General features: G+C 42.3%; 3 protein-coding genes and 5 long non-coding RNA genes across 14 annotated transcripts; 5 read left to right on the forward strand and 3 right to left on the reverse strand.

The window, feature by feature from the left end:
- Positions 1 to 17,566: 17,566 nt before the first annotated feature.
- On the forward strand, positions 17,567 to 20,141 carry LOC146437889 (uncharacterized). The gene is made up of 3 exons (XR_014851582.1): positions 17,567 to 17,763; positions 18,057 to 18,236; positions 19,792 to 20,141. It is a non-coding gene; the product is annotated as an uncharacterized LOC146437889 (long non-coding RNA).
- A 6,340-nt stretch (positions 20,142 to 26,481) lies between these two features.
- Positions 26,482 to 79,238, forward strand: EMCN (endomucin). Of its 3 annotated transcripts, XM_085057932.1 has the most exons (12): positions 26,493 to 26,708; positions 41,102 to 41,158; positions 43,432 to 43,629; positions 43,999 to 44,106; positions 51,131 to 51,253; positions 58,292 to 58,324; positions 61,010 to 61,081; positions 62,568 to 62,663; positions 64,334 to 64,358; positions 65,986 to 66,047; positions 76,184 to 76,246; positions 77,511 to 79,238. In XM_085057932.1, exons 1-11 carry the CDS (start codon positions 26,648 to 26,650, stop codon positions 76,240 to 76,242), a joined length of 894 nt encoding a protein of 297 aa, XP_084914058.1. In that variant the 5' UTR covers positions 26,493 to 26,647; the 3' UTR covers positions 76,243 to 76,246; positions 77,511 to 79,238. The 3 variants fall into 3 exon arrangements, with proteins under 3 accessions (XP_084914060.1, XP_084914059.1, XP_084914058.1); XM_085057934.1 differs by lacking the exon at positions 43,999 to 44,106 and having other exon boundaries at positions 26,482 to 26,708; XM_085057933.1 differs by lacking the exons at positions 76,184 to 76,246; positions 77,511 to 79,238 and adding an exon at positions 67,034 to 67,205 and having other exon boundaries at positions 26,486 to 26,708.
- On the forward strand, positions 67,226 to 71,383 carry LOC146437891 (uncharacterized). The gene is made up of 2 exons (XR_014851581.1): positions 67,226 to 71,090; positions 71,191 to 71,383. It is a non-coding gene; the product is annotated as an uncharacterized LOC146437891 (long non-coding RNA).
- Positions 79,239 to 83,647: 4,409 nt separating the features above from the next.
- LOC146437892 (uncharacterized) lies at positions 83,648 to 90,060 on the forward strand. 3 transcript variants are annotated; one of them, XR_014851585.1, is made up of 4 exons: positions 83,648 to 85,165; positions 85,304 to 85,487; positions 87,459 to 87,992; positions 88,095 to 90,060. It is a non-coding gene; the product is annotated as an uncharacterized LOC146437892 (long non-coding RNA). The 3 variants fall into 3 exon arrangements; XR_014851584.1 differs by having other exon boundaries at positions 83,648 to 85,487; XR_014851586.1 differs by having other exon boundaries at positions 83,648 to 85,487; positions 87,459 to 87,703; positions 88,195 to 90,060.
- On the reverse strand, positions 88,634 to 91,583 carry LOC146437893 (uncharacterized). The gene is made up of 4 exons (XR_014851583.1): positions 90,967 to 91,583; positions 89,350 to 89,419; positions 88,821 to 89,029; positions 88,634 to 88,762 (listed from the first exon to the last, which is right to left on the reverse strand). It is a non-coding gene; the product is annotated as an uncharacterized LOC146437893 (long non-coding RNA).
- A 32-nt stretch (positions 91,584 to 91,615) lies between these two features.
- On the reverse strand, positions 91,616 to 98,353 carry LOC146437894 (uncharacterized). The gene is made up of 10 exons (XM_085057936.1): positions 97,673 to 98,353; positions 97,359 to 97,493; positions 96,737 to 96,878; positions 95,912 to 95,982; positions 95,035 to 95,138; positions 94,578 to 94,632; positions 93,948 to 94,051; positions 93,480 to 93,531; positions 92,853 to 92,956; positions 91,616 to 91,765 (listed from the first exon to the last, which is right to left on the reverse strand). The coding sequence occupies exons 2-10, from the start codon at positions 97,365 to 97,367 to the stop codon at positions 91,696 to 91,698; spliced, it is 711 nt and encodes a 236-aa protein (XP_084914062.1). The 5' UTR covers positions 97,368 to 97,493; positions 97,673 to 98,353; the 3' UTR covers positions 91,616 to 91,695.
- Positions 98,354 to 101,900: 3,547 nt separating this feature from the next.
- LOC146437895 (uncharacterized) lies at positions 101,901 to 113,544 on the forward strand. The gene is made up of 5 exons (XR_014851587.1): positions 101,901 to 102,036; positions 102,497 to 102,784; positions 105,410 to 105,490; positions 106,480 to 106,655; positions 110,774 to 113,544. It is a non-coding gene; the product is annotated as an uncharacterized LOC146437895 (long non-coding RNA).
- Positions 112,947 to 120,858, reverse strand: LOC146437896 (uncharacterized). Of its 3 annotated transcripts, none has more exons than XM_085057938.1 (5): positions 120,606 to 120,858; positions 115,979 to 116,120; positions 115,776 to 115,821; positions 114,139 to 114,225; positions 112,947 to 113,088 (listed from the first exon to the last, which is right to left on the reverse strand). In XM_085057938.1, the coding sequence occupies exons 1-5, from the start codon at positions 120,732 to 120,734 to the stop codon at positions 112,992 to 112,994; spliced, it is 501 nt and encodes a 166-aa protein (XP_084914064.1). In that variant the 5' UTR covers positions 120,735 to 120,858; the 3' UTR covers positions 112,947 to 112,991. The 3 variants fall into 3 exon arrangements, with proteins under 3 accessions (XP_084914064.1, XP_084914063.1, XP_084914065.1); XM_085057937.1 differs by lacking the exon at positions 120,606 to 120,858 and adding an exon at positions 116,275 to 117,560; XM_085057939.1 differs by lacking the exons at positions 114,139 to 114,225; positions 120,606 to 120,858 and adding an exon at positions 116,275 to 117,560 and having other exon boundaries at positions 112,955 to 113,088.
- Positions 120,859 to 125,484: the final 4,626 nt, after the last annotated feature.

Raw genomic sequence — 125,484 nt, forward strand, 5'->3', positions numbered from 1 at the left:
TTTGCAGTGTTGATGCAAATGCTTTTGAGAAGCACTCTTTCCACTGCAGTTCTGAATGTCCTTGTCAACTTTTGTAGCGCTGGTAATCACAAACAAAAGTTGCCACAAGTCAGAAATCTGCATTAAATTTTTCAATTCACTTGCACACAGTTTTATCTAGACACAAATGCACTGAGATGTTATCTCAACTTGTTTTGATGGGCGGGGGAGAGGGGACAGCTGGGAAGGGCCTTGCAGCTCCTACTCTTACTGCGCTTATCCGGTTTTCTGCTGTGATATCCTGTTTTTAGATGCTTACATTTAAGCCAAGCATTAACCATTTAGGATGAGACTGACCATGCTGGAATGGCACAGACCTGCACCTGTGAAATATAAGTTAAAAAAAAAAAAAAAAGTGATGTAATTTTTTTCCAGATCAAAGCCAAGTGAGGGGGAGGGAAGCAATATTTTATTCTATATTAAAAGATTACTGCAATTTCTTTGCTTTGAGATTTGGCATGGTGGTAGCCATTAGGTGAAAAAGCTGTTTGCTGAACATATGGCAAACCAAGCACATTAGGCCAGAATAAAAAAAATAGTAACAATAAGCCCTTAAAGCACAAGCAGAGCACACTTGCATTCAGCAGAGACTTGGTTCTCATGACTGCATTGCTTAAGGATTTGCTCCCGATAGATGTGTCCTGTGGGTTTCCCCCAACTTGCAGCTCTGCAGGGTGTGAATCCTCTCCCCACAGACCCATCCACCAAGCCTGGAGCGCAGTGTGGGAGGCACCTCTTGATTATATGCAGAGGTACAGCTCGAGAGTGGATAACAGAGCAGAACTGGGAGCTTAGGCAGCCTCCACCAGAGCTAAAATATAACTGCTCTCTGCTAAGGAGCAATGCCTTCTCTGGGCTGGGGGCTGCCTGCAGTGGGATGACATGCTACAAACTAGGCACAGCACCAGTACAGTACTCCAGGCAACCTGGAGTGGGAGGTTTGGGAAGCAATCTGTTTGATGGGAAAATATGGAGAAAAGATAGCAAAGATGACAAAGGGGATTTTGCGAGGAAGGGAAATTTGCTGGGTAAAATACAAAGGTAGATTGTGTAAACCAGGAGCTCTGAGGAGGGTCAACAAGTTACATATTAAAATGACCAGGTTGCACTCACATTGGAAAAATTTTGACTACCAAAGAACTCATATAAAAATGCTCTTATGAAGCAGTGACTCTGCATTGTTGTTTTTTGTCAGCTAGTTACTGGACTTCAACAAATTGTCTTCAGCACGCTTGATCAGTATTCAGTAAGTTGGTAAAATGTGACTGAACTCTGTGGCCCCTTAACTGTGAGTTAAATGTATTTTTTGTTCCACTGAGTGTTTTTTGAAAAAAAAATATTTTTCAGCATGTCCCCAGTATCATAGGGAGTGCCATTACCCACATACTTATTTAGCTCATGCATGGGCAAATTAAAGTGGAAAAAGGCTTCCTGCAAAAGCTACAAATAGAAGAAAATCTTAGCTATTTGCAAAATTCTATTTCATCTGTGGTCCTGCACTTACAAGGAGCAGCCACAACTCTTCCTATCAATCCAAATTAGATATTTTTCGGTACTTGAACATAACATTCATCTGCCTTGAGTGGCTCCTGACTTTGTGAAGAACAGATGGCCTGTGATAGCAGTGGGCTGCTGCACTGAGTGTCTCAAAGCTCACCGCAGAGTGACTTTAACTGCTTTAGTTTCTCCTACATTCCTAACACTGCTCTTCTGACATCTTAGTTTATGAAGTGTTCTTTGGGCTATAGTCTTGTCTCCTCTTCTATTTCCCTCTCTCCTCTGCTCATCTGTGCAGAGTGTTATTATTTCAAATATAATTCCAATACCTTTGTTCGCTGAAACCATAGACATGTACTATAGGGCTTTTTATGGAAATGGCTGGAGCTGGCATCAGAGTTTTGCACTCTGCTCTCAGAGAGCTTTTCTGTGTTCAGGTATGTAGACAAAAGGAAAGATTACATAAATTTTATGGAATATTTAAAGTATATATAAAGTGTAAGATAGGAAAAGTCTGGAAACATAAACAGTAGTTTGTAGTTGTCTGTAAACTATGAAATATCACTTCCTGATTCAAGTATGAGCGTATCCACGATATGATAGTCTTCATACAAATGATACTGAACTCTTAAAAAAGCATTGCAATGTCCCACAAAAATTTTTCTGAGGTAAAAAAAAATCTCTGTTAATGTAGCTGTGTTCCCTAGCCAAACAGTATGAGTTAATTGCAGTGAAAGAAAAATCTTTTCCAGCGTTCCTGCCTCACTCTGTGTGAGAGACCGAAATGTTAATGATTCATGAACCAAAACAATCAGCCATTTGCAGAGGTGAATAACTGGCTCACCTACACTGACCTGAGAGGAAGTTGTCAGGTTTTAGAAGTGGTCATAAACCATCAAAAACCCCAAAGTGCCCACAGACTCCTTTCTGGGGCCTTTCATCCCCACTCCTGATGAATCAGGACTGCAACCATGACCTTAACCAACAGCTCATTGCAGGATCCACGTGTGGTGGTATCTTTCTACTTTTAACCTTTCTATCTCTATTCTTTCCTTTTTTTACACATTTATGCTTTTATATTGCTGTATTTCTACAGACAATAACCAAAAAGGCTACATACCTCCTTTCTAATGTAACCAAATTTTTCTAAAATAAACCCTACATCTATATATTTATAAACACTGATCATTCAGGGTTGTTTCACTCTAATACACCCCGAGGGATCTATTAATGAGAACCTGAGTTACCCTCACCTTCAGGGGCAGGTCGTAACACTAAGATATGGGTTCTTTTTGAAGAAAAAGTTTATTTATGAGGCAGTAATTAGTTCTTAGTTCTTCATTGCAGTTACCTGAGTTAATCTATTAGCATGAACCTCATCATGGGTGAAACCTGCCCTGTTTTTCAAACCACACATTACAAAAGTCTAGACGTTCATTGTGTTCAGTCACTAAAAAAGTTTCTTTATTGTGTCCTCTTGAACATTCTGAATCTCTTAGAAACTGCAATTGTACAGTCTTTATTTAACAGAAAAAGTAATTTCTAATAGTAATAATAATGAAGATCTTCCACATGGAAGATGTAAATTTAACCAGGTTTTGGGAACATGTATTCCAAGTAAACAGGATGAGATGTCATATGTAATTCCAGAATTTCTTTTACAACTAAGGAAAAATATTCAAAACCTTAGCATAACCTTTAATTTCTCAATGGGAAGTGATTGTGATAGCACTGCAGTGGTCTCATTCCAAAGGGGATGTTATAATTCATTACAAATTCATGAAGAGTGTAACATTTATTATTATTGTATTATGATTATGATTATTATTATTATTATTATTGTTATACGATGATGATGATGATGATCTTTCCTTCTGCCTTGCATTCGTGTCCTGATGATGTGGCTGTCCTTCCATACAAGGAGGGACTGTTTAACTCATAAAATATACAGGATAAAGCTTTGTTTGCATCCAAGTGGGGCATGCAGAGCAATCTATCTGCAGTGCTTTTAATTAGACTATAGCTTTTTTGCATATCAAATATATCTGTTTGAATTTCAGCAGGAGGTGATGTAGTTTAGATACAAAGACTGTAAAGACCTGTGGAGGCCTTTGTGTGTAAAGATACTGCTTAAATGTAAAGCATTGCTCTTTGATATCAAATACACAAGGTTTGAACAGCAAAGGGGTCTGGGGAGCACCAGCAGTTTTCAGTGGAGATGAAGCACTTGGATCCTCACTGACGGGGAGGCATCTTCTCTCTTTTCCTCCCAAGGAATTTGCTCAGGGTGCTGGGTTCAAGCTCCTCAGATCTGTGAGCAGTCTGGCAGAAGGACTTAAGGGAGGATCAAGTGATTATTTTTTAATTAATTTTCTACCCATGATCCTCTCTTCAGACAGTCTTTGCTGCAATAGAAACAAAACTGGCTTTGTAGCACACTTCCAAGTCCAGCCTTGGACATGTCACTTAGTGGGCCCTTGCACAAAGTCCCTGCTGCTGCAGCTGTGTGACAAACACTTGCTGTTTACATAAGTATTAACCATGAGAAGTTTTTATTTCTCATTTGCCATTTCCTTGCCAGGTTTTCAAGTGCAAAGACAAAAGATCTGGGCACTACACTGTTTATAAACCTGCAAAAACTCAGAGGAGGAAGACACATCCATGATTCTAGGTGTGTACTTAAGCAGAGAAACACAAAGGGAGAAGGGTTTTCTTTCTCAGTTGCTTTCAATTTCTTAAATTTTTCTGAATCGTTTAATTAGTTCAGGTGATTTAATTAACAAGTACACTGCTTGGGTTTGCTCTGAAAAGATTTGATTGAATCTAGGCTTGCCCTTCCTTTTGCTTCAAGCGATCAGTGTAAGGATGGCTCGTTAAGCAAGAGGGAACTGATCAATCTGAGCAGTAGGCTCACAGAAAATGAAGCTTGAAATCTCAGTTTGGCCACCACAGCTGATGGCTTTGGCTCCTTGCACATTGCAAGGGAGAAGGCAACATGTAGTGTAAAAAACAGACAGGATTTCCAGGTATTGGCACAGAATGTTTTGGGGTTTTGTTTTGGTTTGGGGTTTTGTTTTGGTTTGGGTTTTTTTATGTTACATTTGCTTCAGCAAAAAGTCCTCATCGTGGGGTTCAGTGCCCAGAGCCTTCTGCCCACCGGAGCAAGAAGAAGCAGCCCGGCTGGAATCCCGGCTGGAATCCCGGCTGAATGCTGGTGCCACCTGGTGAGGGCCGGGGAAGTGGCAGGGCTCCTTGGAGGAGCCAAGAGCATCACCCTGCAGCAGGAAAGCCATGGAGTGTCACCCCCGGGGCGGTCCGTGCCCTTCCCTCCCCTGGCAGCACAGGCCGGCGGGAACAGCCCCTGACTCAGAGGCTTCTGGGAGGGCTGGATGGACAGTGAGGCCTGGGAGCTCCTAGGGATCCTTAGACATCCCCAAGTCGTGTCTCTGGTAAGGGAAATCAATGCTGCTTACCTGTGCTTTGCCTTCCCCGTTGCCTGGCCAGGGTGTGTGTTTTGAAGCTGGGCTGAGGAGAGGAGCCCAGGCATAAGGGATGTGTGCTGGGAGCACGTGGGGAGGGGTTAGAATAGGGAAAATGAAGAGGCTTCACTAACATCTGCTCACAGTGTGGTGTGTTGGCTTCTCAGACCTACACCATCCTCCCTTCTTGCTTGCCTAAATCGAGCATGGCTAAATTCCCACAGTTGCAAAGATGTGGTTATTACCCAACTCCTTTTCCTCTTGACCTCTGTTTGTCTCCTGTCTGAAGCTTTACTGGTATATCCACATATTTCAGATTTTTGTTTGTTTGTTCTTAGGAATTATCTCTATCATCCAGACAATTTGGGATGTACCAGGAAGGCAGGGAGCAGCATTACTTTTATTTTGCTGACAGTTGTCATGATGGGTGGTGACAGCAGAGTTTCCATCCACTGTGTAGATAGGTTAGTTATTTGAATGTGACACGACCTTCAGATTAGGTAATCATGGGCTGCTGCTTTTATCAGATCTGCCAAGAAAAAAGATTACTTCCTTCAAAACCAAATTAGCATTCATTATTTTTCCCAAGGAAACTGCATACTTTTTGGGTATAAGTGGGAGATGTTTTCATGACCAAAATTCTTCTTCTCTTACGTGTATGAAGGAAGCAGAGTAAAATATGACCTTGACATTTCTTAATGATGCTCTGCACATGTGATGCTGTGTGAGAGAGGGGCTCCTGGGATCCTGGAGCTTTAGATAATGTAGGCACAGGCTTGTACTTCATTTGATTTTTAATCCACTGGGCAATATTATACAAGGAAAATACTTTTTCCACAAAATAACCAAAGACCTGCTTTTATTCAGCAATTATTGCAATTCATTCATTTGCACAGAAAATATTCCAACAGTTGCTGTCCAGTATTTTTTTGAACAACAATCTGAAGTCTGTTAGGTTGTGTGTCTAAGCCTTTGCTCTTCTGTATTGAACAATTTGGTATAAGATTTGTCAAGAAATAAGAGCTTAGCCAATTTGTCTGAACACTGAAGGCCCTTGCACACCAAGTTCAAACTGTGGCAGGGTTTTCTTCAGGGAGTATGTGTTAACTGCTGCCAAATATTATATTTACATCAGGAAGTGAGATTTCCGCCGCTGGAAACATGCACTGCCAAGTACACCATTCCTAAGTAAATATGGAAGCATAGGTCATTGTTTGTGGTCCACCTATTCACCCATCTGAACCTCTGTACCCTGATGTCCGAAAGCAAAAGGGAGTTTCAAAAGTGCACAAGACCACTTTTCTCCTCACTTCACCTAGGCCCTCACCAGACTTCTTGTGAAATCGGTGGGCGAAGATGCTGCCTCTCTGTGGCAGGAGCCCTTTCCAGAAATTTCATTCCTTATTTGGAAGTGGGATGTGATTTAGCAACCGTCTCAGAGTGACTGACCTGAATGAGAGGCAAATTTCACATTATCCTAACTCTAATTCCACCAATTTGAGGCAGGCCAGGGCTGGTCACCTGAAAATTCTCACTGTCTTTTTTTTTTGCCTGAATTTTTATGAAAGGTGAACTGTGACAGAATGACTTGCAATTTTTACATACATCTGCATATGTATGCAGTCTAAAACTTTATTAATATAAAATTTATATTAATTTGATATAACATGTCTCTTAAAATGAGCCTGAAACAAAGCAGTGCTTAGCTGACCTAGCACTCAACTCAGTTCTCGCCCTGGGAGAAACTCCCACTAGCTTTGCTTGAGTAAAGAATGAGAAAGAAAAAAAGAAAAAAGGCTGTGGAAGGTAACACACCTTTAGTTAAGCAAATAAGTGCTTCACTGGCCATATGTCCAATATGAGACTATGTATTCCAGATTTATTCAGGCATTGGTAGGGTCCACCTGCCTCAATTGCCACGAACACTTCCACTTAAATATGGAAGGAGCTTAGTATAAAGAAACCTATGGATTATAGGCAGAGTAATGATTACACCCATGTGGATGCTGTGGGATGCATTTGCTTTATTGGTTCAGATGGACCTGTTCCTGGTTTTACCAGCCAAGGAGTCCTGTGTTAAAATCTGGTGAAAAGAGTGAGACTTTTCTATAAATACATGGCTTCTCCATGCTGTTCTGGCCCGTGAGGGCAGTGGGCATTCGGCATGGTGCAGGGTAATGTCAGAATCACTCCAGCTGTTACCAGCCAGCTCTGACAGAAGGAAATTGTGTTACTGCCAGATTTGCTTGCTTTTCCCACTGTGATATGCACCCAGCACAGCTCAACTGGTCTGAAAGTCTGGGACATTATTTCAGTTTCTATCAGCCTCTCACAATTGCTAGCTAACGTCATTTGTTTGTTTGAGGAGATAAAGCATTGTGGCTGCTGTGTTGTTTATATCTTATTCGGGGATGTTGCAGAACGTTTTTAAACAAAAAGCTTTGACGCTTTGTTTTTAAAGTCTTTGGGCCAACTAATCTGTTGTACATTTAAACCTTGCACTCACCAGTGCTGCTCTTGCATCCAAGAGTTTGGATGCTCTGCATCCAATTGTTTCTGTAAAAAGTGTTTTTCATCCTGTACTTATTTAATATGTTTAAATAGCAATGTTTCCATTATATATTTAATGCACATAAACACATATGTACATAAATATATGCAGCTATTAAAGCCTTCTCCTTCAGGGGCTATTACAGCCTGCCTTTCAGTAGACATTTCATACATTTTAAAGGTTCAGTTAACCAGTTTTAACAGTCTCAGAACTCAGTTATGCCACACTTTCTGTGTGAAGATTTGTGGGAGTAGCTATTGCTGCATTGTATGACTTGTTAAGTGCAGTTGAGTGCAGTGGGAGCCAGGGAGGCTGCATTTTGATCATTACATTTAATAGTGTCTGCTGGTTTGTTTTGGGGTTTTTTTTTTTTCTTTTTTTTTTTTTTTTGTGGACCTGAGATATATGCAGTCCCTTCTGCTATACATCATGTACTGCTGTAGTTGGAGCTTTGGCTTAACATGTTTAAATCTCCAGTCTGTGCTTAATGACAGGATGAAGAATGGTGTTTTTGTCTCTCCTAGGAGGAAAGCATATCAGAGGTATTACTTGTGGTGGCAGCATGCTTACTATAGACACTATCTTAGAAAAGACTTGAGATAATTATTAACTATGATTTATATATGTATGACTGGAAAGAAAGAAAATCAATTAGTGCTGGCCATTACATAGCCCTGAGCTAGTAATATATAGGCAACAGATCGTATCAGTTCTTTGGGGATTGCCAGTTATCTAGCTTGGACAATACTAATACTATTAGTATTTGGAACACGATTCTGTTAAGAAAATTCCGTCAGGACAGCTTGGCATCTCTGATTTTGGAATGGAAATGTTGCAATGAAAAGAAAAGTGAATGAAAAAGAATGAAGCTTGACCACCATTTTAACTTAAAAAATTGCCTTTGGAAATGAAAAAAAAAATACAGTATTTTGTACTTAAACATTCGTTTAATTAAAATAAATTAACATAAACATTATTAGAACAATGATGTACATCCTCTATAAATGTGTTATAACATCCTGAACTCTTGCAGTGAGAGAAGTTAGCTGGATTTGAAAATGAGTAAGGACTAAATTTTGACTCCCAGCTTGCACCAGTAGGGATAGACAGTGTTGCCACTGGTTCCCTGAACAAGTTTTTGGAGGCTGGTATCAAGCAGCCAAATTCTTTAAATGAGGAGCTTCTGACTCTGTTTAGAAGAACAAGTAGCCAACTTTTTCCTTTTTACAGAATAGCTAACTGATGGAATTGGAGCAGACAGAAATGTTACTACGTAATTTAATTCTAGTTGTGTCAGTCTGAAATAAGAATAGAACGAGGCATTCCTTCCCAGAAGCAAGAAATTGCAACACATGGATACAGAGCAGTTGGGTCTGTGCATCCCCTTCAACAGCTCCAGCAGTATTGTCTTAAACCCTGCTGCTCTGCTGGATCTTTGCAGATCTTGAGTCAGTTGTGGATTTTAGCAGTGCCTCCAATGTCCTGTGCCTGTTGTGCAAAATCCAAGGATATATGGTTCTTCCTTGTGTCCTACCCTCGTCTTCAGGCAAGGGCTACAGCTACTCTTTAATTTTTGCAGCCATAAAAAAATAAAATTATTGTATATATCTAATTCCAGTATCTCAGCTATTGATTTGGAGGGAAAGATGAGGAAATAATACTTGGCAATTTGGTGTGATCTGAAATCCACAGAATTACAGAGGACCAGATGCACCACTCACCTATCCTAGTTTAGCAGTTCCCCTCTTACTTGCAACATCATTCCCAAGACATCTGTTTGCAGAACATTAGGCCAAATATTATTTTCTCATTCACTCTTTTGTTGCTCTGTCTAAAGAACCTTGAAGAGCTTCAGAGAGAAAAATCACTTTGTCAGTTTTGTTTTGAAAGCTTTGGAAGGAAAAGCAGAGTGAATTCCTGAGAGCCTGCAGGAATTCAAGGCTAAAGAGCAGAGGGGCTGTGGAGGAAAGCTCAGAGTTATGAACCTGTGTCTGATTCAGCTTGCAGGGATCTCAATGGAAATGATTTTTCTGATTTTACTGGGAGCTGAGCCAAGTCTTACAAGACAGGGTGGCATTATGCCACTGCAAATAGGACTCTGAAATGGAATATACAGAGCTTTGATATAGGGAAAAGTCTGGACAATTACAGGTGATGAAATCCTGTTCAAGAGAGGGCAGATAGAGCAGTTGAATCATTCTTGCTATGCAAATAGAGTATGTAGGAACCTAAGGGCAGCTCTAGCTTCCATTAAAGTCCATAGCTGTTTTGCCATGGCTCTTAATGGGGCAGGTGTTACAGCCATTAGAGGTCAGGTTTTGCCCCTTCCCACATTACTGAGAAGCTCCAGTTGTCTTTATAAAGTGGGGAATTATGCTACTCATTTTGTAACACATAAATTATGTTTAGTCTATTTGTTTTGTGTAAAAGTTGCTACAAGAGTCAAGATACATGAGGAAAGACAAGATGAAACATCAATTGAGTCAAACTGTGGAGCTGCTTTTAGCATTTATATGTTAAAACTTCCTTTTGAAATAGTCTCACTGATCTTACATGTGTTGATTGAAGATAAAAAGACTAAGGGTCTCCTTTTTGGCAGGGATTTCCTTCTCAAGTCAATTGGATTTTCACACTTGCAGGTCAGGGAAATGCTTTATAGAGAGAACACTTTCAACCCCTAGTCCTGTGGAAGTCCTTCCCCAGTGTCAATTTCTTCAGGAAAAAAAAAAAAAAGAAGTTTGCCATTTCTATACATTTTCTATGGTTGACTGCTGTGATACATCTTATTAATGATAATAGTCTGACCAGTACTAAAAACTCACTGTTAGTTAGAGCTTAGTGTATGAGAAGCTTGATAAAAGCTATTCCAGCCACCTTGAAAGGCTCTTGATCTTCTTTGTTGAAATTATCCTGTAAATAATCAAGGAATTCCAAAACTCAGGTAAAAACACAATTTAATTCCCTACATGCAGCTAGGCTATCTGGCAGGCATTCAGGTGGTACATGAGGATCCTGATGTGTTTCATGGTAATGAAATATGCAAACATAACCTCTGTTTGTTGGGGTGCTTTTTAAGAAGCATTGGGATACAGCTGGAGAAATCAATTTATTGCAGGATCTTTCCAGGACACTTTAGAACACTGTTTCATTTATACCCTTGCAGACATCACAAGCTTGTTTAAACCATGCACACATTTGAGATCCCCTGGATTAAATTATTTATATTTTTATTTTTCCTTTGAAGAAGAAATCAGGACTCAAGAGCTAATACTTGTACATCGTTACACCCTAACAGATATCTCTCATCTCACTGAAATACCCAGGTCTCTGTGGGAGGGTATACTGAGTTTATCTGAATCAGTGGAGAGAAATGGAGAAATCTTCTATGACAGCTCAGGGAAGAAAACACCTTCACATTTATTTAAAATTTGTATTTTCTTATTTTACAACTTGCTCCTGTAGAGATAGTCTGAGCTGGTAATCAATCTCCTTGTTTCTCAGGCACACAGAATTGAAAGGTCTGTCAGACCATGAAAGCAAGACAAGGCTGGTGACCACAAGCATGCTTGTCTGCTGCAGGGTTTGCTGAAGGGGAATGCAGAGTACTCCTTAAAATGAGAGATGTTCCTCAGAGAGCCCAGTGCTTCAGCTGGAGGCACTGGGGGTGTTTGTTTGGGTTCTGTTTGTGGCTGGTGTTGCCACTGCTCTGCCGTGGAAGAAGAGTAAGGAGCTGGTGGGTCTCTCTTGCACTGGGCTTTACTCATTGCAGCACCACACACATTACTGTGCAGACCTGTCCAGTAAAACAGTAGCTGGGGATGGAAGGAAGGAAATCAATGAATCACCAGGAATCTGTGCACAGCCCTTCCTGCTTTCTTTTGAGAGTTTCGTTTTGACTAATGATAGAGCAGAAAACACATGAGGTCCCGTTAATTACTGTGGGGCTATGCTTTAAGCAAATCATAGGTGGGGTGTTTTCATAATTCCAATAATGTTTGTTCTTATAGCTTCCTTTGCTGCAGTATTGAACCACTCTTCAATCACAACTGAATCAGACACATTAGGAAGGAACAAATCCAGTTCTGCATTTCAGTTGCCGTAGATATCTACCACTAAATGGCTCTTACCAGTTTATTAACTTTATTTTACCAGCAAGGACAGTGAAAATAAAGCTAGGATTTGGCCATTCCTGAATTCATGATCTGAGTCTTGCACACATGGTAATGCTCCAAGGGGAAGCTCTTAAAAATTGATCTGCAGATTTTCTTAACGTTGTACTTGAGCACAAGTGTGCACTAAAATCCTTGAAGCAACTGTGCCTGGGTGAGCTCTTGAAAGTACAGCTTCAACAGTGCACTGCAATTGTTCACTTAATGTTATCTCCCACTGCAGAGAGTCATAGCAAGGTTTGGGTTAGAACTGATCTCAAAGATTGTACAGCTCCAACACCCTACTCCCATGGGCAGGGACACCTTCCACTAGAGCAGGTTACTCAAAACTCAGTCCAACCTGACCCTGAACTCCTTCCAGGAATGGGGCATCCACAACTTTTTAAAGCAACCTGTTGCAGTGTCTCACCACCCTCACAGTAAAGAACTTCTTCCTAATATAAAATCTAAATCTATCCTTTTTCAGTTTAAAGCCATCCCACCTTGTCCTATCCATCCTCATCTTGTTTTTCACCCTGCTTTCTGCCGTGGATTTCAGAGGGCAAGCAGTTCTAAAAGATAAACCCAAAGCCATTCTACGAAGTTGGAGAGCCTGTAAAAGGATCTCCTGTGAAAAAGTTTCTCCTTTTATCCAGGGAATATTTAAAGGTTTAAACTCTTTAAACTCACATAACTTGCTTTTCTGATCTTTGTTTTCTCAGTCCTGTCAGTGAAAACATTTGCCACCTTTCTCTACTCACTGATTAGGGTGGCTACAGTTTTAAGAAAGCTTCTTCTTCATGCTATTTTTAGTGCCTCTTTGAATTAATTCCCTACTTGTATGTGACCAGTCAACACTATAATCCTACAGTCTGCGTTGCAGTCCTGCAGAGGATGACTTTCATGAATTCATCTTACACTAAATTCAGTTAAGAAATTAAGGAAGATTTTTACTCTTTGTAAAATTATTCAAATGTACTCGCTAAAATAATTCCAGACAGAAAACATATCATATGTGTACTCTGAGGACATCAGAGACAAAAGCTGTCCTGGTCTGTAAGGAATAAATTAAGACAAATCAGTGCAAGGTGTTCTGAGGATAACCAAAAGAATATAAAAGGGCTGTACTAATTAATATAGAAATCTGTTTCTAAAAGGGGTTAGTAAAATGGCTGCAGCTTTTGTGTATAGGCAAGACTTGAGAAAATAAGAGCATAATTACATTTTTATTTGAAAAGAGGACTTTCTAGGAATAGAGTAACACATTTGGTTTTGATTTGTACTTCTGGTTTGGCTTTGGCTTCTGCTTAAGATTTAGCCTTGGTTTTGATTTCAAACATACTCTGGAGTTATGCTTTTTGTGTTCCAGAGGGTCTTGACAAGGAAAACAGAGCCTCTTTAAAATTAGCCAATCAAAATAGCTTATTTTTATTTTTGTCTTCCAATTTCTTGTAGGGCATCCTGTTACCAGTTGCATGGCAGAGGCAAATCCACTTTTTCAGCAGAAAAAGGCAGGTCATTTCATCTGCTAAAGTGTAGGAGGTCCCTGGCATCTCAGGGATCCCTTGTCTTGCAGAAGGTGGGAATGGTGCCACTGCCTGGGCTGAAAGCTATGTGAGAGCCTGTGTAACCCTGCTGGAGGCCTGACAGACAGACAAGCCATGAGTGCCTTTTGCACAGATAACAAGAGGAAAGGAAGGAAGCAACTGGCAAGAAGCCAGAAGGAGGAAAGGAAGCAAGACTGTGGCCCCAGAGTTGTTCTGGTGCTTAGTGTGCCTCCACGGGCCCTGCCATCATTCTTCTCTTCCACCATTTGGGGTGACATTTGGGGTTGTATCTAAAATGGAAGTAGAAAATTAGAGCTCTTTTGATTTTGTGTTTGACCTGAAGTAAAACTCTAATAGTAACTGAAAATCCTTGTGCTCTTACTTTAGAAGCCAAAATTAGGTTCCTAAACCCGACATTTAGGTGCCTAAATGAGCTACTTTCCTAGAACCTCCTGGGCAATTACCAGTAGCAAAGATCAAGCTACTAATCTTGGTGGCTAAGAAGGATTTAGGAGCCTAACATTAGACACCCACATTTGGAATATGCTGACGTTGAATTTTAGCCCATTCCTGATTTATGTATTTTTATTTTTGTGAAGTTTTTTTCCAAATACAGGAGACTCGTCTTAATGTCTTGTGTTAATAGATAGTGTTTGCAATATATTCACCCAAACCCATCCCAAAGCCCATCACTGAATATTACAGGAGTTCAGACTTATTGACCTAAGGCTGCCAGCAGTTCTCCCTGCTTTACAGGCCAAGGAAATGCATTTGGCAAAAAGCGATAACTGCATTAAACTGAAGGAGGATGTTAGCAGTAAAGTCACTCCAGCTTTTTCACATCTGAAATAATTTTCCATAGTACTTTGAGGAGAAATATCAGCCAGCTACAGAAATGTGAGCACTATCTTCCTTTTCTTCTCTCCTGCCCAAACACTTACCCTATTTTTATGATCTCCAAGAGGATAAATTGGCTAGTGTGACCTTAGTTGTGCAGGTCTCCCAGGCAGTCCTATGTCCAGAACCCACTTCAGCAGAGTATGAACTGTATTGCATGTTGTATAAACATGGAAAAATGTTGCTTGTTTTCAATGGAGGTACAGAGTTGAGAGGTGAGGTTAGAATGAAGGTGCAACAAGAGGCGGGGAGAAACAGAAGTAACGCTTGTTACAGGGGAAGAGAAAGCACATCAAAACTGTTGAAAACTGGGAAACAAAATGTTAGAAGTCTCGCAAAAGTGAAAGCAAGGCAAAAAGAAATGTTCAGCCAAGCTTTGATCTCCATGTTGTTATGGGAGGTGTAGAAACCAGGGAGAAGTGGCCAAATGAGAGTGCTTTCTCTGTTTATTACCATGACAACTCTGTTTGCAAGGGGCTACTCTGTGGTAACAGGTGGACACTCAGGTATCTGCAGGTCACATTGGCAAGGTCACATGTGGTTATAAGAAACAGTTGCTTCCTCTGTAAGGAGCAGCTGAGTTGCAGAAGGACAATAACAGATGCTTTATTGACATATAGATCACATCTGTCTTACCCTTCAAAATAAATGTGATGTGTGCTTCTTGTTCCATGCCCTGATACTTAGAATTGTCTATGCTCGCTTGTTTTCATGCACAGTGAATGTCACAGAACAATGGTTCATCAAGCTCACACCTAACTCAGCCCTAGATCTGGTGTGATAGAAAATTCCTGTTGATGTTGGTATTGTTTCTAACTTGCAGGTTCCGTTCTACCACATAAACTGGGCTAATGCCCAAAGGAAATAAAGATTATCCCCATTCTATGTAGTCCCCACCCAGAGTGAGGCCAACATACTACTGTGTATGTGAAAGCAATATGAGACTTGAGTAGGATGCTGGAGAGTTGCAGAAAATAGAAATACAGAACTGTTATTCACATGCCACTCTTCCTTCTCCAGGGCCTGTTTTTATGAACATGAATGTTCATAAGAATGCATAAAGTTATACATACATAAAGAATGTATAACTTTCAGTGTTAAGATGTCCAGCTGAATTTAATGAGAATAATGATTATGCACTCAGAATATGGATTTGTTAACCTGTCATTAAATAGTGAATACTTATGAGCAGAATTTTCCAAAGTAATCAGACCTATTGCTGCTCACCGAAATATGTGAAGGGCTGGTTCTGGGTTTTTTTCATTGACTTCACTGGGAGCACAGTTAGAACTGGTCTGGAAGGATCTGAAGGATCTTCCCAGTGATTTTATCTAGAGAGGAGATCTGGCCTGACCTGAGCACAGATCTGGTCTGGCTGAATACCAGAAAACATTTTCAGTTACATTCCTCAGCAAATATTGCTATTTACTCCCAAAAACCTTCATTGAAAGGACATACATCATGAGCTCTGAAGATGATCAAATATTTAAGCAATTCTTTATCAAACAGATCATTCAACAAAATGTAGAAAAACTCAATAGATTTCAAGCTTGATAAATAGTACTCCATCATTTTTATTATTTGAAAGATTTGTGGAAAAAATCCACTTTGGAAGAGGGAATAAAATGAAAATATGGCCTGAAAGAAGCATCATTCCAGTGCAGTTGCAAGTGTTGTCAGAAACCAACAAGCTAGCCTGGATGAAGACACCTCCCAGACATCATTATCCTTGAAGGATTATGTGACTCTTCCTGTTGTTTTGCAGTGGGTGGCTCAGTGACTTACCCAAGGGCCTCCCAGCCAAACAGCATCCCATGGATATGAAAGCACTTCTAACACCAATTGCTACCCAGGGACTAAAGTGCAGGAGCTCTCCTTTCCCCTTCCCCTTCCGAAATAAAACCCAAACAACAGCAAGGTATGATTGCTCTAAAGATGTGCTCAATCAAAGCAGGGAGCAGGGCTGGCTGTGGCTGCAGTGAGGCACTGCTCCTCTTGCTCCTTGCTCGTTGGTATTCTGCTGGAGCAGCACTAATGTCCAGATATTACTTCTGTAACACATGTACTTTCCAATGCCTTTTATCTTTCAAGTACTGAGCTGATCCAGTCCTAGTTGTAAACTGATCCATGTATGAGGTTATAAAGTGATTTCCAGCAGCTATAAGCTCGGTTGAAACAGTCTCTTCTCATAAAGTTCTGTTGTGCAATGAGGACGACAGAAAATGGTTATACCAATTAAATGAAATAAAAATCTTATGTTTCCTCAATGAGTACTGAACAAGTGCCAATACTTTGCTGTTCTCCTAATGCGGATGAAGCTACTCCTCAAAACTGAACTTCCTGTCAGTGCAGTAATACTCCTGCAAAAGAGGAGTTTTGTGCAGTCATTATATCTACTTCAGTAAATGTGATGATACAGCATGTCACATCATACTTTTGGGCTATTTCTACCCATCTTTTGCTAACACATGGATTTGATTGGCCAGGTATGAGGAGCTGATACCTAAGGTAGCCCTTGGTAGTCTTTGCACTTCATCTTGTTACTCTAATGAACTAACCCCCAGGATTTCCAGCTGCATGCTGCACATGCAGGCTGAAAATGGGTCTCCATATCAGTGGGTGATGATAGAAGTTACATAAGTAGTGGATTAATAAATTGATAAATGATACATTTTCCAGATTAAAATTCTACATCAAGATGCTCAGAATAGCAAGGTCTCTACAGAAATATGAGTCATATTTCCCCTTCAAACCATGGTGCATTATCTTAGATAGATACTTAACCTGTTTTTCCATGCTCCCAGTGATGCAGTTCTCCCTGCCTTCAGCCAAACTATTCAGACAGTAGAAAGTCAGATGAGAACAATATGCTGTAGTTTTATTGAGTGCTTACTTCCTTCATTAACGTGATGATGGTACTCAGCCTGAAATTACAGTTGTGTGAATAGCACTGTCCCAGCCTTGACATTGTTCCTCCTTTCTTTGCCTATCCCTCGAGAAACAAAAATACCTGATCTGCAGAAGCAATTGTTGTCCACCTGCTACTCCCAGCACTGAACAAAAATGAAAGCTAAGTATTAACTTCAGTGTCTGAAGTACTGAAACTTCTGAGTGTAACTGCTGTTGATTTACCAGAACCCTCTGGGGTTTTGCTTTTCAGCCAAGATGTGGGGATTAACAGTCTCCTAATCTAATCCAACTGTAAAGGAAAATAAATTACCTTAACTTGTTGGAGCATAACACATAGGTTGTATGTGCTCCTTTCTTCATGGTGAGATGAAGGAGAGAAGCAATTTTTATAAACTGGTCTTAGCCTAGCCATCTTCTCATGGTACCCCAAACTTATTTGTATAGGTCTTGATTATAAATCAGTGCTTTTTAACATTAAATTGAGATAAGGCAGTGTTGCTGCAAAGACCCATGGTGTTAATGTCCCTCATCATAGTTTTATAACTCCAAATATCTGACAGTGTATATCATAAAGTTAGTTTTAAGAGGTGAGTGGTATAATGTGTAGTGGTTTATTAATAGCTTTTTGTTACTACAGGCAGTTTTCATTGCCGCTGAACAGCCTGAAGTGCAATATGTGGCAGCACAGAATGCTGGTAATTCATTTTTTCCTGTTGTTTGGTGTGGAGTTTTTTCCCTTAAAAAAGTTGTAGTCTTATACCAGCTGTCTGGAACAAAAGTTTAGATGAGTGTAAGCAGAGATGAATGTCAATCAGTGCATTCCTGATGAGGAACTGCCCAGCAATATAACAGATTACCAAAAGTGTGAATGTGTGAAATATTTTTTGTGTGTTTTCCAGCTATTTGTGGATGATCTAAAATACCTTTTTTATGACTATTTAGAATTTTTCTTTAGGTCTCTTAGAGGTTGTTCGGGTTTGTTTTACAGCTTTTCTATGATGTCTTATGGGATTTTTCGTCAGATTTCTACAGCCAGGATACCACCACAACCCTCACAGCAGCTGCAGCCAGTAACCCTAACACCAGGGCAACACCAGAACTCTCACAGGAGGACAAGACACACTCCAAAAACATACACATGACATGTCTGCACACTACAGAATTACAGGTAAAGCTTGGAGAGTAAATAGTTTCTGGAGGGTTATTTTAAGGATTTTTAGGGGTTTTTTTTCTCTGTTCTTTTTCAAGGTTTTTTTAAAATACTTCGTAGTTTTTTAGAGGCTTGTTTGTAGCTTTTTTAGGGTTTTTTGACTGTTTATAGAGCTCTCTTAGGCCTTCTCAGAAATTTTTTTAAGGTATTTTTAAGACTTTGTAAAATTATCTGAGGGCTCACTTTTTCAGGGCTTGTTTAGGATTGCATAGACCGAAGGTTGTCTGAGACCTTTTTCAGGGAATTTTCAGGATACTTTTAGAGCATTTTTACAACTTTTTAAAGGTATTTTTAAGACCTTCCTTAGTATTTTTAGGTCATATGCATGTCTGCACTCCTAGAGCTTTTGCAAAGAATCACAGCTCACAGGTTGAAAACCTGTCACATAAAAAGGGAAGAATTCCTCGACCCTTAGTACTTAGTTTGTCTCTCGGTGCTCCATGAAAGCTGAGACTCTGGCACCCAACCACCCTGTCACTCTCCTGTTACAGGGACCCTTCAGTAAGCAGTCCTGCAAGACCAGAGGGAAGTCTGACTGACATTCAGCTGTATTTTACCCTAAAATGTCTGTCCCATTAGAGGTGCTGTTAGGATATGGATGTAACTTCTCCGTTTCCTGTGCTTTCCCCCCCCATCATGTTTCCACACAAACATCACTGCACTCTCCACAGGACTACTGCAAGCAGATGTGACCTCTGCCATCCCGTTGGGCAGGCGGGAGCACCGTCAGAGTCCGGATTTAGTTTGGGTGCAAAATCCTCTGCGAGGCGCCAACTTGGTATCTATCGAAATGTGCACGCACAAGGCGCCGCCATCTTTACCAAGGCGGCACTGTGGAGGCCGCCATCTTTGACCAGCCATCACATGACATCTGGTCTCACACCATCTTTGTTCTATATCACATGACGACAGCCCCATTTTGTTCCTTTGTGGTGTGATTTTTGCCGTCAGCCACCATCCGGAGTGCTGACAGAACTGACTGCCATTACAGCCACCAACTTGCGCTTGGTACCACAACAAGACCCCGCCCTATAGGCGTCTATTTTGGACGCCTGAACAAAAATAAAAAGCCTGATTTCTCTCTTTCAGCGCAATTTTCCACAACACCACCTGGTGCGGGGGCACCGGCGACAGTGTCCGCATCGACGAGGGCAGGCGGGAGGTGTGCCAGCGGCTGCAGGCACTGGGGAAGCCAGCTCAGTCCTGGTCGCGCCCCTGCTCCCCTCAGGAAGGCCCCCGCCGTTTCCCACGCGAGGGTTAAGGTTTAGAGTTAGGGTTGGGGTTTAGGGTTAGGGTTTTCTGTAGGCTACTTACCGCCTAACACATGCTAGGGAAGGCATTTATTCCCATCTGGATTGCTGAATAAATTTGAAAGTACAAATGCAGAGAACAGGAAGATGTTTGATATCTGTGAAGGGGCAGATACGCAGTCTTCTAGGAAGCTGGACTGCTGGGGTATATTTTGGCACAGGGATTTTACCTACTTTTCTTGGCAACGTTGTTTCCTTATCAGAGCAGACATGCATTGTATTTTGCATGTGTCAGAAAGTGCTTGCCAGCAGGACTCATTCTGATAGCAACAACAGGAAGTCTGAAATACACCAAAGGAATGAAGGCATGGGAAGCCAGACACAGAGCAGCAGCAGTAATAGCTGCTCTGGATAAGGAGGTTAAGCCACAGAGTTCAAGCCTATCGATGCTGGAAGTTGGATTGCAGGAGATGGTAGGTAGCTACAAACAAACCAAAAAAAGGCACAAGCAGAGAAGAGTTGTCTTAAGTTTGAGAGAGGCTATGTTAAAAAAAATGTCTGATACATACTGTCTTGGAGCATAACTTAGTCTCAGATTCATTATATGTGAATTTTGGCTTCTTGCTATGAGTTTCAGAAGAAGATGTTCATTATGAAACATCTCTTTACCTCACTTTTTTATGGAATAAGAGATGCAGGAAATGAGTGTGCTGGCCTGGCTGTTCCTGCGTACTCTATCTGCCCAACATTAAATTCTGTTCAGCTGCCAAATCTCCTGTAACTCTCCTTTTTCCAGCCCCATTTCCTGCAACTCAGAAGCTCCCAGGGTCTTCTTAGACCAAGTAACCTAAGCCCCCTCAAATCTCACAACATTTACAAACAGAAACAAAACTGAGCAATGAGAAATCTGGAAACAGTTTTTTCAGTGATTCCTGTAATGAGTGGGTGCAAATACAGGTTTATAGTGCATGCTAGGATATTAGCATAGTCATAGTGTTGGCTGCTAGGAAAGCTATAATGCTTGCATTTAAGTACAATAGGCTCTTTATAATCAGATATTTTGTAATGTTCTGAGATGTCTCTGACACTAGTGGTCTAAAAACAAAGCTGGCACTGTTAAAAACTATAGCTTGGACAAACCAATGCACTGAGTATCCCCTCATAAGACTGATGAGAAATCTGATACATTTTTCCATTGCTTGTCCAGAGGAAGCCAAATGGAAAAGAGAAACCACAGAAACTCAGCTCAGCAGCTTAATGTCCAACAACATCTTGCACAGTAAAAATGACAAGTACAATTGGAACAGAAAACACATCTTGCTTTTCAGTTCTGAGGTCCACTGCAGTCTCATACTGCTGCCTATTTTCTAACCAGGCCCAAGAAGAATGAGCTCATTGCAGTTTACCACAATAAAGATGAGATATATGTCTGGATAGATAGCAGTTGGATTTATGCAGGCTTTTGGAAAATTAAAGCATGGTTCAAACACATATTTCTGTTTTGTTTCTTCTGAGACAGCCAACCATACAATCATTCCATGCGCTTCGAATAACATGAGAAACTGAGACTGACTCACTGTTTCCCATTTCATTAGCTCAGGACAGGATGCAGATCCTATAAACACATTCTGTGTGACTCTTTACATGACATGAAGTTCCTAGCTCTAAGTTTGCAAACCCACTGTTTTTTGTATCCCTGGAATAACTGTTTATGGTCTCTCTCTTCCAGTTCTTCTGACTGCCGATATCTAAGCATGAAATATGACTTAGGACTGCAGTATTTTTCCCACCATAACTTTCTTCTCTCAGCCCCTGTAGTTCTGCCTAAGCTTCTCTCTGACTAATAAGATCAAAATAGCTGAACATCATTAGCGCAGCAGCAACAAAAGAATGGACCTAGGATGGTGCCCTTGGAAGCACCTTGGCTGTTAAGCTACACATTGCAACTCCATGTGAGGAGGTCACAAAGTCAAGAGACAGCCATGTGGTGACTAGTCAACAAAAACAGCTTTTCAAATACATAATCCAGATATAAGTAATTTCTGAAGCCAGTGAGCCAAGTTATAATGTATAGGGTAAATCAGTGCCCTTCCATTAAAATATGTTGTCTACTACATTAGGATATAAGCCCTGAGCACAAAAATGAGGCTGTTTTTATTGACATCCAAGACTTATGAGATGGTGAAATAAACTGTGGCTTGGGATGGAAATACAGTTTTTGGAGCAGGAACATGAAACATGTGAGTGCAGAGCCCTCCTTCTATCTTGTGTTTTGCTTGCAGCAGCAATGGGAGCTTACAGGGAGAGAGACAGAGGTGGCTGCACCCTTTTAACAGTGATGTGTTTCTTGTGAATTCCTCAAACATACAACAACCCTACAAATATGGGCCTGATTTATATCTATTGCAGGTGAATAAACATTGAGCCAGATCCCTCAAACATGTTTTGAGTCCCTGTAGCGTATCAGTAGGGCTCCAGGTGTGTAAGACTGGGAAAGACATGTAGTGGGAAAGAGTAGGAAAAACATGCTCTGTGCTAACGGATATCGTAACAGAGTCTGTTGGTAGTGCAAACAAACAATCCTGATAGTCAGAGGTGCAGTCATTCTATCGGCCTTGAAAAAATCTTTTGTAAAAAAAAAACCCCACAGACTAAGTGTGTTTTGGTCTTTAGTTGCCTGCATAAAGGCACTTAGAGATTTAGTGGAATTTTTCACATTAGCAGCTGTCTCTAAATCAACTCAATGAGGTTTAAGCAATTCCATCCTACAAAGAAAAGGTGGCTATCTTGGGTTTTAAGCAGTTAAAAACATTTATGAGCCTGGTGTCTCATATTTTTAACATTATTTTGTGCAGAAGAATTTTGCTACTGACATTTCTAGTCCATGAGATATTCCAATGTTTCCATTAAAAAATGCTGAACAAAATATCTACATTTTAATATGTCCCACAGCATGAATTTTTAGAGAAACTTCTGTACATAGCCATCAAAATATCTTGATTTTCTACTGCTAAATTCAAGTTCTTTGAAGTTCTACTTTATATAAAAAATTTAATATATGTAGTAGGCTAAAACCTAAGTACTTTTAAAAACAATTTTAAGAGGACAGAAAGCCTAACTAGACAAAATATTCCTGCACTGTTACTACTGCATTTTTCAATGCAAATTTGCCCTGTTTATGGAAGTAAGTATAATGAAACACACAGGTAAGTCATAGGCAATTTCTGGTGCAATATTGCTTTAGGTGTATTTGCTAAAATACAGATGGAGCAAAACAATAGAGTTTGAGGTTAGCTTGCTTTTTTATCGTTCTGATATAAGGGCTAAAATAACTATCAATGGAAAGGATGCCAAGCATCAGTGGGAAAGGCTGAAAAATTTAGTCAGTGTGTTTGTTTCTTCACTTTAGTAAAACACCAAAGACTGTATATTTTTTGTACCTTTTTATTTTTGGTTTTGTAAAGACTTTGACAAATTGACTCTTCACACCCACACTGGAAATTGTCAGCAGCTCACAGCAAGGTAGCATGGCTGTCCACATTATTACCTGTTTTATGCAGTGGTGCTTCAAGGATATTGAACAATATGTAAAATTTTTACATTCTCTAAATCTGAGGGGGATTATTTGAACCTCAGAGGAAAACTGTGCATAAAAAGGCAATGTTATGCTCCAAGAAATGTGAACTAAGAAAGAATATATAAATATAGCCTGAGACCAATAAAGCTGTAACTGCAAATCCACTGTGGCTGTAAATGGTTTCCCTTTAATAATGAAATACCACACTGGCAAAAATGAATATATAACTCAAACTACCCCAACCCTTATTGGACTACAAAATAATGGTATTTTAGAACAGAGAGTCCTTTCATTCTCTAGAGTGCTCTTTGGTCATGTTTCAAGTTTTCTTCTGCAACTAGGAGGGCTAAAATATTACTTGAAAAGATGTGGAAACTGAGGCTGTCACGCAGTCACTTGTTCTGGGGCTTGAAGTGAAACTCCAGATATCCCAACACTGGCAGTAACACCACAGCTGGCAGCAGTACTGATGACCAAATTTCTCTGTAAAACAAAGCACACGTTGGCACTGAAGCTAAATTTCCTGGTTTGAGGTAAGAAAGAAATGCATGTATTCAATAAAGGAAAACTTATTTGCTTGTAGGAAGGTAAAGAGAAGAATTCTGTTCAGTTAACAGATAGAGGAATAATCTTTTGCTGCAAAGATCTCTGGAAGCTTTTGAAACCTTAAATGATTTCTTTTTAAAGAAAAAGAACTTTCCATTGACAAGAGTTGTGAGAATCCCTTCTTCAGCTCAGATAATCCAAGCCAGAAGCTACAACTCAGCGTTAGCCAGAATTTTTCTTTTAGTGAGTTATTTGAGCTGTCTCTCTTCTGCTCCTATTATTTCTTGCTGAGCATTCTGCTGTTGCTGCTGCCCAAGTTTGATATAGTAGAGGTTAGCTGCCTTTGAAGTTGACATGAATATCTGAGAGGGACATTGTTCTCTTGATGCTTCAAGGAGCAGAAAGTTGCATTAGGACTCTCTGACATAGAACCTGAGTTGCATGGCATGGTGTAAGGCAAAGACACTTGGCCCTTTCTCTTTCTTTCCCTCCCAACCCCTTGTGTGAGGTTGGGAAGGCTTTTCCACACTTGTACCTATAGTATGGGTGGCTACTGCAGGGCTGCAGCACTTTGTGCCCTTTCTACCCTGAGTGAATTGCAGGGAACCACAAGAGTCATCAGCTGCAGCAACAGCACAGTGAGCAATCCTTGGGGGGCTGCTGTGTGGATGAACAGCGAACCATTACTAATTTAGGCATTCAGATAGTTTCTCTGGATGTCAAAACCCAAGGAAAGCATTCTGTCCTCATGCCTTGATGCCTTTTAGATTTTGCAGAGATTTCGTTTCAGTCAATAAAATAATATTCCTTTCTGTATCCTTCTCCAGCATTAACATTTCACATGGTAGCAATAAAGGGTTAGAGTCCCTCTTATCACATCAGAAACAGTACTAAACTGTAATGAATTCACTCTCTGTGTTCAGATTTGTCATCTTTATTGAAGGCTTTCTGCTGCAGTAGTTTCTGCTTTCCTAGGCCATTCTAACTTTAGGTCCTACGTCAGCAGTAAATGAGCATAAAAAGAAGGGCACTGGCACAACTCTCTGCCATATGCTCCAATCAACTTGGGAAAAGTGTCATTGTGTGGCCCACCACTTCCTGAGTCGATATTACTGGGGGATCCTTTTCAATAATGCTGCAAACACAGTCCTGCTAAGGAGAACTTACATGTTTGCATTTCTCGTGGGTGCAAATATCCAAGTTTTTCCAAATGAAGTCCCAGAAATTCATTGTCTACCATCAGATTACTGTTGAGCATCAGCCTCTATCACCTGCAATAAGCAGAGGATGTGTCACAGTCTTAAGATCTAGCAATGTAATTTCTTTAAACAAAAGTTGTGTCAGTCTTCTCCCAATTAACAAGAAATAGGACAAGAGGAAGTAGCCTCAAGTTGTGTCAGGGGAGGTTCAAGCTGGATATTAGGAAAGATTTCTTCACTTAAAGAGTTGTCAAGCATTGGAACAGGCTGCCCAGGGAAGTAGCTGATTCATCATCCCTGGAGGTATTCAAAAGATGTGTAGATGTGGCACTTCAGGACAGGATTTAGCAGTGGACTTGGCAGTGTTGGGTTAGCGGTTGGACTCAGTGATCTTAAAGGTCTTTCCCAACCTAAACAATTCTATGATTCCACACATAATGCCAAGCTGCTACCATTTTTATCATCCCATGAATAAAACAGCACTATGTCTGGAAGCATTGTGACTTAGTTCCTGGGAGTTCCTGCATGTGAAACCATTACAAAACTTCCCCTTATAGCTAGAACCTGTCATGAAAGAAAGAAATCTTAATTACTGAAATAGAGTTGACTATTTAACGAGTCAGACTAGTTGACTATTTTATGAGGTCAATATTTCCACCAGTTTTTCCCAAGAATTGACACAGAGGGAGAAAACATACTGCACTGCATTCTCATTGTGGTTGAAGTTTTGTGATGAATTGCCATCAGCTGCCTTGAATCGTTAAGGTGCAGAGCGCAGGAGTATTACACGATCATGTTTTAATAGCCTTTGACTCTAGAGCTCTGCCTAGGTGTCTTCCACAGAAGTTGGAGAAATTGCTGTGAGAAGGAGGGACACCAAAGTTTCCTAGGTGTGAGGGTCCTGAGGAGGAGAACAGAAAGTCTGTGCTGGCTGATTAGACAGCCCAGGTAAGAAGCTTGCTTTGGGTACTGTATTCCCATCTCATGTCACACCAAGTACCTGAACAGAAGCATAAAAAAACCTTTCCATTACTAATGGAGAAGACACAGTCAATGCTGGTTGGAACATTTCAAGTTTAAGAAAAAAAGAAGAAAAAGAAAAAATTTTCATGTAAAGGAAAACCCACACCCCAACTCTATCTCTGTGCAGCGCAGAGCTTCTCCCTGCTGCGGCACCGTGTTGGAGTCACTTCCTCTCCCTGCTCTGGTGGCCCTTGCATCCTGTTGGTTGCAGGATGGCAGATGCTCTCTCCCTTTAACATGAAGCAGCTGTGATTTTCACCAAGGCCTCTCTGCACAGCCCAAAAAAGAGCCAGATAAGGGCTCTTGTCACTTGTTTTGCTTCTGTTCCTGCTGTGTTATCCCCCACTACCTGGGCTCACTAGCTGCTCACAAATGTCTGCTTTAAAAGTAACCCAAGCTACAGTATGAAAGCTGGTGATGTACAGCATATCTTAAGGAAAGATTTGCCTCTGTTCAAAAACCTTCCTGACCGTATGACTGAAGAAGAACAAAATAATGTATTAACAAAAACATGGTTCACTGCCAAAGAAAAGGAGTTCCTGTAAGGACTGAAACAATAAATCTCCTCTGTACTGAACTCCCAGAGGGAGTATGTTGTGTTTCCTCCTGTTCTTTATCAAAGTCCCCAAAATAAGCAGGAATGGGCAGTGACCAGGCACAGTCACCACACACCTTTTTCCATGGAGTAATTAAGGCCTGCCTCAGAGTGAGAGAGCACTCCCTGCCCAGCTGCATAAGGGAGAGCTGACAGCACTACCACCACTACCACCAAGCATGAAGCTCCTGGGGATTGCCTTCTTTCTCCTTGCTGTACTTTGTGTTTGCACTGTAGGAGGTAAGTTCTTTGGCTTTTTTGGATAGACTTGTCACATCTCTCAAGTGGTTTGTGAACAAAAGCTTAGCTGTCAGTTGCTTGGTGCTTTTTATTTCATTTCTACTGTGGTGATTGAAAGAATGTGTGTTGGAGGAGAAGGTACTAACTGGCATTTGAGTTATATGTGTTCTGTGAAAAACTTTCCTGCCATTGTATTTTTGTGACAGCTTTCTTTCTAGGTGTCACAAAGCTCCTAAATCTGAGAGGAGTTAAAAGCAGAGGTATATTTACAAAGTTTTCAGTTCTGTTTTTCTTCTAAGTGTTAAAGCATTTTTTGTAAAGATGGCTTTAAGGAGGGAATTGAAATGTCTGAAAGATCTTGCAATTTTTGCTCTTGCAAATCAGATCCATCCTGATCAATTTCTCTGGTGCTATGCCAGCAATAAATTTGGCCAAGAATGTCTCTCAGACATTATCTTAGTTTTGTCCCCAAAAATGTAGGGTAGGGGCTTACAATATTTATCAAGTGTGAGATAATGAGGGGTGCAAGCCTAGGGGTCATATTAGTTACTGGGTGCAATATCTTTCAGATATTACTCTTAAATGTGCAGATTTGATCAAACTTGTGGTTATCAGGTGGTCACTGAACTGATGTTTTCATTATTCTTCAGCTTGAAAGATCATGCTTTTAAAATGTAATTAGCTAGTAAAACCTGGATGGGTGAGGGAAACTGCAACAAGGGCTAGAGTCTATCATCACCTTTGTCAAAAGATACATTTGAAGTAAAATCTGCCTTTTATCTGTACTTTTATTTCCTGGCCCTCTGGGCTAAAACTTCCACGAATACCTATAGATTGTCTGAAAAGGATCTATTAACCAGAACGTAAACATTTGATAATACTAGATTAACTGATCTAAACAAAGTTTATCAACCTTTGCTCAGGTTATGTGTTGGAGTCAAATATTTTGTGTTTTGTCTTATGCCATTGCTTGGACTCACTGCTGTTAGGAAAACAGATCAATAAAGGAGATTAAAAATAAGCTTGTGCCACAAAAAGAACTGCTTTTAAAATTATGTTAAATGAGTACAAGCCCCAAAAGTCTGTGTTGAAGTACTATTTATTCTCTGTCTGCTACTCCTTGTAAAAATAACCTTCCTGTCATTGTCAAAGCTTTAATTTCACAATTTCTGAAAAGTGAAGTGGAGTTGCATCAAAAAGAGCATATTTAACACAACAGTCCATAAAGCTTACCAGAAAGCAACATGCAAATGTGGGAGGAATCCTGCTAATTTTGTACAATCCTTTCTTAAAAAAGGATTTTCCCTCCTCTGCATGATATGAACATGGTAGAATGATGACAGTGAATAAGCAAATTCTATATATGATACATTTTTTCTGAACAATTTTGGTTCTGTAAAAGTATTTTTTAACACTTTATTACAAGGCAGATGTGGTAGTGAAATTCTATTGGTAAATTCACATTAGAAAATTAGGAAAATTTGTGGGGAAATTTGGAGTATGTCATTACCTACCTTGTGAAAGTAAAGTTACATGCTCTGGTCAAGCTTCCTTCAGGCTACCCCGTGCACCAACTTTTATTAAGACAGAAGTGGTTTTATTGTCTGTTGTGCAAAGCTGGACCAAAGTCTTTGGATTTCCACTTTTTGTGGTCTCTAAAAGGGTCTGGTCATCTGGGGTGTAACAGCAGAATCTTGTAATCTGAAGGTGGGAACTGATGGTCAGGAGACTCACACCAGTCTCCCTTGGGCTCAGTCTCCCTTTTTTTGAGCTTTGGAGACAGCAACAAGACTTTTCTCCCGTTGTTTTTAGTATTTTAAAATTGTGATCAATAATTTTTAGAGAAGGTTAAATCACACTTTGTTGTTTTATACTTCCTCCCCCAGGTTTTGGAGTAGTTTGCCTTCAAAGCTCACAAAGACAAATGTGTGAGCTTGCAATTTTTTCATCTGTTACACCCAAGGTTCTTGCCTGTGTATTTTTTGTATATCATACAGAAGTGGATGAGGACATTTCTGCTGGGGTTAGGAAGGAACATACCTGGTCTCCTGTGGAGCTTCCAAATTTCATGCTTTGTCTTCAACTGTATGCTCATATTGCTTTCCTATGCAATTTTCTAATTTGTCTTGGAATCTTTCATCCTCAAAAGCCCCTAATGTTTTGGTGGATTCTGCTCTCTGTCAGCATGTTACTAGAGGCTTAGTTATGTACAAATGTGGAGGCTGATATCCACCTGACAACTCGTCCCTCCTATCTACACTTTTCTCAACCCTTTGGGAGTGAAATGACAATGCTTAAAAAATGGGGTTTCTTCATGCTTATCTCAAGGTGTTCAGTCCTCCTGGCATATTGCCCTTTACTTTTTACCTGTTCCAAAATGTAACTCGAATAAAAGTGGGTTTTGGGTTGGTTCATAGCATTTCCAGCTTTAAACAGACAGCACTGGAATGTGTCAAAAAATACAATGTTAAATTATAGTAATCAAATATGAATGCTCTTGAGTCTGCATTAGGATGTAATTACTTTTAAAATGTGCAAAGGTGAAGTTTGTTCTTCTAAAAGATGAGAGGAGAAGCCTTGGCATGTGCTCATGATGTAAGTGCTTGGATGCTGCATCTACCTGTGCCTTGGTCTGGTACTCCAGCGTGGCTGTGGTGGCACAGGACAGCAACCATCCTCCACAAAGTGCTGGCAGCACACCACTGCATCCTTCTCCCTCGGGCACCCAGGCTGGTTTCTTGCAGGACTGATGGCAGAGATGAGTGGGATGTGCTCTTCCTCGCATCAGTCTGGCCGTGTTCAGGTTGTGCACCCGAATGTGGGAGCTGGAACATCTTGTGTTGAACACATACAAGGGGTGGGTTATTAACACCCCATTGCTGACCCCTGTTGACAGCTAGAAGTACCTTTTCCGAGTGCTCTGTCAAAATTGATGGCACTACAAAAAAACAAGGGTGTTTTTCTTTCTTTGAAAGGTAGGAGCAAATCTTGGCATTGAGAGTTTGGTCCAAATGCCCCTGAAGTAATTTGGAGCTGTTCCATTTCACTGTGGATCAGCCCTAAAATACTTCTTTCCCAGCTCCCTTCCTCATTAAGGGGAGGCTGTGTACCATCCCAAGCTGATTAGTCCTGACTCCCAAACTGATAGCTTGAGAAAAGTTCCACTAAGCCAGGGCTCCTGTGGTGTTTACAAACATTTGCAGCTGTCTGAACTCTGCTCTTATTGATGTAAACTAGAGGATATGGATAGTCTTTTCTGTCTTCTGTGCTCTCAGCTCACCAGCCTTCAAGTCTTTTAAAAATTAATTTTTAAAATTAAATACAAACTAAAATGTTTTGAGCAGTGAAATCTTTTGAGAATGGTGTCCCCTCACTCTGGGTTATTATTCGTGTTTGTTCTCTGGACAACCAGGAAGGCACAGACTGTCACAGTTGGATCATTGTCTCACTTCTGAAAATTTGAGAAATGTGATTAGTCTTTAGATAAGACTTTCTTACACCTTTGACATGCTTGAGCCAAAACTTGGAATGTCTTGAGAATTTGCCTGTTGTGAGAAAAAAAAATGTATTTGGTTCTTTCACTGTTCCTAGCAGTTTGCCAAGACTAGCTTTGTCAAAAATCAAATTACAGTGCTGGAGCTTATCATAGCCTTTAATTGAATATAGAATTTTTATTCCTGTACAAATTTTTTTCTTTTTTTTTTTTTCTTGCTGCCACTTTCATTCATTAGATCTTTTGCATATTGGGCCAGTTTTTGCCTAATGGATTTTAAAGATGTATTTATTACTGGACAGAAGAAAACTACACGTTGTAGCCCCAAACCTGAAAGCAAGTTTGCTGCATTTACTGAGGATAGAAGCAGATGGCTTGATACCTGCTTGATTATGATTTACTGCCAAAATAAATAGAAACTGAATATGAAGGGCAAGTTGCCTACAGCATTCAGCTCCAAACCTGGGAATACATAATGCCAAATAACATGCCCAAAAAGGTTTTTTCTTCTGAAAATTTACCAGAATGTTTTCTCTTTTCTTTAGCTGACTCATTTTATGTGTATTCAAACCTAAAGTTCTTATTAAACTTTACTACTTTGTAAATTAGGAAAAGAGATCTGAGGTTTGTTGTGGTTTTGTTTTGTGGGTTTTTTCCCCCAAATAGCAAAGTACCTTGAATTTGGACTCAAATTCTTTATACATCTGAGTCCTGTGTGGAAAAACCTGCAAAAGTACTTGATTTTTTTTTTTTGGTGCTGTAATTTGTACTGCAAAAGTACAGATCAAAAACAATCTCTAAGAAACTCTTAATCTATGGAAGGGAGTACTTTTAACTGGTACTATTTGATAGCCAGACTAAGTTCAACGTGTAAAGACAGTAAAATCTCATGGAAAACCATAATTTTATTTATGACCCTTATGAAGGGGGGAGAGGATGTTGTTTGTATTTTTTGCTGCAACAGCTCAAGGAAGACTCTTTAATGGGTTCATTTTGCAGTTCTGTAAACAGAAAGACAAAGTTGGATTTGTGTGTAGAAGGTGTTATTTCCAAATACAAGTCAAGAATTAAAGACCTTGAGAAGACAAACATCTACTTTTTGTTTCAACTAGCACTCTAAAAATAGGCTTCTCTATTGAAATAGGTTTCCCTTTTAAACAGAAGGGTCAAAACCCTGACTTGCATCATGTCTTGCCATGCAAGTCACTGTCATTGTTCCAGCAGCTGAGGTATCAGGTAGTGATACCTTGGCAATCCTCTTGTGAAAATGGATCCTTGGATGCCCTAACAGTGGCATGTGCTATCAGCCAGACTTACCTGCAATAGGAAAAGGGGTTTGACAGAGTTTAGTATGATGTTATTTCCATGCTGTGCCTTTTGGCCCTTCCTCCCCATGCGAGACGACTGAGCTGTTGATCACTTGCTGATATGATGATTTGGAATAAAATTGAGCAAGTATGATCTGCTGGGTTGGTTTAGAAGGGGGTAGGAAGCCCTCTGCTGCCATCCACACATGTACTAGAGGCTTGTCTAGAAGGGTCCAAATTGATTTCAAAAGACTTTTTTCTCAGCAGTCAGGGCAGACAACTCCTTTCAAGCCAGACTAACTAGCTGATGTTCCAAAGGTTATGTTTTAAACTAGGAACAGGGCAAGGATTTTCTGACTGCTTTTATGTGGAAAGTGGATGTTTGCCTTTGGTACCAGTGCAAATTCTACCCTATTTATCAATAGAGCAGTTTTACAACAATTTTTAAGCCCTTTTTTTTCCAATGGCAGTAACATGCTCCTGGGTGTTAGCTGCATATTGTAGATAGCAATGCATCTCAGGTTTCTGAAACCACAGAGTGAGTGGCACATCATTACATCACATTTACCTGCTGTAACCGTTCTGCCTTGTCTTATCAATCTAAAAAAATGTGTTTTGCTGGGATGGGAGCACTGCCCCAGCCTTGCTGTCTGCAGATTTCTACAAGATAAGTTGTCATTCTAAAAAGCACATTCAGTTTGTCTTAATGGTGTGATTTTTCAGTGTGGTACTTAGTTTGAGGAGTGTCAGTGTAATTGAAACTTTGGGGTTAAATCATTCAATATGATTATATTAATGAGATGTTTGTGCTTCCTGCAGATGTCTTCTTCCATAACCTTTAGCAGAAGATTAATGTTGGGTATTGGGCTTGAGTAATTTGGCTATTGAAGCAACAACTGATAAGAATGGCAAAAGCTGTAGATTTTAGTTGGTCTGAGGAAAACAGTGCCAGGAGATTTACAAACCTACCTGGCTAATTTGTGTTATTTTCCTCTGTAAAATATTTATTTGTTGAGATGTGTCCATTGCATATTAATTATTTGAAGTGATCAGAACCCCATATATTCCTTAATTTTTTGTTAGTTTTCCTACTTTTCCTCATGCTCAACATTGAGCTTAAGATTATATTTGAAATGCAGTGTTGGTAGCCTTCTACATTTTAGTGTATGTGTGCTATCTATCCCAGTGTGAGGACAGTCTGAAATCATCTTCCCTAGATAGATGAATTACTTCTCTTCATCTCAATGTGGGTTATATATCACAACAATATAGATTATGTAAATACAGGTGTTTCCAAACTTATTCAAAGGTTATAGAAGCAAAAGTATCACCAAGTACTGTTAGATGAAATGGCAGAAATAGGTGAGGATTACTCTGCAAAGAAATGTGAAATTTAAATCCTTTCCATCGAAGTTCCTAGCCTCATATCTGGTAAAGAGGGGCAGCTTTTGACATGATACATGGCTAATGCTTCCAGGGCCATTCAAAGTCCACAAAAGCAAAGATTTTGATGTTTTCTTTACCTGGGAATTATAGACACTCTGAAACTCCTGCCAAGTTGTCAAACCTCATTTGCTCTTGACTCCTAGAGATGTTCGTGAAGTCAGAAGTCTGTGGTGTATTGAAGAAAGTTTTTGGGACCAGTGTGTAGTTCCATTGTAGTTACTCATTCTTGCACAGCACTGTTTAAATTTTTTTCTAAAAGCTACTGAATTCTTTGAATTATGGAGCTTAGCTTTCTGAACATCCTAAGGAGTGTTACTCTGTTTTGACTCACATCACATTACCCTTGGAAATTGTAGCTACACGAAAGACTGGCTGTCCAGAAAGGCTCTCCCAGCAGAGCAACTTTAGGTTCCCTTTAGGAAGGCTTTTTCTTGCCAGAGTTCTTGTATGTAAGTGTGTTAGTATATTTGCTGTGATTCAGAGGACAGCAAATGTATTTTAAAAACTGTTGGGCTTGCAACAACTCACTACTTTGCAACATGCAAAGAAAGAAAGAACTTACTCGAGATCTATGCCAAACAGCCCAATCCCTGAGATGTGCTGATGACAGCAAGGGAAGGACTAGCACACATATAAGAGGCAAAAAATCCCTCCCAGTGCACAACGGTTTTTTGGTTCTCTGCACATTTTATCCTGTCTAGTTCAAATGGCTTCAGAGGATTCCGTTACTTTTGCAAGCCATTCCCTGTGCTAATGGAGTCATGTGGCTTGCATGTCTTAATGCTCTTGAATTTAGGTGAACTAGTGCACAATTTATCTTACTGGCTTAGAGACACTTTCTTGTAATGTGCTGTCTGCTTCTTCCCTAATTGCTTTCACCTTGCATTTCCAAGAGCAGGCAGAAAATGCTGCTTGCAGGTGCAAAATGGAAAGTGGGGCTTGCTCATTCACGGGAGAAAAGGTTGAAGAAGAGCAGAAAGGTTTGTGTAGGAATGGAACAGCTTATTCACAACTGTAATTGTAGTAGTTATAATTGTCATGGGGAATACAATTACTCTGGTTGCCAATAAAAGTGCAAGGCATGTTTATAGCTGTTCACCAGCATGATATGATCAGCTCCCAGCTCACCATTACTTCCCAGTGTGCTCACTGGGAGCTGGGATTTTGACAAGCCTGAGCATCCTGAATGTGAACCGCTCTGTTCCACTAGGAAGCTGTTTTTCAGAGTGGGAGCCAGCGTGGCTAATGCAGCAGTTGCCACTGCTCTTTGATAGGATAAGTCTTCAGTGCTGACACTGTTTCAAGTGCTCTTTGTAGTAACTACTTTGGTTTTTTAATAGGAATACTTTGTAACATGAAGCTCGTCAGAAAGGAGTTTCAGTTTTGCATCTGCTCTTAGCAGTTGTATCAGATTGGTAAAAATTCAGAGTAACATGGGTATTCAGTCAGCTTGGCAAGACACTCAGAGACAAGGAGGTCTTCATCAGCTATATGTGCCAATTAGAGAAATTAGATATTTTCAAAGTATACCCTTCCTCCTTGCATATAAAGTAACTCCAGTGAGACTGCACTCCACTCGGGGCTTGCAAAGCCCATTTGGGGCCTTCCCTTTGGGATATTCTGTACCATTTAACCTTTGTTCTAGGCAGTGTGGAAAAGATGAAGAGAGTCTCAATGGACCATTGGGCATGGAATTGTATTAATTATAGAAGCAATTTACAATGTTTCCACAGTTTTCTGACAGGAACTGCTTTTTGATGTTCCAGAGGCCTTCAGAGCTTTGTCAGGAACAGAGTGGCATGGGCGGGTGTGGCTGTAATGGGTGTCTAGGCTGATCCCGGATGTTCTAAAAATAAATACATCATAGCAGACACTGCAGTGACCCTTTCCTGAATTATACAATTAGTCATGCTGCTGGAGATCACAAATATAGAGCAGAACTATGTGACTTTCCTAACTTCTGCAGCACATTGCAGAGGAGAGCTTCTGACTGACCTGGGCTCAGCTTCCGCTCTGGCTGCTTTGTATCTGCCCTACCCAAACACAGTCTTTCATGGGAAACAAAAACAGGCTTGCAAATAGCACGGTAAGGAAAAAGCATTGTAAGCATTACCCAGAGGAGGACATAGTTTTCTCTCTGCCTTCTGGGTGGGGGTAACTTACACCAACACTCTTATTCCTTCCTGTTGCAAGGGAAGGGTCTTTCATTTATTTCTTTTGCTTGTTCTATTCAGCAATGCACAATATGTATAAAGCTTTCTCTAAGCTATTGCACCCACTGAGGACATTGTTCAAATTTATTTAGCGTGACTAACACAAGGGTGAGGGGGGGGCAGTTCATGTTTTGTACTAAAATATACTGCTTAGAAACTCCTACCTTTTATCTTACACATGGACAAATAAATATATCACAATCAAAGGGTGGCAATCTGGTGGTATAAATGGCTTTAAAGGATTTAATTAAAACCTATTAAATAGTTTTAACAGGTTTAAATAAAGAGAAGTACAGAGCTTGGAGCCTTCATTCAAGGCAGGCTGGAGTGCTGATGAGCATGCTGAGCACATTTATTGTTTTATGGAGTGCAAACAATGTACTCATCCCTCTGTGGAACACAGTAATAGAGATATCCACCAAGCTTCATGTGAGCAGAAGACACACTGAGAAAGCTTGTGATTAAAAGCCTTTGATAGGGAGTTTGCATTTCTTCTGAGGCAATAAAAACCCCCATCAAACTGGCCATTTAAGTGCCCAGATTTCTATGTCCACACATGCAGAGAGGCAAATTGTGCTGTGCTTGTGTTGTTTCAAGTATTCAGTAACATGGGGGCACTCATCCAATGCTTCTCTTTAATATTTTGAGGAGGGGAGCCCTCAACAACCTCCAGCCACCTTGGCTGAGGCCAGTCCTTGGCAGCTGCCCTGTCAGTATTTCTCTGTGCATCAGGTCCTGTGCAGGAGCTCTTTGCTGGGTGCTTTGGGCAGGCTTTGTGGAAGCAGCGCCGTTTGCCTGGGGATTGGTAATTCCCAGCAGCTCTCTGCTAGTGCTTAGCGTTGGGTCATGCTAGCCACATGCCTGGCTGAGCAGGAGGAGCTCTGGGGCAGTGCTGGCACTGAAGCTGCGTTTCCTGCCTTCTCCCTGTTCCCTGCTGGAAAAATTGTGGCAGCTACCTCCCTTTCCTTCCTCCCCTCAGCTCTTGCTGCCTGCTGCCTCCAGCCCACCCAGTTTGTGTTTCCTCTGCAAAAACCAAATCCCACATTGCCCCAATTGCTGCTGCCTGTTCCCATGCCATGCAGGAGCCCTGTCCCTGTCTCCTTTTCCAGCTACAGAGCTTTGCATCTATGCTCTCACTTCCCTAATGTCCATCTCTTTCGCCTGTTTTCAAGCACTTTTGCCTTTTTCAGGGAGAGTGTTATGTGTTTCTGGCCCAGGAGATTCTTCCTGTCTCTGTGTCTTCCCCTATGCTCGTGCCTATAAGCTTTTCCCACTGTTGCAGCAGGCTGTCTCATCATGTGACACCAGCTTGCAAACCAGGACCAGTAGCTACAGTGAAGAAGTAGGAAATTGAACTTAAATGTAAGATCTCCACATGTAGGATTTGCATAGTATTTTTTTTGGTTTGTTGCTGAAGAGAGACGTGACTGAAAGGAAAGTAACAGCTTGGCAAACCGGAGGTGGTTTCCCACCTCCCTAGGCAGTGGGAATCACAGGCTTCCAGCTGGTTGGCATCAGGCAGCAAAGGATGTGGCCTTTCTTCCTTTCTTATGGTTTTTATCATTGCCTGTAATATCTAAATACACTTCACAGGGGTTCACTTTAAACGTGGCCAGTGTAACTTTGTTCAGGGTCTATGTTGTCCTTCTGGTTGCCAGTGTAAGATATTCACAGTGGAGAAAATCCTGAGGTGGAAAATGATTTATGTTGCAGGAGGCTATGTTAAGAGCTTTTGCAGCAGTGCAAAGCCATTGTGAGACCAGGCTGGAAAAACACTTTGCATTTCTGACTTTTGATGATAGTGAAGTGGTAGTGACCCAGCATGGCGCTGTTAGTGGGGTCACAGATTTCCTTTTACCAAGTGCTGTCACAGGCTGAGTAGTTGTGTGCAGGTCCTATTGCAGGCACATCTGAATGTGTGTGTGAAGCATGCAATGCTCTGTGTATTGTGTTGTGTACTAAAGAAATATGAAGACATGAAGGTTGTGGGGTTTTTTGAGTTTGCTTCAAATCCATGAAGGTTGCAAATGGTTTTGTTTAATTGAATATCCTTCACTACACACTGTTATCAACTTCAGCCATTCATGGAATTACATTAGAACCTTGATTCCCATTTAAAATCTAATTCAAATTACTATAGAGGGAAAATCTTAAGTATGAGCCCTTGAGGACTAAATGCACTAGAAACAGTATTGCTTCTATAAAATTAATTCTACCAGAACAAAATATATGGGGGGGGTATTCCTTTTTTGGTTTTTTAAATTTATTTCTGGAGAGTTTCATTAATAGATTTTTTTATTTACTATCTTCAAATAGCAAGGAAGGAGCTGATGGTTTCAAACAACACTCTTAAAATTGCACTTAAACCTCTTCTAACTGGTAGAAGGCCCGTGTAGAAAGCCTAGTTCTACATCAGGAGTTAAACCTTAAGTTTGACCCCTAAACTGATGTACTCAGGTACACTTTAGTTCTGTTTGGAGGGCTTGAGTGCCTTGAGCAGTGCCTCAGACATGGTTTTGCTCTCAGCACAGGGGAATGGTGTGCAAGGACTGGTTAATGGGAGATGATCTAGGCAAACTGTAATTTGTAAAATTACTAAACTGTAAATTCTGTCCTAATTAGAACAAAAACAGGCATCTAATTAACATAAGGTCAGGACCTGTTTATCTTTCTGGTGTAAAGGTAAAAATAATAAGAGAGAGAGATAATAGGTTGTAAGAACTCTAAGCTCAGATCTTAGAGATTGAAGCCTATATCAAAAGCTGCAGTTTTGGGACAACTGTGGCCATTGGTCAGCCCTGTCTAATTTCAGGGACTCCTTTTGAATTTGAAAGAAGAAAGTAAGTTCAGTGTTTCAGTTCAGCCATTTCAAAATCTGGAGACCAATGGATGTACTGTTGCCTTCATTTTAGAACAAATATACCATTTAAATCCAAGCTAGAAAAGACCATAAATGGAAATTCTGTGAACTTGGGGGAAAAAAAAGTCCAGACCACAACAGTTACTCTCTTTTCAGTTTGGTCATGTGTCACATGTTCTTGGATCTCTTCTTAATTCCTTCTTATTTTTTCCTGCCACCATGACTGTCTTACTGTCTCTATACCTTTCTGCCCTTCTCTTCTTCCTCTCCCGTTGTTTCTCCCAGTTTGGATTTCTTCTTTCCTTATTATCAGCTTTAAGACATGGGTTGTTACCACCACCACCACCCCATGTTTACTCAGCCCAGTGTTGTGTCTGAGAGCCTTTTAGCTCCATGTGTATTCTCCAGACAAAAGGGTGCTGCATCACAGGTCACCTGTGCTCTTTTAGCTGGGTTTATTGCCAGCAAACACAGCAAATGGCAGTAGTTTCTGTGCAGGAGCAATTGCTGAGTAGATTTTGGCTGCTCCTACATCAGAGTACATCAAGGTGCTCTCAAATCAAAGGGATCACTGCATTCAAATTGGCTAAAAACCATGCAATTGTAACTTTACTTAGTTGTCCATCATCTGAGGCTATAGCCAACCTGACATGTGCAGGAAAATGAAGGTCCCTATTTTTGTCTATCACCAGTCTCTAATTGGGTGAAAATTCTGTTCTCAATCATATTTTGATCTCTTGCTTTTATGCCCCATAGGATTCTCCTTAGTTACAGTTTAACATTATATATAATAGCATAAGAAGCCACCAGTTCTATAGTTTCTTTTAATCAACCAGTTCACCCCTACAATCCTGTCAAGTTTTAAGCATTTTTAAAGTGTATTCAATTATTCATCATTTTAAGAAAGCAATTAATTCATAAAACTCTATTGTACCCTGTTAATTGAATTTACCTTAGTTTATCTCTAACCTGTGATAAAATCAACAAATAGTGAGTCCTAATAAAACTGTGACTTATATTCATATTTTTTTTTTAGTTTTGGCCTTGGCCTATCAACATGGTTATTAAATGGAATGCCTTTAAAGGATGAATAATCTAAGTACTGCAATGAGCTTTCTACAAAGTCATGCTGAGTTAGAGGAAGAGTTTTGGGAAGAGTGAGTTTGGGAAAGAGCTAATTGGCCAGCTAGTACATTTAGCTGGCATTACAGACATGGTAGCTACTGAGATATGTTAAAACAAAACCATATGAAATGTAGGCACTGTTGAAAAAACATTCTGTTCTAGTACTGTGGCCTTGTGGTGTGGGGGATTACAGGAGCTTTGTCAGCAGCACATAATGAGAATGAAGAGATGAGAAAATGTTCGCTGTTTAGGGAAGCAAGATTGCCTCTATGTCTCTTTGGATAAAATTTGTTTTCCAACTATTTCAAGTGTGAGCTATGAAGCATTACCATGACTGAGAAACTAAATGGCAGGAAAAGCTGTATTTTAAATGCAGTGTGCACAAGTGAGCATGGTGTGACTGTGTCCACATGTTTGGGGCAGCAGAGCTGGGGTGGCAGCAGGTCCATAGGGGACTAATTTAATATTATTTAGGATATGCTCATATCAAGCTAGCATGTGCTAGCATGTGCTGTGACAAGGCATTATGAAGGCAACAGCATACCTAGAAAAGATGCCCAAGAAAGTGGGGCTCACTGGGAAGGGGCTGAGAGCCTTGAGAGACGTGCAGGTGCCAGGAGGGCAGATAACACAGTGCTTGAAGAGGTGTTGTAAGGGCTCATCCGGTTAGACCTTACTATGTTTCTTCAGACCCCCTGCAATTGTATTATGTATTGTTTTTTGTCCAGGTTAGATCTGTGGCTCTTTCAGGCCTCGGGTGGCGCTCATGAAATGTTAATCGGGGTGTAGTACACTGAGCAATGGGAACAAAACTGACTGTTCTGCCCTGTAGCCAAAAAAAAGGAGAATGCCAGCAGATATTACCATGAGTGGAGTCACACAAGAATACTGACATGCTGTCCTGATTCAGTTTAGCTTGTCTGTATTACAGCATGCTAATGCAGCCTGACAGGATGTCACGCTTCAAACCTGACAGCACTAGAGGATTAGCCTGGGCTAGAGTTGATCTATTCCTCCACAAATGTATCCATACTTGTCCCACAGCAGTCTAAAATGGTCCCAAAATGCCTATTTCTGAGCCAGTGCAGCTTTTTCACCCCCTCCAACACCCCCTAACTTATTTTAGTAGAAAAATATGGACACCTGAGCAATAAGATTGAAAATCTTGTTTGAAGCCAAAACACTTGTTGAGTTACGCTATTACAGCCTTGCAGCACAGTAAGATGAGACAGAAATTATTTTACTTTTTGTTTGTTTAAATTTCTTTTTTGGATGATTTGTTTTGTAATATTGAAGAGCCACCTGCTAACATGATCTTTTAACACTGGCATAATTTACTACCCTACTAGCTGAGGCACTGCGTCGAGGGCAGTGGGGAAAGTCAGTCATTACTAAATGTGGTGCTTCTCAAGCCATGTTCTGTGAATTCTCCTCTTCCCCTCACAGGTAGGGATCAGGGTGATGCTGAAAAGCCCTCCTGAAGTGCTTATACTTGTCAGGGAGCTAGTACAATTTTGTTACTTCAAGGCAGGAGAATGGGTGCTTCCTCCTGTGGTTAGTTATTCTAGTTAATCCTCCACCCTAAAGACTCAGACTATCTGTGATTGTACTCAAGGAGAGGAGATAGCAAAAAAACCTTTAATTGGTTCCATTTCCCGCCACCCCTCCCAAGTACTCTGGGAGACACCAGTGGGACAACACCACGTAGTCCAAGGTGGGAGGCAGCACCAGATGCTCCCTATTACAGCAGTCAGGGCAAAATGAAGAGATTTAGGATACAGCTTGAAAAGCTTGGTAGCAGAGTTATAAGATTTGGTTGCTTCTGCTAATAAGCTTCTGAATATGATTTTCCAGGGAGGTCCTTGCTGTTCTCTGCTAATATGACTGTGTAGTGCTAAATAGATCTGGAACATGCAGAAGTAATTTGATTCTCTCTGTGTTTCTTCCAGAAGACAATCCAGCCCCTGCTGTCAATGCAGCCATTTCTGCTGTAACATCAAAAGCTGGTAAGAGTTCCAATTCGCTGTTTTCTGGTGTCCTGAAGCTCCTGTTGTCTTTCTAGCTTTCAGCTTTTCCAGCTTCTGGGAGAAATTGGGTGAATTATTTCATACAGGCTGATTGTAGAGCAATGTATTTGCCTGAGTTTCTGATGAAACTCTGTTGCAAAGAAAAGATTGAAGTGTCTTAGTATGGAGACAATTAATTTGAGCAGGCTACATTTTTTTTGTTTCAGGTGAAAAAGGTTCTGTGAGTTCCTCTACTCTCAAGGAGTGGTTCAAGTGTGATCAGAGATTAACAATATAGCAAAGACCCATAAGTCAATAAGAATTAACACAGAAAATATCTGCTTCCAATGTTAAAAGTCTGTGATTCTGGTTTACCTCTTTGACTGCCACATTCAGTTCTCTTTATTGTGTAGCTTTGCTATGAAAATGTATGAAAAATCAATATTGACCATATTTCGTTCAAGCGAACTCCTTTATTCATCTGGATGTTGAAGACTGCTGCATTTAATAAGTTGTACATGTGAGAGAAGAAAACATGGACACAGTATTCTATTTTTTGATAAACTAGGGATACTAATGAGTCTGCTGAGGAGCTGAAAGCACTGTGATTATAAAGTATACACTTGAAATGCTAGTAATGGATAAGATGCAACCAGGTGAAATATACATATATTGTGTTTGTTACAGCAGAAGAATTAGTCCAATTCAAACTGTGTTACAGTTCTCAAAAATGGGGATGTTTATGTCTGTTTAAAAGATATTTCATAAACGCCCAACACCTCACAGTGAATTAACTCTGAATGTTTCACTGAAATTTTCCTTGCAGCTTTTTGTCACAGCAGGGAAAGCTGTATTGTTATTTATACCACTATAAAGCATTAGAAAAAAAGCATTAGAAACCCACGAGATTAAAGCAGGTGACTGTGGAACAAGGAGGCCCATTCCTTGAGGCACTGCTATTCTAGGTGAAAAGATTCTCAGCTAGAAAACTGAGAGCAGAGAAAGAAACGCAAAATTCCAGTGTGAATGTTGCATTTAGAAGTACTTAAGTCATATGAGAGAGCATTACATGGCGTGCAATGATTTCTTCCTATTCTTTTGTGTATGCCATCCATTGAAAGTGCTAGAAGAGGCAGTAGGGAGGTAGAGGTAGTCAGGTATATTGTCAGGTATTTAAATGAGCCTCTGTAGCTGACAGTAATATTTTGTGTTTGCACTAGGTTACAGAATTGAAGGCTGGGCTCTTAAATTGGATAGTTGTGGGGTTTTTTAGTCTGGATTCCCTGGCTGTAATTTGGTAAGTCCATTCCTTTGAGTAAGTGCCAGGAGTACATGGAACCTGCAGAATGCCATCCATGCACAGTCCAACAAGGTGATTTAGACCTTGCTGTTGCCTTAGACATAGTTGGGCAACTCTGCTCTCATCTTTCCATACCAGCAGCAGCTGGGAAGGGATCCCTGCTGTCTGTAGGAGCCCTTTCCTCTCCCCTTAGCCTTCACGTCTCACTCCTCTTGAGGAAATAACTAGGAGTAACCTTACAAAGGGCACCAAGTTCACCCCAAGGAATATCATTTACTAGAAAATACTATTCATATCATCCACAATGTCCTAAGCTTTACTCTAGTCCAAAGAGGAAGGCCTGCTGTGTTCTCCTTTTTCCCCAGAAATCTGGGTGAACAGGAAGAGTGTCTTGAAGGTCAGTGAAGAAGACTCGAATGTGGTTTGAGGTGGAAAAGCACAGGGAAGAGGGGAAAATTGCCCAAAGACTAGTGGAGCCTCTTCCCCTTCAGCTCTTTACCTGTGATCCAAAAGCTGTGTTCCCACATGTCACTCACATGTCTTTATTGAGATTTTACATCCCTCCTCCTGCTAAACAGGTATGCAGCAAAGTGCTGATCAGAGGGGTGGTCCAGCAGCAGTGAACCCATCCATCCACATCAGGCTCCTTTCCTCTCACTTCTTCCCTTGGAAGTCATGCCAAGCACCCCCAAAGATCATGTGCCTGTCCTTTAGGGGCTGGCTGGATGGTACAGCTGCTTCCTTTCAGTAGGCAGCTTGAAGATGGTTTACACACCAAACCTCCCCTCTGAGACCAACCACGTGCCCTTTGAATCGCCTTTCAAAATGTGTGGGTAATAAAGCTCTGTAAGGGCCAAGCTTTAAACAGAAATTCACCACCTTGGTAGCAGAACACAGCTAGAGGAATGTGATGTTTATTTAGGCATGATAAAATTAATCAATAATGACGTGAATGCCTTTCTTGCAATAACAGAACCTGTGAGTACAACAGCTTCGCAAACAACGACTTCACAGACAACAGCTTCACAAACGACAGCTTCACAAACGACAGCTTCACAGACGACAGCTTCACAGACGACAGCTTCACAGACCACAGCTTCACAAACAACATTGCAAGTGTCAGTGCATACAACAGCTGCAATCAGAGCTACAAACAAAACCATCACAACCAGTAAGTGAAAATCTCCAAGTTAATTGACGCTGGTCCAGTGGTCATTCAAGAAATAAGACAGCAGTGCCTCCTGGTTTGGGAATTTATTTTACAGATAGTGGACTCTTTGGTGAAACCTTGCAGGTATTTGCAGGAGCTTCCTTCTGGCCAGGCCCAAAAGCTTGTCTTTAGTGGGATGACCCATCTATGGGACAGGGAGTGGCTTTCTCTGCAGTGAAAGTGGGCCTGCCCTGCTGACCTTCTATTTAAATTAAATATCATTTTGATAATTTAATGTTAGGCTGCAAGCAGGGCAGTGGGTGTGTTTTGTGTGTGTTCCTGTGCATGTTTACAAAATTGAGGAAATAAGTTGAATGTCTTTCCTGTTAGGCCCCACACCTTCTTCACCTAATGCTCCAACACAAACGACACAAGGTGCACCAACACAACAACCAGCGGTGACTTCAGCAGCAAATACAAGTTTCAGCATAACAAACAGTAAGTGATAATTTCATTGAGCCATTGCTGATTCATTCTATGCTACATTTCCATTAAACTCTGCAAAACAGTAAGAGGAGGTCAAAAAGAGTAGTTTGGTGGTTTGGGGAAGCAGAGCTTTTCATCCTATCATATTATATATCTTTAATGAATCTTGCCCTGAAATCTTCCACGAAGAATATTACACATTTAATTTGTAATGGAGATGATCTGAAGCCATTACACAGGATTTTAACCTTCCTGTAATTGGTAGAGATGTATTTGGAAGGGGTTTAACTTTTTACTTTCTTCTTTGTTTGGTTTTTTTTTCTATAAGTATTTAGTAAAAAAAAAATATTCTATGTGATCAGAATGGTGTCAGAACAACACCCTTTGTTTCTTATGTTTATACATGTTACAAAACTATGGTTAATCATGTTTCATATTATTGTGTGTCATAGTATTGAAAGAGAGGTGGTACTAATTATTCTGCATCAGTCTAAGGACATTCTTTTATTTCCCATTAATCTTCAGAATAACTTGTGTGTTGGCCTGGAATATTGATTGGATTTTAGAAAAAAATAACAATGGAAAAAACCCACAAAAACAAACAAACAAAACCCCCACAAACAAAAGGGAGGGGGGAAAGAGAAAAAAACCCCACAAAATCCCAACCAAACCAAAAAAATCAAACCCACATACCCAGAACGTCGTTGGTTTAATTTTAAAAAGTATAATAACATCCAAAAGGAACTCAGTAAACTCAAGATGAAATTCAGTCTCCCTTGTTTGTCTGTGATATGCACTGTAAATGTTTGCACCAGTTTTTGATGAACCAGAGCTTTGAAACACTCAATTTTTTAATATTTAGTTAACTAAAAAATTAAAAATAAATACTCCGATATTTACCTAGGCAGTCAGTGGTACACCAGTGCTCTCAGAATTGATGTTTACAGTATACTGAACTGTGACAAATTATTAGAATGTCACTTCTCTTCCTTTGGCTTATCTGCCTAAAAAGGGACCCCTGTGAAGCAGTCTGCATGCTTTTTTGGGGCAATTTTTCCTTTAAAGCCACCCCTCATGGACCCAAGCCTGCTAAGCTTCCTGGAGAACTATTCCCCTTTCACTTCATGGTTTTGTCTTCTACTGATGCAGCTTTCCTGCTGTGTGTTGTGTAAGGAGTGGTCTGATCGTCAGCCCAAAACCTTTGGGGTTTTGGCTTGGCTTTTAAATGTCAGTGTCAATGAGTCACAGAATACATCCAGCCTGAGCAATGGACAAGCTGCTCAAAGTGATACCAAAGGCCCCAAAGAATTTCTTAAAACTTGCATTTGTGACACTGCAGCCCTGTCAGAAGCCCATGGCATGGCATGTGGCATTACAGATGCGATTCCTGGTCCTTTCAGTTTGGCAGAGGTTCCTGGCTTGCGGGTACCGGAGCAGCACAGCCACCTGGAACTAAACCTTGGTGACAGGTAGAGCTCCTGGCAGGAGAAGGAAAGCTAATGAGGAAAGGCATGCCTGCCAGTGCAGCTTAGCTACAGCCACTGCTCTGCACTGAAAAACTGGTGCTGGGGGCACAGTGGTGCTGGAGGTGTGATGGGCCTGGGCAAGAAGCTTTCAGCAACGTGCTTCCTTTCCATTCCTCTTCCATTCTTTCCCCACTAGCAAGAATTCAGTCCCTAGCAGCTGGTGTTGCAATTTGGTTTTTAAACTCCTCATTTAAACTAAGCCCCATGCCCCCCTTCAAACTTGTGATTAAAAAAATGCTTGGTAAAATAACCTAAAAACTCCCTCTGAAATCCCCTTTGTAAGAAGAAAAACTAGGACAGTGTGTCCAGGGCATTGGAAATGCCCTGCATCATTAAAAAAATTTGTATCATCCTTTATTGCAGAAGTAGTACTTGGAAATAATATGTGCATGTGAAAACCAATTCTAAGTGGTTTTTAAAGACAAAATTCTGGTCTACATTTCAAGAAAAGTCATAGCCTTGGCTTCAGCACAAAGGAGTGGGAGGGGGCACAAGGTGTTGGTGTTGGGACAGGGCGTGGCACAGGGGCTCTGCGTGTGTGACCAGCCTTGCAGCAAACCCTCGGGCCCTTCTGCCACCATCCGGCTGCTGGCTACAGCCATCCCTGTGTCTCCACCCCACGCATGGGCACAGCAGGGTGTCCCTGGCTTCACTGCATCCTCACAGCCCCTGCCGCCATCCCCGGCAGCAGCACGGGCTGGGGGAGCTGCACTCCCTGAAGCCAGCGCAGGCATAGCAAGACTCCTGCTCTCAAAATGGTCAGGAGAGGAAAACTGGCTACTCTCTCTTTTTCTTTTTCACTAGCACTTATTTCTCCCCCTTTTTACACTGGCTGTATGAAACTGAGGCAGAAATTTGTGGTGCCTTTATGACACTTCAAAATTTACTTTTACTGCACCTGATTTTTAATGAAAAACAGGTGCCTCTGTTGTTTATAATGGAAGTCATCCCTTTCTCTGCTTCAATCCCTGCTAAAAGCTTCAGCAAATGATTGTGTTCACACAACTAAGATTTGACAGGGCTTCCTGTCTCTGCTGCAATTTCTGTGGCTGCTGTCACCTTTTATTATAGATTCAGGAAAAGCCCCCAGTGCTCCATACACTGAAATCATGCAAACGTCTTTATTTTTCTTTTTTTTAAGACTTCAGTGTTCTTTTCCTCTGCAGGTCACAAGTACAATCTCTCCTTGCCTTCGTACCCTGTTTATTATATTAGAAGCCAACATTAGACTGATCTACTTAGCCTTCTTATTTTTCAATATAAAATGTCAAATCCAAGAGTTCACATTTAGTCAGTGACCTCACTTGTGCGGTTCAGGCTCTAAAACAAGAATTTATATGGTGTCACACCACAGAAAATTGCATGTGCAATCAGGATTTCATATCCTGGGACGCTTGAAGTTATGAAAGAGAATAAGAAATGAAATACAACAAAAATTTCTGTTCTTCCTCCCTTGGATATGGAGCAAACATCTTGTGCAAGGTCAGTACTCAAGGTGTTAAATGACAAAAAAGAGTGGATTTTTGACTTTTGTGTTTCTGATATCTCATGCCACTCTCCTGGATGATGGTACATTTTGGTGCAATGGTGTATTAAATATTAAATTTGAGAAAGAGAAAGAGTCGAGGATATAATTTTTTTATTTTTATCAAACTACTATTAAGAAGGAAGTTTTACTTCAGTAATGCTGCCAGAAAAGCATTATACTAACAGGTATTGCTCAATTTTCCTCATGTTGGTAAAATATGCTAGAGGTAAACACTGAGTATAGTGTTGGCTAGTGAGACATTTTATGCAGAGAGAAGTTTTAAAGTATGTATTTTAAAGTACTTTGGGTTTTTGCTTACCAGAAAATGTAAAGCTGCAGACAGCAGATGCAATCAACTATGGATGTAAACATTAAAACTGGGATCTGTTTGGTTACCTCCCTAGCCAATTTTCATTCCTCTGAATGGGCAAAAATGTCATTGGGATTGCTACAATGGGATTTTTCAAAGCTTTCATGCACTCATTAATGCAAATGGCTTTTCATGCTACTGATTATGGGGGCAAGGCCTATATGTGTGTTAATGCTAAAAATACAAGGTCAACGGAAAAGCTTTAGTCTTCCATCTAACAAAACCTTTGTGCTGGTATTTTAATGTGGTATGGGTGGAGTTCATTTTCCCCCCTTAAAAGTGTTGCCGTGAATCATTTATTGGTCAAGAAAGGTGTTAACACACATACAGATGTCGATTCTCTTTGCAGTGCAAAGAGTATATGCAGAGTATTTGTGGGTTGCTTAAATCATTTTACAATGTCAAAACTAGCTAGGTAACAGCTTACTGTAAAGAAAATTTAAAGTAGTATTGGGAAATGCCAAAATATATGCGGATTATAAGTAGGTTAAGTAGAAAACCATGCTAAGATCAAGTGAGGATATGTGTCGAATTTCAGCTGGTTAAAGAAATGAAGGGTTTTTAGAGCGCAGAGAGCAAGGAAATTCCTGAAGCTCAGACAGCAGCTTTGCAGAGCAGTTTCAGGTTCCCTGTTGTTGATTATCCCTTTGCCAAATACGTGTTAACGCACTGTCATTTATCTTATCAAAATATCAGCAGGGAGAGCTGCATCACCACCAGAGAGTTCTACTGCTGCGGCAATCATCCCCATTTGGACAGCTATTTTACACTCTATACTGCTTTACCATTTTTATTCATAATCAGCTGTTGACAACAAACCCATTAAGCGATGATGCGAGCGCTTTTGCAGCAGCAGCAGCAACAGCAGCAGCCGCCCTTCTCTGCCGTGCTGTTTTTCTGCAAGGCCAGGCCTCCCCCTGGCAGCAGGCAGGAATCTCTGCTGCAGCTGGCTGAGGCGAAGCGTGATGAATTACTGCAGCGATGTGTCAGTGGGGATGGCAGAACTGAGTCACCGCGCCCGCACAGAGTCCCCCGCCTGCTCCCGCGCGGCGCACGGGCACCGCAGCGAGGGCTTGTGCTGTCTCCTGCCGCTGAGAGCAAATTAAACCTCATAGCATAGAGATGAGTTACGGGATTTACCAAAAAGGCAGATTTCTAGCAGGCGTTCTGTGCTGTCAGTGCTGCCGTTGAGTACAGGAGCAGGGGCTGGGTATGGATGCTTCTGTTCCCACAGGCTTTTGGTGCAGAAGTTGTCTCATCTGCTAAATGTGTTGGTGGTAGAGCCTGTGCTGTGTATTAGGCGTAAGGCTTGGATGCTGCTTAAAAGCTGCTTCAAAGCCACAAGTCAGCAGAGAATTGGGTTGCTAAAATTTAATCTTGCAGTGGAATTAAGGGAACCTTTCCTGCCAGGTTGTGGTTTTTTGTCTTGGAAGAGGTGAAAACTGGCACACAGATTTTCGCCCTATAGCACATCTAGTTCACCCCTTGAAACAGGGAGCACTGAGCCTGTTCTGCAGTCTGATGAAATAAATGCAACAAGCTTCACACCAAGCCCTAGGTAAAGGTGTAAGTCATACCTGGTGCTGCTTGGGTCACTGGACGAATCTCACCCAGGCTGAATTTAAAAAAAAATAAAATAGAAATGCCATCATCCCTCCCCTCCCAATCCCCTGCCAAAGCATATCCAGCACACAGCCCATGTTCCTGAGAACAATCTGTTCTCACAGCTCCCAAACACAAGAGGAGCACCCGAGGCTGGGCCGCTGCCAGGACTGATAGGAACAAGTGATCCCCATGGGAAAACAGCCCTCCATGAGGTTACAGGGCAACTGGTTGCCTCCCTCCCCCTCTCTCCCACACACCTGATTGTTTTGCAGTGTTCACAAAGCATATTCGTGTTTGAATGCCTCTGCACATGAAGGCTTACTGTTATTCTGACTTGCTTTTCATTTTCCCATGCAATCCTTTACTAACCTATGACAAGGGAGCCACAAGATGGTTGCTGTTACTGTTACAAGCCTGTGCATCTTATAGGGAGAGGGAGGTATTTTAGGTTTTCTTCCTTCTTAAAAAATTGATCTCAGATTAAAATTCAACGTATAAAATTTGAGTCTGAAGCCACCACAATAAGTATCAAATGTGGAATCAGTTTTCTTTTAAAGATTCATTCAAAGCTTCCATGTAGAGAATGCAGGAATTATTAAAGTTATCAGATCCTTGAACTATACCACAGTAAAAAATGAGGTAGAAGGGCTTTTTACACTCATCTCTACTGCAGGTTAGACTTGCCTATTGTAGGGGTACAATGCTGAAATTCCTGAAGGAAGCTGACATGAAATTCTGCATCGCATCACCAGAAGCCCAAAGAAAGTTTTAGACACTTAAGCTTGTTTTGCATAATTTTCATTTGCCTCAGCCTTGAAAGACACCATCCCTGCCTGCCCAGCTTCTCTCAGTCTCCAAAGTTATATTAATCCCCTGATTTCAGTAGCTTCAGCTCCCCCTTTCTTAGCTCATTGATTTTTGAAGCCTGCCTTTCCAAGGTACTGCACTTAATGATCAAGAGGGGAAGGGAAGGGCCAAGTTAAAGGTGTGTGGTGGTAGAATAGGGAGCTTTAGGTTCTTTTAGGGGCCAAACTGGTAATCAGTTTCTAGATAAAGTATGTGATGAAGCATTCCTCAAGATTTACACATTGCATGTGTGTGATGTTGCTAAAACATCTCTTAAAGTTGTTTCAGTTCCAGTGTTGAAATTCATATAAAGAGGCACTGAAAAGTGCCTCAGTTTACAGCTCAGTTGCCTCTCTGATTTATATCAGGAAGGATGTATAAGGTTACTCTTGGGCGCCTCCATGTTTTATTCAGTAGGCACTGTCTTGCCTGTTGTTATGCTGAGGTTTGAGTATAGACATAGGAATTATGGGCAATGCTAAAATAGTTTAAATTATTTCTCATCATTCAGTGACCTTCAATTCCATGGACCCAGGTGATGCCCTGCACCATTAGAGCCTCACCTTAGGCTGCAAATCTTGTGACACAATAGCCTTGATCTTCTGTTGACTGAGTGAGAGCAGAAATAAGACAATTTACTTTTCATATATCAATTTCCAAGGATATGTTATTTTCTAGGCCTCAGCAGCACAGAATGAAATAATTAACTCTTTGCTCAACTGCAATCCCTTAAACTTTTTACATATCACATTACGTGACAGTTGTAACTGAAACTTGATTGATTGATTGATTGTTTGACTTTAAAATAAAGGAAAATAGAGAGGGCAGTAAGTTGAGCTTCTCTCTTCTGCTCATGTTGCTGTTGCAAAAGCCTCATTTAACTATGCGAGGCTTCCAGTTCAGAGCTATGGGTTATCTTCTGGCACAGATATGAGGCTGTTTCTCTTGCTACAATGTGCTTTGAAGATGCCTCAGCTATACCAGTAGTAACAATTCCATAGGGATGGTTTGTTTCTTGACAGGCAGTTACCAGAAGCTGTAGTGCTTTCTTACCTTAAGTATTTCCTGTGGTGGTCAGAGTGTTTGTCTGAGGGATAGCCCAAGGTCTAAGACAATGCTGTATACAGGTTGGTCTTATCTGAACATCTGTCTCATTTCCAGCTGCGCAAGCAAGTGGAACACAGTTGGCACAAAATGAGAGTTCGGCTGCTTCATCTACTATGGGGTCATCTTTTTCTTCTACAGTCTCTCCAGAAAGAAGCACTTCTGCCTCTGGAACCTCAGGTGAGTCTTGAAAACATGCACTTTCTTTCTCTATCCAAGCAGTTAAAAGGATGCTAGTGATTTTGAGTCTTTTCTTCATTTGTTGTGCATTGTTCTGGAATGAGGACCACATCTCCTTATTCATGCAGGGTACACTGTGTCCATGTCATCTAGCCCTGAAGTTGTGTTGAGTGATGGGTGAAGTTCCAAGCATTCAGTTGAAATATGTGGTGTCATTACAGGAGGATATGAATTACAAGTGATAATAGTAATCTTCATATATGCTGTGTTGAGGTCATTGTGTAGCATTGACTGTCAGAGGAGGTCGTTGAGATAAATTCTCTGGCTGCAAGGCAGAGGAGAAAAAGGAGAAAACAGCTATAATTTTTGCAGTTGTTAGTAAATCTGGAGAGAAATTTAATGCATATTACCAATTAAATGATGTTGTTTGAAGTACAACATGGTGGCATGCAAGGTTTAAAATATACTAATTCCTCCCAACTCCAGTCTAGTTTTCTTTTTTTTCTGGGTGTGTTTTGTTGTATGTGTTCACTAAGAAACACTGTGGTGAATGCAGATGCCAGGCCATATGAAGGATCATTTATTATGCTTCTAGCTGGCTTAACTTTCCTAGGTTTTGCAGAAACACTTATTCAGGTTTTCTTAAGGTCTCTTGGGCCTTGACTTCATTTAGTACTTACTCTTAGCTACATGTGTGTTAATCCAACAAGGACACTGTCTTTGTTTGCATATCTCTATCATTATTATTAATGTTTAACATCCCCCAAAGGGATACAAGACTCTTTTTACAACCCCTGGATTGTGTTTTTGGGAGATAAACATGTGTGTACTGTGATTTTTCCTCATAAAGGATAGTATTGGATATCAAAGTAGAGCAATATCATGCTCAGAATGCATCGAAATGCTTAGAAACATGCAAAAAGCTTATAAGCATTTTGAGGAAGTTAAAGTCAACTCAAGGCCACTGACTCAGAGAGAATTCTTTGCAATAATTTCAATAAGCCCATTCTCCATAATGCATTTACTGTGGCCTGTGGTTACGTGACTTTCCTGTTAGTTTTCTTGTCTTTTGGCAAATACAGACATATTATGGAAACCTCACCACTGGTATACTGCAATAAAACAGTAAATGAAAGCATTTTTAATTAAAAGGTCTCTCACACAGGTAAATTCTCCAGGTTAAAATTAAATTGTAATGCATATCTGACTATGCATCATGTGTATTGAATTACCCATTATGCTGTTTGTAGAATTACACTTTACATTTAAAATCTGTCAAGAAATTTTTACAACCTTACTGGGTTCTGTTTGCAAAAGTCATCATCTTGCTCAGCTCACTTTGCTGTAAAACCAATAAATCTTCTTGAGCTCAGAGACTACCCAAGATGCCCGAGCTATAATTGCCTGGCTGAGACAGAACACATCTATCCAGGGGCAGTCAGTCTAGGTATCATTGGCATAGCCAGTGCTCTGAATTCCCATAAAACTGCCATTTCAAAATCACTTCTGCCCACATCAGGATTTCCACACTATCAGCTTTTCTGTCTCCTCACAGCACCAGTTCCTTGCTTCTTTCTTGAAGCTTGTACATGCAAGAAATCCCCTTACTCACCCTGATTTGTTAGGTAGCTTATCCCAAATGATTGTGCCTTAGACCACCCTTGCTCCCTTAGTCTCTGTATATGTTAAAGGCTGTAAGAAAAAGAATGTTTTGGTCCCTTCTAAATGGATTTCTTCTCCTATGTGAAATTACTTGGGGCCAGGGGAAGCAGCATGCTGCACCCTAATAACTTTAAAGCAATGCAAGTGTGAAGCTAGTCATTTCGTCCTGTGCTGAGACTAGAGGAAATGCCACCTCTCTCACTGCCATTAGATTATTTATTCCTGGGTCTCTGGAATTTCACACTCAGGGGCTTATGGAGGGGCTGGATGCCTTTTGTTCACCAGAGCAGAGGCTGGTATGCACCAAGGCTGCAACCCATGGGGAATAGCATAGCTTGCAAGCTGGAGGTACCTGAGCCACAGCTTCTTTGTGCGAGCTCAGAGGAAGACAAATTAACTTGAAATGGATCCAAACCAGAACACTTCTATTCAGTATGCCCAACCAAAATAATTCAGCTCACTAAATATGTTTAGTTTTGAGACCGTTTTCCATTTTTTGGCAAATGCCATTTTGGTGGAAGTTTCCTTTCTTGATGCAGAAAAAGAAGAAAGCACATTTTGCAGAGAAATTTCCAATCAGCCATATCAAAAGATCAGGGTGTGGGAGGAGTGCTACAGAGAGCTGGAGAGCGACTGAAATGAGTGGGGGAGCCTGGGAAAGAACGTGTAGAAACATCAGGGAACAGTATTGCTGTATTAACGAAGATTGAAACCACCAGCCACAGAGGAGGTGCTGCACAGTGCTCACCCAGGCTAGGGAAGGCAATAAGGACTGGTTTTAGCAAAGAGAGCAACCTGTGTGCCTGCCATTGACACATGCACTTCTTTAGCTTAGGCTGTCATGTGTAATATACCTCCTACTCCTTCTCCACCTCCCCAGAGGTTTGCTTGCTAATATTTTTAATTTTCTCCTTTTGTTTAATTAATGAAAAATTGGAGATTAGAGTCTAAATACATCTGAGAAATTGCAAGTATTGTGGCTTTTTATTCTGTGATCTAAACAACAAAAAAATCTCTAAAGCAGTGTGAGTTTAAGTTCACCCAGCAGGGTGGTAAGATTAAATGATCTATTATAATAAACTGTCAGATGAATCAACCTGCTTCATCTATTGATATCTTTGTTGCACTCCTCCAATTATAAATCCTACTCACTTGATTCACAGGAGGCATCTCCCTAAGAAAAATTTTTATGAGTAAGACTAGTAGGGTTTGACTCTTTCTGTACACAAACTGTAGGAACTCTGGATAGTGATACTAGATAAAAATTACCCACCGTGTCCTCATCTCCTTTACAAAGAGGGAGACATAGCAATAGAAGTTCCTGGGAGATAGAAAACAGCAAAGCCTCATTTAGCACTATTACAGATCTATGGTGTGGTCAGGAAAAGAAAGGCTTTTCAAGTTTTTCATTTTGCTTTGATTTATATTGTGGTATCCTCTCTGAGTAATCAGCCAAATTTATTCATTTGTTTTGCCAGTGAACACGATTGAATGTGGCTGCACTCCAAAAACCAGAAGTAGCACACTGCAGGGTATCCAGGCTGCTTAGGTAGCGGTTGGAGAACAGAGTGAGGAGAGTTTAGTTATTGGTCTCTTTCTCCATCTGTCAAGCTTCTCACCAGTGCTGAACTGTCTCAGGCAGGTAATTTCAAATCAAACCATGGTCATGTGCCAAATTTTTTATCCTTGCCCTCCTTACCACACAATGAGGAACCCAGCACAGCCAGTGTTGCACACCTCTCTTTTCATGATGAATCTGGAAATCTTCCCAGATTATTTATGCAGAGCATCTTGCTTGCAGCCCCAAAGGATGTAGAAAGCTCTGTACAGACAGCTAAAGCAGCTACAGAAACTGTTACCAAGTGAAACGCTGCTTTTCCTTCTGTCCTTTTCTTTCTGGAGAACAGCAGCATGTGAGCCCCCACCAAAAAGGGCACTGGATGGTTATTTACAAAATGCAAACTGAAAGCACCTGCTGAATCACTCCGATAAGCACAGCTTTGTTTGCATGGCAGGGCTGAGCAATCTCTGAACAGAGGGTGAACTGGTGGCTTGCTTGCATGCTGGAGACAGTGAGAGAGAGGAAGGCATGAGATTTTTCCAATTTAATTTTTTATGCTCTAGCAAAACCTGGGTGAGATACCTTTTGGAAAGATGCTGGTTGTTTTATTGTGTGTAGGTGTGTGCAGCTGTTAAAAAATAACAGAGGTACAGAAAGGGAGGGCAGGAGGCTGCTGTCATGTTTCCCACCTGGGAGAATTTCTGCTGTCTGGGTTTATTAGAGTGGCAAGGTCTGGCCAGGACAGCTGCACGGCTTTTGGTTGTGCCAGCAGGTACTGAAGGCTGTTGCCCAGTCCTTCCTGTTTACAGAGCCTTATATCCCCTGCATTCAGGTTTGACAAGCTGCCAAGTCTTTGAGGTGAACTTGGAAATCAGTCTTGGGCTTAATATGCATTTTCTGTTTATTTATCTGTTTCAGTTTGAGCCAAGATGCTTCACCTTGTTTGTAAGAGCGAATATAAGGGAAAATGTATAATTATACTACAGTGTTGGAGCTCTTTCAGAGGAAAGTTCCATAGACTTGAGAGACAAGGTTCAAACTTTCACAGAGAAGTGACCTATTTGTAGGACGTGACAAAGGCTTCTGCCTTTCTCCAAGAATATGCACACACAGGGCTTTACAGTTTGCTTGTTTGACCACTGCTGTGTGATCACATGGTATTTTTATCATGGCATCCCACCCTTTATAAGCTAAAGGAAAGGGAGTATTCTGGTAATAAGCAATCATATAATATTTGGATGTTTCCTTAATGCCAGGTATGTGCCCTGCTGCATTCTGTACTGTGTGCTGTTCCTTTGACAAGTGATTTATTAACTTCCTGAAAGCTTTTGCTTGGTTTTGTTGGTAATGTTGCCCAAACATGCTATAAACATTGCCTAATGATTCATCACAGAGATCCTCTTTGAGCAAGGTGATATTGCTGTTTGCAGATGAATTGATGAGATGACAAAAAGCTTAGGAAAACAGTCTCCTCTGCATTCTAAGAATCCAGGGTGAGGTAACTGTATACATTCAGGATACTTAGCATTACAAATATTTGGTATGCTCAAGAAGAGCTCTTACTGCTGACTTTTAAGTACTTAGCTTTTCAACCTAAACATCGTTTTGGTGAATGTTTGTGATTAAAATGCAGTTAAAGTTTTGTCACATGTACTATTAGCAAAAGTAGTTATTTGCACCCTAGTGGCTGAAGTGATGCATGGTTTTAATTGGGTCTAGAGAGAAGGAAAAACAAGAGCAGCATTGTGGTTTTCAAAGAGTATATTCACAGCAATAGAATAATGTGTGTTACAGCTCCACTGGTAGGAGTTGTCTTTGTGCAAAGCATCGGTCCAAAGCAAAAAAGTGCAGTGAGGGTATGAGTGGCTTTGTACTCGCTGGGGAACCTGGTTTGGAGGAGCACTGCAACCCTGGGCACTCAGGAGAGAGGCTTAATGCCTGCCTGGAGTTACAGCTGCCTTCATGATGTTGCCTCTATGATCCCCCAGCCTGACACAGCTGGGACATGGAGGACGTGCCAGTGGGTCACATCCTCCTATGGAGCTCCCAGGACAGGGTCAGATGCACCACTCCCCCACAGATGCTCTGGCAGCACTGAACTCTGAACAGACCCAGTGAGGAGGACTTTTATAGTGTCCTCTAGCCTAGAAAGAGGTGACCAAATGCTATGATTTTGTGATGGTCAACAGCTGTCTGAACATGAGCCAGAGTGTGCCCAGGTGGCCAAGAAGGCCGATGGCATCCTGGCGTGGATAGGCAATAGTGTGTCCAGCAGGACTAGGGCAGGGATTGTCCCCCTGTACTCAGCACTGGTGAGACAGCACCTTGAGTCCTGTGTTCAGTTCTGTGCCACTCACTTCAAGAATGACGCTGAGGTGCTAAGAGCATGTCCAGAGAAGGGAACGGAGCTGGGGAAGGGTCTGGAGGGAACTCCTGTGAGGAGCTGCTGAGGGAGCTGGAGGTGCTTAGCCTGGAGAAAAGGAGGATCAGGGGAGACCTTAACACCCTCTACACCTGCATGAAAGGAGTTTGTAGTCTGGTGGGCTTTGGTCTCCTCTCCCAGGCAACCAGTGATAGGACAAGAGAAAATGGCCTCAAGTTGTATGAGGGGAGGTTCAGATTCAACGTCAGGAGGAATTTCTTCATAAAAGGAGTTGTCAAGCATTGGAATGGATGGAAGGTGGTGGAGTCAACATGTGTAAAGGTGTCCAAGAAACAACTGGATATAACACTTAGTGCTATGGTCTGGTTGACAAAGTGGAGATCAGTCAAAGTTTGGACTCAATGGTTTTGGAGGTCTTTTCCAGCCTAAATGATTCTATGCTTTATAGCTCAAAATTATCAGTGGCTGCTGAGAATTTATAATGCCTGAGGTATTTTTTCCCCTGGCAGCTCCAGTAATCCAATGTGCAAGGTCTTACCTGGTAGGCAGAGTGTCAGTCACTTGTCCCTGGCAAAAGACAGGCAGATAAATATTTTGCTGCCAGTTCACACGGGTGGAAATTCTCAGACACAGAGGATTTAGGTGCTTGTCTCCCATTTGACTTGAAGAGATTTAATGTAATGTAATAAAAATTCCTATGGGAGTGATGGTTGCCTGCAGCTGGCCTAGAAATATGAGGTATTCACAGCCACCCTAATTTCCAAGCCTGCTACAGTCTAGACACACAGAAACAGCAGCATGCTGACAAAAGAGACATATTGTGCACCAAAAACTTGTGGAGTAGCTGTAAGTAAGTAAGCTGACAGTAGTGAGCCAGTAAGCATTGTGCCCAGTGCTCTGTAAGGTTGATTTCTTCCTCATTACCAGTGCCTTTTATGCCTGCTGCTTGGCAGTCTATAGCTTTGAGCTATAAAGCATAGGATCAGGAAAAAGCACCAAGGTAATAAGCAAAGATTTATTTTTAAAGGGTTTTGTGACTCTTGAAGACGTATCTCAATTAGTTTATTTTATTAAAAGACTTACTTGTCAGTTAAATGCCAGCTATTCACTCCCAGGCACTTATTTGGTTTTGGAAGGAGAAGTTTTTTTGAAATGTATCAATTAATTCAGGATTTTCTTCTCTTGAGCAGAGAAACAACCTACCGTAGGCTGGGCTTTGGATTCTGCTCCCGTCTATAAGGGATGTTGGGAGACTTTTACAGCCCAGACTTTCTGGGCTTGGGAGTGGTGTTAGCATGTCAGTCCTGGGGTAGCATTTGTTGTGGCATTACTGAGCATGTTGCTAGAGAAACATCTACCAGTTTGCATGATGTGAGGACTCCAGACATCTAAACCAGATACTAACAAACCTGTTTTTTCTGTTTTATTGCAGGCCTTCCTGTGAGCTCTGCAACAAATTTAACAAGTAAGAGCAATAGAAGAGCACTCTGTGCACCCTGATGAAAAAAGCTGGTGTGGGGTGGGAGAGGGACAGTCAGGGGGATATTCAGGGAGCAAGAAGGATCATGGGGAACAATGAACCTGAAGCATACTACAGAGAAGTGGAACAGTGATGTTCAGGTTGTAGCACTGAGTAACTGCTGTGATTTCAGCTAAATACCATGTTGGACTAGCTGATACTGGAAAAAAGAAAGGTGGGGCCACAAAAAAAATCAGGCCTGGCATATTACATGATGCAATGGGATACTGTTATAAATAGAGTGTTTACAAAGGAGCTTGTTCTTGTCAGTGGCTCTTGTTCCTCATCCTGTAGTTAGAAGCAGCAAGTCCCTGAGTAAGGCAAGTTTCCTGTGCTAATGAACCTGTATTGTCCAATTTTCCTTTCTCTGGGCTTATCAGGAAACAGTCTCTTCTGTACTGGTCCCTGCAGTTCTTGCTGCTGCTGCCAGCAAAATCTCATCCCTCCTGTTACCATGATGGATGTATTTCTCCAATTAGTTTTTTTTTCTGATCCCAGATCATTCCATAACTGGAAAATACCTTCCAGAGCCAGAGAAACTAGACAGGAGGAGCTGACTTGTGAAAAACTTTATTAAAAGAAGTGGGGAAATGAGCTAAAGGTTTTAGTTCCTTACTCCATTTTATTCAGTAATGTTTCTTTTCTGCTGTCATATTTCTTATTGATGGTTGCAAGAGGTTAGAATGCTAACCTATGGATTTTTCTTTCCTCCCTTACTCATATCTTGGTCAATTAACAGATAACCAGAAAAAAAACCCAGTGGATTTCAGTCCTCAGTTTTTCTCCTGAGGCGAGGCACACATCTCCTGCACAAATGCAGGGATACACACTCCTGTTTTTCAGTGCAGTTTGTTTCTGTTGACATTTCCAGTCAGTATCCAGGGTAACTCATTGGCGTGATAATTGCCTGCTTGCCCTGTATATCATGTAGTATAACAGATAAGGTAACAAAAAGGGCAATAGTATTTCCTTGGGAGATCTGAAGAATCACATGGAATTAAGAATTCATAGGAGTTATTTTAGTCACTTGGTGATGGCTCAGTTTCCATCCTTGCATTATCACCCCTCAGCAGACAGGCACAAGGGAAAGAGGACTTCTGCTTTAAAGAAACCATGGTTTTTCAGAGATTAAGTCTTGGACAGTGATAGTTTCCTATGCTATAGAATGAGAATGTCTCAGGTGTGGCTGTAATTTTTAGGCACCACACAGGCACTAAGTGATCATTTTTCCCCACGAGGTTTCTGTCTGTGTCCAGACAAATGAAGAGTGGTGAGGGGGGGAAAAGAAAATAAGCACCAAAATATTTTTTTAAGAGTGGACATGAGTTTAAAATCCGTTTTTCAAGGAAGAGGAATTTCTACATGGTTGGGACAAACAAATGTTACTTGTTACTGTAACTCCATGGATTAGAGTTACAAATATTGCATATACAAAAGCTTCCATAAAAATAGGGAATTGTCTTTCAAGGATTTAATAGGACAAAATTGTATTCCAGACCTCAAAATGGACATAGGAAATTAGTTTTAATGACTTAATTAATTTCATAGCTTCGACCTAACAATTTGAACCCTCTTCTGTTCTTTGGAAGAGAAATCATGTAGTCCTACAGGTGTGGATCATGAGAGGTATCTGAGCAACAAAACCTCAGTGGCTGCTGCCTTGTTCTCACTACTTATATATGGACCTCTAGAACCTCTGCTAGGAACCCCTTTTTAAGAGATCACCTTCCCCAGATGCCTTATCTGAGAGCCATTTCAGATATTTAGCCAGGCAGTAGAAATGCTTGACCTTGCATCACATCTGTGCAGCCAGTCGGCTCCTTCAGTGGCCGTGAGCACTTGTCTACTCAAGCCTCCATCCACTATGGAACCCAGTCCTGTGTGCTGTACAGTGTACCTAGGGAAACAATGATGTTTGCGTTTTCTGTTTTCTCTCTGGAAGTTCAGTGGTTGTTTTTTCACAGGCTGTATGCAGCAAGGCAATAAATATTTGGTGTTGTTGATACCTGACTCAAATTCAGATTGGCACCTGAAGGTAGAAATGCATTCCTTTAAACCCAGCCCTGAAAAATGTCCCAGAGACTCACAATAGCCACTGTGCTATCCAAATGTGGCAGAGAGTATGCACATTACTCTATAACAACTCTCAAGAAACATGCTGGCTACTACTATTGCACCTCTTTGGACTTCTTCATCTACTATTAGCACCTTTTTTTGTTTAATAATTAGCAGTGAATATTTTGGTATTTCTCATCTTGGAGACAGGTCTAATGGTCACTCTTTTTCTTGTTTATTTACTTGTTAAAAGTTCTCTTCTAATGTTGAGCAGTACCATAACCTCCTAAAAGTGAAAAAGTCTGTAGCTCACAACCTGTAAGTGGACAATCAGATGATCCTAGGCAAGATTGCTTCCATACAAGTGTATGTTTCTTTTAGGCCACCCTTGATAAACTTTTCCACCCCTCTTGCCAAGTTATCCAAGTATTATTGAGAAGAAATATAGAGGCAAAGCACCAAGTGGCTCCAGAACTGAGGACACAAAAGTGTTTTAGGAGTGTAATTTTTCAGAGAGATCTGTTTGGGGAATTCTGGTAATACATGATGACCTGAAAGGCAATATCTCTGTTGCAGATCGAGCTTCTGGAAATCCTAAAAGCAGTTCTGGAGACAAGACTCAGCCAGGGAGTGATGTCCGCTATTCTAGTGAGTATTCTTACTTAATTGTCCAGCTTTTGAGTTTTCAGTGGATCCGTTTTTCTTTTGATGAGTGATTGGAGTAGCAGACAAAGAAAACTGGCAGTTTTATTTCTAGCCTTACCAGACTTCAGCCTTATTACAAACTAAATTTAAATGCTGGTTAAAAAAATCCTCTCAAAGAGAAACAGACCTCAATAAGTTGACACCAATCTCACTGCAGAGCAGCACACTTATTTCCAAGGTCTGATTCAAAGTGGTAAAAAAAAGTATCCCCTGTGAGAGATGGCACAAGGGAACATATGAAAAAATTGTTTATATACATGTTGTACATATTATATGAATGTATTGTGATGAATATATTATTCATATACTCATGGGAGAAAAGGTCTAGGAGGCAGTCTTCTGCAGACTCCTTAAGCACTTGATATTTGTGTGATGCATGCTACTTAATCTTTCATTTTAATTTTATGCATCTCTGGGGCAAGAGTATTGCTGCAGATTTGCTATTTCCTACCCAGAGTACTGACTAAGCAAAATATGTTTGATGTTTTCCCACTGTAAACTGTCTCCCTCTAGTTCCATGGATGCACAGACACATCTATATGAATATTAAATATTAGTTGCATCAAGAGCCATTGAGTGCGTCTTCCCCCTGACACAGGGCTTAGGCCAGCAGGCAGGAGAGTGCCTGCTAAATTTGAATGTGGCCTGTTGCTGCCAGGAAAAAAGAAAAAAGGGGAGAGAGAAGCTGGGCTTATATATTTCCCTGGGAAGGCTCCTCTTCATTACATAATTTTTTTTCCTTTTTTTGCTTCTTGGCTGGGAAACACCTGTCAGGAAATGGCAGATGGTGGGAAATAATAAAAGGAAAGAAATGTCCTCATTTTAACAGGAGATCTTGCATTTTGTATCCCTGGTTGTAAGTGCTGTGGGGAATGTTACTGAATTATGTAACTCCTTGGTATCTTTCTGGGTGCGCAATGTTAAAAGCAAAATAATTGCTTCAGTTGCTGAATTGCAGACAGGTCTTTTTTTACCAAAAAATACGAAAAAATAAATTGCATGTTGACAAAATTTATTTCTGGAACACGACTTTCTCACAAAACCTTTAGAGGCCATCAACACTGGGGTTGAATGTTGAGTATTTTCATCAAAATTATGGTGGGCCCAGTGGAATAGGTGCTGAAACTTTGCTCTTCTACTAAAAAATGGGTGAAACCAGTTCTACAGGGCAGCATGAGTGTCAGGGAAAGAGTGAAAAGGGCAGAAGGAAGGCGCCTAAGTCTTCCCTCCACAAAGCATCTGAGCCTGAGGCTCAGTGGTTGCAGGAAGAATAACAGGAACAGCAGGTTACCCCATGCCAGAGAAACTGGGAATGTTTGGTGAAGCGGAGCTTGAGGTGCCTCTCACCTTCATGTGTGCAAGTGTCCTACACACAGAGGAAATGTAAGTCAGAGGCAGCAGCCAAAATTATGTTTTCTCTCTTTTGCAGATGTTATCTTGCCAATTGTCATCACCCTGATAGTCATTACCCTCTCTGTCTTCTCACTGGTGGCTTTGTACAAAATGTGCCAGAAGAAAACTCCAGGTATTTGGTTTGCTTTCTCTACAGGGAAGGGGGAATCAATGTGCTTTTTATTATTAAGAGATCTCTTTTAGATTACCTTAACCATAGCTGTTGCGGTAGTCTGATGGGAAACCTTTTTGTATTTTGAAGTGTTTTGCCTAAAGTGGGAAACTAACACTTCATTTTCAAAATCAGTAGGAAGAACAGAGTGAACAAAAATGATTTTTGGAGAATATATAAAGCTGTAAATCTTTTTGTTCGTGCTCTTGCAGCTACAAAGAGCTGGCAAACACCTGTGCTAACACAATCAATCAGGTAGAAATGGTGAAAACTAAATTCGAAGATGTTCAACAAAAGCACTTAATTTATTTTATCTCTGTTCTAGATACAGGCAAAGAAATATCAGTGTTTTCTTTTGGGATATACCTGATACGTACATACACACACACCTGCACACGATGCATGAGTAAAATTTTCCAGTTACACTATAATGTGCATGGAACAGAATCCCTGAACGAACAGTATTTTCAAAACCAGTCACTTTGACAGAGTAAAGATAGTATCTGTTTCACTGCTGTCCATTAAATACTTAAGATAATGGCTTATAGTTCCATCAAATTCCATTTGCCAAATGTTTCAGGGTTGCCCAAGTAGGCCACAAGGAAGCGTAAAACTCCATTAAGTGAAAACCCAGATCTGAATCCGGACTGTGGTTTTTCTGTTCCTGTGAGCTGGCATGAGTTAGGAGACCTGTGCAGAACTGTGAAATCACCAGGCCTTGGAAATACAAAATCACAACAGGGTGTTGAAGCTGCAAACCAAGACAAACAGTGTGTCACAACCAATTTAGCCTATGACATGGAAAAACAGACCCAGATAAACACAGGGAAGTGTGATCCCTACTTAGGAAATTTCTGAAAATTCAGAGTCAAGAGATAAAGATGTGAGACGAAGCACATTTCCTTACCAGCCTCCCCTATGCACAAGTGTCATCAGGCACTGTATTAGCAAATTCATTTGGAAGATAGAGTAGATATCCGTGGTGCTTCCTGTAGGATTTGCCCAGGCCTATCCAGTGCGCTTTCCCTGCGGATGGAAAACCCTGTGCTTGCTGCCGTGGAGTTGGCTCTGTGTCTCCACTCTAACCCCCTGGCCCCATCCATCTGCCCACACTTGTACATAAGCATTAAACACATTCAGCACATGATTCGTTTTGGAGACAAACCTGCTCCTCATCGATGGGGATGAGAAGCTCTGTTCTCAGATGTCGTGCCAGGTTAAACCCGCCAGGGGTACAGCCTGGCAGTTTGTTCCCTCAGTCCCCTCACCCTGTGTCTTTTAGCTCAGTTGCTGTGTACTTGAGAGCCATCCCATGTTCATGTCCACTGTGCCAGCTACCCAGGGATTTGGGAGCTGCAGGGAAAAACATGCTTCTGTTGTGTTCTTGGGCAAGTCACGTGTCATTCTCCCTGGTTTCCAGAAGCATCAGTACGAGCAGCATCAGTTCACTTCCACAGATGAGCAGAAAAATAGCAATTACTATTCAAGCTGGTTGATTGTGTTAATGAACTTAATGCAATACTGCAAAATTACAACTGAGCCTTCAGCCAGCAGCTGCAATAGCCATGTCTAAATGCTTGGGGTTTGAGTTCCAGCAGTCAAAATGATATTAACTTTATTTCTTTTTCCAGAGAGACAAGAAAATGGCGCTGAACAGTAGGTTGAATTCTTTTCATTGCTTTGAGATCTATCACGCAGCACTTGTAAATTTAGCAGATTCTGCACATGATTTTCTTTGATCTTTCTCTGGTTAAATATAATAATCAGTTGTCAACTGCAAAGAGAAATATCCTGTTGAAAGTGCTGCATTTGCAGGTATATTAAGACCTGTAGGCATGATAAGCAGCTGTTTCAGCATGGATAGAAATGTGGTGACTCTCAACTGTTTGGCAAGTGATCCTTTTGAAATTGATAAACAGTTTATGCTGTGCCACAGAACTCATTGGCCCAGTATTTTTTCTTTTTTTTTTTTTTTTTTTCTTTTTTCTTTTTTCTTTTTTTTTTTTTTCTTTTTTCTTTTTCTTTTTCTTTTTTCTTTTTCTTTTTTCTTTTTTTTCTTTTTTTTTCTTTTTTCTTTTTCTTTTTTTTTTTTCCTTTTCCTTTTCCCTTTTCCTTTTTCTTTCTTTTTCTTTTTCTTTTTTCTTTTTCTTTTTCTTTTTTTTTTTTTTTTTTTTTTTCTTCTTTCTTCTTTCTTCTTTCTTTTTTCTTTTTTTTTTTCTTTTTCTTTTTCTTTGTTCTTTGTTCTTTTTTCTTTTTTTTTTTGTTTTTTCTTTTTTTTCTTTTTTCTTTTTTCTTCTTCCTTCTTCCTTCTTCCTTCTTTCTTCTTTCTTCTTTCTTTTTTCTTTTTTCTTTTTTCTTTGTTCTTTGTTCTTTTTTCTTTTTTCTTTTTTCTTTTTTCTTCTTTCTTTTTTCTTCTTTCTTTTTATTTCTTTCTTCTTTCTTCTTTCTTCCTTCCTTCTTCCTTCCTCCTTCCTTCTTCTTTCCTTCTTCCTTCCCTCTTCCTTCCCTCTTCCTTCCCTCTTCCTTTCCTCTTCCTTCCTTCTTTCCACTTTTTGCCCCATTGATCCCTACCCTCTCCCCCACATCTTTCCCCATCCTCCTTCTTTTGTTAATGATTTCTCTCTTTTTAATGTGTTTCTTTTTTACTTTGGATTATTTTTATATGTATATTTCTCTCGTTCCCCATTATATTTTGTTCCTCTGTCCCATCTAGTTTCCACTAGACCATTTGCATAGGCTCAGTTGAAATAGTAGTGGCATAAGGAGTGTGAGGAGAGGGAAACTGAGAAAGATCCATTAGAAGATACATACTTCAGGCCATTGAGCCTGGCAGTAGCCACTTGTATGACCAAAAGCAACATTTAGGCTGCTGACTTTCTTGGTAGCCCCAACTCCCTGGACATCTGAAGTGCTCCTTCTTTGCAATTCAACATGGGTAAAAGCTTCGTATTGACAGAAAAAAATATGACTCTTTCTTTTCCCCCAGATGTACTCTCTCTGTGAAGTCCTAGATTAAACCTGGAGTCATGAAACTTGATTTCTTTATTATAAATTGATTTGATTTATTATATATTTTAAGAGAAAGGTATTTTCAGAGATGTTGGTATGTGGTGTTTTCCACCACTAATACTTCCACCACATGACCCCATGCTTGCAAAGCCCATTTTAAACCTGCCAGTGTAGACTGGAGTGGGTGCTGCTTCTGGACTATAATCTTAGAGATTTGTTTGGCTGACCAACGTCTGTGCTGACTGTCTGCTTAAATGTTTTCTGGCTTCAACAGGGCCCAGTCAGATAAAGAAGGAGTCAAACTTCTTTCTGTAAAGACAACTTCTCCTGAGACTGGTGAGTGTTTCTTTTGTGTGTATGTCTGTTTCCCTCTCTGAGCTCAAAGAAGAGCAGTTTTTGGGATGTCATTTCCAATAACAAGCCCATATTCAGTTCCTGTCAGGTTGAAGTCACTGCAAACAATTCCTCTACAGTGCAAATCCTCAGACTGGCATCCTGTAGATCTGCAGTTCAGCTGTACTGTGTGTGCTGTCAGTATTCAAGAGTGAGAAGTATGTCTGGTTTAGGAAAATACTTTTTTTAATCATTGATGGTAAGCTGTCTATAGCTAGGCATGTTCAGGAGTAATAGTGATCATGAAACTATCAGCTAGATCTGGCTGTACAAAGAAAGTTTGAAGACTGGTAATATCAGAATCACAGAATATTATGAGTTGGAAGTGACCCACAAGTGAACTTAAGTGAATGGCCCATGTGAAGATCAAATCCACAACCTTGGTGTTATTTATTACCATGCTCCAACCAACTGAGCTCATATCCCAGGGATCAAAGGTTTGGGAGTCAGTGCTGTATGTAATCAGAGCTCTGTTGGGGTCAGTGTCAGCAGTGTTCAGTCAGCCCTGTACTCAGTCACCCTTTGCATTCAAAATCCTACTCTCATTGCAAATTCCTCTGTCCTGTGCTTCAGGTTCTTACAAAATCTGTGGTAATAAAGCCTAAAGGAACGAATGTTATTGATAACATGCACAAAAGAAAGCAAAACTCAAATCAAAGAGATGGATGCAGTTACAGGTTCTGCAAAAAAAATGGAGTAGCACAAAATAAGACTCAGGCAGAACAAAATTCTGACTTATCTGATTCCAGATGCTCAAAAAACAAATAAAATCAAAACCCCTAAATGTCTCACGGTAGAGCTAGTAATGGTGAAACTTCACACCTTCATCCAATGCTTTCTCAGTTGTGTAGGTCCCACCTCCTCTGCAGAAGTCCTTCTATCTCTTACTTTCTACTTTTTAGGTATAAAACTATTTTTTTGTTTTTAAGGTTTTTGGCTATCTGTTTCTCCTACTGATATTTCTGAAGTTGACCAATAGCTGCTCTCTCCTTTTGTCCAAATCCTTGGGAAGCCCTCTGAAATACATCACTTGATCTGAACTATCCTCTGCTTGCTGGAGAGGCACAGTTTGAACTCTCCAGCCTTCTCTGTGACTCCCAGAAACTTTTGTGCAATCTGGCAGCCCTTGCAGCAAACCAGCACCATACAAGATCCCCATGGCCTCTCAACACAGAGCTAAGGACTAGAGGGGGATGAGAAGGGCCTGCTCCATCACAGGACACATCATTCTGCCCCACTGCTGCTAGGCAAAGGCTAACTACACTTTGGCACTTTAGAGGCTGCACTTCAGAGCGTCTTGATTTGGGAACTTTTTTTTTTTTTTTGGTGGTATATGTCTTTGGGAATGGACTTTTAGCTTTATTTTGAGTATGGAGTTGTGTGTGTGTTTTCTTAAAATCTGTATGTTTTCTTAAAATCATAATGTTTTGTTTTGAAAGCTGACTGAAGTTAAAAAGTAATTAATGGCCATTTTTTGATTGATTCTGCCCTCGTTGTGCCATTTCAAAAGTAAGGTGACTTCATTGATGGTAGCAGAATTGTTTGTGGTTTACAGCAGGGTAAATGAGAAAAGATACAGGCTCACTTTTTTGTTTGGTTGTTTTTTTGTTTTTTTTTTCACAAGATGAGCTCTGGTGCCTGTTAATCAGCTACTGGTTCACCAAGTGTCTGAGTATCTTCCATCCAGAGGATGCTTGATATTCTTTTTTACTGAAGTATGATGTGTGTGTGCTATAATTAGAATGTTTGAGTCATAACCACTTAGAAGACAAGATTCTTGCCCTCTTCTCATTAATACAATTCATATTTAAACTAGCTGCCATTTTCTCTTGAATTCTTACGTCATTATATGTTTCAAAATTAAACATGCTTTCACAGAAATTGAAGTCCTGCTTTTACTCAGGTTTTTAGAGTGACTTTACTTCTTAAGTTAAAAACCTCTGACAGAGGACTGTTTCTCCCAGAAATATTTTTCATTCATATGGGTATTTCAAATATGTTAGGATGCTTTCCCATTTGAATCAGATTTACTTGCTTTGTTACAAGCTCAGGCATAAAGGCAAATGTTTCTCACGGTATAGATGCAAGAACTGTGTGACTCACAAGCCTTCTTACAGTTACTGACAATAATTGCACTGTATAAAACTTCTTTACATGTGTTCTTCTTTTTCCTTGGCCCAGCTGTTTGGAAAGTGTGTGTTGTGGCTGCCTCTGTATGCACCAACAAAACTACAAAATGTTGTGTGTAGAAAGACTAAAATTAGAAAGATTCAAAGAGCAGCCTTAACTTTACAGGCAGACCTACATCATCCTCTCACTGTCAATAGGCAGCTCCTCCGTAAGGTCAAGTATATATACAATGCAGTTCTTCCTTGATATGTATTCAAATTAAGCTTTTTTAGAAGTATACACTGTAATTTTTAGTTTTTGCATTTTATTCCAAACAGAAGATTTTGCTTCTGTTGGTTGTATAATTTTGTAAAATATATACAGGACAAATAAGGACCTTCAGACTGTTCAAGCAGGTAACCTAGAAAGACCCTGTGTCAGTGTTGTGCATAGATCTTGATCAAATGTTATGGTGAGTTTAATCTTGCATTATTTTATCTGTCTAAGAACTATGCCAGCTGCAGGTAGTTGAAAGAGCTGTATGTGTCCAGAGGGCTGTTTATTCCATCTGCCTTGGACATCTATCTTGAGCTGGAATGGGCTGACCTGTGGTGGTCTGTTGACTACTGAAGGATCCTATTTTAGGACTCCTAAAATTAGGTTCTGAATATGAAATGAAAGAAAAAGGGAAGACTCCTTTTTCAGAGGCACAGCTGAATTAAATTTAATCAAGAATAATATTTCAAATACCTACAATTAATGTAAAAGAATACAGGAAAAAAATAGTTTTCAATTAAGCCTGGACTAAAGTAATGTTTTTTAATGGAGTAGTATCATCAGGGACACTAAGTAAAATGGAGCTTTAATATTCTCATTTTTTATAACTCTTCTTAAAAGATGGAATTGCTAATGGCTTTGAGCTCTAAGGGACACAACTGGTGTAGAATTGATGTAAAGTAAAAAAGCAGAAAAACGAAACTAAACTCAGTAAATTTTTCATGCGTGCTTGGCGGTGAACTGCCGCACTTCGTGCAAGATAAGTGTCTGTTCTTGCATCTTACTTGAAAACTCACCTTGGATAAAAATGCTCAGGATGCTGAATCATCACAAAAGTCTTACACTAATGTACAAACGCAGGACTTATGGCAGCCATTTCAGGTTCACTGTACAGGCAAATTTAGGGTGATTCTCCCTAGGGAGAATAAATGGTCTTCTACAATACAGTGTTCTAGAAAATCTACCTGAAAAAATATTTATTTGAGATTCAACATAGCCCACAGAACTGCACATTTAGCATGTCAGTGATAGTCACATTTCCTGAGAATATAAGATGGAGGGTTTTAATTGATGACTAAGAGATCAGTACCATCATCCATGAGGTTAAAATATTGCCTGTCTTGAAAACAGACCTAGCTTTTTCTGTAAGGGTTCTTCTGTATTACACTGAAAAACAGCAAAGGTATTGATCACCTTTTTAGGATTCATGAAAAATGTTGAGGGATGAAAATTCCTCAGTTACAGAAAGGCTGGTGAATATAAATTTGGATAAGATGTATCTATTTCATACAGATGCATGATGTGTGAGAGAAGTATTGATATTTGAGTAATGACTTGACAATTTTTTTAATGGCCCTTGCCTGGAATAATTATTCTAGAGCAGGTAAAATATATTTAAGGCCTTTTAGTAGAAGCACATCTGTTCAATATTCAATGTAAAGTTTCATAGGGATGTGCAGGTGACATAATATTTCAGACTTGTTAGGTATAATCCTGGAACCTAAGCATAAGCTGATCCAATAAAGCATGATTTCTATCCAGACTGAACTGTTTTGAGGTTAAAGGGTAGGATATGAGCTGCTTGGCCTGTGGGAATATTGCCTGTTCCACACTGAATTTGCTGAAAGGATACTGAATGTGGCAAAGCTGAGGTAGTTCAGATTTTGTTGAGGCACCTGCAATGGAAGGTGGCTGGAGAAGGGTCTGTGGTACATGTCTGCATTAGGGCTTCCAAAGATACCCAATGAGGACAAAAATGAAAATTCAAGTGTTGCTACTAAACAGAGATGAGAAAATTTACCAGGCTCAAAGATGGATATTTGGGAGACACCTGTCCTGTTTCATTTGAAACCCCTTAAACTTACTGCCATCACACTGGAGAAAGAGATTAGTCAATACCTAGAGGTACTCTCAGATGGCAAAGCAGTGCAAGACAGCATGAACCAAGGAAGCAGAAAAGTTTGTCTTCCCCATATGCTCCACATCTCTTCCAAAAGCCACTGCTGTTCAACAGTAATGATGGCCTTAGAGCTATTATCTGCTGTTTCAACTGAATGTACCTCAAGGCAGCCCACAGTGGTGCTAAGGCTTGGACATAGAAAATCCTGTGGGGTTCTGAAACAACGTGGTCGGATGAAAATATCTTCGTCACTGCTTTCTATGACCCTCCAAATGCTGAGACTAATTTTTCTGCCTCACTCATCAAACCATAGATGTGGTTTTGGTACAATGGGAAAAATCAGGAGCTGGTGCAGACCTTGGTTCCTGTTATGCTGAGTACATCTGAACATGGACTGTGGCATTTAAGAAGGTAATCTTTGGGGTTTACCTTATTAGGAACCCAACCCAGGGAAATTTACCCCTGTGAGGGGCATGGTTCCATAGTGGGCCATGAGGTTTCTTAACATGCAATGGAACTTTGACCTCTTTCTCATTACATTTAGGATCCAGATGGATGCCTCTAGGAGCAGGTGAAGAATCTGAGTCCCTAGATGAGGCACTCTGTCAGTGGAAATTCCCTTCCCTTTTCCACTTACTTACCAGATAAGCAGTGTGGGTCAGCCAAGAGCAGTCTGCTGGCATGCTGTGTGATTAGGAGCGGTAAGAGTGGGTGTTCCTGCTAATGCAGGATATGATATTGATTATTTCTGTTGGCTATTCTGAGATGTAGTTTCAGGATCTTCTGTTTTTTCCCCTGCAGGTTTAACACCTAGAAGCTGCTTTGTGGAAAAGGGGTCCCTTGAAACAGAGAAAGATATTAAGTACCTTCTTCCCTTTCCTTTTCTTTCTCATTTTCTGATACTCTATTTTTTTTAACCTTGTATTGTATAATAGCCTGAAGTTGTGTTTTCTCTCTTCACATAAACTGGAGAATAAACTTCCTTAGCTCTCTACAGCTTGTGGCTGGACTCTGTATTTACTCTCACACAAAGTTCTGACTGCGTATGCTTCCAGCTGAAACTTTTGGACAAAACCGTAGTTGAAAACATAGTCAAACTGTAGTCAAAATAGCATATGCTTCCTTCTGTATTTCTAATTTGGTTTGTGAGCTGTGTATGTTTTCAAGCATTTTTAAAGCAATCTCTTACAGTCAGACTGCTTAGAGTCAGGTGATGTTTTCCCCTGTGATGCATTTGCTGACTTTCCAGCCTGCAGTTTTCTGAGATGCTCCTCATGAGGGAGCTACCTCCTGTCCTTTGCTGGCCATTCAGCAGCAATTGCCTTTCTGTCCTTCACTTGACCGTTTTCACACACCCTCTCTCTGCCACGGTGAATTGTTCAGATACTTCTCTCCTGCTGGCAGTGGTGAGGAGCAGTTTTCAGGGAAATGGTGAAGTGTGTGGCGAGCTGCAGGACGTAGCAGGTGCTGGATCTGCTGGCCGACACCAAACCCAGCCACTGGTTCTTACTTAATGCTGTTCTCCAGCATCTGTAATGCACCCCTCTTTCTTTTAGTTCAGCTTGGTAAAAACAGACATTTTGATTCCTGTGTCTGCAGAGGTAGTTTTATACTTTTATAAAATATAGGCATCTGCAATCAGATTTTATGAAAAGTTTGCTTTAATTCTTTGCTCCAAACCTGATTGCCACTTAAAAGCAATTTCTCGGTAGCAGACATTACAGTGAAATAACAGCACAACTAATTTTTTTCTTACAATGCAATCTGAGGTGCAGTACAACCAATTTTTTATGTGAAAGACTGTTTTTACATCCTTTTCCTTCCAGCTTTCCCAGTAATGTCAGAGGGGTTTACGTGGGTCAGAGTCTTTCTGTACTCACAGTACTCAGTCTGTACTCTCTTTTATGTCATGATGTTCTGCGGTGTATGTATATTCTCAATAATATATTCAGATTCTGAGTCAAATGTGGAGGGGCAGGGGGAGAGGGCAAATTGCAGTGAGATTAATACAATAGACTTCCGTAACGGTGAGAGAAAGAAATGTTTGTTTCAGAGCTTCAAAACTGATCTTATTGCAGCCTGTAATTTCAGCTGATTGTACCCATTACTTATGCACATACACTGGCATCAGGATGCAGCATTAATAGTTGAAATGAGTATATTTGTGAGTGAAAAATCAAAACAAATACTGCACAAGTGAAATATTAATTAGGAAGAAAACCCTGCATTTTCACTGCAGCACTATTGCTTTCTTGGTAATCTTTCCACTTGGAAGAGCCCTCAGTATCTGTGTACTTAGTCTACTTTCCATGCACTTAAAACAATTATATTGAAATATGAGAATTTATGAGTACAAATTTTTTAATTTCTTTTTTTGACATTTTTCTTGTCCTTATCCTTTTGAAGCATGACCGTGCTTTAGAGGAGGATGTGTGAAGGGTGTATTGGATCAAGCCCAGTGCCTACACTGCCAATTTCCTTGGGTAAATTGGGGACCATGGCTGCAGCAGAAATTTTCAAAGCGTGCCACATGGGATGCTCTGCGTACGAAAGATCAATGCTGTATTGTGGTAGTTGCTAGAGAATTGTCTCCTTTAGTATTGAGGCTAAGAAACCATCAGTGAGCCAGCTCAGATCCTGGATCTGTGTAGTCCCAAGTCCTGTCACTGCAGGTGTATTGCATGAGGTGTGAAAGGAGGCATGACAAACAGGAAAGGAGTCCAATAACATGTTCTCCACCATCGTCTTCCAGCAGCCTGTGGCCTGGAGATGTCCTGAATCAGATGTTGTATCCTGGGTGTTTCATAGTTCTCAGTGGCTTTTAATTCCACAAATTTGTCTTGTTTGCTGTGATATCTGCAGCCTCCTGCAGTAATAAGCCTGACAGTTTAACTACAGATCTGTGTTATATGACAGTAATAGTTAGAGACTTCATGATGCCTGCGTCTTTGTGTTTGCAATCCAATTTCAGACAAAAATCAACAAACGTGTAACACTGGAGGATGAGAGGGAGAATAAAAGGTGTAATGGCAGTTTTGCTTCTCAGCTAAAACCTTCATGTCAGTATCTGATTTCATTTTCCAAGTATTCTGCCTAAGGCTTCTTTCTCAAATTGTACATGATTTCTTTCAGTTTTTGTAGAAGTGCGTGATATATATGAGCTTGGCTTCTCACTGCCCTCTGCCAATTATCTGAGCCCACAGCTCCTCCTCCATTTGGAGAGGTGTGACATGGCAGGACCACAGGTAAAAGGGGTCATGTTGCACTTGCAGCTGTGCAGTTTATAGCGCTTTAACTGCACCAAATACTTTCTTCCAGTTCCCTTCATCTCCCATTTTTCTGAGGCCACTCATTTACTTGTCAAGGTAGACAAATGTATGATGAATTTTCAGCCCATTATCAGAAAGTTGTTGCCGTAGTACCCATCAAATTGGATCAACCAATACCTTCAAGCAAGATGCTGAATAACTATGTAGTGAGAAGCTGATGGTTCAAGTTTCTCTTAATGTCTTCCATCTCCTGGTGCATAACACAAAAGCTGTGTGTGATCCTTCTCTAAATGCATAATCCAGGATAAATTAAATACCAGTTTTTCACTGATGATGTAGGGCAGCAATGTTGCTCTTGCTTTATTTTGTGTAACTATACCCTTTCTCTTTCAATGATGGCCTGAAGTTGCTCCAAGGGAGGTTTAGATTGGCTATTAGGGAAAATTTCTTCATGAAAAGGGTTGTTAAGCTTTGGAACAGGCTCTCTAGGGCACTGCTAGAGTCATCATTCCAGGAAGTGTTCAAAAAATGTGTGGATGTGGCACATGAGGACATGGTTTGGTGGTGAACATCATGATGCTGCTGGGTTTACAGTTGGACTTGATAATCCTAAAGGTCTTTTCCAAACATAACAATTCTATGATTCTGTGACAGCTTTCAAAGGATCCACATAAATCTATCTGGACTGGTTGAGCACCTCCACTGCATCCTTTATTTTCTTGATCAGCAAACAATTCCGTGTGAAATATTTTCTTCAGTCTATTAAAATATCATCTGTTCTAACAAACTACTAAACACAAGTATTTGGTTTTTCATTTCCCTTATGGGAAGCAAGGTTTAATCAATTTGTTTTGGTGGATGATGGTTTGGGGGCAAGTTTGAGGTTTTTTCAGTCTTGGAATCTATTTCTGTCAGTTAAGGCTGTTTTGGCACCAATATGAATGTCTGCTTACTTGCAGCTAACGTGAATGTTCTTCTTGGTTTTCCCTTTGAGTTGCAGCTAGATATTTAGCAAAATATCAAACTGCCAAACCACTGAACTCCAAAATTGATCTGGACACCTCTCTGTGCAGTCTCCAGGTATACTGCAGCCCTGTATCTAAACCCATCCACTGCCCTTTTTTCTCTTGAACGGAGAGCATCTGTGACCATTTCTTCTCCAATATATAATCATTGTCTCTTCATCACTGAATTGTTGTCTGGCACTAATGATTGCAGACCTTACGACTCAAATGTGTTCAGGCACATTAGCAACCATGGAGTAGCCACAACTTGCTTGTGTTTGACAAGTCTGGCACGCTCCTGCCCTCTTGGAGGTGCAGTGGCAAAGCAATGTAAAACATCCCTGCCTGCATCCATCCCTCACCAGACACTGATATCATAGGGGGCTGTTGCCCCCAGCAATTGTTGGAACTTCTGAAGCTCTATCTTAGAAACACTTCAAAATTATTGAATTTTTTTTTTTTTTTCAAAATTGAACACTCAGGGAGTGAACACAATTTCAGACCATTATTGTTAGACAGTTTTCAGCAGTTACCAAGTTTTCTACTCATCTTCGAAAAGCTGCTGCACGAAATTAAAGGGCCTTTTTTTTGGAGTGAAGAAAAGCTGTCTGAAAACTATTGATAAGTCTTTTCCATTCTTTTCAGGAGTGCAACTATTTAATTTGGCTGCTAATTATTTAAATGCCTAATCAGGGAATTTTTTATAATCCTAATTTATATTACAGTTTGCAACCCTAGGCTATTGATCATATGAAGCTTTTTAATACATACTCACTTCTCCTGGAATGTAATACATCACCTCCTTGCCTCTCATGCGTGCATGAGGCATTAAATTGTCTCCTGCAGGTGAGCAGGGAGGCAGAAGGCAGTTTCCTGGAGACATCTGGGTTTTCCCACACTCATGCCTGTTTCCATGTGGCTCTGGCCAGTCTGTGAATGCCATTCCCTGTTCATCTCCATGGACAAATCTCTGGTACATAGTAATTCCATTGGCATTCCTGGGATGTGCGCTTGGAAATAGGACATCTGTAAACACATCCTCATCTGGAGGATTATTTGTCTGCCTGTAACTGCTGGTAGTGCCTCTGCTTCTCCAGGGAAGGAGGATTGAGAATTGTGTGAAGTTCTTAAATGTTCATCCTTCTGCTTTGGACGAACTGGGCTGATGTCAATGTTACTGGCAAAAATTAATTTTATAGTTCTATCTTCTTATTTTTGTAATTCAATGTTCTAATTATAGCTATAAATTAATTAAAATCTTATTCCTCTTCAACCCCCTTGAGAACTGCCTTGGAAAGCACTTTGTGGTAGTAACCCACCATTTATGAGCAAATCACAGGGGAAATAGTCTATAAAATAGAGAGGTAAAAATCTATTGTGGGGACAGTTTTTGCTGATTAAGTAAATCTGACAAGGAGACTGGCTAGTTTGTATGGTGGTCAGTGATGTTTTCCTGCTAGACTCATTGGCCCTTTTGTTTTTCTATGTTTATCTGATGCAAATGTATTTCCTGTTTCTTAGGGGAGCACTCATCTCATGGGAAGAATAAAACTCGGCAACTCTTTACATCTCAGCAATAAATATGTGAGTTTATAGCCTTTGGTTTCCATCCTGTAACATTAGTGTTTCTTAGTCCCTTTAATACTTTTTAGTTTCAGTATTGAGCTGTGTAACCAAAAAAAAGGGGTTAAAAATGCACACCAAAAAGACTAATGACTTAAGTTGGCAGCAGCCTCAAGGAAAAATGGCTTAAACAAAGCTCAGCTTGAGCACACCATCATGACCAGATTCACAGGCAAACGGGGCAACTGAAGAAGCTGCCAGCTCACAGATAGATCTTTAGAGGCAAGAGCATGTGACTTTAACTGTTCAGCATTTCCTAGATGTAAACTCCTGGGTGAATACTGTTTCTGTTTGTTTAAAAAATAATAGATTTTTAAAGGCAGATACCTATTTAAAAAAAAAAAAAAAAAGAAAAAAAGAAATTTGGTGCTCGGAAATTTTTTGCTCCTTTTTTTTCTGTGAAAAATCTGTATCTTTTTTACTTCATGCAAAAGTAATCACTTTTATTGAAGTGGTTTATTACGGCTTGAAATCCTTGGCAGTTAACATACACAGCAAGTTCTGGATGGTATTTTTATGTGTGAGAGGGCAGAGACCATCAGAGCACCTCTGAAACCCAGTTTTTGATGTAGGTGCTGCATTTTCCTTCATGTATGAAGCTTTCTCAGGCACCACAATATCTGCATCTCATGGAGTTGCTTCTCTCATTTGTGGAGAACTGTGGAGAGCTGTGGTCCTTTGCTGAGGCTGGGAGAAGGAAGCAGCTGTGGGAAGGGCCCTGGGTGGAGCAGGGAGGTAGGGGGCAGAAGGGTGGCCTGAGGAACTGAGTCTCACAGCATGTGTGGGATGGACATGACCGAGGCTCTGGCAAAGCCCAGCCTCCCACCAGCACTGTAGAATGAAGCTCCTATAGAATAGGTCCCACCACCTGCCACTGAGACATACCTGGTTGACCAGAAGCGTCAAGGACAGATTTGATGGGTTTGATCTATTCTCATTTCCCACAGGATGTAGAAACCAAGCTTTCCTGATGCCAATAACAAGGGGGAAATTACCTCCTTTGTTCCTTGAATTAGAGCAGCCGAATGCAGTTTTGCCTACATTACTGAAAACCCAGAGGTGGTTCAATTTGTGTGGATGCAGGATAACGGTCTGGAAAACTAATTTAATCCTTGTTGTCTATCCCATATTGGATTCATTCTGTGTCTGCCATTTTAGCTTTACTCTTCTGTTCCTGAACAACCTCACCTGGAATAATAATCTTGAGATACTGTTGTCATTTCAGATGTGAAGCAGCCTGTTTTATCTCAATATGCAGGAACATCCCACCAAAGTTGCGTTTCAATGGGAAATGTGGAGCAGCTGAAGCTTTTTACCATCCGGACACTTGTGTTAATAACCAGGTTTTGACTTCTAAATCTCAAGCATCTTCTGTCCCTTCTGGAATGACATGTAATTTTTTTGATGGCTTAATAACTGATATATCATATGTATTTATTATTTTCACATATAGTAAAAGCAGGGAAACAAGGTTGAAGAGAATGTAAAAACAAGAAGGGTGAAGATAATGTAAAAATTAGGTGACGTTTGCATAGCAGCTACTAAAAATGTTTTCTGCACAAACAGGAAGAAATATCAGTGAGCATACTTTGTTGAATTTATGGTAGTTAGAGGTTTTTTAATTGTATGTAGCAAAATACAAACAGGGCCTGACCCTTGAAACAGGACTGGGCGAACAGCCACTATGAAAATTAATTCAGTGATTTACATGAGACTCCTCACTGTAGCACATGCTTTGCTTGTCATAAATGTTTACAGGGTGGGATGCCTGGCTGAGATGCTGAAGTGTGTGCTTTTTTTCCGTGAAGGGAGGAATATACCTTGCAATGAGACTCTTTGAAATTCTGTAAATTACTGAATATAATCCTTGTAATGTGGCAATAGTTGGTTTTCACCTGTTCCTTGGCTAATTGCATTTTATGTGCTACAAATGTGACTCCCATATAGCCTAGGGCACACAGTGGGAATCAGCAAGGTAAGCAATTTCACAGATGAACCTTCTTCCCTGTGTTCTGAGTAATGCATGGGATTCCTGCGGGTTATTGAATAACTCTGGAAGTTTAGAGAGTGTTTCAAGTGCTAAATACAGACACTCTTAATTTGTACAGAGCTGGCAGTTCCAAAACATCAAGTACTGCTTCTACCTGCATGTACCCTACCTTTCTAGAACTATAAATGTTCGAAAATTATATTACTCTGAGCATCCGCTCAGTCTCAATCTGCTGACTGGTAGCATTCCAAGAACTTCCATTGTTTTATTGGGGAATGGAAAGAAGACAACTGGTGATCTAAGATCCAAGACGATCATATAAGTTTTGATACCTATTGACACAATGTTTTTGAGGAACTTCTCTCTCCAATTTCCTTCTCTGAAATATTTAAACTTGCCTAGCACTATGGTAAGAGATTAAGCAGATTTATTAGTTCATGTCCATAGACAAATCTGAAAAGTGTTCATTTTCCTGTGCTTGGCCGATGCTCTTACTTCCACTTTGGTGGGTCTGATAATCTTCTGTCTTAGTAGCACCATGTGAGACTTTTGATGAAGCTCGATAAAAGATGAGGAACAAACAAGTGTCCGTGCTGCAGCTGAACTTACGTGGTTCATTCAGGTATTCCTGGATCACTTGTGTTCCTCAGGAGCAGAGAAGTCTTGGATGCCTACTTTGAAAAGGTCAGGCCATCTAAAGTATGCTAGCTGGCTTCTGCAACTATTCTGGTTCCTGACTGATGAAATTCCCTTCAAAAAAAAAGCAGTCATTGTGGATTTTCATGTTGATTAAAAACCCAAAGTATTTTGTAGTACGTTGTATTATAGTGAAAGGACAGTAGAAAAAAAAGCAGAGAAAGATTGTGAAATATCTGTTTGTGTTTTTGTGCAAAATCTGTTCAGAAACTACCATGTTGTGTCAAGAAAAAGAAATTTACTGCCTATTAAAATTTATTATCTTTATCAAGTAGCTACTCTTTTCTGTTTGCAGAAATGCAGTCCATTACCCATGTCTAGCGCAACCATTGTCCATTACTCTGCATTCCTGTATCACAGAATGAGCTGAACCTTTTACAAGCCTGCAGAGGAGATATTAGATGTTCTGGCTATGGTGGTGGCAGGGACTCCATGAAACCTTGCAGAAGGCACGCTAGAGGTGGCAAGTGGAAACTCCTCCTCGTGACAATCGGTGATGGGGAGAGAGCAAGGCTCTCTGCCAATCTTGATACTGAAAAAGTGAAAAACACCAAAACAGGAATGGAGTTTGGGCTCTTCATGATAAGGGGCACAGCGGACAACCAAGCACTCATCAGAAGGCTGGGAAACATCTCTTAAAAGGACTGAGTTGTGTTGAGTGTGTTTGAAGTAAAAGAGGTGAGTTTAATGGAGACCAGAAATAAAGAACTTGAGATCCTCTTAAGCCCTGAAATGACAAAACTTGTGGTAAAAGGAGACGTAGGAACTTCTCTCCTTCATACAAACATAAATTCCCTCCTGATTCTTAACAAGAATGGAAGACAGATTTTCCTTGAAGGATATCTGTAAAGCACAGAAAGGATTTGGAAGAATATTTCAGGCACTTTTCTTCTGCAGAGCTGGAGGTGCTGGAATTGGCTTTAATGGGAGGTGACAAACTGTCTGCAGAAAGAACTCAGTATTTAAAGAAGTTACATGCAATGACTCAGGTAGATGAAAAAGAAATGAAAAATCAATTCAGGTTGTCTGGCTCAACAGCTCCACTGTTATATGTGTCTAAAAGCGCCACTAGAGTTTTTCTAGTCAGTAGTATGGCACAGAAAAAAACAACCCAAAAGTCAAAGCTGGTCCTCCACTCTGAGGTTTGTCTATATGAGACTACTAGGAAAATGGATTTACATTTGTAAAAGTCTTTTCACTAAAGTTTGACTAAGTCTTCTGTGGACAGTCCCATCTGAATTTAGTGTTCTTCACCTTGTGTCCTAATTTGCTAAAGCTGTGAATGACATCTGCTTCACTGTGAAACGAACATGCCCACAGAAATGTAATTGAACTGGATCTGCTTACAAATTAGTTCAGCTTATGAGTTACTTGTTAAACAAGTTTGTAGATCAAGTATATGATTCTGATCCACATGTTACAATCCAAGACTAAAGAACATAATTGGCTGGCAAAGGCTTGGGGATATCATTAGTCACTGCCAGCAAAGAGTGCAGGGCTCAGGTTTGCCAAGAGAAAGTGTTTTCAGCACTGCTCAACTTGGGAATACGAGTCACTATCTTCAGGCACAGAAAAGTTTCCCTGAGCTCTTCCCAGAGTCTAATCCTGTTCAGTAAAAAGATTTGCAGTATTTTGGGAGTGACCAGATTGGTGGGATTTTGGACCCAGTCCCAAACAAGACAAGTGAGCACTGAAGAAAATGAACCAACCAAACACAAAAAAAGGTGTGGCGCAGTCTATTGACTATTAGCTTTCTACTCTAAGACGGTGAATCAAGTAACTTACTTGACTCACAGAAAGAAAAGTACTTTCATCATTATTTACAGGGAAAAGGTCTAGAAATGAGAAAAGCAATATAGAAAAGTTGAAAATAATTATTTCTAAAAGGTAGATGCTGAAGAGGTAGGCATTAAGTGCTTTTCAAGCACAAGCAGCCTATTAGCCTACTAAGTACTTACATATTTATTCTCACACGTTTGGCTGAGGGCCTCGTGTTGGCTGCTCATGAATGGGCCAGTCTTTGGGGGTTTATTCTGCTTATTGGATCACAGGAATCATTCTGGCCCTTGACACTCCATTGTCTGGAGTGGACAGAATTATTTTACAGGCGCTGCTCAGAAAGCTGAATGAAAAATATTCCTTGGTCTGTTTGTTGTGGGAAAGTTGTACAGCCTGCCAGCAAGACTGTTGCAAGGGAAAGCAGCAGCACTGCCAGGATATTTCACCTTCCAAAACCCTTAAAGGTGTCTGTGGTTTTGGAATGACTCCACCCCACTGAAGAGGGATGAACCATTTCACTGCATACCAGTGCACTGTAGACTCAGAGAAAGGCATAAAGCACATCAGTCTGGCTGGCTTGGGACAGGGAGGCCATTGGCAGCATCTGCGAGGCTCCTTGGTCATCAGCAGCCCAGGATGAGGCTTTTCTGCTGTGCCCTGCGGTGACAGCACTGCCTTCACAGCCTTCCCTTCATTTTTTGGGCAGAGCGCTGGCTATTGATTTGCTGTTGGATTTTTGCAGTGCTCCCAGGAACTCACTCACCAGAGCATTCCCCAGCCTCAGTGCTGTGCCCTGGCATGCTGGGCACCTCCACCACACTGCCTATAGCAAAGCGCTCTCCTCAGGAAGCTTTAAGCAGATATCTCAGGACCTCTCTGCCATCATTAATTATGGCTCCTCAATTTCTTCAAATTAGAACTCTATATCTAATAAAATAAAAGAGCTTAAAGATTACTCTACTGATTTCCAATTGAGGCAGCTTTTCCGTTTATGGCCAAGGGCAATCTATAAAACACAGGCTTTAATTAACCCTGGTGAATGCAGCTGATGTGAAATGTCAATACTCTCAAAATTTTCAGCACAGCTGAAGGATCTTCTCAGTTCTATCACATCCACATGTGTAGAATTCCGTCTTCACGTTCCCTGGGTGGAGAGCCAAAGTAGAGGCACTTCCCTGTCAGACTGCACTGGGACAGTGACAAACCTCTCTGCTACCACAAGCATCTTTATTGCAGGCAGTGCTGGCTATACCTGTTGATGTGCCTCTGTCTTTGCCCTCATCTTGAGGGCTGGACTAGACCTTCAAGGTCCCTTCCAACCCAAATCATTTTGTGTCTTCTTCTCCCATGGCTTTGCAGGTAGACAGGACAAAGACCCACAAGTAGCCTGCTGGTGGCCCATAAGGGACACCTAGCAGGTCCTGCTGGGTCATGGGGACCCTGTGCCATGGTGGGCAGGTCTGGGCTGTTCTTCAGGTAACCCTTCATTTCGTGGCTGTCACACTGAGGCCACTGCATTGTGCTGGGCCTGTTCCCTGGAACAATGTCCAGTAATTTAGGGGTGTCAAGCTGCAGAGATCTTTCTCAGTTATTTGAAGTAAAAGCTACAGAGGTGCCTCAGGAGAGCAGCCCCATCAAGAGCTCTGATGCACTTCAGGACTCTCACAGGTGGCAAAATTAATTTTTTTCACCAACAGCACATGATCCATACTTTTCACCCACTCCTTTTTATTCTCACAGGAAGACCTTCCAGAGGAGAACAAAGATGCACTTTCTGCTATATTTGTGCAAGCTCAGGGTCTATGTCACACCCATCCCACTCTCCTGGCTTTTGTCCCTGCTACACCACTACTGTTGTTCCCTGTGCTGAGGGACAGACTGCAAACAAACCTTTCCTTTAAAACCTGCCCTGTGGATTTGAACCTGCAACATCTTTTGGGGAAAAGAGAGGAGCAGCAGTCAGGACCTCTGGCTGGACAAGGGTGAAACATAAACCTACTTGTGAGAAAGTGCCTCACTGCCTCGTGTGGCGGGCCTCCTGTAACAGAGATGCCAGCTTTTGGGGCCACATCACAGCACTCAAGGGAATAGCACTAAACAGTACAGCTACAGAACTCAACACCACAAAAGACCCACTAAATAAAACCAGGAAGGAAGAAAGGGCTATGTGGGCAAGGAGCATTTAATCGATTTTCATCTCTGCTTTCCACAGAGCATTTATTTTCTCCAGATTTGGTGCTTTCTGATAGAAAAGCAACTGTGTTACTGTGTTCTTTATTATTATTAACAACTTTCACCTTTCTCATTACATCAGTAGGACGCTTCCCTGGTCAGGGCTGCTGTTTTTCTAATGAATGCGGCTCATTTGTCTGTTTCCCTCCCTCACCATTCTGCTTTTTGTCTGCTTGCTCTTTGGGTAGTAATTTGATGTATTGAGCTCTCACCACCTCCGCTGCCCCCGGGGCTGAAGTTCTGACGATGCTAAACAGTTAAAATGCAATGCAATTACAGGCAGCACAGAACAGCAGAGAATAAGCCAGCAAAAATTCAGTCATGCATAACGCTGTGGAGACTGTGTGGCTGTCAGTCTCTGACTCCAGGAGATAATTTGGACTTTTTAAGAAGCAATAATTGAGCCTTTTGCATATACTGCGGTTATGAACTAGTCAAAAGCCTGTTTGCTCTGCACCCTGGAGCACCAGATGGATTGGATAGTCCCTGCAGGTCTTCCAGGGCTGCCAGCTCTACACTTCAAGACTTTTCTAGCTCCTATACTTGTAAGTTATTCTTCTGACAGCCCTTATGCACACCTTGTCTGAATTTATCTGGTAGGGGGAGAGGAGGGGAGGGGAGGGGAGGGGAGGAGGAAAGTGTGAAGAAGAGCATACCATACGTGGTCTGGGGGAGTTCAGAGCCAGAGCTGAACTCTGCTGCTCACATCACCCAAAAAAAAAAAACCCCATGGAGAGGGAAAACCCTCTCAGACCTTCAGCTCTCAGAGTAAGATAAGTGCTGTGTGCTGCAGGTTAGGTTGTGACCATAGGTGTCCCATGCCAGCCAGTCTGATCACACTCAGACACTTTCAGCCCTATTTTCACAAATCCCATGTGCAAATTTCCAAAGAAGACTCAGTACTAGGAAGCTCAACCAAGAGCTGCTACTAGAAAAAAAAGTAACTGGAGAAAGACTTTTTCCCTGGGGTTTAGCAGCTGACCTCAGTGGAGCACACACCTGATGAAAAGGGCAGAGAGGAGGTGATTGTAGGTACCTGCAGCTGCTCTGCTGACCATCAAGGATGATTGAACTTGAAGGTCAAATCCCAAAGGTGAGCTACAGAAATGTATAAATGTTCCCCTCTGTCAGTCAGAGCCCCTGCTGATGGAAGAGGGAGCAAGAGGCAGGGTGGGAGGGAAAGCACCTACTGGGTGCAAACCCCTGATCTGCCCCAGGCTTGCTGGGCTTGCTTACCACACTCTCCCTAAGTTGCTCCCTCACATCCCCAAATCTCTGAGCATTCTTTGCACACAGGGGCAGAAAAGACTGAATCCTACTGCACTACAGCTTAAGCTCTGCCAAGTGCTTTGCATGAAGGGCCTGGCCTGCACTCCTGGGAGATGGAGATAAACGGGGCCACGATGTGAACCAGACTGCACTTTCATGCTGCTTAAGTCAGGTGCTTTAGGAGCCATGGCAAGCTATCCCACACCTGTGCTAGACTCTGCATGGCTGGGGGGCTAACAGAGACACTGGGTGCCCACCCCACAGGGAAGCTGGCCCTGAGGCATTTGTGTTCCCCATCACCCCAAGAATTTCTTTTAGGCACCACTACTGTGTAATCACCAGGAATATTTTCCCTCATGTACTGCCCTCCCTCTCTCCCAGGTAGGTTTCTTGTTATTGGGGCTGCCTTGCATCCTCCTAAATAGTTCTCTTGGCAAAGAATGGGGGCTCTGGGGCATCTTCCATCCTCCAAAAATCTGGATATATTCGGGTCTGCTTCAGTTGCCCAAGCTTGTCTGCCAGCTTAGGAGCAGGAGGGGTGGGCACTGGGAGGAGGGATTTGCTGGGGGTCTGTGCAGTAGTTCAGTACATTCCAGCTCCCAGTCCTTGGCACGGGATGACAATGGGTCTCGCTGAGGGGGGAAATTATTGTCCTGTAGCCATGTTCCTTCCCTTTTAAGAGGTGCTGCTTTCATCTGCTTCCTCGGGTAGTCTGCTTTTGCCTCTTCTGAAAAAAACACGGTGTTACAAGGGGGAAAACATCCACCTCTCTCCAGGTTGTGCCTGCTGCTCTCACAGAGCCCTGAAGGCGTCTGCACACTGAGAAGAGCCCTTTGTGATGGGCACCACCCAGCCCCCTCCACAGAGCCAGCGCAGAGCATATTAAAACATACAGTTCAAAACTCCGTTTTAAGGTCAGTGTTAAAGGTTGGTGCCCAACTCTCTGTTAGCAGTGCCCAGCCTCAAAACCTGTGCAAGATGCAATCTGCAGGGATGCTTGCCCCTTCAAACAGTTCCTCACAGCTCATGATTTTTACACTTCTTTTAAACAGCATCTTAGCTGTTTTTTGAAATTTTGCTGACCTGAAGCAGTAGCATGCACAGGACCACAACACAGTAAAAGTGATGGAATTCTTGTCCCTGGATGGAGAAATGTGGAATGAGAAGCATAAACAGGAGCTGCACAGGTGGGGAGGAGGCCAATCTGCTGCTTCATGCAGTGTCTTGGGAGCAAAGGTAAGGGATGGCTTTTGATAAATGAAGAGTACAAATAACTCTGTATCTCTGGTCTGGGCTTTCAAAGTTCCAAAGAAACAATATTCCTGTGCCTATAGATCAGTGATGGAATGAGCTGTTTGGGGATTGTCCCCTTGGTAGGGTGTGCATTATATCCTCCTTGGAAGAACTTTCACAGAAGTCATCCCTGTGCCACCTGTAGTCTGGAAAACACATCCCTGCCTTTCTCCATGTGGCTTTGTTAAGAGCTGCCCATTTCAACACAGTAGGGCTGGGTCAGCTGTGGTGGTCCTTTGTGCACACACTCAGTTTTCTACCTCCACACAGCTCATAAATTAAATTCAAAGTATAAGGAGGAGGACACTGAAAAAGTCAGTGGGGTTCCTGCATCCCTGGGCCACGCAGATGTGTATTTATGTAACTGTGTGTGCTCTGGGAGAAGGAAATTAAAGCACATGGCCTTCTATATTTTCCTGAACTGCACCAGGTGATCTGATAATATTGCAGCTGTCTCTGAGGGACTGCAAGGCAGAGGTGTGGGTCTGAAGAGGAGAGAAAAAGTTTTGTTTTCTTGCACTTGGAAAAAGACTTGTCTGAAAAAACTGCAGTTTTCTGAGCCTTGCCATGAATTGCAGAATGGAGGAGACTTCAAGATCCAGAAATGTTTGGTTTAAAATATTCCAGACTTTTTTTATTTCCCTCCTCATTATATGAGGACACCTAATGTGCTGATTTTAGGAACAGAATCATTAGGATTCAGCTGCAGTGCAAAGACAATGTACTAACTTTAGCTGAGCCTCAGTCATTAGGCACATATGGTTTTTATTTTCCATAGCTGTGTCTGACATATTAAATTAGTTATTTTCCCCTGTGTGTTGGAAGCAGCAGGCATTAGCAAAGAGTATAAACAGCATACCTGGTAGAGCAAAAGAAGGAAAAGTTAATGACCATAGGTACTGGAGAAAGAATTTCAGGTATTCGAGGTCATGTTCAGGGAAGAAGAAACCCTAACTATTATGGATCAAGTAATTTCACGGCTTTGAGAGAGCTCTTTTCAACAGAGCACATGAATACTTCGAGTCTGTGTTTTTGAAAAGAAAAAAAGGAGTAACATTATTCCCAGGTTTCCAAGGGAAAAAATGAGAATGAAAGCTCATGACGTTGCTGAGGCATGGCACGTGCCTGTGGTGGGAACAGAGACAGAAGCCATCCAAGGCTCACTCCTGTTTTGCTCTGCAGGTTTAATGTCCAGGGAAACACATTTCAGGCCTGAAGTCCTGTAAATGAAATAGAAACCAAGGGAAGTTGCAAGGGCCTGTCATCTTTTTAGAGACTAATATTGGAATAATGTACACCAATCCTGTTTTATTTTGGTTTTTTTAAAAATTTATTTAAATTTAACTTAATTTTTTAATTGTTCACCCCTCCATGGTTTTGTGGCTTACCTGAAGCTATGTGACAGCAGGTGCCTTACCAGAAATATTTGGCAGGCAAACTTGTTACATCAGCCTCCAAAACTGCCTCTCACCACCTTGGAGCATCACTGCCCCGTCAACCACTCCCATGTAATTTGCTTTCATGTCCCATATTAATCAAAATGCATCTGTTTTTAGCTAAGCTGGCTTGCAATTTCCAGCACACCACAGCAAAGTGCCAGAGAAACACTGAAAACTTCTGGAGCAGGTGTAAAACAATGCAAGCTAACAAAATCAAAGCAGTGGTTTGGATCTGCTGGAACAAGTAGAAGCACAGCTTTCCAAATATACCACCTATGAAATTCAGAAATTGCAGCAGAGAACTATAGGATTCCTATCCTAAAGATACCTGTTTAAAAGTTGCTTTACAAAAGGAAGCAGTGCTTTTTGTATTGGACAACTTGCAGCAAACTTTTATCTTTTAATCCAGAGAGACTAGAAACGTCAGTGTGAAAAGGTAACCATCTTTTTTTTTTTTCCCTTTCTCCTCAAGCAGCAAGAAATTTGGCATTCTGAGTGCAAATGCCCTCAGATGAACCCTGGGTGCACCACATGCAGTGGTGGTGGGTAGGCAGCGATGTCTGCGATGGTTTATTTCTCTCTGGGGTTTCCATCCCCAGGAAGTGAAAACTCTGCTGATGAAATAGAACAATTTTTCAAGGGTAAATGCGAGATGAACCCTGTGCAGGGCTCCCCACGCAGGGAAGGATGTTTCAGCAGCAGCAGCCCCTGAGCTGTGAAGTACCACGGCCAGCTGGCAGATGCAGATGTTCACCAGCACTGAAACAAGAGCTTGGGAAGTGTAGGTCTCACTTAGCTCTGCAGCTGGTTAAAGATGTGTGTGCCTTCAGCATGATGCTTCTTCCCAAATATATGGACAGCTACATGCCATTGGCACTCATTGGCCGTGTCCATGTATCTCCCTCTGTTGGATGGGGCCACTTGCTGCCAGCCCACGTCAGCACCCTGGATCTAGGAGGTGCTACTGGCTCCTCATCTCTGGAGACAATTTGCTTTTGCAGTAGGAAAGGTAAATGATGGTGATGGTGATGATGACTATAGTGATGGTGATGCTCATGGCGGTTGTTTTATTTCCTTACCTCACTAGTTACTTCTGTCTTCTGTTTTACAGACGAAGTGTTGAACACAGCAGTCTACACATCTATATTCTTATGATTGTCCTTAAGCTTACAGGCTTTTTAGAAGGGTGAAGAGCTTCAGAGAGCTGGCAGATGACCTGGCAGCCATCAATGGAACCTTTTAACCATGACATAATGGAGCAGCTTGGACCATAAACAAGCTGTCTGGATACCTACAAGTTATTCTCTAAGAAAACTGTTTGCTTTGCATGTGTGTACAACGTGCTGCTCTTTCAATCTTCAGAGCACCGAAATCATGACATTTTCACCAAAACATCCCCCAGAGTCTGTCCTGAGAAATACAAGGCCTCACACCCCAAGGAGGGCCTGTTTCTTTTTCCCCATAAAACACATGCTAGCCACAAGAACTACAAAGCTTATGTCTTTAGCATATTTGCCCCAAGGCAATTACTACAGTGTGATGAAAAGAATGAGCTTCTGACTGGTCAAACCAAGAGCCTTATTTCCACCTGTTAAACAACATCTCTTTCTATCAGCAGAGTCCGACATAGAGGAGCAGATAGACTATATCTAGAACAATCAAAACTTTATTTAGAATTGAATTCAGCAACAATGGAACGGTGAACAGGAAGAACAATATAACTAATGAAACAACATGAAGAACTATATTCCTAAAGAAACAACTCGAAGAACTATATTCCTAAAGAAACAACTTGAAGAACTATATTCCTAAAGAAACAACTTGAAGAACTATATACATAAAGAAGCAACACGGCCTATTCTTCAGGATCCATCTGAGTCTAAGAAGCAGAAGTCTTCATAAATAAATGAGATGGTATTCTCCTGGATCAATAATCATCCTGCAGGTTGGGCACACTTCGGCATTCAAAAGCGCAATGGGGAGGCACCTGCTGCAGAAGATATGGCCACACAGGGTTGACATAAGATTTCGCCCTTTTGCCATAATCTGGAAGAAAGAAAACCACAACATGTATTGGGAGGAAAGAATTCGGATTTGCTGCTCTGTTGGCACCAGGCAAATGAGAATCTAGAGCATCTGCAATCAGTCAGAATAACGAGGGACTCAGATCTGCCAATGCCATCCTGGCAAAGGTTTCTTACTCTACATTCACCACCAAGAAGTGACTCGTGGAGCGTCACAGCAAGGGCTGTGCTATAAGCCAGCTGCCCCCACCATCCCACATCAGCCAACTGACTTGTGCAGCTGCCCTTCTGTCTCCTTCCCCATCCCACAAAGCAGAAAGGATGACAACATGTGATCCTTACCTCTGAGTAAAATTCGTAGCAAATTGGACACTTAATAACAACTCCTTCCTGTGAACTAGAGGGAATAGAACTACAAAGAACATGTAGCTGTTAATATCACCACACTTCAATGGTTATTGATACATAAAATCTCACACAATCATGCAACTGTACTGACTAGCCATGACACATTTCCTTTGAAGAACTCTGCTGTCTTTTACTGTCTGTTTCCTGCATGGAATGAGGAGTTGGTGTCTCCCTGTCCTGAGGGAAAGAGTGTCCTGGCCTTCACTAGCAGAAAGGTACAGTCAGTCACCCTGCTCTGGGACTTGAAGCAACAGCAGTCTCTAGCACTAGCCAGTTTATGTATGGCAGCTTTGACTTCCTACAAGTCATCAATAACAGCTTTGTAACTAAAGCACATCCAGCTGTCCTCTGGGAGCCATTCATCCCAGAATATTCATTCCAGGGACTCAGGTCTGACACTACAGAGTAACACAGCTCTGGCAAGCTGCAGCCTGAGGAAGGAGCCTTTGGTCAATGTTAAATGCTGCAGCACTGAGCCCTTTCCGCCTTACCTAAACGGAGCAGGAAGGCACATTCTGTAACAGAAAAGTTTGAGACTGAAGGAACAAAGTATTCCTTTATATATTAACTAAGTGGTGGGATTTGTTCACTGACAGACATAATACAACCAAAACTTATTAAACATCTACAAATTCATTGGCAAAATGCATCATGGTTTAGAATAGTAGAAGCCCTTTACGTGGCATATTTAAGACCTGACACCTAAAAGTTCCATACTCAAGTTCTCTCCTACATTGCCTTTTCAAAAGGCTCAAAGCACATCAAAACCTGTCTCTTTCCTCACCTGCCCCAAAACAACCCACTTTAGGAAACCTTATGGCAGAATTCTCATGTTCTTCATCTTCCCTAGTGACATGGACACCTGATTTAATTTAATTAGTCTAATGCATGGCATCTTTCTTATCCTAATGGAGTCCTCCTACAGCAGGACTTTGCTATTTCTCTGCAGAATGGGGATTTTACTTTGCAGGCACCCAGCTGGAACTGCAAGATCCCCATCACACATGCAAACATATCAAGGCTCTGTGACATTTGGGACTGGCCATAAAAGCATGGCCTCCACAACAGTCTGTGTGCAAGTCTACCTTGGGAAGAACAGCTACAGCTCCAGGAGAAAGGCAGCCAACTGGCACCATGTGTGAAAAAGCAGCGAATTTCTGCTGCAGTTGGCCTGGCTGCTGCCTGCCAGTCCCACGATACCAAGCCTTACAGATAACAATGGAAGTATTTCCATATCTAACATCGCTACTAGAGCTTGTCAGAAAAAGTAAATGCAATACATGATGAGCTACGGCCTGTGACCAATCCCCCTTCCTTGCCATACCCCCAACTCTAAGGCTGTGCGCAAAGTTGTACATCTGTCTTAGGCTGCCTTTTTCTCCCAAAATGCAAATGGCATCATTTGATCATCATGCAACATGGGAAAAGGAGGGAAATCAGTAGAGTAAGGGAAGGCTTCCAAGATAAACCAGGCATAGCAGTATAACTTAGTCCTATACACAAAAGAAAGGCATAAAATTCAGTGTTAGGTAGGGCATGAGCCTTACGTACTCTGAACTTGTAGATCCCTCATCATCTGATTCCAGTTCTGCAGGTGCTGGACGAGCCACAGGCACAGCATTAGCTCTTGGTCCAATACCAGAGCTGCCCGCCTGTTCGTGTCTGTTCAGTGTAACATTTCTGCTTGGTTGTTCACGCACTGTAATTTAATTTTTTTAAGTTAGATATATTATTCTCTCTCTCCCTGGAACTACCCCTGGAATGAGTTATTATATAGTCTGTAACGGTTCCTATTTTAAATGGACCTTATTCAGCCATTTATTCAATCACTAGTCAATTACATTTACAGAAAGTATCATCAAATTGAAGTTCCTTCTGCATAAGTATTAGGCTACAACTTTTATTGCAGGGACTTCCTACTGTGTCTGCTAGTGGCTATGAGAAACAGATTGGATTCATTAAGGCAAAGGCCAGAAGCTTTAGCACTGTCCTTTGCCTTTTGCTAAAGGGAGTTTCAAACCCTGCCGAAAAAAAACCAAACAAAAAATAACAACTGTGTTTAGGACAATTCCATTATCAACTGTAAAACGTCAACTCACCTTCAAGAAACTTCCATCGATGAATATGGAAGGGAGAGAAAAGAAGATACAATTAGGGATACAATTAGTGATACAATTAGTGACACAATTAGTGATACAATTAGTGATGAGGGGGGCTGCATGCAAACACCAGCTCAGAAAGCAGTTAAAGCAGAGGTGAGGAATGGTAGGGTATCACTCTCTAGGTTTCTCTCACCTCTGAGTTGTCATCATCACTAGTTGCAGGACTAGCAGGGCGTGCTGCTCGTGCACTAGAGGGAAAAGAACCAGAAAAAACATGAAGCCATCCATTTCCCAGTGCAGAGAGGGCTATTGCTACATACATTGTCAAAAATTGAAACATCCCCTCTTCTGATTTAGCAACATCCCAGCCCAGCAACATAATCATTCCAAAAACTTTTCTATACTGCAGTGTAACTCAGGCCATTCTCAAAGACGTAGTCACTGATGACTTCATGAACAGAGGAGTAAGGTTTCTTCTGGACTTTGCTGTTTGCTTTTCTTTAGTTTGTTGGTTCTCTTCCAGACAGGCCGCTACACACCAAGGCAGATTTTTTTCACACAGAATCAAGCAGACCCCAAAAGCTTGTGAAAAAAATGTTTCTACTGTATAGTAGAAATTAGACTTGAGAGAGACATTTTCTCACACGCACTCATCATCATCATCATCATCTCCTTGTTCCTCTTCATTGTACCCCATCACTAGCACAGTTGAATCATCTTCTGTTCTGATGAAATGTGGCTGCCGCCGCAAATACCACCACTGTTGCAATGGAGCAGAAATGGAGGCAACTTAAGAACCCCCTGAACACCCTCCATGCTCTCCCTGTTTCAGTTCCCTAATAGGACTCGGGCTGAAGGTGTGGGCCCCTACCTCTGAGTAATAATGCATCCAATATCGAGCAACAGAGGCACTATCTGGCCATCTGCTAGAGAGAACAGAACCAGAAGTATGTGCAGCCATTAATTGCACTGGGCACCCAGGGTTACTGAAACATAAATTGTCAGAAATTGAAGTATTCCCTATTCTGATTAGCAGCATCCCATGCCAGCAACACAATCATTCCCTAAGCTTTTATGTACTGCAAGAAATTCAGTGTCTCTCAAGCCATATTTAATGAACATTTAATAATGGCTTCATACATGGAGAAGAAGGGTGTCTGCTGGATTTTGCTGCCTGGTTTCGGGTATTTTTTTTCATTACTTCTATTCAGGACACTGTATTCCAGGTCAGAAGTTTTGGAACAGAATCAAGCAGAAGCCAAAAACTTGGCAAAAAATTGGTTTTATCACATATCAGAAATTAGAGTTTAGAGAAACACTTTCTCTCTCACATACCCATCATTAGCTCTTGAGTCCTCTTCATCATTCCTTGCCAGTCGCTCACGTGAACTGTCTGAGGAGCTGGAAAGCTGTGGCTGACGCTGATTCTGCTCCCCGTCCTGCAGAGGGGTAGAAACAGACACAGATCAGGAACCACCCGAACACTCTATTCCCTGCTCTCCCATTTCAGTTCCCTGACTGGATTTATTTTGGCTGGAACTGTTTCTTTCCCTCTTTCTCCCCACAAGCTGGCAAATTCAAATCTCATATCCATAAAGACTTGGTATGAGGTAAACTGCTGCTGAAGAAAGCAGACCACAGGCACTGGGAGGAAAAAATTCCAGTCTGTTGCTCCATTGGCACTAAGCAAACAGGACTAGGAGTATGTACAAGCTGTCAGTCAATGCCAGAACTCTCAGGAACAAACAAATCTGCCAGTGCCGTCCTGGCAAGGGCTTCCCCATCTACAGACACCACCAAGAAGGGACTTGGAGGGACAAGCAAGTGTGAGCTTCACAGCAAGGGCTGTGCTCCCAGCCAGCTGCCCAGAGCATCCCATCCAAGACAACTGAGTTGTGCAGCTCCCCTTTTATCCCTTCCCCTCCCACAAAGCAGGAATGACAGGAACAAGTGGATCCTCACCTCTGAGTCATCATCCATCCAATATGGATAATCGAATTCATTGATCCAAAAACTAGAGAGAGCAGAACCAGAATGAACATGCAGCCATTTGAACATGCAGCCATTAATTTCATTGGGCACCAAGTGTTACCAACAAAGAAAATGTCAGTACTTAAAACATCCCCTGTTCTGATTAGCAACATCCTTTGCCAGCAACGCAATCATTCCCTGAGATTTTATGTACTGCAAGCTTTTCAGTGTTTCTCCAGCCATATTTAAGAAACATTCAATAATGGCACCATACACACAGAAGCTTCTGATTTTACTTGTTTGGGGTTTTTCTAATTACTTCTTTTGCAATCAGGCCACTCTCTTCCAATTCAGAAGTTATGGCACAAAAACCTAGCAGAACCCAAAAGCTTGGCAAAAACATTTTTCTGCCATGGATCAGAAATCAGATATTACAGTGTCAATTTATCTATCACATACTTGTCAAAATCTCTGGGTTCCTCTGCATCATTCCTTGCCAGTCGCTCAGGTGAACTGTCTGAGGAGCTGGAAAGCTGTGGCTGCTGCTGATTCTGCTCCCCGTCCTGCAGAGGGGTAGAAACAGACACAGATCAGGAACCACCCGAACACTCTATTCCCTGCTCTCCCATTTCAGTTCCCTGACTGGATTTATTTTGGCTGGAACTGTTTCTTTCCCTCTTTCTCCCCACAAACTGGCAAATTCAAATCTCATATCCATAAAGACTTGGTATGAGGTAAACTGCTGCTGAAGAAAGCAGACCACAACAGGCACTGGGAGGAAAAAATTCCAGTCTGTTGCTCCATTGGCACTAAGCAAACAGGACTAGGAGTATGTACAAGCTGTCAGTCAATGCCAGAACTGTCAGGAACACACAAATTTGCCAGTGCCGTCCTGGCAAGGGCTTCAGCATCTACAGACACCACCAAGAAGGGACTTGGAGGGACAAGCAAGTGTGAGCTCCACAGCAAGGGTTGTGCTTCCAGCCAGCTGCCCAGAGCATCCCATCTAAGACAACTGAGTTGTGCAGCTCCCCTTTTGTCCCTCCCCCTCCCACAAAGCAGGAATGACAAGAACAAGTGGATCCTCACCTCTGAGTCATCATCCGAGTGAATTGAAGGAAAGTATGGAGAGAGTAGCTGTGTCCTAGAGACAGCAGAACCAAAAAGAACAAGCAGCCCATCAATTTTTTCATTCATCAATGGTTATTGATACATAAACTGTCAGAAATTGAAACACTTCATATTCTGATTATGCAACATCCCAGCCCAGCAACACAACCATTCCATGACATTTCATATACTTCAAGAATTTCATTGTATGTGAAGCCATTCTTTTAAATGGCATCATGAACAGTGGAGAAAGTTTTCTGCTGGATTTTGCAGGCTAATGTGTTTTTTTCCATTACTTCTCTTTCATTCCAGCCACTGTGTTCCAGGTCTAATGTTTTTTGCACAGAATCTAGCAGAACCCAAAAGCTTGGCAAAAAATGTTTCTATCAAGTATTATAGATTAGGAGATTATAGAGACAATTTCTCTCACACATACTCATCAATATCTCTTGGTTCCTCTACATCATCCCTTGCCAGTTGCTCAGGTGAATTGTCTGATGCCCTGGAAACCTGTGGCTGCTGCTGATTCCGCTCCCCATCCTGCAAAGGGGTAGAAACAGACACAGATTAGGAACCACCTGAACACTCTACTCCCTGCTCTCCCATTTCAGTTCCCTAACTGAATTTATTTTGGCTGGAACTGTTTCTTTCCCTCTTTCGCCCTGCAACTGCAAATTTGATTCTGATATCCAAAAATATTTTGTATTGCATGAACACATGCTAAAAAAAGAACCCCAAACCCAAAGCCAGTCTTGCTTTTGTTGGAACTGGATCTGGGTCATGCAGATCCTGTTGTAAAGTTTGAGGCCTTTCCTTTGCAAAGGCTCAGGAATAAAGCTACCCCCTATGTATGCTTTCAGGAAGTACCCTCATGGCATGCCTGCTGCATATTCTTCTTTGCATGGCAGCAGTGACAACCCAAAACTGATGGGATAAATTGCAAGGACTATTCTTTCACATTGGAGGGGAAAGCAAAAAGAAAAAACAGTGACATTTCTAAAGACATCCTGGAGTAATAAAAATAGAACTAGTTTATATCCCTGTCAGCTGCAGTTGTGCTTGGCACCTCAGTGACATGAGTACCTTAAACTAATGTTGCAGCTAAACACTTCTTATTTGGGGAGAAAAAGACTTCCTGTCCTCCCCCTCCCTTTTTCTTTAAATCACTGAAGAAACAAGCTCTTTTAGATTACTCTTCCACTCTCTGCAAGTGATACTCAGAGAGGTAGTTAAAAGCTAGAAGACAGGCCTGGGAGCTCAAGAGAATCTAATCTGACTGCAAGATGGAGAGAAGTGTGCCATTCACTACGTACCAGATTAGAGTCATCGTCACTGATAATGATGACTTCAGGCTCAGGAGAGTCGGCTGTGAGATCTATGACTTCTTCACCAGTTGAAGAACAGAATGTTAGAATCAAGGTCAGAGATTGCAGAGGAATAAAATGGGCTGCCACTGTGGAACAGTCTGGGGTGGGATTCACTGTGCCCTGGATCTCTTTTTTTCAGGAACGTGTCCAAAACTTAACTCAAGTTTTGCCCTCAACAGTCCACAGGGAGCATTACCAGCCCTGTCTTCTAAAGGGGCAGTGCAAGAGGAAGAGCAGCTGAGCTCTTCACAAGTTCTGTTGGATGATAACATCTTACAGGAGGTTCACACCAACAGATTCATCTCACAAAGGGGAATGTTCAGCACACAGGAAGAACAAAAACCACCAAAACTGTAATCATAGATGGGATCCTAATTTTAAAGTACCATGCTATACATGTTCCCTTGAAGGATGGGGCACAGCTACTGACAAATTTTCCATATCTTCTTCCAGCTTGGGAGAACCCAAAAATCAGCTTGCCACCCTCCACAATGGCAGCTGCAGTGACTGCCAGCCCATCTGAGCACACATTCAGGTGTGTATGCAGCACTTGAGGACCTTTGCTCCAGAGCTCCTTTTCCACTAGCAGTCAATGTATTGAGCTCAGTAACAAATCAGAACAGTTGTCAGAAGGCTTTTTGTTTAGAAATGCCATACTAGGTGTTTCCTAAAGCCCAAGGTTCCCCTTCCTCCCTAGCAAAGGGCTTATAAACTGGTAAAAGCACATGGCCAGCAGGTCCCCAACCCTTCAGAAGCAGTTTCTGCTCTTACCAGGATCAATATAAGGTCTAGCTCTTTCTTCAAGGTCTCTCAGCACTCTTAGCGCATATGAAGTTTCACCTGCCCTGGAAGGGAACAGCCTGATCCGTTTAGGAGATGGTCTGAAATCATCTGCTTCTCCAGGGCGCTTTCGCTGATGTTGAGAGAGAACAAAGCTCTAGCATTTTCTGTGGCAGTAATATTAATATGGCTCTCATTTTTTGCAACACCAATGGCAGCACACAAGGATACAGAAAACACTCCAGCAAAGGCTGGAATATGCATCAAATTATGCTATGGGCCATTCCTACCTGAGTGCATCAGATCAGGGAAAAGATATCACCCCTGATCTCCTACAAGTTGCCTCACCAAGAAAAAGCCTGTCCCAATGGCTTGAAAATGAGGAGACCAGCTCACAATTCTGTCAGGTTGCTGCTCACACTGTAAGCATTTCTGAGCTACTGCTAGAGCTCACAGAGATTCAAAACCTTCAGTATTCCAGAACATGAAGTTACATGAAGTTTTAAAAGGCTTCTGTTGCTGCGCATTTGCTACAAACTCTTGAAATCCTTTCCAGAAGTACCCTGGACAACATTTCAAGAATCAGATTTGCATTGAGTAGTAAAGTACTTACTGAGCTCATGGTGTTTTGTGGTCTAAAACCACCGGCAAAGTAAGTGGGATGAACACCAAAAAGGGAATGTCAGAGAAGTGATCAATCCCTTCGGGTCCTTTAGGTTGCCCACTGCCGAAAACTGTTCTTCCAAACCTACCAGAAAAGTAGAGGGGAGATCATGTATTTGTAATTCCTGTTCTCTTGAACACCTCCATGCCCCAAGATTCCCATTCCCAAATCTCCAGTTTCTGCCCAAAGCTAGAGGGGAAGTCCATGACTCTGGGTCCAGCCTCTCAGCATCACAAGCCTTTTCAAGAATTGTCTGCACTCACCTGTATGGTCAGTCCAGAGTTTGGCTCGCAAATGTCAGCAAATCGCTCTCTATTCCCACTTGGGATGGAGAAGACGGATGCTCCACGTCTGCTGCGCAGCGAAGAATCCGTCAACTGGCTCAACAGACTCGGTGTCAACACAACCTTCCAAGCCCCTGGCAACCGGTGCCAACATTCCATGCCCAGGTAACGGGTGTCCGTTTTGAACACCCATGGAGTTCCACAGTGCCATGGCGGCACCTCCACAGTCACCTGGTTCTGCTGCCCACGAGATCAGGGTGCTCAGAGCCCTGTCCAGCCTGGCCCGGAACATTCCAGGGACAGGGCATCCACAGCTTCTCTGGGCAGCCAATGTCTCACCACCTTCAGAGTTCTGCCAAATATCTGATCCCAAGCTCCTCCTTATAGTCTAAAACCCTTCCTTGTTCCCTCACTCTCAACTGCCTTTAGGCACCGCACGGCCTCAATGAGGCCTTCCCTGACCCTGCTCCTCTCCAGGCTGGACAGCCCTGGCTCTCCCAGCCTGCCTGCACAGGACAGGTGCTCCAGGCCTCCAGGCATCCCCATGGCCTCCTCCAGCCCTGCTGCACAGGCACAGCTCCTGCTGGGCACAGCTGCACACAGCTCTGCAGGCGGGGCCTCAGGGGCACAGCAGCGCCAGACCTTCAACTCCCTCCCCCTTCAGCCTGAGGAGCCTGAGCAACGTTGTAGCCTTATGGCGGCTAGAGAAACCCCACCGAACCACACCTCCCCAAAACAAAAATAAATTTAAACCCTTCCTTAACCCTCCTCCTCCGTGGTTATTAGTCTGTTGCTGAAAACACTTATGAGAGTATTTTAACTCCAGCAAATAGCAATTAAAATAAAATCAAAGCTTGTTGGGTTTTTTCCAAACTTTTGAAAGTCTAACAATTCAGATCCTTATTTCAAGTCTCTGAAGTCTTGACATTTTCAGGTGTCCAAGTATTACTCTGCCAGCATTTTCCAACAGGGTTGAGGAGGTTTGCTCTGTTCCCAGGGACAGCATGTTGCTCCTGGGCCCCTGGCCCACTGCGAAAGGTGACACAGCAAAAATAGTGGAATTAAAATTCAGTTTTCCTTCTAGCTACTCTGCCATTGGACCTGCATTCAGAGGGATCACTGGGGGTCCTGAGAGCAGCAGGGAACCCATCTCAGCCCTGCCAGATGCAGGGATGCTCCTCAGCCCCTGGTCCCATGGGTGCTCTCTGGTGTAGGGAGAGTGGTGGAAATTCATCCAGTGCTAAATAAGCACATTTTCAGCTCATGCTTTACATGAGGAAGATAATTTCTTACAAAAATTTCTCCGCCATTGCAACTGTTGCTTTTAGGTAATTAGCAACAGGTTCAGTGTTCAAGAATGAGTGGGGATGACTTTCCCACTTTTCTGAGTCCTGTGTCAGGGAATTGAAGCTAAGACTTTTTTCAGTCATCACATTCGCATTCTTCATTTCTCATATTCAGTGCTTTGGGACTGGTACAAGGTGCTTAATTATTTATATGTTAAATATATATTTGGAATTGCTTTAGCATCTTAGCATTTAATCTCCTTTAGGATTTTTCTTATCTAAACCTCTGCCCTTTGGACCCAACATTTTTGGAAAGCAAAAGTGACTAAGAGGAGATGGATTTACAGGAGTCTGCAACATCCCATGTGTTAAAGCAGAGAGACTGTCCACTCCTGCTCCAGGTACAGCTGAGGTTGTCAGAGTGGACTCAGCACCATGTGTATTTCAGGACAGGACTGGATGGCTTTTAGCAGAAATGTGTCATCCTGGGTAAGGGACAGGGGAGCACTGAGGAAGAGGGGCAGCTCTTAGTAAGCCAAACATTTGAAGGCTATAGTGCTTGATCTCTCTCATCCCTGCTGGACAAGGGCAGCAGAGCCTGGGAGACCTTTACTGTGAGGCCCAACTCTTTTTAATTAAAGCTGCTATTGAAAATATTCATTGCTCAGTGGTGAGAGAGAAAAAATGTGCCCCTTAACTGCACATCTCAGGGGAGCTGACAATGCCTCATTCCTGTTTCATCTACTCCCGTGTGGTTCAGCTTTGAAGCAAGGTGTAAGACCTTTGAAACGCCCACTGCCTTTCCACTTCAGGCAGGAAGAAGTTTGCCTCTATTAACTTCCAAGAATAAAAGGTTAATTATAGCCAACAGCCTAAACTGAGCCCAGATTGAGCTGGCTTGGTGTATTAGTCACCTGGAGGTACAGCATTGGTGTTTTCACATGATTAGCTATGATTTGCCAGGAATTTTTGGCAGAAGAAGACACCTCAGGGAGTGAGAAACCCAGTGCTCACTGGACAGAGGTTGTCAGCTCTGTACTCTCCCAAATCAGGGCTATGCTGAGGATCAGAACAAGGGCCATAAAATAACTTAAGGGTGAATGTAGTATAGCATGGTGTATACCAAAGTAGTCCACTGAGGGTGATCCCTGATGACATGAAAATCTACAGTGACATGAGAAAACCCACTTTTCACCCCAGCTGAATCAGTACTGCCTCTCTCTGACTCACTGTCTTTAATAACCAAAATGCTTTTGATCAGAGGGTAGACAAACAACTGGATTCCATGAGGCAGCAGAGGTCTAGCAACGAGCCCAGTCCTTCAGCCCCATGACCATGGCCATGGTTGCACACAGGGGTCCTGCCCAAGGGCAAGTTGTTTTGCTACCAGGAAACCCAAAGGGCTGCATTGCCCTCCCAGGCTGCCAGGGACTGCCAACAGCTCCAGTGGGTTATTGATGGGAGGGATTTGGACACCCAGCTTCCCTCATGGCTTGGCACAGGGACAGAGCAACCTAGAGCAACCCTGCAGACCAATCCCTCTAAATCCACCACAGGGATGCAGGGAAATGGGCAAGGATTACCAAAATAAGCCCCAAAAATATTATATTCTTGACTAACGATAATTTGTACCAGTCTCACTGAGGATTGTATTTCACTTCACGTGTCAAAATGTGCCTTTCCTTAACTCTAGCAACGGTTGTGACTTCAGAGTATGTTTCCCAAAAGTGTCAGGGGATGGTCTATTAGAGAAATACATATCTAGACTGTTCAGAGTAAGTAAAACATTTTTTACCCTCCCTGATGGTAGGCAGTAGGGAGTGGCTTGTTCTGCAGAACAAATATGTCTCTGTCTCTGATTTCCTTCTCTCATTTTTTTCTAATATTCCACAGAGTTTTGAAATTCTTCCACAGAGTCTACATGGTCTTGAAAGCTGAGCAAGATTTGTAGCTTGCTTTGAATCTGAGACAATATCTATGAGTATGCTTGCAGGGAAATGTGCATATAGAGCTTTTCAGGCAGTAACCAAATGGTGAATGTTTTTCAATGCATAGCCTATGTTGCTTGTTCATACCCCAGGCCTAACACTAGGAAAACTCATCTTCGTAAATTGCTTTCTTGTGAAGGCAGGTATCATATAGTGTTTTATACAGTGGTAGGCAAAAATTATCTTTAAGGACTGGGTCACTATGGTAACCACTTCTTATCTCAGAATCAAATAGCCATTATGGTTGTAATTAAACAACACATCATTTCTACCAAGAATTATTCTGAATTATAATTCATTTTCTGTCACAAGCGGGAATTATTTTTATTGCCCCCAAAAGCATCAGCATTTCTCCTAATTCAGCAGTGCAAAACTTCACAGAGAGAGACTAGAACCTGCTTTGAATCTACTGTCAGAAATTGTAGTCAATTACTTCAATCTCCTAAATACTTCAACAGACTCCACAAAATATCAGCAATAATTCTTGGCGAAAGCAGAAGATAAACAAGGCTTCCTGAGACTTGTGTTCCATTGCAGCTAGCCACGTGTCCTGAGCCCAGTGGTGCACAAGAAGGCCAGGTTTGCTGCTGTACACAGGTGAGTGGGCTGGACACTTCAGATTTTCTTTTGGCTTAAGCAGAAGCTTCATTTAAAAACAAACAAAAAAGGATTTGAAAAAGGAGGAAACCTTTCATCTTTTCCTTCTTGGACACTTTTGCCTATCACCTCTGTTCTCAGGACCAAGGTCGTGCACAGAAACCTAGGCAGCCCACTGGGACACAGTGAACATCATTCACAGGTAAATCACTGTGCCTGCCTTTAAAACCATTAGTAAAAGGAGCATAATGCTCCATGTGGGCCCAATCAAGCCAGTGCAAAGCTGGTTCTCAAATAAAGGGGAACAAACCCAGCCTTGTGATTAGGTGGGCTGTGCCAGCTGGCTCCAATGGGAGTTGTCCACAGGTGGCTTCAGGGAGGAGCAAAGCTCCCACTGCTACTATGAACCATTTCCAAGGGAGTAGCAATAGGCTGGTTTCATTCTTTCCTTCTTGGCCTGGGTCTGTACCAGGTCAGGAGACTTTTAGCAGGACTTTTTGGGGCTCACACCTGGTAGTTCTTTTTTGGGGGTGGACTGCAGACTGTTTGTTCCCCAGCTACCACAAATTTATAGAGCAAGGATCTACGTATAATCTGTGTAAATATCAATAGGATTGTTTGCCTGAATGTTTCTCTTTTTCTCTCTCTTTCCAAGAGGGAGGCAAAACAAATATTTATTTTCCTAAAGGCCTGTAAATTTTTGAGGCACTTGTTTCTCCATAATGCAGTTGTGAATCCCTGTGGATTCTTGAGTGTTTTCTCCTGGAAGTGAATTTATTGCTCAGTGGCTGTAGTTATTTCAGCAGGAAACCACGGAAAGCCTTTTGGTGCCTAAAATGAGGGGTTTTCTCTAGCTGCTCTGGAGGAGCTCCCGATGAGCAGTAATGTTACCTTTATGACCCATGGATCAATATTTTTTTATTCTTTTGTAGCTGTTCTGGCCACCTATCCAGCCCAATGGCTCTCAATGGAAGATGTACAAATCATTGTGTTGCCTAAAGACTTTCAGGGAAGGACCCTTTAGAAAACCTCAGTAACCAGAAGAACCCAAATAGGTCTGTGGAGCCTGAGCACTGCACCCAGGACAGTGGCAACCCTGCCTGCAGCAGCACAGCCAGTGCCTGCGTTTTGGGTCTTGCACAGGGATGCTCTCAGCACTGACTACAGCCTCCCCAACACAAGGATAACAACGTGGGCTTTCCAGGTGAACCTCTTGAGGGGTGAGTGACTTCATTAAGCCAGGACTAATAAATAGTTTAACTTGCTGAAGCACAGCTCACCAAAGTGCAGTTCAGAGGTGAGTTAGCTCCAGCATGCCATGCGGAGGACAGGGGAGGATGCTGGCAGTGGGAGGGCTTTGCAGACTTGTGCTGTGGTGCTTCCTAGGCATGGAGGGACACTGACCGGGAGGGGCAGCATCACAGCAATGCCCTTAGGAAGAGGGGCGTTCCTGACTCTGCAGTTTGCCCTGTGACTGTTGAAGGACAGGACTAGGTGAAAGGCAGCTTCTGTAGCAGAGGGGCTAAACCTTCTGGCCTTGAGGCATGTCTGTGGCTTTGCCCTGGGCATCCATCCCTTAGTCCACTGGGCAGCAGCAGTATTTTGACCTTTCCTCTGCTGGATTTTTCTAAAGCCTCCCTGCTACTTTCTCTGTTCTTCTTTAGCAGCTCAAGCTAATGCTTTTGTCCCCAAAACCCAGGCTGGTGGCTGCTTTTTTTTTTGTTTTCTCTCTTCAGATTTTGAAATACCCAGAAATTCACCCTTTTTTCTGAGCTGCTGTGCAAGAGTCACAGCTGAGCTGTGGTTCAAGCTATGAGAAAATATCCTATGCCCACCCCCCTACCCCAGCTCCCAGTGCAAGCAGGTTTTGCACTCATAATGGTTTTAATGTCAAACTGTGTCTTCAAGTGGGATATCATTTGCAGGGGTTGGATCTTTGCACTGCCATGAATTGTTAGCCCCCTCTGCCACCCTCATCTTTCTAGTTTTGTGAAGGCAGTTGTTGCTGGCATAGTCCTACCCTTAGATTCAAGAAATTAGCTTGTCTGAGTCGATTTTAGTTTTCAACAGAGAGTGTTTGCAGTGTGAAATCCTGCTCACCACCAAGGATGTGCTTCACAGCCCCAGCCAGTGGGGACCACAACCGATCCCTGGATGAGCTGCTCCATGAACAGTGGAGTGGAGCAGTGCTGTGATCAGCAGGAAAAATGGTGTGTTAGTGCTGCAGCCTTGAAACTGATAAAAGGAGGCCTTCTTTCTTTACCCAGCCCTCTTATTTTGAACTGAACTTCCCTTTCCAACTCTCCCAGCAGCACTTGGGGTCAGAAACACAAGGGGCCATCAGAAAGAGTTTGAGGGGAGGAGAACTTCTCTGCAGTACTGCAATTTTGGTGGTCCTTGTGCTGAACTCTGAGGAGCCCTTGGCAATAATTACTTAAGATTGCAGAGGCTATGCAATCAGAGCCACGCTAAGCTTGGAGGAGCCTACTTCAGTTTGAAGTACATTAGCCTGCTCAGTACTGGAGAGCAGAAACCAGCATGATGCATCCTCATGTCATGAAGTGAGAAACAAATCCTGCTGTTTGAGCTGGCTACCAGGATGAGGTGGCCTTCTCACACTGAATTAATTTCCTTATCCTCTGGAGACGGTAGGACATGAAGGGCCTTGCCCATGGGGTATCAGAAAGAAGGAAAGAAGAGAGATTTGCTCACAAGACAGAAACAATACATTGCCAAGGTAGGACCAACCCATCATCTCTCTTCTGGCTTCTCTGTGCAGGAGCATCTACCCTGCACCCTGCTGGTGGAGCAGCTCAAGGGACTGGGCCTTCATGCTGCTTTTTCTTCTCAAAGTGACATCCTGCCATGCTATGGCTTTAGACACTTCCCCTAGTGTGGTAGTGGGCTGGTTAATGGGATTGGGGAAAGAAAACCAGGCTGAAAGAGGTGACCAGGAGATCCAAGTAATGAAATGTAACATCAGCAGCAAGTTAGGTTGAGAAAGCGTTGAAAGGAGTTTCCAGCAAGCTTTAGGACAAATGCTACAGTGGATGATGGATTTAGCTCTGTTCATCTGCTGCAGTGTGGTATTGCTATTTGGCCAGGACACCGGGGTGCTACAGCTGTGATGGTGAGGCAGAGAGAAACATACACACAAAATTTCCATCCTCAGGAGCCTAGGTGAACGCAGAAGAAATATCTGAAAAGAAATTTGGCACTGTCTGAGCTGCCCATTTATAAGGTAGTGATTGGCTGATATTGCTGGGTAGATGAGTGCTTGCCAACTTCCAGGCAGGCCATTGCTATATGAGAATGAGGATGGCAAAGGCAGGTGCTATCATTATATACAGGCAAGAAACCAAGGGATCTTCAGGGTCTTCATACTCATGTCTGAGTGACAACTTGTTACCTCTCCAGCAAAGTTTACATGGAAACACATCACAGTGGCTTCATATTTACCCATCCAACAGGATTCTGGTTTTTGGTTTGAATTCTTTAGCTATTAAATGGGACTTATAGAGCACCAGACTGCACCCTTGACAGGTTGAGAACATGGGCTTTTTTCACAAAACTCACTCCCCTCATACAGCCAGGCATAAAGGCAGTCAGGAAAGGAGCAGCTGGGCTGGCAATGCTGTGCCAGTCCTCAGTGGCAGTGCAGCCTTTCCTCCACCTCTCTCTTTTGAGTACTCATCCTTTGGATGATGAGAATACATTTTAGTCAGCTTTTTCTAAATGTTGGAGCATCCACAAAAGGCTTTTCATCATACAGTTTTCCAGCCATTTTATATATATATGTGTGTGTGGAAAAAATTGTCCTAAATCATATCTTTCAATGGCTACAGGAAACTACCTACTGGTCTGGTTCCCACCCCATGTAAGGAGGAAAATGTGTGCAACTGGTTTTTCCCCACATCACTGGAAAGGTGAGTTTTATTACAATTGTTACTGCTGTTTCGTGAGTAAGCTTTGGGCAAACAGCTTGGGAACTGCTGAATATGCCAGAGACCCAAGGCCCTGACACAGTTGTTCATCCCACTTTACAAAATAATTGAATAGAAAATTATTTAAGTGTGAACGTAATTGTGTTGCTGAATTGGGACTTAAATATCTTAAGCAGATATTTATCAGAGCTTGGGCAAAGCCACTGATATTTTGCTAAAAGTGTTTCATAAAAATGCTGTTGGTGATAACTTGGACACAATCACACAGGCATTTTGGGAAACAAATGAGTACCAACCATTGTTGTGCTAGATAAGTCATATGGGAGAGGGGGGAAATTGGCTGATTTTGCTATTTTTAAGGCTGTCAGCCATATCGATGTGACTGGCAAACAGGAGAGTCAGGCGAAAGTCAGCAGTGATGGAGTCCATGATAGCCTGCTATTCATTTTGGAGGAAAACTGGCAGCAAAAAGGATCTGGTCATCATTAAGCTCCAGCAGAGTTTATTTTAATTTTGTTGAGCTGACTCTTTAATTAAATGGTTGCTTTATGGGGAATTGGAGAAGTATTGGATGTGTGGTAGCAACAGGTAGAGGCTGTCATCCCAGTTCATCTTTTTTTTCTGAACTCTGAGAAAATGTTTTCCACCTCTGAGAGGCTCTTCTCCAAAAATCTACCAGTCCTTCCCTGGGCAGACCAGATGAAAGGGGGGAGGGTGTCAGTCCCCTAGTTTCTGTCATAGCCACCTGCTGCTGTACCCCAGCTATAGAGGATAATTTTGTTTTTAGTTTGCAAACAGTACCCAGGCATTTGTCTTTTCCTAAGGTACAACTTAATTCCTTTTGTGAACTCATTTTGGGTTAAATGTGACTCTATTTCAATGTCCATTATTAACTCCATATTGAAAGCAAGCATTAGTAAAGATTTGAGATTTCTTTGCTGACAGTCTTGTTTCCTTCTCCTCATGCCCAGGGCTATCTCTGGGTTTCAATCCAGCAGCCTCCTCATCTTCCAGTACTCTTCTAAAAGAGCCACAGGATATGTACCAGTGCACTTGGTGGAGCAGAGAGGGGTGAACTGGGGGGTCCACAACTGCAGAGATGCCACCTTCACAGTCACAGCTGATTTGTATAAGTAACCTGTCACAGGTAGGTGTTTTCCAGGCTCCTTGTGTGGCATGCAGTCGTTTTTATCTGATCCCCCTGCCTAATCATGAGCCAACTGGAAAGCAGATGGCAATTCTCCACAGCACTGAGAGAGGCTTGGGTGGGAAGGTGTTGTGCCTTTCCTTCCCAATGCCTCAATATGGGAAAAAAAAGGTAGTGAATCCTTGTTTACTAGGATGAGGCAAAGCCCACAGCTAGTGAGGGTGCCCTGATCTCCAGCTTGTGAGTGAGAGAAATAGCTGCTTAGAAATTGTTTGAAAACGTGGTGGCGCCTGGTTCAAAATGTCTAGCTTGATAATGCCATGTTTTCAGGAAGTCCCAGTTAAGATGTGCAACTCTGGAAGATGTTTTTTCCGCCTGCACTTGAGTCTTTTCCCAAACAGGTCTTGTTGAATGTTCAAGACCATGTGTTAACATACCTGATAGTGATAAAGTTCTCAGAGCTGGAGAATCACAGATGCTTTTGTGCCTTTGGGAATAAGGATAATTGCATTTAGTGTCAGTATTCTTCATATATTTTACTGTCCAGTGGAAAACTCTGCTTCCTTAGTTGTGGATCCACATCTTTCTTCTGGTGAGGCAGAACTACAGCCTAATTCATTAAAAAGACACTTTAGCAGCAGAAAATTCAGAGGCCCCTTGACAGCATCAGGGAAACTGGCATAACCTTGAAATATTTAGATTCTATTTTGTGATGGAAGTTTCCATGCAGCCTGGATTTTCACAGTGTGCTGATTTTATTTCCTGTACATCCAGGGCAGGGGATGAGGCCAGACACACCTTGGTGTTTGCTTGTAAGGCTGGGCTTGTGCTGTGGGCTTGTGATGCAAAGCTGCACTGGGGCTGACAGTGCACTGCCAGCTCTTGTGAGCTGCAGCATCCCCTGCACCACTCAGCCTTGTGCCAAGGTGTGTTCCCAGCAAGGCCTGAGGGCTCACACCCAGCTTTAATTAACACCTCCCCATCCAGATTTTGTATAACCTTGAGTAGTTTCAGGGCTTTGTGACTTTCACCATTAAAAAAAAGAGAATTTGCCAATGGAGAGGGGATGTTGCTAGGTGCTGTCTCAGCTGCCACTATGTGGCAGAGATGGTTTTACAAAAGGTCCTAAATCCTTCTGGGAACAGCTGCTAGGGAGCATCCCATGCAGAACATGAACCAAGTAGAAATGCAAATGCTCATCTTGCATCTGTCTCACTTTAGGAAATTCTTAACACACTAAGGACACAGTATCTGTAACTTTTTAATCTGTGAGTGAAAGCTGGGGTGTCCCATGCCCTTCTGACATCTGCTGAATGCAAAAATTGCACATGATCTGCCTACTCCCCCTGCCAGCTCCACTCCCACAGGAAGAGCCCAGATCCTTGCCAGCTGGAGGAGGTTTGGTGCAGTGTGGCAGTGCCACAGCAGAGCTTCCCTAAACCCACCCACAGCCATTAAGTCTCCATTACAGGACACTGAATTTGCTGCACAAATGAAAGATAATGTCTCCAGAGGAAAATAAACTAAACGGGGGGAAGGGGATTGGCAAAACAAAAACAACCCTTCCCACTGCAATAGCACTTGCAATTAAGAACAAAACGGAGCAGGAAGCTTTGAAGCTTGACTTTGGGCAGAAAGAAAAGGCCTCTCCGAGAGCCCCAGGTTTCTGTAGGCACAGCACAGCGGCTGCTGCCTTCATTTTACGTCAGAGCATTAATGCTGTTGTTTTGCCCCTGGTATCAACAGAGCTTGCCTGGTAGGTGGGTGGGGTATTGGGATTTATATTGTAGACAAATTCAGGATAGCTTCAGTCTTTTTTTTTCTCCTTTTTTTTTCCCCCCTCACAAAGCTTTTGAAAGTCCACTGGGGACCCCTAATGTTCAGCTACTGCTGAAGCAAGCACTTCAAAGCCAGAGCTGCACAGCTTCTTTAGCCATCTATGGGTTTGATCATTTTGGTGGGCTTTTATTACAGGCAGTGACATTCCCTTCTCCATGCTAAAAGTCATCTTTCTGGGAAGCTCTGAGAGCGCCTAAAAATCTTTGGTAAAACAAGGCTTCTATGGTCAGAAAACATGCCAGCCAAATATAACAGGGATGGCCTTGGAGATGCTTTGGGAAGCAGAAACCTTTTTGCCACCTGCATAGCAGGTAGGATCTCTCCCTGCCCTGAGCAGACACACCTAACATGCACAACAGAAAAGCCTGCAGAAGCAAAGTGGTTAGAAGACATGGTAATTGTAAAAGGGACTGGGAGGGACAACCCTGTGGGAATTTTTAAGGATCTCAGTGACTGACTGTGTTAGCCCTCCATGGCTGCCTCATTTGCCCCCCCCAAACAATCTCCACAGCCCACCTTCTTTAGCCTTTACGGAGCTGGGTAGCCTCCATGACCAAAACCTACAGTCTTCCCATTGCCCTCAACTGGGGCAGATGGGAATTGCTGTTATCATAAGGGTTTATCCTGGTTTCTTAGAGCTTCTGCTGGTGGGACCAAACAATACTTCCACAACAGCCTGGTTTAAGGTTTTTTCAGCCATATTCCTGGGGTCAGCTTTTCTCTCCCTTATGGCAGGAATGTGTTATCTTTCCTAGACCAGCATTAACATAATTCTGATTTTCCCACTTGGCCAAAGGCAACAGCCTGGCCAGTTACTGGGAGAGCAACACCAAATGCACTTGAAAATCTGGGCAGGAGAATAATAGAAATGCAGCTAGACTAAGTTACCCTCCTCTCTTTCATGTCTCTATCCCTGATCCCGAGTAAATCAGAAAAAAATCATGCTTTCTAAGTGGTTTCTAACATAATGAAAGTCAATTAGAGTGATGCAAACTGAGCTGATAACTGCAGGTTTTCATCACTGACTCTGTGCTAAATGTCTGCACTGTGTGGTTTACAAGGAAGTAAGGGTGCATGGAGAGGAAAGGATGGGGTTTTTAAAAGCACTTAAATTACCTCTAATTAGCAACACAACTGTAGTCAAAACATAATGTGAGGATAATAAATTGGTATTTGCATAATGGAAATACTACCAAACTGTACTTCAAATAAGATGAATTAGATTATAATTAGAGCTGTGTTTTGGGAAAGAAAATCCTTCTAATTGCCAGAGTACAGGCAGTGCCAAGGAGGAGAGGGCTGGCAGCCGCTGGGGAGGTCCAGCCACTGCTGTGTGGGACAAGTGCCCCACAACTGGGGACCATTCCCTGAAGGGGGGACAAGGTACCCACACCTACCAGCAGCCAGCACAGCCATGGTGAGGCAGGTCTGCAGAGAAAAAAGGAAAAATCAGGAGGAATGTGAATGTGTGCACTCTCAGCCATCAGCTGCAAAACCATGAACGGAAAGAAAATCCAGGGCGAAATTGTATGGACAGCAATTAGGGTGGGAGGCACCTGTGTCTCGGGGGGAGGTGGTGCAAGGGTAAAAATGCAGGCACTAATCCTGCAAATTAGAAAAAGCAGAAAAAGGTGATTTCTTAAGTCCTGTGTGTACTTGGGTTTGTGTGGCCACATTTTGGAAGTGAGGGGATGGGATGGCTTCTGTGAGGAGCTGCCAGAAGCTTCCCCCATGTCTGACAGCCAATGCCAGCCGATTCCAAGACAAATGTGCTGCTGGCTAAGGCTGCCCCTGTCAGGAATGCTAGCAATGCCTCTGTGACAACACATTGAAGAAGGAAAAAAGTTATTGCACAGATACAACTGTGGCCAGAGAAGTGCAAAAGGAGAATGTGCCCCATGAAAAGTGACCCACATTGAAGCAGTTCATGAAGAGCTATCTCCTGTGGGAGGGACTACACACTGGAGCAGGAGGACTCCTCTCCCTGAGGTGGAAGCAGTGGCAGAAACAACTGTGGTGAACTGACTGTATTTCCCATTCCCCATTTCTCTGAACCACTGGGAGGAGAGGAAGTTGAGCTAGAGAAGGAGGGAGGGATGAGGAGGAAGCTGGTTTTAAAATTTATTTTATTTTCCATTATTCTGCTCTGATTTTTTCAGTTATAAATTTAATTAATATCTCTAATTTCAATCTGTTTTGCCTGTGACAATACTTGATGAGTGATCTCTGCCAGTCCTTATCTCAACTCAGGAACCTTTTGTTGTATTTTCTCTCCCCAGTCCAGTTGCAGAGGGAAGTGAGAGAGTGGCTTTAATGGGTGTCTGGCATCCAGCCAGGGGCAATCCAGCACACTGTGAAATTCAATGACCCTGCCTGCCAGGCCCTCAGCATATTTGCTCCTCACATACCCGGCTGAGTACACCTTAGCTCAGTGAGCTAGCACCGTAAGTCACATCTGGGCCATTAACAGCATCGTCCTGGACCCAGTGGCAATAGAAAACGTGTGAAAGGTGTGTGAATTTGGCCATCACTGGTTGGCAGAAGTGTGCAACAGGATATGGCTCTCTGCAACCATGCTTGGATGTCCCTCTGACATTGGCTGCTGTGGTTAGGGAGGATGGAGAAAAGAGGATGATTTTGGGGATAGAGAAGTGGCAGCAGACATTGGTTCTGGGTTTCACTGGGGTTTTTCAGACAGCTCCCCATGTTATTTGCCTCATGGATGCTGTTTTGTGGAGATAAAGACAAGGTTTTCCTGCTCACAGGCACAGAAAGGAGGGTACCACAGGCCTGGAAAGGATGCCTGGTGCATTTAACTGTTGAGATCTCTATGTATGAGACGTAAAGCATAGGTCTAATTTCCAAATCAGGAGCCTACAGCTCATGTGTGTTTATCAGAAAAAAAGAGCAGGGCATGAGATGTGATGCAGCACAGGCCTCACGTCAAGGGAAATATTCCCCTGCCTTCAAAGGAGCCTGGCTCAGGGTGCCACTCCACAGCCAGTGCAGAGCTCATGGAAATAAGCTCCTTTTTGAGTTGGCAAATGGTGCCTTGCTTTTCTGCTTGAGGAGTAGGGAACAGAGAAACTCACCTGGAGCTCTGCTCTGCTGTGCAGTTTGTGCTACCAGATTTAATAAAGGGCTGTGTGGGAGGGAGCGCAGCAGGGAAAGGGAAAGGAGACGAGTGGGGGGAGCAGGCAGCTGCACGAAAACCAGAGAGCTTTGGTCTGCAGCATGCTGCCAGGGATGAGCTGAGGGAGGCAGGACAGCCAGGCCACAGGTTTCCTCTCTGCCCTCTCCTGTTGGGGGCAAGATGCAGAACTGGCCCTGAGGAGCCCTGCCTGGGGACAGCCTGGAGAAGAGGCAAAGCCTGCCCATCTCTTGCTTAATGTGTGGCCAGCACACAGCCTCTACCAGGCTCCACTGGGCAGGATGCTGGCATGTTGTGCCTATTGGATACTCCCCAGTTGTTGCCAGGATCACCCTAGAAAGATACTGAGACTGACACCCAAGAGAGGACAGGAAAATGGGAGCCTGGATAAAATCCTTCATGTCTTTGCCTACAAGGCATGGCACAACAGCAATTCTTAGAAACCAAAGCCTGGACCCCACCATGGGCTTGCTGTCCTGTTTGCTCCTTCGGTGGCAGCCCCTTGTTCTTGGGCTCACCAGTGTGGCCTCAGACACCCAGGGGGAGTGCAGGACCTTGTGTCATGCAACAAGTGAGCTGAATAATCATGGTAGGAAGAAGGGAAACATTGCACACCGACAAAAGCCATGGGAAGCAATTTTACAGCTAGCAAAACTCTGCAGGTCTTTGTTTAGTGAGTGCACTTCCCGTGAAACGCAATTGCTTGCTGTGGTTTTAAACTGAGACCACCCTGTAAATGAAGACAGTTTCCACTAAATTGAATTACTTTCCCCCAGAACTGGCATGACAGTGGTAATGTTGATAAGGAACAATAGCTGTTAAGTGAGAGCATCATCTATATTTTCTATTAAGTCACTGTCATTTCCAGTACAAATGGATCATGCATGCATGTCATGCTGATTTACAGTGATAAAGCCTTAGTGTGATTAGTTATTGCAATGCCTAAGCAGAGCATGAAAGGTGGCATAAACATGCAAGCAACACTGCAGCAAGCCCAGATCAATATTTGGATCTAACTTAGCATTAGCCGATGAGTTGGTGCAACAGTGATGGAGTTTTTTCAAGAACAATCATATGCCCATCATCAGTGTAACCTTGAAGGCTATTTGTCTCCTCCACCTCACCTTTCCAGCAGTCTTCAGAAGTGGCAAGCCATCAAGCAAAAGGAGAAGGAGCAGCAGCACATGACTGCCACAGATCTGACCTTGGTGATGCAGCACAAAACAAATGTAATAACCAATGAAAGAATCAAATTCCTAAAGACTAGACACTCAGCAAGGAGAAAGTGGAGTTGCTGAGTGCAGAAGGTGGCAAGGCTGGACGCGCATTGGTGTTGCAGCAATCATTCAGGGAAAGTTTCTGCTCTTGAGGATGTTTTCCAAAAGTTGCTGAGCTTCTCGGAGCCCATGGGCTGCTGCCACACTGAGGAGTTTCTCCACTTCTCTGAAGGACATGAAACCATCATCAAGAAAATCTAGGAGGAAGTCCTAAATTCATTCCTAGTTAAATTTTAACCACCTAGGCTTTTATAAGAGGAATACAGCTACTGGATCTGAAAACATCTGTAGTTAACTCTTCCCTGTTTAGAAAATGATCTGATTTTCCTTATGCTTTTTCCTGTGGTCTGAGCACATATATTCTAGGCTTGGTGATTTTTTTCTTATCTGAGTTGAAGGACAAATGGCTTTGGAGTTCTTGAAATACCAACCAATACATGAGTCTGCCTGATTATGCAAAATGCAGTGGAGACTGAAACAAAATGCACTGGCTTCAAATCACAGGGTTTGCTCAAACAACGTTTTTTAGCTTCATTTAGCTTACAAGTGCTCTTTCCAACTTCAACTTTAATTTTCAGGCTTGGAGCAAATGAAAAAAATCAAAATGAAGCAATCCACAAAATTGAAAAAGAGCTGGGTTTCACTGTGATGGGATCAGTTGCTTCAGCTTCTCTTAGCTCCAGGACAAGTCACCACAGTGCCTGCACAAAGCACAAGGCAAGTTTTCTTTGTCTGTGGGCCTTGCTGGGAACACTGGTGTGCACATCAGGGAGAGAAATTCATCCTGGGTAGTTTTAAACCAACCCCCGGCAGTCAGCTTCTCATTGGCCCCACTGGATGGAATGAGAGTGAAAAAGAAAGTCCCTTAAAAGACAAAGACAGGTCTTTGTGGCAGAAAATTCACGTCACTTCAATAGCTCTTTCTATATCAATACAGGTCTTGTCCCTTGCCTTCATTTGGAAATCACCATGGAAAAACATCTGCAATCAGACCACAGGTATTTCAGGTACTGTGACACCTAATTTTTAAAATGTCATTGGACTAACTTTGTTTTTCCATTTCCCTGCTGCAGATAGGGCTGCATTACTGACATTACAAAAAGAGGGCATTAGAAATGCTGGAGTAGCTTCATGCATGGAGTACCTACAGCACCCCTCCCCAAGAGGAGCTGGGAATGAAGCTGTAATGGGAAAGAAGAGGATTAACTCAGGTTACCCTTCTTCAAGTGCCACAGTCATGTTTCTGAGTGTCCCCAGTGCCAGATTGAAGGAGGAGTGGGGATGGCCCTGCCCAGCAGCCTGCCTACAGCCAGGGAGAGACAAGCACAGAAAGTGGTAAGGGAAATGCAGAAGAAGAAAACCTGAGTTTTAATGTTTTCAAGCAAGGTAAGAGCTGTCCTGGTTTTGGCTGAGAGAGTTACTTTTCTCCCAGCAGCTGGTACAGTGCTGTGCTTTGGATTCAGAATGAGAATAATGTTGATAACATACTGACACTTTGGTTGTTGCTGCTTACCCTAAATCCATGATTTTTCAGTTTCCCATGCTCTGGCAGCAAGCAGGTGCACAAGAAGCTGGGAGGAAGCACAGCCAGGACAGCTGACCTGAACTGGCCAAAGGGATATTCCATACCATGGAGTGTCATGGTCAGTGTATGGACTGGGGAGATTGGTCAGGAGCTGCAGATCTCTTATCAGGGATGGGCTGGGCATTGGTCAGAGTGTGGTGAGCAATTGTATGGGGCATCACTTTGTTTCTTGGGGTTTATTCCTCTCTTTTATGACTATTGTTATTGTTATATTTTATTTTATTTCAATTATCAAAATGCTCTTATCTCAACCCATGGGTTTTACGTTTTTCCAGTTCTCCTCCCCATCCCACAGGACTGGGAGAGGAGGGGAGAAATCAGTGAGCAGCTGCATGGTGCTTAGTTGTTAGCTCAGATTAAGCCACAACAGAGCAAATAATGAAAAAGTTATGTATAATTCACTTTTTGAAATGTGACTCCTTTGAAATTTCAGGCTCTTGATTTGGGAAACATCCTTACTCAGAAAAGTATGAAAGCTTCAATGTTTCTCTAGGTATGGATATCTTTAATGGTGCCTTTTTGATTTACATCTACTGCTGTCACAAGCATAGTTATTTTAACCCTCTAAGTCCTGCAGCTTGATGCTGTTTTATGGCTTCAGTAGGCAGACTTAACATCCAACATGCCTACTCCTCTCCCCCTGCTTTTTGGGTAGCACAGTAAATTTCCCTGTCTTTAATCCTTCCCTTTTCTCACCAAGAATGGTAGGATTTTGGGGGATGCAGCCGAGGCTCCCACCACAGGTGTAACTACTATGGGTACCACAGCAAATGCATGCACGGGCATGGCTGTCTCACTTACATGGCAGAAGCCTCTTGGGAGTGTGTGCTGAGAGCAGGAAATCAATACACTGCTGTAACTTGATTTCCCATTGCCTCAGCAGCTCCTGGTTCACTCCCCTCCTGCACCTGTGCATTTTTCCTGCTGCCCATCTGCAGCTCAAACTTCCCCAAAAAGCCATACAGCAGCACCAGCATCCCTCTGCACTCCTGCTGTCAAGATACTTCCTTTCTTCCCACTGATTAAAAAAATAGTACTAACAGGTGGGGAAAGTAGAGCAAAGCATACAACCCACAGTGAGAAGCCAGGAGCTCCTGGTGTCCCTGCTGCCACCTGTAAACCTCCTTTCCACCAGCACAGGACAGCTCAGTGCAGCCCTCCCCTCAAAGCACTGCCAGCTTTTCCCTCCTCCCACACCACAGTAGCCTTTCCCCAGAAGAAGCCAATTTCCTGTGGCAGGAATTGCTTGGGGAGTTTTTGTGCCTCACCTGAACCAGTGCATGGCCATGTCCTCATTTTTTTCCACTCCAGCTCCTGGGTGAGAGACAAAGTAGCAAAGTCAGGGACAGGTTATAAAACAGAGTTTCCAAAATCCAGCAGTATAGTGGTACCACAAAGCCACGTTTGTGGTTCTGGCTTATAAGCATGCATACTCTGGCACCAAGTTAGCCACGGACTGGAGAAACATTACCTTGCAAATACCTCTGTCCCAGGATGTGCTGGGCATTGGGGTACCCCAGGCGAGCATACACATGAGCCACATGGAAATGGAAATCCTCATAGCACAGGAGGATGTAGAGCAGGAGGAGGCCAGCAGTGATTACAGCTGCCAGCTGTAAAAGAGAGGAACAGTCATGATACAAGGAAGAAAATAAGCTGAGGACCAGCTACAGCAAATATGTCATCTGAGCTCTGAAGCTTCCCAAAGCTATTCCCCACAGAGAAATGGGAGGAAAGGCCCACACAACTGCAGAAAATCAAAGTCACCTTTGATAGGGAGCCAATTCCAGAACTTCCACTAAAGCTGGCAGAAAAGGCCCTGCTGAATTCAGTGAGTACACCAGTTCCCGAGTTAATTTCTTCTTTAAGCTCTGCTATAGCAAAGGAAACGACAATAATTTCTTTTTCTAGTGTTTCTCTTGAAGAAAAGGGAAAAAAAAAATCCAAAGGTGCCATCAGGCTTCTAGAAAAAATTCATCAAAGACACTTGCCAGAAGCAGCCTCATTCCCCAGGCACCTGGGTACTTGTGGCCCACCACTGCCCACATAATTGTCATACAGATGTGAACACTTACAGAATCACAAAATGGGTCAGGCTGGAAGAGACCACAGTGGGCTGATCTGGTCCAACCTCCCTGTTCAAGAAGGGTCATTCTGGAGCACATGGCACAGGATTGCATCCAGATAGTTCTTGGATACCTCCAGTGAGCAATCTGGGCAATCTGCTCCAGTGCTCAGTCACCTGCACGGTAAAGTTCTTCCTCATATTCAGGTGGAACTTCCTGTGCATCAGTTTCTGCTCTTTGCCCCTTATCCTATTGCTTGCCACTTCTCACAGAGAAGAGCCTGGCTCCATCCTCTTGATATCCTTCCTTCAGATACTCACAGATGTTGATGAGTTTCCCTCTCAGTTGTCTCTTCTTGAGGCTGAACAGGCTCAGCTCCCTCAGCCTGTCCTCATGCCTTAATCATCTTTGTTGCCCTCCACTGGACTTGCTCCAGGAGCTCCATGTCTCTCTCCCTTTGTGAACATCCTTGGCTCACAAATCCTTTCATTCTGTGTTACAGTGAGGACATGCCTACGCCTGACAGGAGAATAACCTTGAGTCTGAAATTCTTTTTGCATGCAAGGTATAAATCAGTGAAATGTCTGATGAACTGCACCAGGAGGGAAAAAAGATGAGAGACCAGAATTAGACTGTTTGCTTTTTTTGGTGCCAAATTGGATTTTCTTTGTTCAGTGAGCTAGCTATTAGCTTCCAGTGAGAGGAGCTGGCAGCTTATGCATCCACATCTTGGCAGAGTCACACATTTCTGGCTGGGGGAAGAAGAACATACTTAGGAAAAGGCTGTAGGAGGCCCACGTGGAGCATCCTGCCTGCACAGGTTACCAGAAGCCCTTTGCCTCCCTGCAGGGGAATGCAGCATGTCTCACCAATGGTGCCAGCCCTGCAGAAGATAAAACCCTTCCCTGCTGCAGGGGAAGATGGAGACCAGGTACAGTCCTAAATGGAAGATATGGCTCTTTGAAAATATCAGTGAGGCAAGTGCTGATCAGTCTCTCTGTGTGACTCTATGCTGGAAGAAACAATGCCGATGGTGTGGGATGTGGAGGAGACCACTAATACCTCATCCTTCAGCCCTGCAGCTCTGGTGAAACAGTGATGGACTCTTGGACCTGATGTTCATGGGGACATGCCAAAGTGCCTGCAGGTGCTCTGCATGCCACTGTCCCTCCCTTGAGGATGCAGAAGCAGGGCAGACACAAGTAGTCCTTTTTAACAGCCAAGTCAGAAACAAGCTCCAAGGCCTGTCCAGCTGACCACAGCTGTTGCACAACAAGCTCACTTTTTCATCTGGGCATAATTTCTTGCTACAGATACTTGTGCATAGTGGCTACAGCCTTCATGTGGGTTTGTCACCATGTCATGTTCAAAATGAGCTGCAAAGGATAACGAGATGTAAGAGCTTTAATGGTCAGGGGCTCTGCCGACCACTATGGATGATTTGATGCAACTGATACAGACAAATGCAAAACCCAACTCTCCTTCATTTTTGGGGGGAGGAAAGGGTATAGCACTCGAGGTATATGCAGACCATTGCAAAAAAATTGATTAATTTAGATCCTGATCTGCTTCTCAGTTGTCTGTAGAGCTTGAGCACAGAGGTGATGTGGGTCTGCAGTTCCTTGGTGTTTCATGGGGGCTCCTAAACTGGAGCTGGAGCGATTGCTGGAGGCAGCAGATTGCCAAAAGCTTGTTATCTCCTAATTGGGGCCCAGGTCCTGGTTTGGGCTTGTTTCTAATTGGGATTAGTGAATGCTGAGTACTAAATGAGCCCAGTTAGCTAATTAGGCTACATAGATAAAATAGGTAAGCAATAATGACATGCAAATGCCCCAACATTTGATTTTCTGACTGATAAGCTTAGGGATGTAGGAAACTGTGACACACACACCCATTCAGCCCCTGTGGTGCTGTTCTGAAAGTGCTGATGGGTATGTAAATCCCTGTAAGGCAATGACAAGTCCAAGAGGAAATGCAAGTCATAGATCAAACTGGTCATTGCTGGATGCTTTTGATTTTATTTAAGAGGAGGAAATGATACTCCTGAAAAAAATATGTCTAGAAACATGGTAAGAAGTGCTCCTTGCTGGAGACATGGCTGATGTTAAAGGTCTGGCTCAGGCAAAGCTGAGTACAGATCTATGGTGAAGGGTAGGACAGTGTTTCTGAAGCAGTGCAAAAGCTGATGAGTAAGAGTCTGGTTTCACACAATGGCCGAGGGCTGTTACTGTGCTATTTTGTGACTGCTGCAGTGGCTGGAACACATCAGGGAATGTTTCATGTGGCTGCAGGAGATAGGGTGCACTACACTGCAAGAGGCAGTGGCAGTGCTTTCACAGGTGCAGATCTGTGGCCTGCAAGATGCTCACAGCTGTGGTGTCTCCTTTGTGCTCCAGGGTAGGTTGCCTGAAGCCTCAGAAAGGGAGTAGGAAACATGGCATTTTGGAGGAGCTGTTTCTACTGTAAGTCTGCTACATCCAATACACAGAATAGCAAACAAATGACCAAGTAAGTGAAAGAGGAAAGGACAGGGTGGGAGAGGTGCTGCAGGTCACAGGGGAAATCTCTGTGACCATGCACCACTGCCATGGGGGTGCATCCTGGCATATATGCTCTCTGCAGGACACCCCCTTTCCACAGCAATGTCCATCATGATCAGCCATCCCCTGCTGGCAGCCTCCACCCTCACTACTGCAGAGATGCTGTGCCTGCCTCCTTTGAGGCAAGTGGCCCTGGAACCTCTGGATGTTTGCTTTTTGTCCCAAGCTGTTTTTTGAAGGGAGCTTTTTACAGTTGTGTGGGCACTGACAGGTATAGCAAACTCACATTTTACAGGGAGTTCCTTTAGGAATTGCCCTCTGAGCATCCCTGATCTGATTTGCTTGCTTGTTTCGTTGGTTTTGTGAGTTTGTGTTTATTTGTTGGGCTTTTTTTTTTTCTATTTTCCTTTCCTAAACTGTGAGAAAAAATGAGACCTATGCATGACAAAAGGCAGGTGCAGAAAGTGCTGGAGTGCACTGATCCCAGCTCGAAGATGGTACCACAAACAGCTGTTGCTTGGCTGCCCACCAACATCTGAAAAGACATCTACAAGCATATAGCTAGCCCTACACAAGCAGAGACATTAGCAAAAGTACTCCTTTGTCCTCTGCTGTAGTTACATCTGAGTTCAGGTAAATGTTGTGCTCTTTTTTAAGCATCTCCAAGACCAAGAGAGGAAGGAAATGCAGATGCTGGTAGAGGGGAGCACTTTGAATAAGGTCTCCCTGCAGAAGGGGTGAAGGAGGGAGGTGCAAGCCCCCTGGGCTTCTTCCAGCTTGTCTGCAGCCCCTCACCCTCACAGGCAGCACCAGCGACTAAAGGCACCAACAGGCCCTGAAACCAAGAGCTCCTCAGGGACCCCAGCTGGGCTACAGGTGCTCATCTACCTCAAATGCAGGAAGGGATATGGGAAGCCTGGTGCATTGCCCCATGCAGAGATGTGCAGCAGATCACTGGCCTGTAACAACCTTTGTAGTCTTGGGTGGCAACTCGCAGTTGCTCATCACACCCTTTTCCTCTGTGGTGACTCCTCAGATATTTTGCATGTTTCGAACCTTGCATAGCTGGGGCTGCTCTAGAGCACGGGGAAGCCCAGTGGTATTGTTGGGGCTCTGCTGGGGAGCCAGGCAGTGAGGGAGACAAATCGGGCTGTGCATGTGTTTATGTAACCCAGTTCCTACACAGCAGCTTCAGCATCCTGACTGCACCATCACCCATGTGCCAAAGCCCGGTGAACAGGATCAAAATGATGACCAAGAGGAATACCTAAAAATCCCACCTGTGATCACTGCACTTGAAGATGCCCCATTACTGTGTGTTAGCAAAAGCCTCTGCTCCCCATGCTGAGAAAGGCATTGCAAGCCTTGCACTTTGGGAGGCTGTTGTGTGCAAGCAGCTCCTGCGGCTTTGACCCACTCTGGCTTTCAGGGGGAGGGTGTGATACAAGACCCGCTGCCAGCACTCCCACCCTGAGCCTATCCCCACACTTACCTCCCAGCTGCTCCATGCCAGGCTCGGGGGGTGGGATTTCCCAGCCCCCGGAGAAGGATTTTCCCCACAGGTATCAGCTCTGCCCCTTCCCTGCTGCCGCCACCGCACTGCAGGCTTCGTGTCCCCCATTTCTCCTTCCCGTGGAAAGTCTGAGTGTCTTGTTTTAAGCTGCTCTGCTCCCTCTCACCAGGCACCATCACCGCCCTGCCGTAACTCTGACCCATCACCATCCCTTAGTTTTGCTCCTGATTTATGGGAGCAGCAGCCCAGCTGCTGCAATAAGATAAGAGGGATGGATACACATCCCCTTGAAGAGTCACAGAAAAGAAGATGCTCCTGACGAAAGCCTTTCAAAGCACTGATTTTTAACTCTTCCTGTGCTGAGTATTTCTCTCCCTTCAGACTGCTCCCAGGTGTTGCAAGGCCTCACCAGTAAATTGTTGTATTTGATAAATTTATTACTTGATTTTTTTCTGCTTTTTACATGCATGGATTTTGGACAAATGCAAGACCACGCAGGCCCAGGGCCAGGTGAGAAAATTAGAAAAGATGCAATGATGTATAATCAGGAAGTTATCAGAACATACAAAAACCCCCACAAAATTTGACAGGATGGGAGGGTTTTTTTTAATCTAGAAAAGAGCTCACTTGTTAAAGTCAGTCATTTTATAGCTGCAAAATTATGTCTCTACTCATCTGCAATAACTGTACCTAGTGAATTTCACATGCTAAATTTTGTTTTGCTTTCACGTCTTAAAAAAAAAAAATCTCTTTTTCACACAAGATCCCTAATGCATGTTATATTTCCTGCTCTGAAGTCCTAGCAGAGGATCTTAACTGGATGGCTGCCAGACAAGGTCCATCTCGTGTGAAATGCTGACCTTGCCAGGTCTCCTGACCGCAAAAAATAAAATGTTCTTCTTTCAAATTTTATAGCTAGATAAGTGCTGTGCTTTGGTTTTAACACCAACCCCACCCCCAGAGAACAAGGATACCTCCTTGTTGGGTGATGACTCAGCCTAAAAAACCTTACTGAAGAAGAAATGCTCCATCTTTTCATATTTTATTTCTTATGTTATGCTGCCACCATTAGGACAATTTCATTTGGTCAGTCACAGCCCCATTACAGTTGAAGAGATTCATCTTTATAGTCCTGGTCAAGTGTGACTCATTTTCACAGTATATCAAATTCTATTGGGCAGTAATAGTCATACTGCAAGATCAAATGCTTCCAAGTACAAACCTCTGCATTAGGGAAACTCAGAAATTTCCAAAACAAGTCCAGTGCAGAAGGCTCTTCACTGCAGCAAACAGTAAAGAAGAGATGAAAGAAGATGAGGAGTCAAACACCTACTCAAACCCTTTTTGGTTTTTTAAGTACAATTACTAAAACTTACAGATAAATTAAAAAAAAAAAAAAACCAAACAAACCAACCAACCTCTCTGGGAGTTACTCTTCTTGGGAATGAGATGTTGTTAGCTATAATCCCAAATTCTGGCAGAATTAACTCCTGAGTTAATCTTCTTGTTTGTAAAGGTGTATTGGTAACAGTTATATTTGTGCTGACACCTCAATTCACTCTGTGAAATTGGCACTTTGCTGCGGCCTGCAGTTCTTTGTTGCAGATGACTAGAAATGAGAACATGTTATTATTAATTACGTATTTTTCAGTGAGGGCTAGGCTGTCTGTGTCACAAGACAGGTGTGGTACAGGATCTTATTCCAGTTGTGAGCTTCAGTTACTTCTCTATAAAACCCAATTTACACCATGAGGAAGAAATGATAGCTGTAGTAGCTGCCTCCTACCACCAAAGAAGAATTAGATCCCTTCTACTTGCAATTACTTTGGCAAGGAAAGGGCAAGCCCCCCAGTGAATTTTCCCTCCAGACTTCCAAAGGGCAGATGGCATTTCTTTTTTCCTTTCATTTTCACTGAACAAGTTGTGTAGAACCATTTCTAGCTCCTGCAAGGGAGCATTTTGTTTGAAAACCTGGAACAAGCCACCTTCAGGAAAATGCAATTTTCTTCCCATTTCTTTTTCACATTTTCAGGTTGCTTTCTCAGGAAAAGAAATTGGTATAACAAAGTCTCTACAGCTGGTAAAAGCCTATTTGATTACAATGTCCTCTGGACTTAGAGGCACCACAAGGCAAATTAGATTTACCTCAGAGCTGACCAGCTTGAACCCAATGGGAGTGAGTAGGTGCTTGCAAATGACTTAGTAGTCAACACAAAATATCACATAAATATAACTTCAGTTACTGTATTGAACAGAGCTCAGGTATGGGTGAGGGGGAGGACCAAAGCACACAGTAAGAAGAGAGTGTTGAGGGATAAGTTTCTGTGTAAGGCAATGGGAAGGATGAGGTTAAGGAGTTCTGCCTGTCACTGTCTCTCATTTCCACCTTGCCTAACTAGCTGTAGTTTCCTTTCAGAGCTGGCTAAACAAGAACAAGATAAAAATCTATTCAGGCTAGTCATTATGACACTATCAATAGTAAATACAAGGTTGTACCATGAACAACAGTGTAGATATAGGGGTAGTTCAAGTCTTTCTGTAATCAGTATGCAAGTGTTATCTGCAGAACCATTACAGATACCTGTGTTGCCTTAAGAGTATAGAAATCTATCAGAAAATAAACCTTCCTGCTTTCCAGCAAGTCCTCAGAGAGGCTGAGTGCAGCTAGAGTTAACTTTTTTTATTATAACCCATTCAGTACCGTAAGTTCAGTTGCATTCAGTAAGATCCAAGATGCACCAACAGTGTGGGTTACATCCTAAGTTTCATTCCCAATCAGAGATTCATAAATAGTGCAGCTTACAAATGAAACACTGTAAGTCTGGTTGGGTTCAGAAAAACTTGCATGAACACAGGCTGATAAACAGTGCAGTTTATTGGAACAACAGATTGCAGATTGTTTTACATTGGCAGTGATAAATTCACTAATTGTGCAAAATACAAATATATAGTGCTATGTACAAGTGTTTTCAGGTATGTTCTAGAGGTGCAAATCTTAAAAAAGAGGAATCCTCACTTTGGGGGAGGAGAAAGGAGCAAGCCCTTTGGCTTGTCAGCAAGGTGGTCACATTCTCATCCTCTGCCACGGAGGATTTCAAATGCTGAATTAGGGATTTTTCTTGAGAAGTGGAGGTGAGAATATTCTATTAGCTGCCATCACAAAGAAGAGGGGCAGACACTTTATATCTAAATGAGGAATATTGAGAATAACAAAAAGAGACATTACAAAGGCTGTGTGACTTGGGCAAGGGCAGAACAGAACTGTGACACTTTAGTGTGACTCCCTCTTCCACCTGGATTGCAGTGATGAGAATCACCAACAATCTATAGATAAGATAACCTATCACCCCATCGGCAGGCCATCAGGCCCATGGCAATCCCCTCACCACACACCTCACACCACATCTCATGGCTGTGGGCCTCACTCCTACAATGTGTGAAGCTCTTTAGAGATAACAGATTAATAAATGTGTCTGTTAAACTGACAGTTCAACCCATTTATCACTACACACGAATACAGCAGCCAGCAGAGAGACCCAGCTGAGCACAACCCAGTTGTTTGATAGCAATCCTGAAAAAGGGCAGAAGGGAAGCCCTCTGCAAGGGGAAAGAACCCCAGGGGCAAATACAAGTCACACTGGAAGTCATCTCACCACAAAAACTAGAACCTAAGTTAATTTAAGTGGTGGCTCAGGAAAACCCTAATAAACTATATTACTCACCTAAGGGGAGTTAGTTCAAAGTTCAGCACACTAAAGCCTCTGAACTAACAACTGTATACTAAAAACTAAAATGACTGCTTAGATGTCACCTAAAAAAATTAATTTCTCAGATGCTTTCTGCTGCCTGGCTTTTGAAGTTCCACATGGCAGAGCTGAGCACCCAGACATGTATCTCCCACTCAAATTTTTGCAGGATCCAGAAACTGTAAAGTTCTGAAGGATATGGTACAAAGAGCTTTCTGGGAGTGCTTCATCAGTCTACTAAAGATGATCATCACCACTTCTGCAGAAACTAAGATCCTGAAAAAATTAATTCAAGAAAGTTCAAATAATATCATCTTTGTAACCCAGTACTTAGTGAAGGGTGAGAAGTAGTACCTGTTTTAGAGAATGTGTTTATATTTTGGAGGCAACTGAAAATACGTGCTTTTTTCCAAAGAAATAATACCAAGTAGTAGGCAGAGTAGAAAAGAAAGCAGCAGTACATCCCAATTCTCCTAAGGCTCTGAGAACGTACCCAGACAGTTGAAGGTCCTTCAGGTACAACTCTGTCTCCAAAGCAGAGGTAAACTTTACCCAGTAGCTCACACTGCTTTAACATGTTTTAATGAGAAGCACCAGAAAAACTTCACCGTAATAAAGCAGGGGCACGAGGGCTGGGTAAATGATGGAAAGCCCTTCACCACTGTGGCTTTCAAAGGTGATAAACAGACACTTGGGGATAGGCTTCAGGTACAAATATTATTAGGAAGATGGACACGGTAAGTGCTCCCTTTGGCTCCTCTTGTGCATGTGGGATTGAGGTTATTTGTGTTCACAACTGGGTGTGAAGTTGCTTTGGGATTGTTCCTGTCTACCTAAGTTAGTTTCAGTTTATCTCTTTAAATAGCAGAGAGGGGAGTTCAGGTTGTGCTTGTTAGAGTCTTGCTGGCTGGTATAGGGTGATCTGAGGCTAGTTTCATGTACTCTACCTGACATGGCCCTAACCTGATCTGTACGGTAAATAGACATCCTCGCTTTAGCTTAACCTTTGGTGTTAGGTTGCCTTGCCTGTGTAATCCCAGCTGTAAGGAGCTCGGAGCAGCTGAAAGCGTGCAGCCAAAGTGAGCCATCGGGAAAACTCGCGTGTGAACAGG

This window comes from Lichenostomus cassidix, chromosome 4, assembly GCF_008360975.1.
Source record: "Lichenostomus cassidix isolate B80296 chromosome 4, HeHo_3.0, whole genome shotgun sequence".
In the NCBI taxonomy this organism is placed as follows: Eukaryota; Metazoa; Chordata; class Aves; order Passeriformes; family Meliphagidae; genus Lichenostomus; species Lichenostomus cassidix.

Bases quoted from the DNA above. Each gene is read 5' to 3' on its own strand.
- EMCN (XM_085057932.1), top strand. From the start codon at position 26,648: ATGAAGCTCCTGGGGATTGCCTTCTTTCTCCTTGCTGTACTTTGTGTT. The intron at 61,082-62,567 runs GTGAGTATTCTT...TCTCTTTTGCAG, and splicing joins GAGTGATGTCCGCTATTCTA to ATGTTATCTTGCCAATTGTC. The intron at 64,359-65,985 runs GTAGGTTGAATT...TGGCTTCAACAG, and splicing joins CAAGAAAATGGCGCTGAACA to GGCCCAGTCAGATAAAGAAG.
- LOC146437896 (XM_085057937.1), bottom strand. From the start codon at position 116,463: ATGGCACCTTTGGATTTTTTTTTTCCCTTTTCTTCAAGAGAAACACTA. The intron at 115,822-115,978 runs GTAATGTTTCTC...TCTCTCACCCAG, and splicing joins GGGACAGAGGTATTTGCAAG to GAGCTGGAGTGGAAAAAAAT. The intron at 114,226-115,775 runs GTGAGGCACAAA...CCCTGGCTGTAG, and splicing joins ATGGCCATGCACTGGTTCAG to GCAGGCTGCTGGGCAGGGCC.
- LOC146437894 (XM_085057936.1), bottom strand. The intron at 95,983-96,736 runs GTAAGAGCAGAA...CAACTGGTGAAG, and splicing joins TAGACCTTATATTGATCCTG to AAGTCATAGATCTCACAGCC. The intron at 95,139-95,911 runs GTACGTAGTGAA...ACCCCTTTGCAG, and splicing joins GTGACGATGACTCTAATCTG to GATGGGGAGCGGAATCAGCA.